This window comes from Phoxinus phoxinus (genome assembly GCF_949152265.1).
Source record: "Phoxinus phoxinus genome assembly, chromosome: 17".
Lineage (NCBI taxonomy): Eukaryota > Metazoa > Chordata > Actinopteri > Cypriniformes > Leuciscidae > Phoxinus > Phoxinus phoxinus.
The window spans coordinates 26587642-26731037 of record NC_136892.1 but is presented as its reverse complement, the minus strand read 5'-3'; the positions used below and the strand labels follow the sequence as shown (position 1 = coordinate 26731037).

The 143396-nt window shown below is 37.6% G+C and overlaps 1 protein-coding gene and 1 long non-coding RNA gene across 3 annotated transcripts; one reads left to right on the top strand and one right to left on the bottom strand.

Annotated features, from left to right (window-relative positions):
* Positions 1-8708: 8708 nt before the first annotated feature.
* On the top strand, positions 8709-32246 carry LOC306984622. The gene is made up of 3 exons (XR_013794572.1): positions 8709-8848; positions 30534-30644; positions 31572-32246. It is a non-coding gene; the product is annotated as an uncharacterized lncRNA (long non-coding RNA).
* Positions 32247-43543: 11297 nt separating this feature from the next.
* Positions 43544-141908, bottom strand: hcn1 (hyperpolarization activated cyclic nucleotide-gated potassium channel 1). Of its 2 annotated transcripts, XM_079586125.1 has the most exons (9): positions 141082-141908; positions 129199-129622; positions 95247-95408; positions 79272-79490; positions 65372-65518; positions 63182-63422; positions 59401-59565; positions 54306-54342; positions 43544-48197 (listed from the first exon to the last, which is right to left on the bottom strand). In XM_079586125.1, the coding sequence occupies exons 1-9, from the start codon at positions 141435-141437 to the stop codon at positions 48011-48013; spliced, it is 1938 nt and encodes a 645-aa protein (XP_079442251.1). In that variant the 5' UTR covers positions 141438-141908; the 3' UTR covers positions 43544-48010. The 2 variants fall into 2 exon arrangements, with proteins under 2 accessions (XP_079442251.1, XP_079442250.1); XM_079586124.1 differs by lacking the exon at positions 54306-54342.
* Positions 141909-143396: the final 1488 nt, after the last annotated feature.

Here is a 143396-nt window from a genome sequence, read left to right as displayed (position 1 = left end):
TAAATGACATTAGAATTTTGTAATGACTAAAAAGATTAATATTTCAAATAAATGCTGTTGTTCTGAAGTTTATTCATCAAAGAATATCATGAAAAAAATATCATGTTTTCCACTAAATATTAAACAGCACAGCTGCTTTCAAATTTGATAAAAAAATAAGAAAAGTTACTTGAGCATCAAATCAGCATATTAGAATGATTTCTGAAAGATCATGCGTAAATTACATTAAAAAAAATTTTTTTGTTTGTATTATATTAATTTGAAAAGAAAAAGCAGATATTTTAAATTGGAATAACATTTTACAATACTAGTTTTACTGTATTTTTTATCAAATAAATGAAGCAATGGTGAGCATAAGAGACAAAACATAAAAAAAAAAAAAAACGTTCTGACCCCAAACTTTTGAATAGCAAAGAATAACCAAAGAGAGAATGTCTTTTATATGCAAGCAAAATGGACATTATAACTGACATACATAAGTGAATCTGAATCAACACTAAATGATATCGGAAGCTTGTGAATTGCAATCAAACCAAATTATGTACTTGCGTATTGTATGTTTTAGCTAGCTGTAGACATACAGTATACACAAAAAAATCCCCTTCAAAGTGTAAAACATTTTTCTACTGTTGTTTCACAATAGATAATTAAGTAATGTATATGAGATTTCTACAGATTCCATCCTCCCATGTTTTTTTGGACAAATGGGGTTGTAAAAATGCCCCCTGCCACTGACTGTACGCTATATTCAATTAGCAGCAGGGTCTATCGGATGACCTCACGGAATCAAGCTGAGCTCTGTCTTATCATGCTGCGATAATTCAGTTGAGCACGAGCTTATTTTTAGTTTCTTTACTCAATTACAATCCTGTTTTCAGACAAACAAATCATTTATCTCCATCTTTCTTTATATGCATCCAATAACAAAACCTAATCAGATTACCCTAAGTATTGAAGTGGTACAATCAAGCTAAATGTGGTGGAAAACGCGGGCAGAAGGGGCCAAACCGATCTAAAGTTGCAGACCACCGTTAGCACAAAGAGGTGCATTTCGTTCCCCTCTGGAGATGCTATCATTTTGATAAATTGTGCATGCCACCCGTCCTCTGAGACAAGAGGAAAGCGATTGTGATAATGAGCATCCTTGACTTGCTCCAATGAATTATGGGAGGAAGTGAAACCCGCCACTGATGACTGAGAGGATCAAAGGGAGTGAGAAAAGAGGAGGGGGAGACGCTGATCTCAACTGCTTTGATGTGTTGGAGTGCTTGTGTTCATGCCATCCTGAAGAGTCGCAATCATCATCTCTTCTGCTGATGACATGGACTTACGATCTTAACTTACTGTTATGTGAAGCTCTTCAGTGTTCAGATCAACAAATTTGGAGGTAGCCAGACTTTTGACTAATAACATACAATCTGGTCCATACAATGCTAGTTCCAGCAATGTTCCAGCAACAGCCTAACCAGCATTGGTGTTTGTTGAGGCAAACCAGTCTTTATTTATATTAAACCAAGCAATGATTCAACTTTCCAAAAAAACAAAGCACATGGAACTGGACCTTGGAGCAGTGGAAGAATGTTATCTGGTTCGATGAGATGCTCTGTGCAATGTTCTGCTGGTAAACCTTGGGTCCGGCCATTCATGTGGATGTAAATTTGACACGTGCCACCTACCTAAACATGGTTGCAGACCAGTTACACCGCTTCATGACAATGGTGTTTCCTGGTGGAAGTGGCTTCTTTCAGCAGGATAATGCACACTGCACACATTGTTCAGGAATGGTTTGAGGAACATGATGAAGAGTTCAAGGTGTTACCCTGGCCTCCAAATTCCCCAGATCTCAATCCAATTGAGTATCTGTCGGATGTGCCGGACCAACAAGTTCGATCCACAAGCGTCTCCACCTTGCACAGGACTTGAAGGATCTGCTGCTAAAGGCTTGGTGCCAGAAAGGCCCCCTGAAATCAAAATGTAAGTTTAGCTTTTAGTATGAACAAGTTAGCCTTTAGGTTATGAATAACCTGGTGTGTTCCAAATCAATGACAAAAAATTGCATTTAGGAGATAAAAGCATTCAGAACTTACAGTCTCTCACTTCCGCTAAAATGGATCATGGATTTTTATGATCCATGATCTGCGGACTCGCATCTTCTGTCCAATCAAATGCTCTCTAGAATCTAAAGCATCCCGCCCCCTATGCTATAAATACCACCTGGCCAAAGTGACCGTTGACACGTCACGGAGCTATATGGGTTGGAGATGTGTGTTCAGTTGCTCGAGTTTTATTCTGTTTTCCAACTGTACGTTGGTTAAGAATAAAATGGCTAGAATTTATTCACACCTCTACTATTGAATCCAACGTATCAGTGCTCGGATTCGCTTCCATGGTGCTGTAAAGTACGACTTGCAGTCTGTGTGGTAAACTAAACGCTATTGGCTATCTGAAAAGGGGGAGGAGCCATTCAATATGTCCCGCCTTACCTTCCTGTTTCAGTGGAAATTGTCAACACATCATACAAAGCTGCGTGTTCCAAGATACTTCAGTGGGCCTTTCAAGGTCTTGTAGAGTCCATGCCTCAGCAGGTCGGTGAAATCTAATTCCAACTACATTCCATAATTCCATTATGCTTAGGGTTTCGTGGGTGCTTGTCAAAGAGGGGTTTTGGACGTTTAGGCTAGTTATAACTTTAAAACACGAGTCATGTTTTAATTGGTCTGTTGTGTACCAACTATAATAAGTGCAGCTATAATGGTGTGCTGACTCAGTAATTTTTTTTTAAACCCTGGGAAGAGTTTAATCCAGTCCAAGCCAATAGGGGAAAGTCTATCAGTTTTTTAAAGGGGTCATACGATGGTTCTAAAAAGAACATTATTTTGTGTATTTGGTTTAATGCAATGTGTTTACGAGGTTTTAGGGGGGAAAAATAATTATTATTTTACACATACCGCACATTATTGTTTATGTCAGAAGCGCCAGACTGTAACGTTACTTGCAAAGATGGAATTGCCCCACTTTTTAGAATCCTTTGTGCACAGACGGCCTTGTACTCTTGCAGGTTCTGGAAACAGTCCTCCAAAAAATGCGCAGCATACAGTCAAATATTTTTGTTGTACTGTTCTGGAACAGTGTTGTAAATAAAGCTTAAGCACTGTTTTATACACTGTGTCCTCTTTTGGAAGGCCAAACTAAGTAGATTGCAACGAAAAACACAGCATCTCCACGACAACAATAATACAGCGAGAATAAAAGTTCCGCCTTCTTACTTTGTGTATACAGTTGGGCAATTTTGCAATTAAAAAGAAAGCCTTTGTTTTTATTTGTAATTAATTGCAATTTACTTTAGTGCAATTTATGCCAACGAAGGTAAAGGATTTATGCATGAGACATTCCTGGAATGCTGTTATCTGAACCTGACACTACTTGGGAAGTACCTGAACATTTCAGATAAGGGTGTTGAAATAGCTGACCAGTTCTGTCGTTAATCCATCTTTAGTGTTTTTAATAAGTTCAGTTAATCTTATTGGTTAATTGATGACCCTGCACAACTACTAATTGTACCGCTATCGCTGTGACTTGTGTATGCCCTGATTGCTGAATCAGCATCCATGAATCCCATTCCTCAGGAATGTTTGTTTGGAGAGGGAAAGCGTTCTGTTGGCTGACCTTATTAGGCATCTGTTTTCTGCATGTACCTGTGAGAGATTCCCGCCGCAGTCAGCAGCCTTGCAGCTGGTCCAGGGACGGTGGAGTCGTCAGCCCAGGGCTGTTTTTATAGGGTCATTCATCTATCATGGGCAGAGCGCACAAATTTAGAAAGGGCATTGGAGAATGTCAAACCAAAATATTCCTGCTGAGCAAGAACTGCATGGAAAGAAAGACCAGGAATGAGAAAGAAAGAAAGAAAAAGTAGTTACATTAGGGTGTCTGAATCAAATCTGTGATGTAACCCACTCGGCACGGCAGTCAGCCCCACATGTTTGCCTGAGAGAGGCCATGTAACGTAAAGCAGTGGAATGGGGAAACAGAAGTGGGTGAGTTCCCATTTATATAGATGAGAGAAATGAGTTCACTCTAGCATATCAGAGTCATTTATAACCCATACAACTACAGGATCCACGTTAGAGTTTAGCATAGAGTAAAAAAATTATGCAAATACAGTATTAGTGGAGTAAGATGTGTCAGTGGTAATATTTGTCATGTGACCATATACTGTATTTAGAAGGAGCTCATCACAGCTATCTGGGATTGATAGATGCAAATTATCTATCTATCTATCTATCTATCTATCTATCTATCTGTCTGTCCTTCTATCGTCTATCTATCTATCTATCTATCTATCCTTCTATCTGTCTGTCTGTCTGTCTGTCTCTGTCCTATCGTTTATCATTCTATCTGTCGTTCATTGGATCTATATATCTATCGTTTATTATTCTATCGTTCTGTATATTATCTGTATGTCTGTCTATCGTTCTGTCTGTCATTTATCACTCTATCGTTTATCATTTTATCGTTCTATCAATCTGTCTGTCTGTATCTATCTATCCATCCTTCCATCCATCTCTATCGATCAGAACGTTTATCGTTCTACCTGTTGTTCAAATCTGTCTTTATTATTACCATTTGATCTGTCTGTCTATATATATATATCCGTCCGTCTGTCCATTCTGTCTATTATCTATTTGTCCGTCCGTTCGTCCCCACTACATATATGGTACATGAATATTATCCTTTTAACATTTAGGTGGATCACTGGATCTACAAGGGACTGCAAAGAATGCTGCTACCATGATCGTTGTATCCAAAATTAAATGAAATTTCATTTTTGATAATCATACTCTACCAATGTATTCCCATCTCATGGTACTGCCTTTGTACTTTTTGTAAAGGTGGTATTGAATCTTGGAAGGAAAAATAAGTTGCGGCTAAATAAGTACATTTGTTTGAGTACTGAAGAACTGCAGAAGAGCTCTTGGTCAAGTTTACCGTGCTTTCTGCATTGCTGGACCTTTACCGTTAGGTTCCCTCTCCACCAAACTAGTTTATTTGCATTTTATTTCATTTGCACAGATGAAGAGGATTATGTGGTTGGTTGATTATAACAAATGCATTTGTCATTTTGTTCTGTCCGTCCTGAAGTTGTGATTAAAAAAAAGAGGCCACAACTGGATGGTGCTCGAGCGGTCACTATGTGAATTGTGATGTCTTTGTGACATCATCACTCCCTTTGTTTCCAAGGCAACACAGCCGGCTGTGACGCAGGTGATTTGATACTCTCTGCGGTCACATAAGCTAATGTTTGCTTGCTGCAGATGATGCTGTGAAATATTGGATGCATCATCATCATCTCTGCCACACGCAGTCACAGACATGCTCACCACTGCAGCATGTACAAGAGCACTCAGATAACATGCATTTGCATAATAAACATACGACTGTATCAGTGTTATAATGGAAAATCTTGTACATGCTGAAGTACATAAGTGAAGTCTTGCATCTGTTCTGCTTCATGCACTGTAAGAAACTGAGTTCAGCTTTTACAGTGGATGCATCATAACTGACCCGTACACTGAGAGTCAACTGCATGTGTGTGTGCATGTCACTCTTGATCTGTGGGAATGTGATGATGGCTGCTCTTGGTGTTGTGCACCAGTGGATCATGCGGCTGTGTGAGCACACCAGAAATTCATACATAAATTAACTAATAATGTATCGGATAATCTTCAGCAGTTGCTCTCGACTGGTCCGATCTGAAGGTTGTAAATGGTAAAAAAAAAAAAAAAAAGCCATTTAATTGTTCATAGTTAGGAGGATAGCCAAATAAATAGATTTAAATTGCTTCAAAAAGCGTTTTTTTTTATGGCTTGTTACAATACACTAATATACAAGTTATTAAGAGTGGTTGTCTTGCTGCCACACCAATTGTTTGGGTCTACTGCATATTATTTTCTTAATATTTGTTTCTTTTTGTAAAATTTTCCTTGTCTCTCAGAAGTTTATATACATAGATACTGTTTGTTGTGTGTGTGTGTGTGTGTGTGTCTGAGATCTGACCGTGCAGATTTATGACTCCTGTCGCCTCTCCTGGTGAGAACTGTTAAGATATTCCCACAGAATGCATAATGAACTCCTTATTTTATTCATAGAGCCGCGGCGGCAAGAATGCACAGAGGGCCGGAAATAGACACTGTGTATATATTAATTTGGTGGTTGATGATTTATTTGTTTTAGAATATATCAGCATCATATTTCATCCTGCTTATCAGAATATCACCTACTACAGTGCTATGAATCTGTACAATATATTATCTTATAGTTAATTTTCCGAATATGCAATATAAGCGTCAATATATATATATGACTTTTATGTATGTTTATTTTTCTGCATGACCCTGATAAGTCATAGCAACGAAGGAAGCTGCTCACTGTTCTTGAAAAAAAGAGGTGGCAAACAGTCATCGCTCATAATGTTTAGCCTATATCAAATATTATGTGTGATTATTACAGTTTGCCACCTTTTATATATATATTGCCACTATTAGTGTGTCTTAGTTCTTGATTTGAACATCACAGATAAATACATACACACATAAATAATGAAAGTGTGTAGCAGCTTCACAGCTCAAGCAATTAACACTGCAGTACCTCTCCTGTCCAGTAGGGGCCAGTGTGTTGATTGAGATTGGGCTGCAGTTGTGCCTCTCTCTCTCTCTCTCTCTCTCTCTCTCTCTCTCTCTCTCTCTCTCTCTCTCTCTCTCTCTCTCTCTCTCTCTCTCTCTCTCTCTCTCTCATATTATATTCTCCTTCTCATTGGCTGTGCAGGTTCTGATTCACCTAATCCCCGCTGGATCTGCTGTACCCAGAGAATGAAAAGAGGTGGATTAGCAAACATGAGGTGACGTTACGAAGCTTTATGAGCAAGAAACCGAGAGGAATGCGAGAAATCTCCCACAGTGTGTTCAGCCCCACCCCCTGACTGTAGTGATTGACAGGTGCTCTGACCTCTCCCGCCTCTCGGTCTCCATTCATCACTCTTTTTCTGATGTTGACAAATGACTCCTCCATCTCCTGTTCCCTCATGACAGCTGTCAGCATCCACATGGGCTTCACCTCATTTGTTCTGCATTGAGTTTACATGTACACCTGCTTTCTTGGGGTTCACAGCAAAGTGACGGACAATAATCTTGGCACTTATCTTGTTAGTGATGAAAATTGGATTGTGATGGTTTCTAAAGCAGGTAGTGAGAGTTGCTTGAAAAGTTAATTTTTTAATGTGCTGAGGTATTTCTTAAACTAGAACAGTTTAGTCATCCAGGTTAGGGGTTTCAAGTGTAAATATATATATAATTTTTTTTTTATATATATATGTATATATATACATACATATACTAAATACTAAAGCAAAATGACTTTTTGTGGATTTATATGAAATTATCATATTTAAAACTATAGCCTATTAAATATAGTAAAAATGTTTTACAGTAGCTATGTTTTATACTGTAAACTATTGCTAATACACTTTATTTTAAATATAATAATACTTCTAAATTAAATATAATATTTCACAAGGGAAGGGTTATGTTTTGTTATATTATAGTATATTATATTCTATTAAATTCAATTATGCAGCCATGTAATTTTTATATCAAATATAAATTGTAAATATTACTATATAATTATATTAATTTTTAGTATTATAATATATTTCAAACCATATCTGATAATGATTAATTATTATTATTTTAAATATATGTAATTTCATATTTATTATTATACATTTTCTGTTCATTTAAATTTAAAAAGAATATGCAATATATAAAATATATATATATTATAAATTCACATGAATGCAATGTCGTATAGCTTATAACTTATAGTATATTAAATTAAATTATATTCTATTATTATCATACAACCATGTGAATTGGTTTATAAATGGTGTTATTTTATTTTATACAATGACAAAATAGTGATTGAAATCTCAATCATCATATTAAATTATGGAAAATAATAAACAATATTCTACGAAAATCCCTGATATTGAACTTACCCGAATTTCTGGCTCAAGTTAACTCTAGCATCTAGATTTGTTTAGTGGCTATTTATCCAGTAACTCCTTGTTTGTATTTTGTGAATTCAAATGGAACTGGATTTCAGTCCAAGTTTAATGTAAACAGAAATGCTCAATCTAAACTAAACAGACTGTGTGTTCATAAATCAGTATTTGATTAACTCAACATTAGCCTGATCCGTTTTTACTTTGTTCCACCCTCTGCTCGATTTTTTTTGTGATTAAGTCAGTTATTATATATATATTATTATTTTTTTCATGAGATCCAGTACGGGAAGGTTGTAAAAAATGTTTTATTTGGGTTTCCTGAATCTCTGATGTGAAACTTTTAGACTAATTAATTCCCAAAGCCACAGCGTGCCTGAATTTCCCAGTGGAGCAAGTGGAGAAAGTTTTAGATCACTAAAAATATTTGCTACATTAAGAGGAACAACATAACAGCTTTTGTTCCCTCTGATATTAAGAGAAGAAATCTTCAATCAATGTACATCAATTATTTTATAATAAATAAAAGATATCGAATAAAAAAAATGTAATTACTTTATTTGTGTTTTGATCTGAGCCAATGCCACTTCCTGTGATGTCATTAGAATCCCTCCGCATTTACATGACGAGTCTGACCTCAGCAAACCGTCAGGCAACGATCACAGTTTGAAGGTGTAGTCACACACTTTATTTCCAGTGCTAGTTCAATTTGCATGTCTTTGACCCACAGCATTATGTTCAGTTTGAGTGTGGAAAAGAGAGGGCCGTGTGGTACGAGTCGAGTGAGGAAAGGTCAGTGAATTACAATGACGTGTAGTTTGAGGCCGTGCCTGTTATTGGCATATAGGCGTCCAGCTCACAGAGGCCGCAAGCCTTGCTGTTTTAAAGGTGAACTTGATTTCTCTCCTGCTGGGTCTAAATAAAAGAGGTGACTAGAGCTAAAGGAGTAAGAGATCTCCCCTTCTCAGTTCTCTCTCACTCGATCACCCTAAATCTAGTTTAAAAATTAAACATTGGCAAATGTTTTGTCTGTCGATGTCTGGTAACAGGTACACATTGCAGCCTAATCTGGGCAAAAACCTTGACTGATTGTCATTATTGTGTGTATGTATGTATACATGTATATGTGTGTTTGTTTATAGTTAATTTTCTGTGGAAATAATTTTATTAATTGATTATTTTTTGCTTTTTTAGATTTATCAACCCCCCCTCCCACCCCCATGACATGAACTAGCCTATATTTATTTTACATTAACATTAAAACTTGAAAAGTGTTTGTAGCATCAATCTAGTATACACTAAATATGCAAATATGACTTAGTTTCCAGACATATTTATGAAATCCCTGTGTGTAATAGTATCTATCGTTGCAGAACTAGAGATTTCAGTTTAGATTTGTGTGCAGTATATGCTTTGGATGGTCAGTGAACATACTGTATGTATCAGTGTGTGCTTGAAGTTAAACCACCCTAAATCTGCTCTGCTGTGGTTCTGGAGTTCCATCCATCATCATATGGCACAGTCATAGACGGTGTGCGAGTTGTGAGGATTTGTTGTCTAGAACTTTTTGGAGTGTGACGGTGCTGTCGGTATGAGGGACAGACTTCTGATCCCTGTGGTCTGATCCAGCACCGCTGATGATCGTCGCTCTTTGCCTTTGCTCTGACCGACTGGAAATTGGACACATCAATCCTGCTCAAACGCATGAGTGTTCCTGTCCCTGACTCTCCATCTGAGATACAGCTTCCTGAAGAGCTCATTTGATCTCCAAATAAAAAAATCCCATTCAAAATTGATTTTATTGAGAACCGTGCCATGGGTTTATGATGGTAAACACTTCTATTGATGACATGCGTCAATTAGATTTCAAACATTAAACATTTCCTGAAAATATAACTCAAAATAATTTTTTTAATGAAGATACACAATATAGAAAATATGCTTCTAATAGGTGAGATCCACATGGAAACAATGGTGAGTCGCTATATGTGATTCTATATATTAATGTTAAATGCGTATTTTATATATTTGTGGCTGATTGAAATGAGTTTCCAATATTCTTAGCTTAGTTTTTGCGCATTCTTGAACATTTGGTTATATGTTAAAAAGTTTGAGGTCAGTAATATTTTTTATATGAAAATAATTGAATTCTATAATATATATTATTTAATAATAATTAATATTTAGTTATAATAAATATTACATGAAATAATAATTAAGCATTACATAATTATATTTAAATAATAATTTCTTGCATAGACATTTATAATGTTACAAATGATTTCTATTTTTAAATTAATGCTGTTAGTTTGAACTTAATATTCATCAAAGGATCCTAAAAAAATTATCATGGTTTCCACAAAAATATTAAGCAGCACAACTGTTACTGTATTCAACCATAGCAGTAGGAAATGAACATATAATAATGAGACTGAAAACCTGCTTTGCAATCGAAAGTAATAAATAAAATTTAAAATATATTTAGAGCAAGAACAGCTATTCTAAATTGTAATTATAATCACAATATTACTGTTTTACTGTATTTTTTTCAAATAATTTCAGCCTTTGTGAGCGGAAGAGGCTTATTAAGAATCGTACTGACCCCAAACCTTTGAATGGTAGTTTGTTTAATCTCCAATAAGCACAACATTGTAGTTGTTTTTAAAGTTTTTAATTTGAATAAAATGTCGTAATGAGTTTTATCACAGCACTTCTTTGGTTCACGTCTGCCATCGACCACCTCGATCTTTGACCTCAGAATGACCCCTCTTTTTGGCCCAAACTAATTCAAGATTCACCCACAACCCTCCGCTTTTAGAAAGTAAAAATGTCTGCTTGATCGCAGTCAGCACTTTCCACAGTTCAGTCTTCTGTCATTGTTCCTGCAGACTGATTGGAAAGGCTTTGAATATTTCTCTCTCAGCACGATGAAATTACCGGACGCAGTGTTCGTGTTCCCCTCCGTGTGATATTTCTTCGTTTGATGTGCGTTCTGCGTCGTCGAGGCAGGTCTCCGCTGCAGATATGCTTCATTCCAAATGGTTTTTCAGTGTCTGTTCTTAAACGTGGCGAGGTGGCTTCCTACAGCTGCTGGTTCTTGCTTTACTGTTTAAGTGTGAGGGCTGAGATTGCTCCTTAATTCCTTCTACTGTCGAGCTTTATTTGAATGTCTGCCATGAAAGCTTTTTTGATTTGAATTTCTTTATTTTCCTTTTGCACATTTTCTCTTTGTTGTACTTTGTGGTTGTGGTTTTTGCTCCACACATCCCCAGTCACCCCGTCTCTCTCTTGCTCTGTCTGTCTATCCCTTTGCCTATTTACAAGTATATTGGATGAACTATGTAATTCTTGTGCTTTATCAAGTCCATCTGCTTGAAAAGTGCTCTGAGTCAGCGTTATATGAGACTGTAAGTGTGTTCTTATTTATAAAGGTTTGTGTGGTGGAGGTGTATAAGTTGTGTGTTAGAGGAACAAAAAAATTGATGGAAAGAAAGAACAGTTTGAACTTATTACAGCCCCAGTGTCTGAGAAACAAACTCTTCACATCAGCTCTGAACGCCCTGAAGCTCTCTCTCTCTCTCTCTCTCTCTCTCTCTCTCTCTCTCTCTCTCTCTCTCTCTCTCTCTCTCTCTCTCTCTCTCTCTCTCTCTCTCTCTCTCTCTCTCTCTCTCTCTCTCTCTCTCTCTCTCTCTCTCTCTCTCTCTCTCTCTCTCTCTCTCTCTCTCTCTCTCAGAGACCATTTAGGGTCTTGTAAGTCAGTAGCAAAAATGTAGCAATGTTTCAGAGGTTAAAGTCTCAGTCTTATACAAATTTAATAGAAGAAAATTACTGGTCATCCAATATTTTATATCTTTACACTTTTCTAATAATATCACCAAGTGGCAATATGTAGTTCCTCGGGAACTGTGTCAACTTGTGGGAAAGTTGAACATGGCGATACATGCAAGTCGATGAGATGAATCAGTGTAACTCCACAACAACTACATGAATGTATCCATAATCCACTAACCATTCAGAGACGTTCAGGTGCAGTCTAAAAGTTGCAACCTCTTCCTGAGTCTCTCTGTAAGGCCGCTTCTGCTTATTTCTGAGATTTTGGATGAATGGGATTCGTTATTTTTTTGTTATTGCCAGAGAATCCGAAGCTCCTGTAAACTAAGGATCGGCGTCTTCTGAACGGGGCGGGGATCAGCAGCTCATTTGCATTTAAAGGGACACACTTAAAAACTGCCCATAATACTTTATTTATAATCATACTTTTATTTCTGTCTTAAAGATTACTTTACCAAAACTAATGGCTTTGTGAAATTGTGCCATTATATGAATCATCTTCTCCAGTGAGATTGTCTCTGTAATGTTCTCTGCGACAGGAAGTGGCTCATAGAGCTGAAAATCTCTTTGGAACATGAAGCAAAGGAATAAAATTTAGATCGAACAAGAGAGAGGATGTGAAGAGAGAAAACAGAGAAAAAAATGCTTATGTGCCTTTACGTACAGTATAATGTAACATGTACCTACCCCCACAATGTACTGGGATTATTTATGAACCTGGTAATATTTACAGTACAAAAGAAATGACATTTTCATCATACTGTATAAGTAAATTTCAACAAATAACCCCTGAATCAGAAGCACAACAACACAGATTTGATTAGAAGAAAATAACAGACTGCAAAACCCAGAGAAACATGAGAATTCACACCTTCCTATTGCTTTATTTTTACGCGTGCATGGCATTGTATTAACGCACCCTATGGAGAGATCATATGTTCCCTACATGGGGTTTCATGAGGGAGTGAGAGAGTGAGAGACAGAAGGAGAAAAACTGGCCTTCATTTTGATGAAAGATTAACAGTTTTTATTTAGAAATAACATTTTGTTTATAACAGTTTTTCTTTCGACATAACTGATTACAATAAGGCCACATACATACATGTGTATATATATATATATATATATATATATATATATATATACACACACACACACAGTATGATGTGTGATAAGTATGATAAAGGAATATTGGCTGCACATTAAGCTCAATTGAAAGCACTTTGTTGATTAGCACAAAAATATTATTTTAACTCATCTCTCCTTTTTTTTCTTAATAAACTAAATTCTGGGTTACAGTTAAATGCTTACCTTTACGCATTAAAATACTCTCAGTTTCAATATGCTTTTGAATCGAATCCTCTGTTTTTTTTTGTTTTTGTTTTTTACAAAAGATTGGAATATCCTAAATCTCGCCATGATCACAGGTTATAAAGTTCGTAGAAAGTAGCCTTCTCATAATATGAAGCTTTATTTGTAATATGAAGACACATTTCTATAGCTCTGATTCATTTTAAATTGTAATTTTGGCTCCTGAACTGGCTCGTAGCACAGCAGAAAATAAATATGCACAGAATGTACAAAGCAAAACTGTACACTGAAATAACCACGACATTTAACAACAACACTGAAATAGGAGCTGTCAGATGTGCGTGGAAGTTGCGTTTGTTAGCACCAGTAGGCTCTCGGCCACAGATCTGTGCTCAACGGCTTTTTTTCCCGAATTATCATTGGCTGATAGAAAAAAAGTGTAAAAAAATAAAAAGAACCGAAGCATTTTATTTAAAATGAAAATAAAATAAAATAAAGACCCCAGCAAGCCACCCTTTAAGCAAAATCATGGAGTTTATAAGACCATTTTTTTTATAGATTTTAGATGCAGAAAACATCCATGTTTGTGCGTCAATGTCTGTATTGTGTGTTTTGGGTGCAAAATGTAGTAAACTTGTCCAAGATGTAGGTTACTCAATATTTGTTATTAGTGACATCATTACTTGATTATGTAAAAGAACTGCTGAATAATTTTTTCTAACTGGTTCATTGAAACGTCAGAAAGAACCTGTTCGCGGAAATGAATCGGACTTCCAATTGCTCTTAGCAAGTGAAAGTCGAATTAAGGATTAGCTCTGCTCTGTAGTGAAAAAGGATTCAAACCTTCGACTCAAAATCCCAAAGGCCTTCTAATCATATTACCAAGGGGCAACATGTATTTTGAAAAAAGCAGAGGGCCTAACACAGACCCTTGCGGCACTCCATAATTTAGTGATGTTAACTTGGATTATTCCCTGTTTAAATAAAGAAAATGGTAATGGTCTAATATGTATCTAAACCACCTTAATGCCTGTCCCTGAATACCGGTGTAATTTTTGTCTATGTAAGAGTTTGTCATGACCTATATCAAACGCAGCACTAAGATCAAGTAAAAGTAGCATTAAGATATAGCCTTGGTCAGAAGCCAGAAGGTAAAAATGGCTATAAAATAATTATTTAAACGGCTTTACAGTTCAAATAATACACAAGGGTTAACAAAAGTGTTGTAAGTTTTTGTTATAAATAATCTTGGATTCTCCAAAAGTGCCATTTTTTTTTTGGCAAGAAAACAAGGTTGATGAGGGATGAGTCGAAATATTTTTTAATTTGTGCTCAACAAATGCTCTTGAACTTGCGCTGAACATACTATAGAACATAACTTAATTTCGATTTTGCAAAAATAAAATCCATGAAATTATTAAACGCATGCTTTAAGTATCCTTGTGGAATTTTGAAAAACACTCCGATTTAATCACAGCTGAAGTAATAAAGTGAATCCTTTGATGTTAGGAGGTGGTTGGAGAGAGAGGTGAAGCTTCGAGCCGCTGGGCTTCCACACTTTCCTCTCTTTCTCTCTCTCTCTCTTACTCTTATTATATAATGCTGACGTTTTTTTGCCAAACCCCATGCTATCATTTTTTCATGCGTCTCTCTGAGGTTAATCCGTAACACGGCCCCGCTGAAACTTCACACCACACTCTGACATGTCTCTAAATTTACCACAGAAAGGCCAGACAGCCCAAAATGCATATTACATCGGTAACCATTATAAATGAGAGAGAGCATGCTTCAGTGTGTGAAAAATACTTTGTGTTGATGTTTGTGAATACCTTCACTTATGTACTCCAGGGCATAGTATACCTTATTAAAATGACTTCATGTGGAGGCTGCAGTGTGTTTCAGTACAACAAGAGGCAGCTAACTTCACTTTTACTTAAACTTTATTTTGTAGAAAATGTGCTTGTGCAAAAGTGTCTGTGATATTCTAGTCTCTAGATATGACTTGGTTTGCTATGGGTTAAGACCAAACACTTGTAATAGTTATTATTTTCCATAATATTAATAATACTGGCATGCATTTGCATTTGGTTAGTAAATGTTTGATGATGTAAAAATGGCACTGAGTCTGAAGCTGTTGGATAACAGTTCAGTCTTTCAAGGAAAGTTACAATCCATACAATTATGAACAAGAATGAATGTAACATGCATCACAAAATGAGAAACTAGGGGGCAAAAATGAAGAAGAATGAACAATTTGAACAGAGATTAGATTTGGTTTTCTTCCTTTCCTCCTGCGTGGGAATGTGTCATCCTCTCTGTACAAGATGCAATTTCTGTCAATGTGTAATGGGATCTCTTCGTTCATTCACTCTCCTTCAGATTTATGATCATTTTTTATTTTTCATGAAAATGGTGTGTGCACAAGCTTTGTCTTGACCAATACAATTAGCTAACCATGATAGTGAATGAAAAATCCATCTGAGCTTATTCAGTGATTCAGTCTGAACTCAAATGAAACGTAACAGCTATATTGTGTTGACAGCATTGAATTGGTTTTATTAAATTAATATTTTATCATCATCATTTACTCCCACGTCATTATTGCATGTCATGAACCACATGACAAGTTTGAATGCTCCAGGAAATGAGATTTGAGAGCTATTCAAGAAGTTGTTTTGGTGCAAAATTATTAAGATTTCTGTCTTTTCCTCACAAAAGATGTCACATTGCTTGAGATTTAATATAGTGCACAAGTTTACTTTAATATTTCTTGTTTTTTTATGTATGAATTAAATAAATTTACATATACACTGTAAAAATAATTTTCATGATTTATCAGAACTTTTTTCTTTTGTCAAATCAACTTAGATTCCCTGTTCAGATAACAATATTTTGAGTTTCTGTTCATTAAAGCTGCAGTCCATAGTTTTTCCTCTTTGTCGCTATCTGTTCGAAATCTGCAATTGCAGTCATTCGCGGAATTATCAACTTTACGTGGGTTGTGCCTCGGCACGGCACAGCGCGGATGAATCCAATGTTTTGAGGAGAATGTGCGGCTGTCAGTCACTGCGCCGGTGTGGATACTGTCATTCGGAATCACAGATTATACTTTTTGGAAGTATGTGTAAATATGTTCTGAACAAGTAAGTAACATCCACTTTTGTTCTGACCAACTATAGAAAAAAAATTACCGTAATTGTAATATATAAAACACCTATACACTATGTTTGTTTTTGTACAATGGAAGTCACACAATTTGCCATCTTTTACTAATTATTCCAAGCTGCCAAAAGATTGTTGAATTCCCATCATTCCCATCAATTTACATACATACGTGTTTATGTAACATATTTTGGCACAAGGTAATAAGCAGAGTTTATGCAAGATTTTACAAAGCTGATTGACTGGTACACAAACTAGTATCTGAAATTTGTGCATCCCTCCAAATGAATGTCTGCGGATGCAAAAGTCCTTCACACAACTTCAGCCCATTTTGTAACTAAACGATGTTTACTAATTAATTCAAAGAAAAAAAATTGTGTCATAAAGGACACATATTTCAAAAGTCTCTGGGAGTGCGCAGTCCTCCTGTCAGCTAACAGCTGGGTTTTGTGTGTTCCCTGTGACTAAATGTCAGTCTTTCTGCACCTCAACCCACAGCTTTATATTATAACCTGCAGCCAGTCCAACACAGCTGCTCACAATAATTACTACATTGATCTGATTGGTCAGGTGAGAGGATCATCCGCCAATCAACTTGGGAAGTACATCTGAACAAAGGCTGTCACATAACTTACATGTCTGATTAAACCAAAATCACTCAAATCAATCTGAAAGTTATGTCTGTCTGTTAGTTGATGTATATCGGTCTATCTTCTTTATATTTTGCTAAAATAATATTTCACATAAAACAAATATTTTGTCATAATTTAGTCACCCCCATGACATCCCAACCATTATTTTTCTTCTTTGCCATCTTTACAAGTTATTATTACAATATTGCCATCTTGTACTTGTTCTTACTCTTTCACCCTCTGATGTGAGTTTGTCTAATCTTGCCATCTTGTACAAAGAAACTCAGATGTCTTCATCTCACACAATTTTTAACACTCTTTTGCGATCTCATATGAAGTTTTAGAATTTTACCCTCTTGTATAAATTTTTCAAATCTTGCCATTTCAGAAAAACATTTTTTATCTTACCATCTCTGACATTTTCTTACAATCACGATCTGATTGTGTATAATATTCACTGCAAAGGCGGCAGCCATCCATCATAAAACAGTAATGGCAGTTATTTTTTTTTACAAGTAACAGAATGCTATTAGAAACCACATAGCATTCTGTTAGAGTCACATAGACTCACATAAACCACATAGTCTTTTGCATTCATGTTTGGTTGCTTGGAGTCAAATAATTAAGTCTACTGAACTGGACTGCTTTAGTTACTCAATAGTCTTTGGTATTGGTGGCCAGCTCACTATATTGGAAATCAATGAGCAGAATTTTCTTAAATGAAGAAGGATATACACAGCCTTTTGCCAGAGGCATCATGGTGATTTACTTTAACACACAAAATCCCATTTGTTATCAGACTTAGATTTGAAACAAACTCAGCAAAGCTGAGAGAATACCTTGCTGAGCAAGTCAAACAGCAGGGCTATAAATACAATAGAAAATGACTCATCCCATCCATCCCAAAGGGAAAACGTAAACTGGAACACCCAAGTGACAAACTACCGGAGTCAGTGCCGGCATGAATCTCAAATATCGGCTTTCACTCGCAGTCATCTTGTTTCTTCGCTTGCAGTTATCATCAACGCATTGATTTGTTTTCGTTCTGAAAAATGTTTGTCAGCTGCGAGTTTGTGATGTTTGGAAGTGTTTTGAATAGAGAAGCCCTGTCTCACCCCGCCTTCAAATGCTGTCGACCAATTAAAAAGAATTCAACCATAACCAGTAATTATTTTTAAACCATAAACCAGTAATAAATGTTTTATTTTATTTATTTATTCCTGTTTTCTAATTTAATTGAAGTTAATTTATTTTCATATAGTTTAAAATGATGTATAGTATAAGTTAATGTTTAATTGATTATAAAGGTAATGATTATTATTGTTATTATCATCATCATCATCAATATTCTTTATTTTCATAGTATAAAGTAATAGATAATTTACAATAAGTTATTGTTTCATAGTTCAAGGATTAACAATAATATACTTATATAATATATAAAATAATAATATTATTATTTTTTATTTAACTTGGTTTAAGTTATTGTTGCATTTAAGCATAAGGATAATCTGAATTCACTTTCAACACTGACTTGAAGTCACATTAATTTGTGATCAGTTGTAAATTTCATTCCTATCAGACAATAATTGTTGAAAAAGGGACAGAATATTTTGATTTCATTAATTGTTATAATGTATTTAATGGGTGTGCTTTGTATATTTAACGAAGTACCGGTATGTTACTGTAAATAATGCAATAGCGCAAATAAAATGAAACATTATTGAAGTAGATGAGGCCTTTCTGGCTGAAGTGCTTTCTCGGTTTTCCATTTATTTATTTCACAAAGCCAAATGTTGCAAATGACCCAATCGGCTCTTTCTCTGGCAGTTTATTTGGGGGTCCTCAGCTGACTCATCCGTTTAACCGACTGCTGTATCAAACCACATGAGGATGATGACGTTGATGGTCGACAGAGCATGTGAAGGCAGGGTCAGTTCCTGAGAACATTACTCATTTCAGTTCCCTGGGAATAAAAAGCATTGCGGATCTTTCTCAGGTCTGGCTTTGAATACATCAGTCCAATGAGAAGTGATGAATTCATGCATTAGTCAGAAAAGTGTCCGTGTTGTCCTCGGCCGAGCTCTCATCTCTAATGTCTTATCTGACCAGGCAGCTGCCTGCTCACAACTATTTGAACAATGAACCTCCTGCAAGGGCTGCATAAATCAGCGCAGCGTCGCATGAATACATGCATGCGAACGAACCTGTGAGCACCTGCAGGTTTACTGTGGAGTGCTGACTCTGAGCCTGGACTTGATCAGAGGGCTGTTGAACGTGCTTGGACTGGAAATGAACGCCCAGGGCTTTGCTGACCAGCGCAGGACGATTTTCCACTCTCTGTTAGAATGCATGCTTTCAGAACTCATTGTGGTTCTTTCTTTTAACTTTCAACCCTATCAAAACCACGTTTGCTGGGATTTCCCACCTGCACTCAGCTGGGCTTTCATAAACTGTTATAGATGGGTGCCATTACTGAACCCAAGAGCCCAAAACGATTGACCCAGATTGCCTCTACTCTCGCAGGTTCACACAAACCATTTGGAGACAAATGAAAGGCCATTGCAATTGGAAATAGATACAATTTTGGGGAAAGATGGGAAAATAAAAAAAAATTCTGATACTTTCCTGTTTCGTAAATGATTGTAACACTTTGGGCCCTATCATAGACTTGGCGCAGTGAGGCGCCAGGCGCGACGCAAGTTACTTTTTTTTTGCTAGTTTCAGCCCGACACAGTTATCATTTTCACGTCCTGCACGTCCTGTTTAAATAGCAAATGCATTTGTGCTGGTATGCGTGCTGGTATGAAAACAAGGTGTGTTCAGGCGCATTGTTGACGCGTTGCTATTTTGAGGCAACTGCACCATTGACCAACTGAAACCTGGTCTAAAGTCAATGGCGCAATATTTTTTTTGTTATTTAAAGGGCACATTAGTAATATGAGCCTATAGGCAGGTCCACAACGCATGTACACTCTGCTTATTACACACACAGGGACGCACAGCAGCACACACAAACATGCAAAATATTACAAATAAAAGGATTACAATGTAAAAGGCAACTGAACCTGCCATGGCGCAAGCGCAACTGGCTTTTAAAGGGAATGGGAGATGAGACTCTGATTGGTTTATTGCATGTTATGCCCAAAAACACACCCATTACTCATTAAGAGAATAGGGACAACCCTTTTAGACCATGCGTTGGGTGCGCCGACCGTTTTTCCAGTCGTTAAATAGCTAAAGTGGATTTGGACACGGCATAAGTGCACTTGCGCCGTGCACTTTAGACCATGCGCTTAGATTGTTCAAATATGGCCCTTTACTTCAAGTCCACTTTTGACATTCTATAAACTATATGTACTGTAACTTTGCAACTACATGTCAACTAGCAGTCATTAGTATAGTAGACTGTCTGCTTAAAATCTGCTAACACTATTTTGATGGTCCTCCAACAGACATTCTACTGACTATAAGTATGTCAACTTATTCCACTAACCCTAACCTAACAGTCTACTAATATGCTAATGAGAGTTAGTTGACATGAAAATGTACTTATTGTTAGCAGAACGTCTAAAGTGGACAATCGGATTACAATGTAACCTAAAAAGATACCTCAGCAATTTAGTTTAGACATTTCTTTGACTTCATGTGATTTACTTACTTTTATTGTAAATTATAAGACAGCAATCTATATAGCGACTAATTTTCAATGAGATTCCAGAAATATTAGCAACCCTTGGCACGGCGACAAGGTGTACACAGTTGATCTTTATGCAAATGAGCAGTGATGCAGTCGGACACTGCAGCCAGCAGCAGAAACTCTGTGACCTCCAGTGATTTAATTGATGTCAGTGTGTGAGCGCACCGTCTCTTAACTCTCTCTTTTAGTATGTATAGTACAACATTGAAGGGCCAAGATTGGGGCACAGTAACAGTAATTGTTTGCCAATCTTCTGAGTAAATGAAATGGCTGTGGATTATGCCGTGCGCATTTATTTCCATAATTAACAGCATCTGTTTGGTCAACATTGTTTTGTGTTTAAAAAGCATTGCCCCGTGGCGAAGGTGAAAACTTAGGTGATTTGTTTCCAATACAGAGGTTCTTCTGTTTCATTGTATAGACATCAAATTTAACAGTTTACTATAGAATCTGTAAAAAAAACATCAGCTGTGTATTTTAAAATGATGCGTTTATGTGTATATTAGTGGCCAAACAAAGACTGTGTTACAGAATGTAGACTCAGACAAGATGATAACGTTAATAGAATAGTTTATTGACAGCAATGAGCAAACAGGAGGAATCAGGATTCAGTTCAATATTTAAGGGGAGACACGCTGGAGAATAAATGCTGGAGATAATAGAAAATAGTCCACTTCGTATGAGTGAGACTGGACGTTCAGAGGAGACGAGGTGTGTGTTTTTATGTGGTCCCGTCGACGAGGGTGCATGAGTAATACTCACTTACATGATTAATATTTCTAAATGCTGCGCAAGCCAGTGCAGAGCATCCTGGCAATTATGCAAGGTATCATATTGCTTCAGAGTGATGTCTGCCATTGGCTGATTAAAATGGCAGATTTTCAGCCATTCCTTAACAAGGATTTCATTGTGATGTAATGGTTCTCTGCGAGAGGAATCCATTTAATAAACACTTCATGTGATTTTGCTGCATTCTGAGCAGCACCGGCTGCAAAAAAAACAGTACAAGCTAATTTACGGGTTTTATGCTCGGCTAATCTTTTTAATCTTCATCAAATGCATTTATTCACCCCCACCCATCCGTTTTTTTTATTATTATTCCAGCCCATGTTAACGTTAGCCTTTAATCCTTGTCAAAACACAAGAGCCAGACTCACCGGCTTCCAGCTCAATCCTCCTGATCTAAACTGTAATCAAACCACTACAGATCATCTCAGCGAATGCATGACGGACGGAAGAGTGTGCCCCATTACATAATACTCTTAGGTCACTAAAAAACCTTTAGCTCATGTTGAATAACACGGTGCATATTTAGTCACAACAGAAATATTATAATAAAGTGTCGTTATAGCTTTTATTCTAAAACATTATAGGTGCATTTAGTCATTTTGTTGCTGCTACATCAGTATGGCAGCCATCTTGGACTAAGCACAAAAGCTGAAGTTTTTGGTTACTAATGCCATTGAATAAATATGCTCTTTGCATTCAGCCATGATTAATTTATTCCCTGTCCAATAATATAGAGTGCAACAGTCGGGTTGCGGATTATTTTTTCTATAGGGAAATTTATTTTTAATGATAACTTGCAGTATAAACCTTTAAGGACAGACTTACTGTGAGCTACAAGGTTGTTGGTCGATGGTATTTGCTTCTGTTGAAGACGTTAGGCCACATTATTTCAACTTAGTTTTACAATAATAATGTTGAACAGTGGAATTTGTGGTGGCAAAACTAAATTACCCATGATGCTGTACAGAAAATTCCACCAATCAGAGAGTCGAAAGAAAAAAGTGTGCCAAAAGATCTTGTTAGCTCCTCGAGTTGGTCTCCCTACGTTCTCAAGAAACTTCATTATTTAAATAAATGTGCATATTTTGCAATACACTTAAAATATATTTATAGGCCTATATAATCAATATTTGGAAATAAATAGTTCCCTCGACAAAATCCCAACAGGATTGTTCCAGTGGCTTTTGGATTATTGCAGAAAATAAGCTCTGTGATCAACAATAGGATTGTTACACATTTCATCCATCATGATAATTTTCACAAATGCACAATTCATTTTGAAACCTAAATACAATCGGTAGAGACTTTAACTTTGAACTTTGAGACTTTGACAGCACCATTAAGCCTCCAGCAACTCTTTCAGTCTTTATTTTAAAAACATTTTCCCTGAAAGTCTGAGTTTGAATAGCTGGCAAGAGCGCAATTATAAACACAATGAGGCTGTGAATGCGACTATAGTGAATAGATGAGTTTTTCTGTTCGACGTGATGACATTTAATTTCCTGACAACCTACAGTATGTAGATCCCATAAGACACATGTTGGCAATAAAGTTAAAAGACGAGTAAAAGCTTTTAAAAAAATCCCAAGATAATGATTTTTTTTGTGTGTCATAGAATAAATCATGAAAATATGTTGAGCTTATGTTAACCACAGACCTTATTTCAGACATTTAATCAGAAACCCATTTTTAAAAAACCCATCGACTTCAGGAGGATGGAAGTGGAAGTGCTAAAATGGTAACATGTTACATCATCGATGCAGTTAAGTTGGTCATGTGATCTCAATATGGCGGACCCCTTATTGTCTCTTTACTTTTCAATTCCTATACTTGCATTATACAGAAACAAAACTGTTTTGAATTTGGATATACAGCTTTAAATGTGATTAAAAAAATTTTTGGGACCTTTGTAGCCATTTTAGCCCATTTTTTATGGTTATATATATATATATTTAAGCAGAAGGATTGCAGATGTTGGCATGTCATTGAGGTTGGCTTGGCACAGACCTGGAAACCCTGAACGTGTATTTAATAGTGCAGTTAAGGTCACACTGAACAAGCAGTTCCTTTAGCTGTGTACTAATGCCAACTAAATCCAGACAGATGCTGCAGCTGAAGTCCTCAACACGCAACACACAGCCCATTACTTAGTCACCATTTAATTCAAACCTACAGGTCCTTAATTGCTATAATTATTATGCACAAGCATCTAATTGTTATTTAATTTGTAGGGTTCCTCCTATGTCTTTTTCATTACATTTAAATTTCAAAATAAGAAACGGAATTTAGCAGAGAAGGACTTGTTCCTGCTGTCTGGCTGAGCTTGTAAATGAACACTTGCTGTATTTGTTCAATATGCAATTGTCAGTGCCGTCAGCAAGAATTATTCAAGAAATGTGTTTTATGGGGTCACATTGTAAAATAGAAAACAAATATTTAATGCTTTTATATTTTAACTCTATTTTGCATTTTTTTGTTATATAATCAATATTTGATGTCTCATAACCCATTTAGTCGCCTAATTTGTCAATGTGAACATTTTTGAGACATTGCCTTGAATACTCATGGGTTGAGATATTTTAATATTTTGAATTTCTATACTATAATTTAAAAGTCATATTGTGTACAATAAGCTGCATATTGTGTACGAAATGCCCTTATCTGAGTGTATAAAGCTTTAAATTTGACTTTTTTTTAGATTAGGCCCCTGGGGGATTGACTTGCGGTCTTGAGCAGATGTGTAATCCTCTGTATAGCCCAGACACAGGAGGGAAATTAATAATCAACATCATCATATTCAACAAAAAAATAAATAAAACCGCCAGCTGTGGGGAAGTTCTGTTAGGAAGCAACCAAATTATAGGATCACCGATGTGGTCAAAGAAACCAAAACAAACCCCACGAAGCCCATGTGCTTATAAAGCTATAATCTCAGGGCACTTAAACCTCTGGATTATGCAGCTGGCGTTCAATGTCACGAAAGTGACCTATGGAATGGACAGCAATTGAGCATTAACTAATGACATTTAGATTTTAGATAGAGATATTGTGATTTGTCTCCATCATTGGTTTGTCGTTTTATTTTATAATATTATTAATATAATGGGGGGGGGGGGGTGTCTCCCTTCAGTCTGTCCGCCGCAGGACCCCCTCAAGCACGGGCCACCGCCACCCTAAGGACCGCCCTGACAAATAGTATTCAAGCATGGTGTTCTTTAATGTGCCATGGACTACCATGAATATTAATGTCAGTCATTTGTGCTATGCTAATGCCACACCATCTTTGTTCACGGTTCCCAGTTTATTTATTGTTTGTTTGTTTGTAAAGGCGTTTACGTTTAATGTCAGTGTGGTGCATTTATGTCAAGATTGTAAAAAAAAAAAAAAGTCCCCAGGGGAAAATATATATTATAGTGATTTGCTAGAGTTTTACTTTTGATTTGTTGTGTTTTGAGGCGCGAAAGTGGCTTGATATTTCATGTACTGAAAAAGATGAGCCACAGATCCTGGTGTATATTTCCCCCCCGTGTGAAAAAATGCTTCTACGAAACTCGTTGTTTTCCTGAGCATCCATCACTGCCACGAGCAGGAGTCGTGCTGTTATGCAGGCTTTCTAGTTGCATTTGGCTCTGAATGGACTGGAAAATAAATCAATAGCGGGCAAAATGGCCCAGCCAGCCCTGAGGGTATTCGGCACAGTTAGCACTGCACCTCCACGCTGGTCCGCTCAGTCGGCTGCTGTTATGAACTGTCATGTTCTGCTCTGCAGCTGCACATGATGCCGCATACATATACATACAGCCGTATTGAATGCTAAGAATTATTGCTTTTGGCATATCCGCATGGCAGAGTCATTAAGTATATACATGTCAGAAATGGCTAAAATCAAGTGGAAAGGTGCAGACTTGGCAGATGGTACAGAAAACACTGCAAGGGAAAAGAAAATGAGCTTCTTATGCACAACTTTTTGAAGGTATAACTGCTCACCCGGAAATGCTAATTTAGTCATTTATGTGGAACACAAAAGGCGCATTTTTAGTAATTGGCCACTCTTTTTAATATAATGAAAGTGCGGGGCAATGAAGCTATTTAAATAGAAATTTAAATAAATAAATTCCACTTTTACTATTTCGCTTTATTCCATTTTTTTCTGAAGCTTTGTGTAGAAAACAGACAGCAGTTTAGATATTTACTTCAAGTCTTGATGCGGTGCACCGGTGTGCTTTTAGGCTTGAGTTTATACAACATGCTCTGATTGCCACACAATTTTGATACAAACATAATTACTGAGAACGAGGAGATAATGGCTACAACTGATTAAAATAAGTCCCCGAACTCCGTGAATCAGAGGAAACGGGGTGTGTTTTGACTGAAAGATGCCAGTAATATATTTGCGTGTATTTTAGGCTGCAAGCTAGCATGACTCGCAAACAGAGACACGGTGTTCTCCTACCTCCAGGTGACTGGTATATTTTCCCTGATTACTCTTTCTTTAAATATCTACCTCCCGCCTGCCTCACTGGAACATCCTAATCCAACCTCTTTTACATTAGTCGAGGTGATTTCAATAGCCTGACAAGCTTTTTAATGTTAGACTCCTTTATTTTTGGTGGTTGCTATTTTTACACATTAATGCGAGACAGGAAAATAGCTTTGGGATGAATGGGATCGGGTCTTTGTGTCAGCATCTGTAAGAGTTTGTTCAGGAAGGCAGATGGCATAATAATTAAGTGAAAGTGGATACTTTAATGAAAATATAATGTGACTTTTTCATCTAGGAATCCCAACATTAGAAGTAAATATGACGGACAAATGTAAGTGTTTTAAAATATTATTCTTGTTTATATGAACCAGACAGTCAATCATGTATCCCTAAAAACTCATCTTTGATCACCGAAATGACATATTTTAAAGTTTTTTCCTTGAAAAAAACTTCTTCATGCCTTAAAATAGCTTGAATGTAACTCTACACCCTTGCCTCATTTAGTATACGTGGTTCTATGAATATGTAAATTAGCCCCACCTCCACACACTCACACCATCTCAGAGATCCACTCGCTGACGTGATTGGCTACAAGGTAGTTTGTGACGTCAGAAACACCAGCGATTTCAAACCGCGTTTTTGAGACGGTCTTTGGTTCACTGCAGTTTTAAGGAGAAAATACTCAGCAATGGTGTTGACTTATGACATTTTACATGGTTTGTCTTAAAGCATATTAAAATCACCACATAGACATTTAAACAACATTAAAACTATTTTTCACCACTAAGGGACTTCCATTTTATCATTTTGCAAACATTATGGGATTGTTACTTTGAACATTCTTCTGAAACAAGAAGTAACATTTAAAAAACGTTAAACGGATGTCCAATTAAACAATTTCAGGAAAGAGGGTCCATGAACAATGTACAATTAACATTTTTGTGCTCAAGTTTTGAGAACATTGATAACTTTAAACAAACTTTCTATTTATGTTACTGAAAGAACATTTGTTTGAGAGAACTTAACCAGAAAGTTAGCCAAAGATTTGAGAACATTCCCTGTTAGCTGTAACCGCCACCGGCCTATTACTGTCACCTTTCAAACTGCAGTAAATGTGACTGGGTTAAACGGGCAGAAATGCTCAATTTAAGGGAGTAAGTCCTTCTTCTTATAATGTTAGAGCTTCCTGTGAGGTGAACCAGGTCAATCAGTAAAGGTGACACGAACACTATCCACTAGAGAAGAGACATTGATTATCACACTTGTAATATAATCGAAGAATCTCTCCAAACCGTTACACCTTTAGTTAACCTTGCAGCACGTTACCCAGTTATCATGTGAATAAAAGATGTGTTTACTCTACAAAGATGAAAACGCTCTCCGCTCTTTGAAGCTAATTGGAATCTCATTAGAGCGTTAAAGTGTTTTTTCTCCTGTCTTTTTTTAAGCACATAAGGTAAAAGGTTGAATCTTTTTCTCATATACACTAGTCAAATGTTTGAACACACTTGACTAAATGTATATTTCTCATGGTCTTAGAAACCTTTTGATCTATAGGATTCTGCTTGTATGTATTTATGTACTGTATACATGTGTCATGATTCTGTGGTGTCTTCTGTTTCGTTTTCAAAGACTTTTAGTTTGTTGTTTGTTTGCTGTTTTTCCCCGGTGTCATAAGCTGCTTTCCAATTCAGAGTCTGCTCCCTTCGAATGCCTACCCCAGAATTCAATGCGCACTGGAGATGACGGGATTTATTTTTAGAGAAATTGCTGGATTACACTTTTAAATGTAAGTATTGGGTTACTTACTCAAATATCTAATGATAAAAATAAAATAAAAAGCAGTTCAAAAGTTGACTTATAACTTACTAAAATGTAAGGTTGCGAACTCTGTTTTGTTTTCAGACAGTTGAATATAACTTTCAATAAAATGCAGGGATGTGTCTGAAATCGCCCCCTATACCCTAAAATAGGGAACTATTTGAGGGGACAGCCATTTGTAGTGTGTCCGAAACCATAGTGGACGTTATCGAGTGCACTCATTCAATCCCACAATGCACTGCAATAACGAGTGTACAACACATGTACCCTCAACCATATATTTATATACATATCTATGTGCTCGATGGCTAGAGTAGTGCACTGTGACGGTCGTGGCGCGTTAATTCCCGCATCTGACCTGAAGATGGCGTCCGCAGCTGATTCATCCATTCATTTTTCAAAACCGCTGGTCCAATGTGGGTTCAATCATACAGTATAAATTCCTTTTTATTTGATTATTAAGGTTTATACATGCTAGTTTCCAATGTAGGGAAAAGTGAATGAGGGTATAGAGCATCACAGTCCCGCCCACAGCCCGAGAGAGCTTTGGTGCCGGAAGTAAATTTCCCATTCATTTCTCCCATTGACTTTTGGAAAAATCCGTATCTAAAGAGTTTTAGAGCATGTCTGAAGATAACCAGCTATGGCTGAACTCATAAGCATACAACATATCATTTCGAGTGAAAAAACTAAGAGAAATTCCATAAAAAGGCAAAGGTACAAGACTGTGTACATATTTTCATTTCCGAGCGAAGGAACTACTCATCCCATAAACCACCGCGCCTCACTGAAGTCGACTGAAGCCACAACCGCGAAAGAGCCTTACCAAATAAATCAATAATTTGACACAAAATATTAATTTAAAAATGAATTTATTGATTTAAAAACGATTTATATGGCTTCCGCTAAAGAAAACAGTCCGTTCCGTCTCTACGGTTAGAATCCTGCTTCCATGGCAACGCTCTGTTTTTTCACGGACCTTCGCGGGGTTTACACGACTTCCACCAATCAGATGCATCACTGTGGGATTGTGGGATTGTTCAGGATTGTGGGTAATGAAGTACTTATCGAAGACATCGCGAATAAAAGGCATTTATGTCAAAACAAGGTTAGTGCCCCATGAACTTTTGCCGTTTATATGAGCATATACAATCGCTTAGTACAGCCGTAGCTGGTTTTAAGTCTACCATGTATGGTTACGTTTTTATGGCTTATACCCCAACTGTCAATGGAGAAATTGTATTGAATTCTTACTTCCGGCACCGGCTGTGGGCGGGACTGTGATGCTCTATAGGGGGCGATTTCAAACCCAGACCAGTACAAACGTTACTGCCGTTACATAGTTGCTAGGCGACATGAACAATCCTCTAGTCTAGACAGTCCCATTTGACAATGCTCGGTTCGCTCTATGCAGACTTCGAAGGCATCAGCCTCTGAATTGGGACAGACATAGTTACTCATTGTTTCATTATTTATTTACACCTGTTCCTCATTTGATCGTGTTTGTGTGTGTGTGTGTGTGTGTGTGTGTGTGTGTGTGTGTGTGTGTGTGTGTGTGTGTGTGTGTGTGTGTGTGTGTGTGTGTGTGTGTGTGTGTGTGTGTGTGTGTGTGTGTGTGTGTGTGTGTGTGTGTGTGTGTGTGTGTGTGTGTGTGTGTGTGTGTGTGTGTGTGTGTGAATTTCTTAGCATTTATTTCTGTTTTGTACTTTATATGATTGTGTCTCTGTATGCAGTTTTATGCTGAGTGGAAATTTACTGGCTGGCTCTGATAAGAAATAAGTTACAAGTTCTGCGAACACAGCTGCACATCCTTGAAACTATATTTTCCAGAGCTTGACGGCTACTGTAGGAACAAAAGTGAAACTTTGAACATTTTGAGTACTTTTCCATTCCTAATATGGTAATGTATGGGCGTATAACACCCGGCACTTGGCGAGGTTGCCCTTCACTGCAGAAAACTCAGATGTCTGTATGTGAATGGCCTTCTTGCGAGAATAAAACTTAAAGACACAGTTTGGCTTTACCAAAAAATCACCACAAATAACCGAATATTTCCACAACATACATTATGCCAGAAAGATGGTAATATTCAAAATCCTTGTCCTTGTGGGGAAATTTTTTTTGGTCCCCATGAGGAAAACAGCTTATAAATCATAAATCATACTAAGTGGTGTTTTGAAAATCATAAAATCAGAAAGTTTTCTGTGATGGGTAGGTTTAGGGGTATAGGGTTCAGGTTAGGGGATAGAATATACAGTTTGTACAATATTCAATTCAATTCAAATTTATTTGTATAGCGCTTTTCACAATACATATTGTTTCAAAGCAGCTTTACAGAAAATGCACAATATAAAAATCATTGTCTATGACAAGTCCCCATAAAACATGAAAACCCGACATGTGTGCGTTTGTGTGTATGTTTGTCTGTGTGTGAATGATGACTTTACAGTATTTGCCATTTATTCCAAAAATTGGACAATTTCAAAATGATAAAGATAATAATAAAATATAATATAAAATGTTTCTAAACTTCTGACTCAAAAACAATCTCTTTGTACCTCGATACATATACAATTGTCTTGTTTCTCATTAGCATGTGGATGATGAGTCACTTCACTAGAAAAACCCTGAGGGAATCACAAACAAACCTCTCGTTTCTTCTGTGCTCTTTGCCCTGAGACTTGCTCTTGGCTGGAGGCGCTGAGAGTCTCACAGTGCTAATCTTGATTGACTTATCTCCATCCACAGACTTCATTATCAGACGGAGATCAGGGGACCAGGGCTCTCTCCACGTGACCTGCGAAGAAGCCATTGAACCTGATGCCTCTACCGCCCGAAGAGCTGCATTTTACTGCTCGCGTCAGTAAATCAAATAACTGCTGAGTTGGTTTTACCTCAGTAGGTTGTTTATATTCTTGATTCCAACACGCTCGTAGATGCTCCCCGTTTTCTTGCATTCAGGTTGTCATAGCTGAGAATGTGTTTGTTTTTCAGGTATAACCTAAAAAAAAAAGGACAATCAAAATAAAGTGTTACCTGATTTTATTTCTAGTTAAAAATATTATTTACTCAAATCAACATCAACATTTGAATGATTCAACCTGATGACAAAAAGTCATTTAGTCAGTTTTTATAGGGAAGTTCAGGTAGAAATAGCTTCTTTTGCAGCCATTACTCCTAAATTGCTCCCAAACGGCCCATTTTCACTTTATAAACTGTATGCAGTGTGCTTTTATGCTTTTTATGACTTTGGCAGACACTTTTCTCCACAGCAACTTCTAGTTCATTTAAAGTATAACATAATACTACTACTAATATAAATTTACAGAGTCTAAATGAATAGAAATGTTTAGAATTGTATTAAAATCTTGGGTCACTCTTTAGAATGGGGAACACATATTCACTATTAACTATGACTTTTGCCTCAATAAATTCCTCATTTATTTCTTATTAATAGTAAGGTAGCTGTTAAGTTTAGGTATAAGGGATCTAGAACATGGTCATGCAGAATACGGCATCAATGTGTTTTATAAGTAATAAACAGCCAATATGCTAACATGCATGCTAATAAGCAACTAGTTAATTGGTCCCCAAACTAAAGTGACCAAATCTTTTATTAATTTTTCATATTTTTTTACATCAATATATGAATAAATGTGTAGTTTGAAAGGAGCATGTTACACAAGAATGCTATTATACAGTATATTCACAAAATCATTTTGACCCTCAACTTGTGCTCTATTTCTTATGAATTTCACAACCATTATTGTTTCTCTGTTTTCACAGATCCCGTCTAAAGAGCTTCAATCTTTCCTCGGAGCAGTTTTGCTAGAAATGTGTTTTCACTCCTAATAGTGCACGCACAGTTGTCATTCTTTTGGAGAACAGCTTTGAGTTGCATATCAAATCTTTAAATCTCAGAAGACAGACCAGATTTCTTGGGCTTTATTGTGCAACTTTGAAGTGCCGTTGGTCAGAACTTTTAATAACAGAAGATGTTTGCTCCATGGTCTCCAAGAGTCTACAATGACTCCGCAGAGAATTGTGAGATAAATTCAAAATTCGGTGAAGTGAGAAAAAGGATGAGATGGAGGAGGAACACCACACTGCGCTCTGGGGATAGACATGTTCTTTTGTTTACAGGAAATCCGTTTTTGCGATAATGGTACTAAAAATCACAGGCCTGTAAAATTGTTAAGGACTCCATTTCGAGATCAGGAAACAGATCCATGTGTGGAGTAACCTTGTGTCACATTTTCGAGTGAGAGAGGAGGTTGAGCTTTCAAATACTCACTGCAGCAAACATAGCAGAAAATGACAATCAATAAATAATGGCTAATGCAAGAATTTTCCATGAAAAGATTTAACTTAGGAAATTAAAAATGTTAAATGTCTTTAATTAAATTAATATTTTTTTTAAATAATATATTAAAGAGCCACAGTACTGAATGCTGCTGAATAGATCATATACACTGACTCAGTTTATTACACCTTTTCAACGGCTCATTATATCTCATACGCCAATCACATGGAAGCAACTCAACTCAATGCATGCAGACATGGTCCTGACGATCTGCTGAAGTTCAAACTGAGCATCAGAATGGGAAAGAAAGTTGATTTAAGAGATTTTGAATGTGGCATGGTTGTTGGAGCCAGGCAGGCTGGTCTTTCAGAGTATAGTATTTCAATATGAACTGTATTTGAGTATTTCAGAAACTGCTGATCTACTGGGATTTTCATGCACAAGCACAACCATCTCTACGGTTTACAGAGAATGGTCTGAAAAAGAGAAAATATCCAGTGAGCAGCATTTCTGTGGGCGAAAATTGATACAAGAGGTCAGAGGAGAATGGCCAGATTGGTTCCAGCTAATAGAAAGACAACAGTTACTTATAGTATACTCGTCAACCGGTCTGCAGAAGAGCATCTCTCGAACATTGAAGCAGATGTACTACAGCAGAAGAACACACCGGGTAAGCTACAAATTGGACAATAGAAGATTGGAAAAACGTTGCCTGGTCTGATGAGTCTCAATTTCTGCTGTGACATTCAGTAGGGTCAGAATTTGGCGAAAATAACATGTAAGCATGGATTGGTTCAGGGTGCTGGTGGTGTAATGGTGTGAGGGATGTTTTCTTGGCACACTTTTGTCCCCTTGGTACCGTTTGAGCATCGTTTAAACACCACAGGCTACCTGAGTATTGTTGCTGATCCTTTATGAACAGTGTTTCCATCTTCTGTTGGCTACTTTCATCAGGATAACATGCACGTCACAATCATCAGGCTTAAATAATCTCAAACTGGTTTCTTGAACAACAGTGAGTTCACTAAACTCAAATGGCCTCCACAGTCACCAGATCTCAATCCAGTAGAGCACCTTTGGGATGTGGTGGAACTGGAGATTCACAACATGGATGTGCAACACATCTGCTGCCACTTCTTGATGCTATAATATGGAGCAAAATCTCTGAGGAATGTTTCCAGCATCTTGTTGATTCTACGCCACAAAGAATTAAGAATCAAGCATTTAATGTTGTTTAAATGTCTGTTGTTTTTAAAATGCTTGAAGACAAACCATTCATAAGTCAACACCATTGCTGAGTATGTTCTCCTTAAAACTGCAGTGAACTAAAGACGGTTTGAAATCGCTGGTGTTTCTGACATCACAAACGACCTTGTAACCAATCACGTTCTTGGATCTCTGAGCTGCTGTGAATGAGTGGAGGCGTGGCTAATTTGCATATTATTTGAACGCTTATACTAAATGAGGCAAGGGTGTAGAGTTACATTCAAGCTATTTTAAGGCATGACGAAATATTTTTTCAAGGAAAAACGTTTAAATTTGTCATTTTGGTCATCAAAGATGAGTTTTTGATCTCTACAGGGGGATTTTAAGTTTAGGTATTGGATGGGATTAAGAGATGAAATCCCATCCAAGAAAAAAAAGAAATTCTAAAAGCAACAACAACAGTATTGTTTAGTTGACTAGTCTCACACATCCCTATTTAACTGAAGGTTGATTTATCTCTGCTAATTTTGTTTCTGGCTCTGTTTCACAATAAAATACAGAGATATGAAAAGTGTAACCATGCATTTCATAAGCAGAACAAATCTCCAGGCAGAAACTAATGAGTCTGACATATAAAGCAGTGATCACAGAAACATCTTTCCAGCTAATTAAGTAAGCCAGTTTGGAGCGAACGTCTCACAGAGAGCCATGCAGAACGAAAAGTATATGCTTATGCGAGAAATCTCAGTATGCGAGATCAGAACAGGCTTTTCTTTTTGAAGAAGCTTTCAGAGAATGTCTGATGTTCTGCTGGTGCTGAATAATAATAAAAAATCCCTTAAAATCAATGCTGTCTATATCCTTTTAACCTCTCACAGCTCCTCCAAACTGAGATTGCAACCTAATGCAAGAAACCTAGAAAGCTCCCATTACAATCAACGTGCCTTTTGATGCACAGCTTTGTTGATGGCAGCTCTCTAGTTATATTGCATTGTTCTCTTGCAGTGCAGACATGCTGTTGAATGAGACTATATATTTTCTATAGTATATATATGGAAGTACAGGTTTTTCCTTAGCAGTGGAAATGAAAATCAAAGCTTTCCTATGTTTATGTGGTCAAGAGTTGACCTCGTCTGATACAGATGCCCTTCATTGGCGTCAGAGCCATTCATTTCCCTCATACACCCTCTGTGTATCAAGACCCAGCTGCCCGGACTACAGCCTCCCAGTGGGGCACTGGACAGAACTCCAGTACCTCTGTCAGTGAACAAACTGGTGTTCACAGCCAGAATGTCACCTTGAGAGCTGCACACACGAGTTCTGCTTTCATACTGTACTAGTATCCGGCTTAAGTTGAGATATCAGGTATCTGAAATCTATTTATCTTGGGGGTTTTTTCTTTTTCTTTTGTGCCTCATGTGAAAACCTAATTGTGCTTTCATAAAAATAATAAAAAAATCTTCAACAATAAAAGTACATCTGGAAATTTGTGATAAAGAATAATGTGTATTTTTACCCAAAATGCATTTAAAAATAAATAAATTAATTATGTTTCCCTAGTATGTCTCCAGTGTTATGGCCCATTATATATTTTTAAATTTCAAATTCAAAAACGCATCTGGCATTAAACTTTATTTATTTATTTTTTTAAATAATATAAAATACTTGAATAAAATACCCACAAATCATGATTTTAGACAGGCAATTATTAGAGCACACCAACTGAATTTGACTGGGGACCTAAGCAAAAAAAAAAAAAAAAAGTCCAGGGACTACAGCTGTATCTTAATTTGAATATGCATACATAAGTTACATTTTTCACTAAAGGTATCAGCCTTCAGCCCATTCTGGGTGTTTAAAATATAGTACAAAAATACTAAAATGCTGTATTTTATGAACACATGAACGTATATTTACAAAACTTTGTGTGAGCAGTGCCCGTCTACGGAGAGCCTGGCCAATCCCTATTAAGTCCTATTGTACCGAATTTTGGTTGTAGTTCCACCAGAGTTCCACTGGGGGCGATCGCCCATGAGTGCAAAATGAATGGGAGTCTATGGAGCTAGACGGCTAAATTTGTCTCTTTCACCCGATTGCCGTTGAGAAATCTCAGATTTGATTGTAGGTTTTTCAAGTTCAACATGGGTTATAGGTCGGAAGTTGAATTAACGAGTACTTATGTCCTTTCGATTTCTTACAGGTTGAGTTGTTGTTGCCCATAATACGCTAGCATTATGCTAAGGAACGCTGATTGGTCAGTGAAGGACTGATTACGACCAGAGATACCGAGAGTGACAGTTCTCCCCTTATTAGACATTCTATGGTGTGAGTCATCGGGACAATGCTCTGAAAGAGTCTGAGAAGTTTCGGACCAGTACCACCTAGTGGTGGAAAAAAATATTTACATGCTTATAACTTTGGATTTGGTTGAATTATTTTCACGGGAGTCGTCTCCTTACATTCCTGAATCCTTGGCGAGTCTAAAAATACCAAACATTATAGGTTTTGCCTTAACACAATCATTTAAATTAGCGATTAAAAAACATTTGCCAATATCTTCGAAACATTAGACCGATCGAGACGAAACCACAGAAGGAAGTTTGGAAACATAGGCCGTTAGCTCAATGCTAATGCCCAAATGTCAAAATTTTGATAGAAAGTGCCAAAAAATCCAATCAAAGTCACCCATGGGTCATTTTAATGCTCTCATACATATAAATGTGTATAACTCCAAAACAAAATTAGATATTTTCACCAAATTTGACACACATATGTATAGGAAAATAGAACAAAACAAGGGCATTGCCATTAATTACAATATAATTTCATGATATTAAGCCCAAAAGTGCAAAATGTTAGTGAACAGACCATCCACACACACACAAAAAAAATCAGCCTTTTTTATGCCACTAAATCAACACCTCTCATAATGGGAGTGGGGGAACGGATATCGACAGCTGGTTTGTTTGCCGTCGGATTCTGTTCCCCCTGTATTTCCAACACAAGGAGGATCTTCTAATATCTATCAAAGTGCTTTTAATTAATAGGTCCCCACAGCCTAGTGGTCAGTCAGTGCACAGACATCAAGAGCTGAAGATTTTTAGGTGACACAAGTTCAAGTCCCGGCTTGTGGACTTCTTTTTTTTTTTATCAAATGTTTTCCTATCATAGAAAAAGGCAAAAACTCTAAAATATATTTCATTAAACTGGTACCAGGTAAGCTCCATCCCACACAAAATAAAATAAGCATTTTTTAGGCCACTACATCAACATCTCTCATAATGGGAGTGGGAGAACGGATTCCGACAGCTGTTTTTTTTTACAGGGGGAACAGAATCCGACGGCAAAAAAACAGCCGTCAGAATCCGTTCCCCCTGTATTTCTTACACAAGGAGGATCTTCTGATATCTATCAAAGTGCTGTTAATTAATAGGCCACCACAGCCTAGTGGTCAATTCACTGACATTAAGAGCTGATGATTTTTAGGTGACAAAAGTTCAAGTCCCGGCTCGCAGACCTTTTTTTATCCCATATTTTCCTATCACAATAAGGGGCCAAAACTCTAAAATATATTTATTTAAACTGATGCCAGTTAAGCTCCATCCCCACACAAAATAAAATGAGCACTTTTTAAGCCACTACATCAACACCTCTGATAATGGGAGTGGGGGAACGGATTCCGACAGCTTTTTTTATGCCGTCGTATTCTGTTTCCCCCAAGTTCCTTAGCAGTGAGTTTCAAATATTCATCAAACATTTGTTGAGTATTTGTCCCTGATAGCCAAGTGGTCTGTGCATTGACATTTAGCACTTTTGGGCTTTGGACGTAATGTCCTATCATAATAAAATCCTAAAATTATTCTTTAAACTGATGGCAGTTAAATGCAACACTTTACGAATGCATTGATGTACCGTTACAAAACTCGGTATGTGTCTTGATAATCCATTAAATCATACTTGTAGTTATACACTGTAGCCTATATATGATTTTTCAGCCATTTTCACTAAAATCATCTTTAAATGTCTTTAATTTCATGATGGCATGTCTTATTGTCTTCTTTGTGCTTGGCCCCGATAATTGCTTTTTGCAGTTATATTTGTATTTGTTGTTTATTTTGTCAATAAGTATTTGTGCTACTTCTAATCTATGTAACTTCTCTGATCACTGTAAAGGTATCTGCTCTGAATGGAATTCTATTTCAAAATTGCACTTAAATAAATAAATATATGATCAAATTTGTAGTGGTGTAGTGATTAGGCTGTTTTTTTTATCTATTAAGATACTGTACTTTGATTGTTAGGAACAATTGTTGTTTCATATTTTATCATGCTTGATATTTTAACCCCAAACAATTTTCCCAGCAACCTTTGTTATTCAATAAACTTTAATAATGTGATTGGCTGGATGAAACTGCATAAATTGATCTCAAGGTCTTGACAGTGCCAAAATGAAATTCCGATAAATAAGCCCATACATTTGGAGATATGAATCTTTTCTTTAATTCACTTCAGCTATCATAGCCACCAATCTACAATACACAGCCATTATGAAATAATGCAATTACAGAAGTCACCTGACACAAGATTACTGAGCGGCATCCTCCATTACACAAAGGTAACCTTCAGATGCACTGGAAACCAATAAATCAAGGGCTTGTGTTTATCTGGGGTTAGAGGGGGAGGGCTAACGCTAATTCACTTTCTGCCAACGGTTGTTTACATCGACACAAATTCAGATGAGATACACATTAGCATTCCTATAAATATGAATATTCTGAATATAATTCATATATCTGTGTGTAGGCCTATGCGTGTGAAACTTTCGCAAACCATTTTACCTGTTTAGTGGAACGCTTTGAGTAGCTAAATGACAAACATGTTGGGTGGGACTTGATTTTGCTTGTTGAGGAGTAACAACTTGAAAAAATATATATATTTAAAGCTACAATTTTTTATATTTTAAGTTTTTATAGGCCTATTCCTACGAAATATAAATAATGAGTCAACGCAAAATCAATTCTTCTTTCAAAATGTGTTTTTTCTTACCCTGAATCACCATGGTAAGCCTATTTGTGTTTATATTTTAGACCTGTAGAGATGGTTTTCGCGGGAATTTGCGTAGATACGTCTCCCGTGCGTTTCTCGTCATATCGGTAAATAGAGAAGAATCGCTCAGGCTACTTTGATGTGTGTATGGTGTGGAAGTGGAATAGGTTAGTTGTCACAATAAGCGAGAAAGGTTGACAAGGGGTATGCCTAAATCACCAACCTCCGGGGAATCACCAATAATAAAAAAGATATGAAAGAGATAATAAGATAATAAGAAAGAGATTGCTGGCAAAAAAGAGAATGTCTTGTAATGAAACGAGAATCATAATTGGCTTTTCAGAGATGGTGAGAACTGGGGGATTTGAAATGTAAAAGTGACATGGAGATGGTGTTTTTATTAGGCTACTTGTCAGGTGAGTAAAGTATTTTATTGAACAGATAAATTGCCATATCTACTGTATGTTGGCTACCTCTAACAGAGCTCATTGTAAAGCATTATCTATTGTGTCATATTCTTCCACACCGTCACGCAGAGCCGAAAACACTAACCAAAACAATCTTCTTCTGCAAAATGCAAGCAGTACCTTTCATATAAATAAATACATTTATTTTTACCTTTGGAACATCATGAACTAGTGAATTGTTCACAATAATGGATGTTTGTTAAAGTAAACTTTATTTCATGTTTTTATTCATAAAAATACATATGCAGGCTATATAATAATATAGACTTACGAATTTGTTTCATAACTGACAAGAGATGCTCAGTTCTTTTGACCTTTTCCAAACCCACAGCTGGTTTTCTTAAATTACTTTTGGAATATGAAAAATATGCTGGATTGGCACAATTGAAAGACATTCTATCTGAATGGTGTCATGTGAAACCTTCCTGTTTATGCTGATGTTTTGAAGGTTGGGTTGCCTGAACGGATGGGGTTCAGATTAACGGATGCAGGTTTTAACAACAGCATTAAGTCACGTTTAATAATAAAGTAGTATTATAATACGTGCTACTGTTAATTTGTCACAGTTTATAGGGTTAGTTCACCCTAAAAATGAAGATTCTGACCCAGGCTCATGTTGTTCCAAATCCGTAGGAATTTCTTTCCTCCGTTATTGACATAGATGGGAAAGATAAAGACCTAAAGATGTTCAGACTTTGTGTTATTGTGGGAAATCACGTTTCTGGATTTATAAAATCTGTCATCTTAACCATTTTTGAATTTTGTTAGCCCTATACCCGTATCCTTAAAACATATTTTGCTCTGACCATAATCTGAACTTTAAACCTGCTCTGTGTGTGTGTGAGTGTGCTTCTGTAAGCATGTGAATGCACTTCATTATCCTGCTCATCTCCATGTCATGGTCCGCTTTAATGGATTCATCTGTATTCAGCTTTGCATGAATTCCATTAAGAGCCATTTGGAATTCTGAATGGACGGATTTGGCTTATGTCAAGGGTCTTTCGCCTTGGCCGGGTTTGTGTTGCCGTTTCATCTCCTCTGTAAAGTAATATGTGAATTAGATTTAGAACAAAACTTATGGCTCCTCCTGGCATTGGATTTGGAAATATTTCTTGGTAAATGAAAATATTTGGTGTGTAGAGATGTGTTACCTTCAGTCTGATTCATTATAATCATCGAAAGGATTAGCTGTGATGATACTTCTGGGAAGTCACGTTATGCTGTTTTTGATCTGACATTGTCACTGCTTTGCTGATCTCTGTGTTTCTGTCAGCTTTTCTTATGTGTGTGTGTGTTAGTGTGTTAGTGTGTTAGTGTGTGTGTGTGTGTGTGTGTGTGTGTGTGTGTGTGTGTGTGTGTGTGTGTGTGTGTGTGTGTGTGTGTGTGTGTGTGTGTGTGTGTGTGTGTGTGTGTGTGTGTGTGTGTGTGTGTAAATTCACATTCATACGCATCTATTGAGTTTGTTTGAAATAATTTATAAACCGTTGTCATGATGACGTGTACTCAAACAGAATTACGAATGTGGATTGATGTGGATTGATGACTTAAATTTAGATGTTAATTAGTGATGCTAATGGCTTGCACCTCAGAATATGACATGCATAACTTTCCTGCTCTGTCGCTAACTTGCTATAAACACGAATGATACCCATGTGAAAGCTAATATAGCATGTTATGTGTCTGAAACACAATTAAATATTTCCACACATTTTGCACAATTAGAGAAAATTACAGCTCGATCGGAATGGTCACAATAAAAAAAAAAAATTGTATTACTACATAATTTTTTTTACTACTAATTTACATCATCACATGTGTATCTGGGGACTTGATAACAAAGTCAACTTTTGAAAACGTTTTTGTGACAAAATTATTGATTGTGATTGAAATGAAGCCATAATTGCAGAACCTTTAAAATTGGAAATAAAACAGTACATAAATATATAAATAAAATAAATTAAAGGTAACATTTAAAATGGTCTGGGACTGAATCATTTACACATAGATAGATAATGAACTGGTTTACTTTTGTTTGACTCTTTGTATATATGTTATCATCATCATTTTAAAATGGAATTATCATAATAATAATAATTTATATTAATAATAATTGTAACATTTTTCATATTTAAAGATTGAAAGATTGAAAGTGCGACATGGGTCTAATTAATACCTTTCAACGCTTTATACTCTAAAATAAGCACTGTGTCTGAAATCGAATACTTCCCTACTGCGAAAAACAGTATGCCAACATAGTATGTCTGAATACATAGGCTAGTAATAAATAAAAAAAACGCAAAATAAAAAGTCAATTAAAAAGACGAAAAGTACCCAGATGGCCTGCTATTTCCGGCGAGATTATGAAGCGCGCATTTAATGGGCATTTTACTATCCCATGAGGCCACGGGAGAGGATTTATGAATGAGTGAAGCTACGCAACTGACACCGTAGGTCACATGACAATATATTAACAACATGGCGGATGTAGTTCGTCCTAATTTCATTAATACTACCCATATTCATACATACTATGTACTTTTAAACATTCGTGAAGTAAGTTTCAAACCAAATACCTACAGTATGCAATTTCATGTGATGAATATACTTTTACATGTGTGTATTATGAATTCCTGATTAATAACCCAGTTTGGGTTATTGAATCAAACTAGAGGATTTGCATATGAAGAGATGCAAACGTTTCATTCTATCTCAGACTCATTAAGCATTCAGAAGTCTTATAATCCCTATTGTTAAGTGTGAATTATGAATCCAAACTGTGCGTAAGGTGTCCTGTTAATCAGAACCAACCGTGAGAGGGTTCTGTCAGAATGTATGAATACTTCATGACTGATAACTGCAGCGGAGGGTAATGAATGGAAATCCTGACCATCCCAAAGAGATGATTTTTCATATTGCCACAGGAGTCACTGACATTCCCTCTGTTCCTCCCTCCAAATTCATATTTCACTCTCTCCCACTGTCAGTCACACACTCACTTTTTATCTCTATCCCACTTAGGGAAGAAGAGAAGGCCAAAGCAAGATGACCTTTACACTAAGAAACTGCCAGTCAAAGAGTTCATCTATATGTCTGCAATATATTCAAATCGTTTAATTTGACATTTAGTTTAATTTCAATAAAATTCCTTCTTTTTTAAAGCTATTTTAAAACAACATACAAAAAAAAAAGACAACAGGAAGTGCAGGGGACTTTTAACTAGGCTTTCTCTAGGCATTCCTTCACCTTTCCTCCTCGCAGATGTAGGCTACAGTACCTGCTTCGAGCTTGTAGCCCAGTCTATGTTAAGACATTATCTTTTTCTTTCTTTCTCCCAATAGAGAAAATGGATGTGATTTTTTTCTCCTGTGACCTGGAATTTATAATATTTTTTTTCGTAGTAATCATGTATAGATTTATTTTTCCTTTGGTTAAGTCCCGAAATTTGAAGCTTTGTCCCGCAAGTCATAAGCAGTGTCCCGCATTTAATTTTGTCTGCATTTTATTCAATCGTCTTTTAAATTACAATTCTACAATAAAAAAATTGTTAATAAGAAAACACTGAACATGCACAGCGCAGCCGTTAGCTATTATTGGTTCTAGCCAGAGGGAACACACACAGACACACACACACACACACACACACACAAAACGCAACAGAAAAATGGATCAATCCGGAGCTCCCGAGAAGAAAAAAGTGTTTGTTACTCAGCAGTAATATTAAAATAAGTTTTGCGAATCCTCTCCTAGACTTTAAAAGATCGTAACAGTGCTTATTTGGAAATGTGCTTTTTAGCGATTGGATTATTATTTTCATTTAATTATTTAGATTGAATAGACCCGTGCTGTTAAAATGAGTTTTATATTAATAGTGACGTTCACAGCGCCGGTCAGTGCCGTCATTAACATTTTTATAAAGCCTATTAGCAATTTAAAGCATGTTAACATCACTGCAAAAAGACATCTAATATAAAATCAATATTTATTCACCTAGTATAATAATAGTAAGTTCTCTCCCTCGTGTCCCGCATTGTCCCGCAAAATCAGGTCTGCTGACCTGCAACAGAGCAATAGCCAGGTGGTCACCCTATTTGGACACAAAATGGAGGATTCTAGTACAAGGGAAGAACAAGAATTCAGTAAGATCTGTTTTTGTTTGACTGTCAAGAGATTGGACTGATTTTCTGTTTACAGGAAGTGGATTGATTTCTTCTGTGTTGTTGTCAATTGTTTGTAAAGCAGCAACCATCTGATTGGTTCAGTGATGAACATCTAATAACAATGTCTGAATTTATTCATTATGTGTTACCAGAAGTGTTTCAAAAGCATTGCAATATAGTTCTGAGGTGTTCTGAGTGATTGTTTGTTGCTTGGTGTTTGCTAGGCTTAGGTGGCTCAATTCATAAGCCCACCCTTAAGCCACAATGGCTTTTTTCTCCTTGAATCAGATTTTTTGATCAAGTCGGCCTGTCACTCGATTGGTTTTACCATGGCAGAGTGTTTAGCAAAGAATATTTTGCCACTGGTTATTCGTTTTCATGCCGTATTCAAATCTGAACCCATTAATAACAGAGTAAGCTATAACAACTGTAAAGTGTCTTGTTGTGAAACGTAATTGCACAGCTCAGTAATTTCATGTCTGTAGATGTTATCACTAATAATAATTTAAAAAAAAAAGAAGGAAAAGTTGAACATTACCAAATGGCAACTCATCACAAAAACACACAGAAGCCTGGTGGTAAATGGCAATAGTTCTTTTATTTTCTCTATATATTTTAAAGGTTTATTATTTACAAAGAAAAAAAAATCAAAATCAAAATAATTTTTTGACAAACACCGTTTGTCTGCATATAGGTGTAAGAAAGTATACATGTACCTTTCTCTTATTCAGGATCAAGTAACTAATTGTTCATGTTTTGTTATTTATTGAATGATTTTTGTACCTGCTTTTTTTTATTCTTTGTTTATATTTTTGAAACCAAGCATTGGTGTGCATGAACGAGCATAATGGAAAAACAAAATCAGCTGAGATTAAGAGTTTGAGGCCTGTTCTAGAATCTTCCATCATTTGCATCACATCATCGAACATATCAAACAAAATGATTTCACCTGAATCGTAGAGGCTGCAAACCAAACATTTAGTTTTTCTTTCCCTTTATTAAAACATCACTCCTTCCCTCTTGTTCTTTTGCATTGTTAATTTCCAATCACATAAACACAAATATATGATAAAAATAAATAAAAAACAAACAAACATACAAAGACATGTGCTGGTTTTCTTAAACACCTCATCAGAAAGTGACAGGATTCTCTCTCTCTCTCTCTCTCTCTCTCTCTCTCTCTCTCTCTCTCTCTCTTTCTCTCTTTTTTTAATTTTATTTTTTAAAGTGTATTGTTGTATGAGCGTCTCTCCTTCACATTCCACTCCAGAATTCTAACAGTATTTAAAGCTGAGAGGAAAAAGCACAATAACACGGGAAGCGTTCCCCTCCGAAGGCAAGTACAGTATCAAAAAGTAGCAGATACTCAGAGTACCGCTGACCATCCTATGTACACTAGTTTCTATACACTATGGCATAGCAGGAGTTAAGCACTTTTTGTTGTATTTAACCCCTTTAGTTAACCAACTAATGTACATTATATGTTTCTGCTTCTAGATATCTCTCTCTCTTTAAACAGAAAGTGCAATTCACAATGAAAGTTTGTATTGAAATGTTTCACTTTGGCCAGTTTCGTTCCACACAACATCAGTGGCTATAAAGTTAAGTTCCACACACATTTAACCATTCCCAGGATCTATCGGGATTCCAGTCCATACTGATTAGTCTTTTAAATGCGAATAGATATACTTGGTATTTTCACATATGCCAAGCAAAGATCGCTGCAATCCCATTTTTTTTTTTTTTTTTTTTTGCTCCGATACGTTTGGCCATTCCCATTGCTTTTTGTTCTCATTGGAAAACATTGAACACACACACATATACACTTGTTTACATACGCGTGTGCGAGCGCACGCACACACACGAGTCACACTCATGAAAGGAACAGGATGAAACATGGCTATAGTTTAGGCACAAATACTTAAGAATGTCCTTTTTCGTGAAAATTCAATGTTTCTGGTACGCACAGAGAACGTCTAGGCAGACAATAAACAAAAAACATAATCTCACAATACATTTAAACGTCAACATTTTTTAAATAGTTTCTCTTTTGAAGTATTCGTGACAATGCATGCGTTTATGGTCGCTGTATGGGATTTGCACTGGTACAGTACTGACACAAGTGGGGGTTTTTTCTGAGTATTGTCCTCTTTTAAACATTGTGCAAGGGGCTTGGAGACTTTGCACGAGTCAGATGAGTTTTTGCTTTATTCTACTGAATTTTGGTAGCAGTATTGTAAGAATAAATCCAAAGTGGTCATATAAGACACAGCTGCTTGTTACCCCTTGTTAAATCTGTTACTCCCAAATAGGGGCGACTGACATGCCATTTCAAAGTCTTAAGCCCCAGACTGGATGATTCGACAAACGGGAGAGATATAAACCTTAATGCAAAGCAGCTTCTGTTTTTCTTTCTTAGAACATCTATATTTATCCATCTATTCTCTCTGATGCTTTGTTGGATTCACATAATTACTCCTGGAAAAACATGCAGAATAGTTTCTGCTGTTCACTTGGATAATTGTGTTGTGTCTGCAGTGCCATTGGTTTACAGATTTTTATGTTGCATAAAGGTTAGACTTAAAGGTTGATGTTTTTGTAAAAACTAGCAGAGCATTAGTAACATTACATACAGTGAAAATAAATGCATAACTAAATGCGCTAGAATGTTTTTCACAGTAGTTAAATATGGAAAAAAAAGAAGGAAAATGCATAACCAGAACATCTAGTTCTATGAAATAGTGTGACGTAGTGTGTACATAATACTGATTCATGAGAAGAACACTATTAATATGAAACTATTATAAAATAAAGCGTCTATTGATGTACACAGGCAGCTGGAGGCTTCCTTATGTTATGTCAGCCCAGGAAATGATCAAATACTGTACATTTTGAAGGATTGCGAAACATAAATGATGATGTAACATCATTTGCATTAAGCTTAGCTGCTGCTGATGAATGCCCCCCACCCCCCTCCTCACCCCTCCTCACCCCCACTCGTATACCTTTATATTTGACCAGCAAGATATTTTGGAATACATATATTGTCTTTAGTGCTACCTACGGTATAGTGCTACTATTTGCATTAAGGTTTTCTTATCTCTAATGATTGTTTCTGATGTTTGTTGTCACATATTACCATTTGAATATATATTTATATATATATAGATATATATTTAGATATGCATATATAGACATTACCCAGGCGGCTGACAGAGATAAGACATTGCCATGTTTGAGAAATGCACCACACATTACTTTTGTAAATACTAGTTCTACAAAAACTATGTACAACACACATATAGGTAATCTTCATATCACAGTCTATTGCATAATGGTGATAATCTTTAGTTTTATAAATATTGTAAATGTACAGTCTTTAAGTGACATTTCATAATGTCTGTCTCGTTCTGAAATCAGATATAGAAAATAAAAACCATCCGATTTGACCACACATCCTTCGTAAAAATAAATTAAACAAAAAAAAAACAAAAAAAAAAAAAACAGAAACAATACATTTATTCCCTTTAATGCACAAAGGCTGCCTTGAAACGCAACGCAATTACTGCACAACACGAAGTATTGCAGATGTCGAAACTACACCTTGATGTGGTGCGCCGAGCATTTTCTGATATTATCTTGTTGTTGTTTTTCCAGCCGGTAAAAGTTTGTAGATGTGCTTTTAAAACGTTTCAGTATTTCCCAGGTTCGATTTGCGCAAACATTTTCCACAGTGATGCCAAAAGCTGCTGAATGCTGGACTTGTTTTTGTCATCTTCTTGTCGAGAAAAAAAAAATTAAACAAAAAACACATTCAAAAACATCATTGCATTCCCGTAACCAAAACCGAAAAATCTGAACTGTAAGGAAAACGTCAACAGAAAAGAACATCTTCAGACACGTTATAGTCACATAATGTTAGAGAGGAAGACTTGCGTTTATACTAGAGTTTTTTTTTCCCCATATGGACAATGCCAAATATTCTAGTTGGATTTGCACATATATATTTGTATAATATACATTCTTAAGTTGAAGGGGAAGTGTGTCTAAAATATAGTACAAGGAAATTCTGTACAGGATAGCTATGAGGTTATTTTTTTTCAGAGGAAGTTGGAGAAAAAAATACAAGTCTTTTCCCCATTTTTTTTGTCTCTCCATAAAAATCAATCAAAATCTCTTTTAAAAAAAATGAATGTGAAAAAAGTAAAATGGGATCATAAATTCGATGCGAACCGCATCTTGTCTTGTTCCGTCTCTGTACTGCTTAAGACTGCCGACTCTCTCCTGGAGCCCGTGGAATCCCTGTGCTGGGCACTAGAAGGCGCCATGCGCACCGGCGGTATGGCGCCCGATGACATCTGCCGGAAAAGGGCAACCCTCTGTGGGACGTTGGTGCGGATGCCGCTTTGCAGCACGGAGCCTGGGGCCTGGATGCCTGCCGTGGATCCCATGGGTGGCTGAATGGAAGCCAGTGGTTCGCCTGATGTGGGGTGTGCTCGGACAGCCAATGAGGCCTCGTGGGGCAGTGACGGCTGTGAGGCAGAGAGGTGGCGTATGTCCTTGCTCAGGCTGCCTGACTGGAGCGCCTGCGTGCTCTTGTGGACATCACTCCTCTGAGGGGACGCCCCTTGCGATTGCTGCGGCTGTTGTGGCGCCGGTTGTTGTGGTATGGAGGCGGGCGAGGACTGCTGGGGTAAGGCTTGCTGTACAAGGGACAGTTGGGAGGCCGTCGGCGATCCATACTGGAATGTTCGGCTAGCTATAGGGGTCTGCACAGGGGGACTGCAGATGGATGTGGTGAACGAACAAGGGGACATGATCGCCCCTGCCGGTTGCGGCAAGGGCGTAGGGGGATTCTGGGAAGAGGTGCTCAAGTTACCGTAAGAAACGCTCGGCGCTGAAAACGTGACGCCCTGTGAGGGCGGCACACGGCCTGATGGGGTTATAGTGGCAGAGGTGCTGTAGCTTAGTGGGGCGGCCTGCTGCTGTAATTGGTTGTTCCCAAGAATAGCAGTCGCTGTAGTGAACGGTGGCTGAGCGGGAGAGTTAATGATGGAGTTTCCAGACATCGGCGTGGAGTTCATCCCCGTGACCGATTGCTTCCGATCCACCATCATCACCATCTCTCGGTCCTGCCGGATGATCTGCTTCAGCAGCTCGTTCTCCTGAGTGTTGAAGACGCCAGCGTTCAGATCCTTCTGGAATTTCTGGAGCAGGAGTGAGTTCTTCTTCCCTGTTGAGGGTGAAACCGAAAGATAGTCAATCTTTAGTTTAGGCTGAGCAGATAACAACTAGACCAAATAGAGTAACAAAGAGTTTTGAACAGTGAGAGGAGAAGCACAAAGGTCTCACAAATGTAAAAAAAAGGGGAGGCTAGTCACTCCTAAATAGAGATTTTGAAGTAGGACTGTTGTTGGATTCAACTTCTGAGGTGCTTATGCATTGAATTTCAATTCACATTTGTTTTTCGCTATTGGTTTAATGGTTTAGCAACTACACAGATTTCAAAGTCTAAAACATCACAATATCCAAGCACACCACAGATACTCGAAAAATATGTTTCGTTACCCTGCTGAAAATCAAGCCTCTCGAGTCATTTTTGGAGCTTATGTAAAAGGTATGTTCTCCTAGTCTGGTCAGGCCGGTCTTGTTTTAGAGAGGTTTTGAGAACTTAGCTTCCACAACCAGCAAAACTTTAATTGTGGACAAGTTTGGCCAGTCTAGGAGATGAGATAGTATGTCTAAGCTGTTTGTTTTCCAGCAGGGTATCTACTACTTAAACTGACAAACACAAAGTTTATAGTAAAATTAGGACTTGAATAAAAACCTTAACTTCAGCAGCCAATGGTCCTATAAGACTTTTTTATATTAATGTGTATAAACTTAGTTGTTGTTGTTGTTGTAATGAGTTCATGGCTATTATTGTCTCCTATTAAATAGTTGCTAAATTTTATTAGCTGTCTACCCTGAAAGCTAGGCTAAGTTAGTTAACTGTGCTAGTGATCTACACTAGAGTGTCACTTGAAGAAAACAATCAGAGCATTCATTAAAATCCTTATTCAAATTGACAAATAAATTAAATGCAACAGTAAAATAAAATTGATTTAGCGGTATTAAAAAGTTAATTATTTAGAATTTTAGTTATACAGATATTTTTATCATGATTATTATTTGTAGTCCTCCATAGCCTGCAAATGATGCATCAAAATATAAGTAGAATCATTGATCAGTGCAATTAGTTGCCGTCTATCTGTGGGTTACTGTGATATCGATGTCATGTTCTATAATGTTGGTGTCACATGCCTGTCCTGTCTTGTGCTGCACATGGGTGTTTTGTTATTTTGGGCCATGTGCTCGTGTCATTGTCTGATCCCTCCCCCTTGTTATCTGATTATTGTTTGAGTTCATCCACCTGTTCCCTCCTGATTAGTTTCCATTTTTAAGTCCCCTCTTGTTTGCAGTCTGTGTCGGTACGTTGTCTAATGTTTCCTGTTCCCCGTGAGTCTCATGTAAGTTTCAGGTTCTGGTTCTGTTTCTGTATTTGTTAGTCATGTTTTCCCCGTCGTGGGTTTTGTTTTGTGTTTGTTTTCTTTTGTAATTAAAACATCATTCTCCTGCACTTGAGTCCTCGCACCGCTTCACTTCTTACCATTCCGTGACATAACGTACCGACCACATGAGGACTCAGCGGAGAGGAGGTGCGCAACCAGTCTCCTGTTTGCAATGGGAGCGGATGCTCCAATTTAAGGAGCTAGTCTCCCTTCGTCAGCAGGGGATGGAGGTGAGAGAGTTCAGCCGGAGGTTCAGTAGCGCAGCTGAGGGGCTGAACCTTGGCGAGGAGGCTCGAAAGGATTTATTTAATCATGCGCTTGACGAGCCAATGGACTGGCTGATCCGAAGAGCATTTGATTGGGTCAATTTTGAGGCGATGGTGGAGGGTCTCATTCGCCATCGGGAGAGAATTGCCAGGCAGGTGGTCCCGAGTCCGGTGGTCCCAGTGCCGGTGGTCCCAGTGCCGGTGGTCCCAGTGCCGGTGGTCCCAGTGCCGGTGGTCCCAGTGCCGGTGGTCCCAGTGCCGGTGGTCCCAGTGCCGGTGGTTCCAGTGCCGGTGGTTCCAGTGCCGGTGGTCCCAGTGCCGGTGGTCCCGAGTCCAGTGGTCCCAGTGCCGGTGGTCCCAGTGCCGGTGGTCCCAGTGCCGGTGGTCCCGAGTCCGGTGGTCCCGAGTCCGGTGGTCTCGAGGCGGGTAGTCCGTAGACGGCGGAGGAAAGGAAAGGCCTCTCCAACTATTTGTCCGGTGGCTCCTAACCCAGAGACCATCCCGAAGGTGACTGACATCCCTGACGCACCGCTCAGGTGCCTCGCCCTGCCGGCCCCGCCCGAGCTGCTCGCCCTGCCGGCCCCGCCCCAGCTGCTCGCCCTGCCGGCCCCTCCCCAGCTGCTCGCCCTGCCGGCCCCTCCCCAGCTGCTCGCCCTGCCGGCCCCTCCCCAGCTGCTCGCCCTGCCGGCCCCTCCCCAGCTGCTCGCCCTGCCGGCCCCGCCCCAGCTGCTCGCCCTGCCGGCCCCGCCCCAGCTGCTCGCCCTGCCGGCCCCGCCCCAGCTGCTCGCCCTGCCGGCCCCGCCCCAGCTGCTCGCCCTGCCGGCCCCGCCCCAGCTGCTCGCCCTGCCGGCCCCGCTCCAGCGGCCTGGAACGCCTTCCGATCTAGAGACGGTTCACGTCACGTCTGCCACCGAGCCTGTGTCTCTGGACAAGATGGCCACCGCCGAGCCTGTTCCAGTTCCTGAGGAGCCGGTGGTGTCTGTTGCTGTTCCTGAGGAGCCGGTGGTGTCTGTTGCTGTTCCTGAGGAGCCGGTGGCTGTTGCTGTTCCTGAGGAGCCGGTGGCTGTTGCTGTTCCTGAGCCGGTGTCTGTTGCTGTGCCGTTGTCGCCCGAGTGGTCGTCTTCGCCCTGGTCGTCTCCGCCATGGCCGCCCGAAGGACCTGCCCCGTTCCGGCCGCCTGCACAGCCGGATCCGCCCTGGCCACCTGAGGGAAGGTCTCCGCCGTGGCCGCTTGAGTGGTCGTCTCCGCTGTGGCAGCCCGAGTGGTCGTCTTCGCCGTGGTCATCTCCGCCGTGGCCGCCCGAGGGGTCTTCACCGCCGTGGCCGCCCGAGGGGTCTTCACCGCCGTGGCCGCCCGAGGGGTCTTCACCGCCGTGGCCGCCCGAGGGGTCTTCACCGCCGTGGCCGCCCGAGGGGTCTTCACCGCCGTGGCCGCCCGAGGGGTCTTCACCGCCGTGGCCGCCCGAGGGGTCTTCACCGCCGTGGCCGCCCGAGGGGTCTTCACCGCCGTGGCCGCCCGAGGGGTCTTCACCGCTGTGGCCGCCCGAGGGGTCTTCTCCGCCGTGGCCGCCCGATGGACTGTTTGTTTCGTCCTGGTCGCCCGATGGACTGTTTGTTTTGTCCTGGTTGCCCGATGGACTGTTTGCTTCGCCCTGGTCGCCCGATGGACTGTTTGCTTCACCCTGGCCGCCCAATGGGTCGTCTGCTCCTACCGTCCCGCCCTGGTCTGTCCCTCCCGTCCCGCCCTGGTCTTATGGAGCGTCTGGTAGCCGCTCCGTAGGGAGGGGGTAATGTCACATGCCTGTCCTGTCTTGTGCTGCACATGGGTGTTTTGTTATTTTGGGCCATGTGCTCGTGTCATTGTCTGATCCCTCCCCCTTGTTATCTGATTATTGTTTGAGTTCATCCACCTGTTCCCTCCTGATTAGTTTCCATTTTTAAGTCCCCTCTTGTTTGCAGTCTGTGTCGGTACGTTGTCTAATGTTTCCTGTTCCCCGTGAGTCTCATGTAAGTTTCAGGTTCTGGTTCTGTTTCTGTATTTGTTAGTCATGTTTTCCCTGTCGTGGGTTTTGTTTTGTGTTTGTTTTCTTTTGTAATTAAAACATCATTCTCCTGCACTTGAGTCCTCGCACCGCTTCACTTCTTACCATTCCGTGACAGTTGGAACCAGCAATAAGAAGAATCAACTGATTGATCAGCTAATGTTTGTAAAGAATGCTAGAAGGTGAAATTAGATACGGTGCAATGTTATAAGAGTTTCCAAATATGAATTTAACTTTACTCGACTGTGCCAAATGGATTTAGATTTATTCTGTTCTGTTAATCACTATTTTGCTGCTATCATAAATGAGGGATGTATCGATCTTTCCATGAACCTCTTCTATTACTGCCTTTTTGTACACAATAGCTAAGCAGAGCTCTATTGTTACATAAAATGACTGAGTAAGACTCTTATGAGCTGAAGGCATAAAGCAATAAGCTATCAATCTCTCATCCATAGCTGTAAGAGCGAACCAGGCAGGAGGGATACTGGGGGTTTTTACCATTCAAAAAGAAAGTACAGTTTCATGACCCAGCTGCTGTGGGGCATATCAAATTTGCTGTAAATTTTGCATATAAAATCAAGCTGTCTGAGTAGAATTATTGTATACAGAATTTAATCATTAATGAATGAATATTATACTATTTTGTGTATGGAATTTTTTTTATTTATATGAAATGAAGGCTTGTTTAAGGGGGCAGTTGCTAACAGTTTTGCAATGAGTCAAATGAGATTTGCAGATGTGTTGCATCATAAATAATATTTGTCAAACTTAGTAAAATTTCCACGTATAATGCCAGTCAATGCTACTAGCACCCCCCCCTCCCCCCCAGTCATCCTTTACTTACCCTCATGTTGTTCCAAACCCGTAAAAAATTTGCTCATCTTTAGATATTTTTTTATGAAATTGAGCCTGTTCTGTACTCTCCATTGACAGTTACGCAACTACCACTTTGACGCTTCAAAAAGTTCATTGAGCGGTTTAGTCCAAATTTTCTAATGAGACACGATCACTTTATATGATGAAAAGATTGAATTTAGGTTTGTATTCACATATAAACATCGATCAGCGGACATAAATAGAAGCTCAACCAAACCTGCTTGACGCAAGAGAACAAACCTCATTGGTTCTTGCGGAAGCTCAAACGTGCTGCGTAACACGAGAATGAATCTCATTGGTTCTCGCACGTCAAGCAAACATGCTTGAGCTTCCGTTTACCACAACTGATGGAGAGTTTATGAATGTTTATATGTGAATAAAAGCCTAAATTCAATCTGTTCATCATATAAAGTCATCAGGTCTCTTCAGAAAATGTTTAATCTCAGATTTAAAACAAAATATCTTTGTGTTCCTTATAAGTTTGGAACAACATGAAAGTGAGATCAGAATTTTATTTTTTTGGGTGAACCAAGCCTTTGATTCATACTGCTTAAATAATGGGATTGTAGTACGTACTCTCATTAAATATGTTGTTACAGTATTTTGAACTTTTTCATAATTTGAAATACCTTTTTTTTGTTGTTGCTTTAAATCAAAGTTTGTAATGAGTTTTTTATATATATATAAAAAAGTACATTATTTTGGTTTGGTTTGCATCATGTCTTAAGTCTTTATTGAAGGTTATGTTTGAGTGTTTTTTTTTTTTAACCCATAGAAAAAATTAATGGGAAAAGGACTTCATAAACCAACACGGCTTAAACAGTAGCTTTAATGCAATATCGAAATAATACTTTTCTTTTATAGATGTACACTACTTAGCCAAAAGTATGTGGACATAAGCCATCAGCAGATGGATGATGGTTTAAACTAAAATAAGAACAATACGATCTGCTATTAAGAACATAATGTTGTAGCACGAAACAGTAACTGTCAGGAGGAAGGAATTTAAATACTGCCTCCAAATAACTTGCTGTAATACGTACATTTCTATTTGAGACCGTTCCCATGGGGGGAAGCGATCAATAACCAATAATGAAGAGTTTCAGCACTGTCATTTGTTGTTAGCGGAAGCAGAAAATGAGATATATCTTATGTCACTGGAGAAAGAAAGGGGCTCCTGAGGATGAACATGTCTGGTCTGGACAGGAACACTTATTCAGGGGAACATGAATAATGTGAAAACCTCCCTGGAGACTTCTTTTAGGTTTTACAGGCCTGTCGTGTCCCTTGCATATCCAAATATACACCATGTCCTTGTTCACAGTGCATATTGACTAGTCCGACAGCTGTAAACATGACTGTGTGAGTTTTGTAAAGAGGCAGTCAGACCTGTGATGTATTTGGGCATGGGGGAAAAACAGTGACGGATTGTCCCTGATGTTTGCAACCCACCCTGAGAAAAATGGCCTTTGAGCATTCAATCTCAGAAGGCAAAGGCCATGATGTAATCTACTGGCAGCCACAGTGAAATAAATCCAAATGAACATTGAAGAGTCTATGGTCTACTTCTAAATAAACACGCACAGCATGTCTACAGACTTACGTGATGTCTGAAAAGAAGTTTGGAGGCATAATGAATTCTGTGAATGAGGAGTTGATCAAAAACATGTTATTCACATGGACTATAAAGGGCCAGAGAAGGGGATCTAGACAATGTCCTTCCAGATCAATCACGACCTCTAAGGGGTTTAACATGTTTTAGAGATGTTTAAATTGTACATGTTCTCTGACACCCTTGCAGGAACTTTCATTTGGTATGCCATGTTTTATTGACCAGGTCTTGCCATCAACCAAATCTGCAGGGACTTCTGTGGGAAATTATATAATCTTATGTTTTCTTATGTGGCATTCAGTGATCCAGAAAGTATTTAGACACTTAAATCACATTTTAAAAATGTATGAATGCCATTGCATTACATTACAAAATAGGAAAAATGGAAAATGTAGCCACAATCTATATTGATAAATTGTGAAATTAGGAAAATGCATTTCAATATAATCATAAAATGTACATTATTTTGTTTCTTAAGCTGTGCATGCATGCCTCATAGCGTTATGCTTCAGATGCTATCAATATGTCCATATTGTACATTTAACTGTATATCCAACTGGACCAAAATGTATGTGAACGTTACGCACAAATACCTATGGATACTTATGTCACGGAAATTTAGTTCATATTGTAATAATTTGTTGGCAGACTTTGGTATTTTGGCAAATCTAAGCACAGTTTAAAATCAGTAGTTTTAAGAAAAACTCAATTTCATCTCAGTCTCATAATTGATAACAGTCTCCTGTGGAGAGTTTTGGCAAAAAAATATAATTTGAGAGTGTCACAACATTTGATTGTGAGCACGAAAGACTGATAAAAAGACATTCTGAACATTTCTTTAACATTGATTTCACAGTAACCCACAGTCTATTTACGAACAAAACCTATTACACGGGGCTTGTACGTTGAAACACAAAATCCCATAGAATGTTCTCAGACATTCAGTAGAACGGAACATTCCGTTTCACCTCTAAGCTTGACGGCCTCCGTTGAGACACATTAGCCCTCTGCCGCACGCTTCTGGGGCTGAATGGCGATATTGGGCTTCATTTCTCTCTATCTGTGTCAGTAAAGATGCCTAATAACCTGGAGTCTGCCTCCCATTCTCTAATTAATGAGTGGAACACAGTGAGCCGTGAACGCGGCAGACCATTGAGCTCAAGCACCTTGCCAGGTGGCTGCCGTGACGTTTGGACCACGGATATAAATAGGCCCGGGACAAAGCTGCCCGTTTTAGCTTCTGTTGCTAACAGAAAAAAAACTATTTTTTATATGACTGTTATGTGAGTTTTAGGTATATGGAGTCTTGTAAATGGAGGCTCCTAAAGTCAACCTGGAAATATTAATAGGTTAGACCAGCTCTAAAATATTGATTCATCTCTTTTTTTGCGTGCAGAAGAGTGAAAATAAATAAATCCTTATCTAGTAATCACAAATAACTGAAAGTCATGGAAATGCATTGGTCTAAAATGTGTGGGAGCTCTGTGTTTGAAAGATCCGTAAAATTAGTACTACTAATCTTTTACATTTATCAGTAGCGTAACATCTTCATCAGTTCATCTGTTTTTCATTATAGTGTAGCTTTATCATTAACACGATCATTTTTACTTGAAGCATTTTCGTGTTTAGCAACATCATCACAACAAGCAGGTTATTTTCTTGAAGTGAAAAACTTAAGTGAAGCACACTTTTTAGAATTTCTTGAACTGATCAAATAGTATGCATGCATTGGTTATTAAAAAGACAGATTATGATAAATGCCCAAACATGACAGGGAATAGACTATTAAAAAGTACTTGCCTTGACTTTAACAGTAACATGCAACCAATTGTTTTTTACTTACAATGGCTTTTTATTCGTTTGATTTAACCTTGGTTTTGAGGTCCACTGGTGCACTGAACACATGCTGGCTGCCTTAAGCCTGTGGATCATTTCAGACGTGAGGGGGGGAAAATCTGGATCGTCATGAGGAATTTACCTGCTGCCTACTGGTCGGCCAGGACACTCTTGAAAACGAGATGAGCTCATCTCAAGAGGGGCTCCTGGTCAAATAATTTTTAAATAAAGATAGATACATCAATTGTACAACATGTCATATCTGGTTGATTTCTTTTTTTTTTTTTGTCAATTTCTTTAGCTTAGGACGAGACAAGCATTTGCAGTCCAAAAAACAGTACATGGAGCACCAATCATGTCACGGTCCGTATTTTTCCCTTGTATGAGACAAGACCCCTTGTTTTAGTTGGACTAATGTCAAATCAAAAGTGCTGGCAACTTGCAGTGACAATATGGTACAAGCCCGTTCTCCACATGAAAGGACAAATGCACGTCTTGGCTTTGTTTACACCGGTCATCTCGAGTTATGACTGACGTTTAAAGGGTGAAAACGTCAACGCCACAAACGGAGATGGGTGCGGATAGAATCCTAGTTTGGAATTCAGACAGTGTAATGCATACTGTCGAATCGGGGGTTCGTTTCATTCATTTTAATTTGATTTGATTGGCCTGATCACATCAATTCGTATCTGTTATTGATTAGTTGTGACGTGCATGTCACAATAGTGTGGGCATATTGATCCAAACCAATCCAATCCAATCCAACTTTTAGTGCAAGGCAAGTCAATAGCATCATGCCAAAATTTAGTAAATAAACATAAAAATTAAAACAACTGAACTAAATAAAATAACACTAGAACCTATCTAAAATTAACTATTTTTTTTAAATGAGTTCTGGATGCAGGCAAGCAGGTCCTAAAATTTATCGATAATATAATGGAACTTAAAAAGGGATATTTTTTTATGTTTCTAGCGTTTTGTTTCATGCACTCAAGTTGTGAAATTATGCTGGGCTTCATGCTATATTAGTATACGTCATAACCATTTCATATGCTTAAAGGAGAAACATTTACTTTGAGTTTTCAGGTCACATCTTAAATTATCCTCTGGTTTTATCTTATGAACTGTGAAATGCAAAAGATGCAAAAAGAAAGAAACAAGACATTTTAATACTGGTGTATTCAATAATCAGATCACCCCTTATTAAAATAATTGTTGTAATGTGTATTTTTAGAGCGTTACTTGGATGTGACCACTGAATTTAAGATGCATTTGTGCTTCACTTCAAATCTGGTCTGTCACAAACTAGTTAAACATTGTTATTGAGTAAACGATTCATGAAGATGTTGGGTGAGAAGTAACAAGGCTCATGCTCAAGACCCTATTTTAAACTCTAGTGACAGAGAAATTCAATTGAAGAGCCCAAAAAAGGCCATATACCAAACCCATTGAATGGTGCAAAACATCAAACTGGTGTTCTACGAATGTTCAGAATGCATTAGCTCACATTTGAATTCCACACAATTCAAATTGATGATGGACGGTGGCCTGTATCTCAACAAAGAGACAAAGACTAAAATATGCAGCATTACAGAACCTGCCGTTGTCTTAAGACAGCTTGAATAAAATCCCTTTTTTTACTTTCCATTGTTCCTTTGAAACTGGTTGAAAGAAAGATCCTTCTTTTCAGTATTTCTATGAAGTACTGTAAGTGTGAGTGATAATGGATCTGTGTTTAGTGGGGAAATGTTAAAGTACAGCAAGCCAACTGTTTTTTTGTTTTGTTTTGTTTTTAAGAAAAGTACATTACGTATATATAATCTGAGTCTATTGTAGCATAGTAAAAACCAATGCTACTTTTATGATGTTTTCATGGAGAAGAACATTCAGTAATAAATGTGTTGTAGTGAAAAATGAGGTGGGTGTAAGGTTTTGCTGATTTTGTTTAAATGTGATATTTTAAATGTTAATGTTGTCTTTTAATGAATGTTGACGTGATTCATGCACAAATTAACTTCCAAAAAAATAACACATTTGGAAAATAAACATTCGCTGCTTTGGAACAATATGTTTTGTGAACTGTTCAAATAAGTTGGGTAACACTTTACAATAAAGCTAATTTCATTAACATTGGCTAATGCATTGGGTATCATGAAGAACATCCCCCCCCCCCCCACACACACACACACACACACAGTATTTATCAACTAATTAATGTTAATTTATAAATATACAATTGTTCAGTGTTTAATTGATGTTCATTCAAATTACTTTAATGTTAATTTATGCAACTTTAAATGCTAAACATTTATTGGTATGTACACTCTAAAAAATGCTGGATTGTTTCAACCCAATTTTGGGTAAAATATGGACAAACCCAGCCGTTGGGTTACATTTTTACATTACATTTTTAACCCAACATTTGGGTTTGTCCATATTTTACCCAAAATTGGGTTGAAACAACCCAGCATTTTTTAGAGTGAGACATTACCATTAACCAAAATGAATAAATGCTGCAAAAGTATTGTTCAGTGTTAGTTTATGATGCCCAATGCATAAACTAATGTTCAAAAATTGATCCTTATTATAAAGAATGTGAACTTACCATAAATTGAATTATTATTATTTTTAAAACATTTCTGTGTTTTGAGGAAAAAAATAAGTACATGAATAGAATAAAGCACTTTAAAGGGGCAGGGACTACACTAACATGTGAAGAACTGGTTCTAATTGATAGTTAATTATTCAAGCCCTTGCCCTTTAGTGCACCAGCTCAAACCCCCTCTAGGGGGCGCTCTGCTGCTACCAGGGTCAAGGGAGGGGGCGGGGTGGTGCTCATACCCAGGTGTGCGGGGTGGGGGAGTGGATCGGAGGCTCATGCTGGTGAGGGTTTGCCTCCGTCCACCCTCCATGCGTCCATTTGGGGATGACATTGAACCAAAACCAGCAGGGCGTCCAGCCCCGGGCAGGACGGTTACATGCACTGTCTCTTACCGACAGACCACTCAGTTAAGGCTAGCAAATTACATTTAGTTACTATTAGTTTTAACGTTTTATGACTATAATCCATACGAGACATTTGGACAAAGAAAAAAAAAAGAGAAAATAAGGGAGCATTCATATACACGTCATGCAACACAATGGTAGATGATGGAGGTGCGATGAAGGGCAGGACAAACGCGCGACAAACACACACAAGGTTCAGGCATTAAGCTGGAAGAGAAGGCGAGGGTTGGGTTTCCGGTCTTACCGATGCGGTCCAAACGGTCGATAGCCACGGTTTCGAAAGCGCGGCGCATCATGGGATATTCCTCCAAGACTTCGTTGAAATGGTCCACAGACAGCGAGAAAAGTCTGCAGTAGGTGTCAGCGCGGACGCTAGCGGTACGACGACCTTTCGTCAACAGGCAGATCTCTGTGGGAAATAGATAATATTCATTAAACATATTACATATTTGATATAATGGAGGTCACTAGTTGGACAAGGGAGCCCGCTGAGCAAGGCTACTTGGATTAGCAGAAGAGCTAACATTGAATAAAAGAAAGGTTAGCATATAAACATAGCATGAGGGTGTGAATTACATGATGTATTCAGTTGAATATGTGGTGGGCAGTGCTTTTTATACACAATATATATCTAAGCACTTTACCTGATGGTATCTGCAACACTTTTCATGTGTAGGTCATGTGGCGAATGAATTTAGCATTTAGCTTAGGGATGTGCCGCTGAGGAAATTTTCCCAACAGAGTTTTGGAGTTTCCTCCTCTTTTGCACCTTACTTTTAAATCGCTAATTTGAATGCGAAAGTAATATGCGCATGGTTGCATAATAACAATAATTTGTTTGTATAATAAGAACAATAACAAAAATTAATATTATTATTATAAAAACAATAAATTAACTATTGTTATTTATTTCATTATACAAACACAAACAAAAGCAAACATCATCATAATAATATAATATTTGTTTGCATAATAATAATAGCAATTGATATTTATTAATTTTATAGTATTTATAAATATATTTATTAATCAAATATTATTATTCAAACAGTAAATCCAAAAACAAAGCATAAAATATTGTAATTTTAATTATACAAACAATCAAAATCACATATAATAATAATATTATTATTATGTTTGTATAGTAATAATAATAGTATTTCTAATTTATTATTATTATAATGTATATATATATATATATATATATATATATATATATATATATATATATATAATTTTTGTGTTACTATTATTACAATATATAAACTTATTGTTATTTATATTATTATACAAAAAATATAATAATATGTAGGCTATATATCAGGTTTGTATGTATTTATATGTATTTGTATTACAGACCTGCACACCTAAAAAATCACCTCATCACCTAGAAGCTTGTTTTCATTTAATACAGTGCACACAGTCTCTCACAGAGAGATTTGTAATGAACCTTGTCAATACTGAGTCATCAATGACAGTGTAATCTTGTACACTATTTGGCTTAATCTTCCCTGAGGGGGGGAGGGGGGGGGGGGGTCTTTAGTGCTTAGAGAAGATCTGCAAATGGCCCTGTCTTTCACCTTGAGATATGCATGCGTATACGTTTATATGCAATTTCTGTCAGCTAGAGCTGGAGTAAATAACATATGACTTCTGACTCTTTGAATATATTTGCTGTAAATGTAGTACTGTACATGCTGTGCTTCAAAATGACAGATTTTTAGCTATTTTGTCCTGGACAGGAAAAAAAATGCTGTGGAAAAAGCCTGCGGGACGTGCTAACAACACTCTCCAGCTGGGAGTGGGAACAAGGCGTCCGAGTATTTGAATGGAAATGTGCCATCTCTCTGGCATCATGTGGTGCAGTATAAAGGTGATGGTGGCAAAAGTACTTTGCGCTTGCTATTCTATTTCTAATTGGTTCATTAGCCTCAAATGTCACTGTAATGTACGTTTTCACAGCGACCGAAAAGTCAAGATAGATGAAGAGAGTTCTAAAGCTACGAAATGATGAAACGAAATGAAATTTGGGATTCCGGTAGTAATTGTCTTACTATGCACGTCTGTGGCCGACTGCCAAGAGTGGATGAGTGCCTGAACAAGTTAGCGCCTAAGCTAGCAAATGTGTGAAGGTGTCTCTCTCACCCTCACGAAAGAGCATCCAATCAGCTTGCCCTCCTCTCGGGCCTCTGCAAATGGAAATGACACTTGACCTCAGAGCTTTGGATGTCCGTCGGTTTGGCATGTATCCCAGTTGTGAGCTACTGTAACAATGGGGTTTGCCTGATTTATCATGATCAAACGCTTCACCTTAACCGGCCCTCACCTCACGGCACACTGCCAGAACTTCACTTTATATACACGGATGTTTTTAAACCACTGCATGTCTTTTAAAAAACAAAATCAGTTGCCAAGATTTTGCATTTATTGACTCCAATACCTGCGATTCTAATTTCACCTGGCCAGTTTTTATTTTAGTGATGACACTAATAATGTAATAATAATAATAATAATAATAATAATGATGATGATGATGAAGATAATTTGTATTTATTGTTACATTTGTTTTTATAATATTATTAATAATATATACAAATGTTTATTATGTTTATTAAAAATTATTACATTTTATTTCTCATTATTTATAAGAAATAATGTATTATTATTATTATTATTAAATTAAAGCTATACACAATATAATAATAATATTTTTTTTATTATTATTTTTATTATCATTTTGCTTTTATTTTAATAATAATAATATTATCAAAAAGTTTTGTTTGTATTAATTCATAATACATTTTAAAATTAATAATAGATACAAATGTTTATTTATATTATTATTATTATTTACACCTTATTATTATTGAACAAAAAAATACAATAACAATGTGTATGTATTTATTATAATTATAATTATATTATTTTAAATAATAATAATAAAACAAATCTGTTTTTATTTGTATTTGTATAATAATAATAAAAATAAAAATAAAACAGTATTTATTATTATTATTCATTAATAATAATAATAATACATACTCATTTTTATTTATTTCCATTTGTATGTATTATTACTAATAAATATTATTAATATAATAACACTACTACTACTAATAAATACAAATAAATACAATTATTTAATTTTATAATATTTTTGGATTTTTCAGTAAATAATTTGTGAAGGTAGTATTTTATTTTAACAATTTTGAATTAGTCAATTTGCGTTACTATGTATCTATCAGCAAATCAGTTTTTTTTTCTTCAGAGTTCTGTATCAGCATTGGTCACTGAAAAACCCACGCTGGTCGACAGCTACACTAGACGCAGTTTGACCTAATGCGACGTTGTAAGTTGGGTTGTCCTGCACGTTTTTGAACGATCTCCGTTCAATTTAGGACCAAGGTCAATGTGTGTTCAGTTTCTATCAGAACGCAGTGAAGAGGAAGAGATTTTCTGACACCGCCAGCAGCTTTTGACACACGTACGGCCCCGTGTACACACACACGCACGCACACATGCCAGCAGCTTTCCTGCTATGGGCCAAAATACCCGTAGCAGATGGTTTTCAACTGGAGCAGGTGGCTGGCATCACAGTGTACCCATGCTAGAGCAGGCACAACCTTCATGAAAATTATTTCATTTCAATTTTTGTTCCCACACTCGTACAGCTTAGGTAACACTGAAGAACATGTGACATCAAGGTCATTTGGGACATCATCTCTGAATTATAAAACTGTACGCATTTAGAAGCTTGTGGTTTCTACGTGTCTTGTCCGTTTTACTTCGGTCCATCAGTAAAACATGAATTTGCATTGAACAGAATTTGCATTGTATTCATTAGGGTTAAGGTTAGTATTATATTGTGTCCTAAACCCTGTGGCTGTTGATGATTTTTCTACAGTAAACATGCAGCAGACGGATGTCTTTGACTTGTGTGGCTTATCCAGCACCTTGTGTGGCGTTCAGCAAGATTGTAAGTTGTTTGCAGGTTTGTGCCATCTGTGTGTGGGTTTTCAACTGACCTCCAAAGTAGGATCCGTCGGTGAGTTTCAGCTCTTTGTTGAATTTGGTAATGACGCTGGCCACCCCGTGCTGTATGAAGTACATCTTTTTACCCACGGTTCCCTCACGGATAATGTAATCGTTGGGCTGGAAGACCTCAAACTTTAGTTTACTCAGCATTCCCGTCACAAAGTTTGGGTCTGCGTTTGCAAACAGGGGCATAGTGGCCACCAACTTACGACAGTTGAAGTTCACAATTTCCTATAGAGCAAAACAGAAGAAAAAAACACAATCAACATACATCAAAATGTGAAAAAAAGCATATAAGAGAGTATATTCTTTTTTGTAAAACATCATGAAAAAGTGTAATATAACCAACACTTACTTTATTTATTTAGTATCTTATGTTTTTTGTTTTGTTTTTTATAGTCGAAATGTATATCAATATTTATATCTGAAAGGGTGTACAGTTTTTTTTAAATCACAATGTTGCTTAAATTTTATAAACACAATTTCCTGTGGGACAAAACAGAAACAAGACAGTTGACAATATATATGTATATATATAAATATATATTAAAATAAAATAATAAAATTGCATTTATGACTCATTTTTTGTAAAATGGCCCAGAAAGCTGTAATATAAACAAAAAAGTTTTTTTTTTTTACCATTATTATTATTTTTAATTAATAATTTTTTGCTTTCTGACAATATTTAAAATGTATCTCAATATTTATCTGGTGGTGTAAAGGTGTAAAGTTTTTTTATAATTTTTTTTTTTAAGCACAATGTTGTTTAATTTTATATTCACAATTTCTTATGGGTTAGAAAGACAAATTTTTTTGTTTTTGTTTTGGTAAAACGACCCAGAAAGTTGAAATCTAAACAAAAAAAGTACCGTATTCATTCATTTTATTTTATCTTAATGTTTTGCTTTCTGACAATATTTGAAATGCATCTTAATATTCATATCTAAGATGGTGTACAAGTTTTTAAAAGTGTAATGCATTTATTACCTTTTTTTGTGTTTTGGTTAAATAACTTTTTATTTTTTTGTGTGTGTGTTTTGGCCTTCTGACAATATTTAATATGCATCCCATTATTTATATCCGAAATTATGTTAAACTAAAAGTTGCTTAATTGTATATTGCCAGCAAAATCATAGAAACATATTGTGCATATTTAATATTATTATATAGTAGAAGTGAGCAAAACATATATTTAAAATACATATTTCAAAGCTTGAATTATTAAAAAATGTTTACGTTTTGCTCAGCACTCCTCTGCGACTATCACAAGCCTCTATAGTCTCTCTTCCACTGCATTGCAGTGATCTTATTGTATGGTAGCCGTACAGTCAGTGTCAAGCTCACTTCAGCCATTAGCTGAAAGCCTGATGCACGTAATGCTCAGTCTTTCTCGTCTCCATGCTGCCGGGGGTGAAGGAAGTGTTTGTTTGCTGTGGCTTGTGTGTGAAGAATAAATTTGCACTGTGCTTTAAATCGTGGCGTAGTCGGAAAAGCGACAGGAAAAGGTTCTGACCGCAATCACACAGGAGGAATAATGAGTTTGATAGCCACGTCCAACCCTTTACCTCCACTGGGGAGACAAGCTGGAGACTTTATCTATTTAAAGCTGGTTTGTCACAAGGCGGTGCATGTAAAAATAGCAGCCCTGACCAACTGAGGGAAAGAAAGAAAGAGAGAGATCGAGGAGGGAGGGAGGGAGGGAGGGAGGGTGGTGCTGCCAGAGAGTTGAGGTGTTTTGGGGATGAAGCCGTCAGTGTTATCTCTCACTTTGCTGTGTCATAAAAGACACTCATTCTGTCTGCTAAATCATGATGACATGAGTGTTGCATTCTGGGTCGTTTTTAGAAATACCCATTTTCGGTATGGTTATCTGGATGACCTAACATCAGTCAATCTAATATAAACTACCAATAACCTGGCACAACATTCGAGTCAATCTGCCAGAAGCGGTTACTGGGGCTTAAAGAACTGTATTGAAATAATTTGAAAGACCTGTGGTATATCCAAGAACTAAGATAAGATGTTTGCTTGCATATCCAAATGAAAAGGATTACGCGTCCAGACGGGGAGATAATCCTAGATCAGCACTTATTTCGCGAGACGCTTGGGTTCAGATGTTCCCCGCAGCTGCATTAGCTCTGACCCCGGGTCAGCGCTGCGGTGACCTCTCGGCGTCTCACCTCTTTGAGTGGGTCGTTGAGCTCGTTAAGGATGCTGTCCTCGTCGAAGATCTTGCCCTGGTAGCGATGTTCATAGTAATCGTGGATTTTCTGCCGCATGTCAGCTGGCAGCTTGTGGAAGGACATGTACTGCTCCACTTGCTTGTACTGTGAGGGAGAGGAAGAGAGACAGAGCTTTTAGTATAAAACAAGAAGCTGGTGGCGATGCGAGTAGTCGAGACTTGTACCTTATATTTCAAATGAATCTCAATATTTAGATCTGAAATGGTGTTTTTTCCAAGATCAATCACAATGTTAATTTTATATTCACAATGTCACAAAACAGAAACAAGACATCATATATATATAATATAGTAACATGAGTTGAAAAAACAAAAAAAGTATTTATTTATTTTCTTAATATTTTTTGCTTTCTGACTATATTTAAAATGCATTTCATCTGAAATGGTGTAAAATGTTTTTAAAAGTTGAATGCATTTTTGACCTTTTTTATCTTTTGTGTGTTTTGGTAAAACAACCTATAGGTGTAATATGAACAAAAAAGTAATTATTTATTTGAATGTGCTTGCCTTCTGACAAAATTGGATATAAAATCTCATTATTTATATCTGAAATTATGTAAAATAGGCTGTGTATATATACATATGTGTGTGTGTATATATACTATGTATGTATATATACTGTATATGTATGTATATATATATAAATGTGTGTGTGTGTGTGTATGTGTATGTGTATGTGTATGTGTATGTGTATGTGTATGTATGTATATATATATATATATATATATATATATATATATATATATATATATATATATATATATATATATATATATATTTCAGCAAGGATGCACTATATGCACTAAATTAAAACTCATCAAAGAATCCTGAAAAACATACAAAAAAATATTAAGCAGCACAATTGTTTTCTTTTATTAATAATATAAAATTAATAACACTGCTTACTTAGAGTTTTCTGTGCTAAATGTCAGTGTGCATGAAATACTACACTGATCATTTATCCCACAATGCAATGCTCTTAGAATGATTTCTGAAGGATCATGTGACACTGAAGACTGGAGCAATGACGCTAAAATGTCAGCGTTGCCATCACAGGAATAAATTACATTTTAAAATATATTGAAATAGAAAACAGTTATTTTAATTTGTAATAATATTTGACAATATTGCTGTTTTTCCTGTATTTTTACTTGAAACGAGACTTCTTTCAAAATCATTTAAAAAAAACCTTAACCCTCAAACTTTTGAACGGTTATGAATATAATTTAGAGTAGTATGTGAACTAGAAATGTCACTGGTTTACATTTTATATTTCATTGTGTTCTCAGATTTGCAATCAAAAAGTCAGAGATTTCAATACTGACATTTCTCATCAAATTCTTCCAAAGCCAAATTATCTTGGCTATTATTATCTCAATTGTTTCTATTTTTATGCCCCACAAATTGGTACTAAAAGTCCCCCTGTGTGGTGAAAAGTTTTTAATGTTGTTTATATGTCTACGTGTTGTTTTTAATAAGACAAACCATGTGCAAATTCATAAGTCAACACCATTGCTGAGTATTTTCTCCTTAAAACTGCAGTGAAAAAAAGACAGTCTCAAAAACATGGTTCGAAATCGCGGGTGTTTCTGACGTCACAAACTACCTTGTAACCAATCACGTCTCTGAGTGGAGGCGGGGCTAATTTGCATATTCATAGAACCACGTATACTAAATGAGGCAAGGGTGTACAAGAAAGTTACATTCAAGCTATTCTAAGGCATGAAGATTTTTTTTAAGAGAAAACCGTTTACATTTTGGTGATCAGATATGAGTTTTAAGGTATACAATTATTGTGAAACTTAAAATGAAACGACGCTGAGAACATTTACCTGAGCTATGAAAGAGCAGCCTCTGAGCAATGCAATGTCCCGCCGTGTAGGCGTTTGGTGAAATGATCTTTTTTAATTCATGCATGATTTAATGATGAGCCATTTAGATAAATCCTGTGTAAACACATCCACACGCACAGCAAAATGTGCTGGGGTCACCGGCTGTGGGCAGGTGGTGACAACACTTCCTGTCTGCCAACTCAGCTGATGACATCAGAGCAGGAATGCCTAATCCCGACACCTGCTCCCTTTCACCTGTCTCTGGTTACACATGAATTCAATTATGCATGCGTTCTGTACCTACACAGGCTACCCACTCCATACCGTCACAGGAAACGACAGCCTTCCAAGACAGTCGATATCCACCCGAGAACAATCTATTTTAAACTGTTACATTGACTGACTTGCATATTTATAATAACGGCTCTCCTGTTCATGATACACGGACTATTCCTATACAGGCTATTTTATCTATTGTCTCTATGAATTGACGTTTACCTTAGTGTGAAGTGAGATTCATTAAGAAACTGTTAGACTAACAGGCCATATTATTATGCAGCACAGAAACCGTGTTCTGATGGTGGACCACAATCTGTCATCGGTGCGGGTGAAATGGCTTTGAATGACTAGGACGATTCAAGCACCGAGCAATTAGGCTAATGTTCCAAAACCTCCCCATCTCTCGCTCCACTGCGTCTGCAGCGGGGACACGGCGAGACCCACGGCTACTTAGCGTCTCGACGGGAAGTCTTTATCCGTGTCTCTTAGACAGAGGCCTTGAGAATTTAAGAGCTGATGTCTTCAGGCTGTGGGATGCTATAAGACAGTCGCCTACGGCCAGCTGTCGCTTGACCATGCGGATTTTAGAATACGTCTCTGAGGAGACTTTGTGTCTGATATATAAAGGAAGCCACGGTGCATCGACTGGTTGTATGTGCAGGCATGGTGCTAGTGCACACACACCTGCAAACCGTGTGTTTCAGCACAGACACATGCGTTTTACTCACAACGAATCTGATGGAAACGAGTGTGATGAAATGCCTCGAGTATTTAAGCAGGCAATTATAGGGATTCACAATCTTTTAGTATCGGTTAATGAATAATATTATAGCGGCGATTTGGTTTGGATACTTAATTGTGCTAACTTTTCCCTATTTTTATATTTGGTTATAAAAATAACCCCGATATAAGAGAAAATGAGCACAATGCTGTCATCTTTTTAAAGTGTTTTGTAAATGATAGTAAAATGTATAGTAGGCCTAGGCTATTTATTAATATTTTGATTTAGCTTTTAGTTTTACAGCTTTGATTTAAAAAAAATATGTTTTAGTAATTTTATTATGTGCTTTTGTAAAAAAAAAAAAATTGCATTAATTAATTTTGATTTCAGTTTTAGTAAATTTTAGTTGTTAGTTTTCAAAGCAGCATTTCACATTTTCAAAGTTTATTCCTCATATTTATATTTTATTTCACTTCAGATTTATTTCAAATAGTTAACAGTAGGAACACTGCGTGGAAAAATAATAATTTAATAACACTGTTAAATGTGATCTTGTTAAAAAAAAACTCAAAATGAATATCTCTTTTTACAGCTCTTTTTACAGCTTTTTACAGTTTTACAGCTTTGATTTAAAAAAAATATGTTTTAGTAATTTTATTATGTGCTTTTGTAAAAAAAAAAAAATTGCATTAATTAATTTTGATTTCAGTTTTAGTAAATTTTAGTTGTTAGTTTTCAAAGCAGCATTTCACATTTTCAAAGTTTATTCCTCATATTTATATTTTATTTCACTTCAGATTTATTTCAAATAGTTAACAGTAGGAACACTGCGTGGAAAAATAATAATTTAATAACACTGTTAAATGTGATCTTGTTAAAAAAAAACTCAAAATGAATATCTCTTTTTTTAAAACTGCATTATAATATTTTAATGCATAAATTCACTTGTGACATTTAAACAACTGATTTTTTTTTTTTTGACAAAATAGTAGGCTACTTTACCAACTGAATTTGATTTTTTTTTTTTTTTGACAAAATAGTATTTTAATATCTGCCATTTATTTGTTATTGGCCATTACTTGATAAATAATTCTCAGCTTCTTGGTCTCAGTCATAATTTTAAAATTGGTGCATCAGTCATTGTGGATTATTTCTATAGGCTATGCAAATTAGGCTGATAATAGATGCCTTATTCACCAAAACTCCAAGCTATTTGCCTGTACTAGTTAACGCAGTGTCATTATTTGCATAATTCAGGCAGTAGAATCAAATGCTGAAACAATGTGAAAATACTGTAAATGGTTCAGACACAATTAATTCTTATTCAATTCCCACACATAAGCTGTGTCCCGATTCAGAGGCTGCAGACTTCAAAGGCCACACCTTCAAAGCCCCGGGAAACGAAGGGCGCATTAGTAGACCGCATTCGAGGAATTGGGACAGCCTTCGCCACGCCGCTGTGACGCATACATTCGCTATGAGCTGGAGAGTCTGAGCCAGCGCTGGATATTCCGAATATGAGTAACTGTGACCTGTGGTCAGTCAGACGGTGGCAGTGTGAGTGCCATGACCTTCTCTTCTAGAGATACAATGAGTCACTAGGCATCAGGGCAAAAGCAAACACACGGATATGGGCTTCCTTACAGAGATATTGTCCATGTATTTATTCTCACACACATAGTGTGCATGAGTAGACAAACACCAGTATGAATCATCATTGTAGACTTACCGTAATTATTTGGGATAAGTTAAGAACGGGTTTGAGCACATACTGTATTTATATATACACTGTAAAAAAAGTATATGATCAATAGGTTATGACAACATGTTTTTGCATTGCTATAACTCATCAAAATAAGTTATATAACTTTGTTATATTCAACTCATTTTCAAGTCAAGTAATTTAACTTTTTTTTTTTTTTTTACAGTGTACTGCATGGCTCAATTTTATTTCAAACTTAAAATCAAACCATTTTTTTTTTAATGGGACCTATCATTCCCTTTTTAAAGTCTTGATCTGTTTTTGGGTATACCAGAATATGGTTTGCATGCTCGAAAAACACATTTGACATTATTGCAGCTCCTTTCTTTCCAGTCTGTCAGTAACGCTCAGTTTAGTTCCTGTCTCTACGAAGGCCCTCTTTCTGAAATGTGCTCTGATTGGTCGCTGGACCAGTGCGTTGTGATTGGTCAAACACTTAAAGGGATACTCCACTTTTTTTGGAAATAGGCTCATTTTACAACTCCCCCAGAGTTAAACAGTTGAGTTTTACCGTTTTCTAATCTATTCAGCCGAACTCCGGGTCTGACGGTACCACTTTTAGCATAGCTTAGCATAGATCATTGATTCTGATGAGTCCAGTAGCATTTCTTTCAAAATGACCAACGAGTTTCAATATTTTTCCTATTTAAAACTTGACTCGTCTGTAGGTAAACCATGTACTAAGATCGACGGAAAATGAAAAGTTGCGATTTTCCAAGCCTATATGGCTAGGAACTACTCTCATTCCGGCGTAAGAATCAAGGAACTGTGCGGCCGTACCATGGGTGCAGCAGCGTAATGATATGACGAAGCACCTGAAAATAGTCCCCAGCTCGGTAACTTCCAACATGACCGGGACCGGGACTAAGTTTGTGTAGTTTTTAAGCGGCAAATTAGGTTTCCTGTGCAATTAGCCATGGTTCTGTGCATAGTAAACGGCTGTGATAGTAAGTCGAGGGTATATTCTACCGTAATGTTACACCGAATACCAACGAACTTGTTGACGGCAAGTGCTTCGTCATATCATTACGCCTGCTGCACCCATGGTACGGCCGCACAGTTCCTTGATTCTTACGCCGGAATGAGAGTAGTTCCTGATATAGACAATAACTACCTTTGGAGTGAAATTGGGCTTTGTAACTAGACCTCTTTCATGCCCAACAGTACACACTAAAGAAAGTTAAAAATGTAAAAAAGCATAATATGACCCCTTAAAGCTGGTTGATAAGCTTGGACACCAGCTTACCGCCTTCCATTCTCTCTCTCAGACATTCACAAACAGACATCCAAACTTTGAAAAAACACACACACACACACACACACACACACACACACACACACACACACACACACACACACACACACACACACACACACACACACACACACACACACACACAGGGATCAGCCTGTTTGGTTTAACGGATTGTCACAGCCCGATGACGACAGCACCTGTGAATAAACATCGTCTCACACACTGCAGGCCAGTGGCGCTTGAGCTAGAGACGCAAATGAAGGCGAAAACAAAAATGTCACTTCTTGTTCTACATTGATTACAGCGCATGTGTCAGAGCGTGATAAGGCCTGTTTGTGTTTGCAGTACATTGATTTACGCTGAGCTCACAAAGAAGGGGAACTTTGTTGGTTGGTCGTGTGGGGAACGGGGAGTGTACAGGCTTTTAAAGGAGTAGTCTTGAGGCGGTGAGAAGGCACAGAGAAGTCAAGCTGTTTTGGGCATGTGGCTTAAAGCAGGAATATCGCTTGGTACTGCCCGAGTAGATAAACTCATATCATCCTGAGGGGATTTCATAAAGCTTGCCTACATGCTCTTCGTGATTCCCACAGAGGTAAAGCGAAAATGTTTCTGCCGTCTGTGTGAATGACAGCTGGTGTCCTCTTATTGTCAATGGCATGTTTATATATCCGCTTCAAAAAGGCCATCGACACTTCCTGCAGAAATGTGCCAGCGTTTTTGAATTTTGCATTTTTCACACAAGTCCCCCCCCCCTCCCCCTTCTTCCTTTTTCCCAATTCCCACCATGTCCACTTTCCCCGTTTTTTATTTTCTTATCCATTTTTTTCTTCATTTTCATTACCTTTCACTTTCCATTTCCATTTTCTTTCTTTCCTTCCCTTCTTGTCCTTACTTTTCCTGTCATTTATACTACCTTCTATTTATTATATATATATTGTATCTTTCCTTCCTTCCTTTTACACTTTTTAGTCCTTTTTTCTCTAAATTTCCTGACCTTTTCATTTCTTATTTCTTTTAGTCTTCCAGCCTTCCTCTTTTCCATCCCTCCTGTTCTGTCTTTTTCCTTTTCCTTTCCTTTTCTTTTTTTCCCTTTTCATTAATCTATCATTTCCATTTCTTTCTATCCTCCCTTATTTTCTTTCTGTTTTGGCCTTTACCTGTCCCTATATTTACCTTGCCATCTTTTTTCAGTTTAATTTCCTTTTAATTTGCTGTCGTGTCGCGTTTCTCCTTTCCTGTTCTTTCCATTACTCTTCTTTTACTTTCTTTTCTTCCTTACTACTTGTCCTGTCTCCTTCTTTTCCTTTTCTTGTTCTGTTCTTTTCCTTTTCATATCCCCTCCTTTTTCTTCCTTACTACTTGTCCGTCTCCTTCTTTTCCTTTTCTTGTTCTGTTCTTTTCCTTTTCATATCCCCTCCTTTTTCCTATTTTTGACCTTTTCATTTTTGTTATTTCATCTTCCAGCCTTTTTCCTTCTCCCCTTCCTTCCTTCTCCCCTTCCTTCCTTCTCCCCTTCCTTCCTTCCTTCCTTCCTTCCTTCCTTCCTTCCTTCCTTCCTTCCTTCCTTCCTTCCTTCCTTCCTTCCTTCCTTCCTCTCTTCCTGTTCTGTTCTTTTCCTTTCCCTAAAATGTTGTACTTAGTTGGTTATAATGAAATGATTCATGAGCATGCGGAGCTCACCCTAAACAAACTAGATGGCGTATAGATTGCTGCAGGAACGACGCATTTTTGTAGGCCAAACCTGGGTTCCATCATCCTGAGGTCAATGGGTTTTTGAATGGATTTTTGATGAAATGCTTGAAATAAGGTCTGTGGTGAACACAAGCTCAAGATATTTTCACATTTTATTCTATGATATAAAATACATCAGTAATACTCTCTTGTGATAAAAAAAAAAACAAAAAAACATTTATTTGTCTTGTAAAGGGTGGATGCTACAGTAAGTGGCTAAATAGGAATAGAGAGATCGTTGGGGACATTAGATGTCATCATTTCGAACAAGTAAACTCATCTACTCACTAGTCCGCTTTCACAGCCTCTTCAGGTTCTTGCAAACTATTAATGCTTTTAAAACAAAGACTGAAAGAGTTGTCAGAAGCGTAGCACTTTTCCTTTCCCTATCATTTCTTTCCCTTTTCTGTACAGGTTTTCTTTTTTCTTCTTCTGTCATTTCCATTACCTTTAATTTTCCATTGACTTTGCTCTTCTTTCTGCCCTTTCTTTCTTTTCATTACCTTTTACTTTCCTTTCATTCCTTTCCTTTGTGTTAAACACTGGGCTAGTTCTGATTTTTACTCTCTACGTTTCGGGCAAGAGCACAGAAGGCTAATTCACGTTCTGGTTTATTATCAGCGTGGGAACAGAAATGCTTTGTCAAGATTAGGTTTATCACCACTTTCTCTCTTTTTTACCCCCACATTTCTTCTTGCAGAAGCGGTCATCACATTAAATGTGTGCTGGGCTCTGGCAGGGTTATATTAGATGTCAGAAACAATCCGCCCAGCCTGTCTGCATCTCTCCTGCGTCTCAGGTGCTTGAGACTGCCCTTCACTCTCTCTCCAGCAAAAAAATAAATAAATAAATAAATCGAAAAAAAGCTTTGATCCACCAAATTGCAAAGGTACCTGCTCAGACTGCGGCGCGCTCGTGCGATGGGGATGATAATACAGATATCCTAATTTGCATGAAGGGAAGATGAGAAAAGGCGAGATGATTTGAGGTCATAGTGCCTTTTATTATTCAGTCCCTTTGAAAATTAGAATCTATATTTGTGATTTTGTTGAAGTGATTTTGTTGTATGCATGCCCACAAACTTTCAGATTTTTTGCCAAACAGTAATTGCAATCGATAACATTTATAAAATTAGTTTATTGTATCAACATTTTAATATTAATTAGCAATAATAACATATTTATGTTTCCTATCATATATTACATCTTAATCGTGCATGTTCAGGTTTATTTATAAAATATTAATATGCAATAACAATCAAATTATTTAGCATTACCTTCATGTCATGATCATCCAATCAAAATGACCTTGAGCTTGCTGTAAATAAATGTCCTTTATCGCTAAGCAAAACACTGCCAACATCAGTGATGTGAATTATCACCTATAGTCAATGCTGTCAGTCATGACCAAAGCCCTATGATATATATATATATATATATATATATATATATATATATATATATATATATATATATATATATATATATATATCACACAAACCGACATAAAAGGCCAATTTTGACTTTCATTATCTTACTGGGACAAATTGTAGAATCTGACAAGCAACAATCACAAGGAAGTGAGGTGTGCACCTGGCTTTAGCATCCAACAAACAACCCACCTTAACCTTTGCATTCGATCACACAACAGCCTGTATGTGTGAAGCACTACATAACAAGCCTGCTGATCTGACAAAGGATTCTACGCCATTTTTGATAGAATAGCCTTGCCTCGCGCTCCTGCTGTGGAATGCCATGTAAATGGCAGGAAAATAATGGCTGGGTTTATTCCTAAACAATAACATCGGGTGAATAAGGTGAACATTGACCTCGCATGAAAGAAACTTCTCCTCGAAACGCTCTCCTGCTGATCGTCTTTGATCTTGCACTTTGAAAGAACTCTTCCACACACACGCAAGCTCCCTGCTCAGCACACAACCACGTGTCGTGGTTCCTCTCCGGGTCTGATCTCATTCCCATCCATGTGCTGGTTTGATCTGCTGATCATAGGAGATCTGCTAGCAAAGCCACAGATGAGTGGACTGATGAGAGATAAGGCTGTGGGAGCGTGGTTATCTTCCATTAGTCGGCGTTCTTATGCTTGTCTTTGCAAATGGAACAGCGGATAGAATCGAAATGAGTCAGACGGTGCAAGAGCTGAGCCAGACAATTCCTCATCAGATCTGTTAATAAACCACTGATTACAGCATATGCCCCTGTTTATTTATTTGAAATAATAACTTTATTTATTTGTATTTCAAGTATTTATTGTTATTTTTAATGTATTCATTAATGTTTGGTTTTATATATTACTTTGGCCAACTGGCAGTGTTCCATACCTTTCTGGACATGGTAATCCCAGAATGCATTGCTGAAACCTCAGTGAAAAAATATTCTAATTTGTGAGAGTCATGATGAGTCAAAATATTTGTTTTGGTACCATAGCAAAAACTATTGTAACTAATTTATTTTAGATTTTCTTTAACAATTTTAACAATAACAATTTAAAAATGAAATATATTAGACAAATTAAAGTAATTTTTTAATGCTATTAATGATAATAAGTAAATAATACATTAAAACATTAGCATGTAGCCTTCATATTTTTGTTTGTTAATTAATGCATTCAAAATTGTAATAAAAATGTGTAATATAATAAATAAATAAAAAAGAAACGCACAGCATCGTTGCACAGCATCTGGAAGTGACGATTTTGTTCTCTTCGACTGACTGGATGGAAACGGTGCTTTATTTGCAAATTTTTTATGCGATATTCCAATTTTGTGCATAAGGTAAATTCGCAAGATGGAAACATAGCTAATGAAGCTGACTGAGTAAAAACTGTTTATAATCGTGTTCTTGCAAACTATTATTACTCGAACTTTCAGGGAAAATGTTTGAAAGCAGCAGGCTATCAGTGGGTACCGGATTGACCCTGTACCCGGTATTACCGGAACTGCCAATACTACAGAAAGGCTGGTATAGTTTTTAAAATGTAAGTATTGACATAGTACCAAAATATCGCTACTTTTGACAACACTAATAGACAGTGTACAGCAAGGCAGTTCAGTAGGTTTGGAAAGTTTAACATCCTTATCCAGGTTGATTTATGCTTGTATTGTCTTGGTGTAGGGATAAGTCATGGTAGTATGTCGATTTTTTAATATATACGTAGCCTATATATACATATATATATATATATATATATAAAAAAGTCTTATTATTTTATCAATGTGTAATTGTTTTTAGCGATGCTACTTTAATTAGCGTGCTGTGCTTTCGCTGTTAAGCTAGTTAAACAGCCTGGTTGGGACACTAGCACACCAGCATCCAAAATAAGTCCTACTGTGGTGACCACCAATGCTGGTGTTCTCGGCAGTATAGGCCAGTGACATTGGCTTTGTCATTTGACCTCTGCTGTTTATATATAGTGACCATTGAGAAGCCAGTTCGATATGAATGTATTTTGCAGATCTCTGGGCAGGGGAGCTGTATCTAATATCCATTTGCAATGGAGCCAGATTTTAATTGGCATTATGGCGGGATGAAACCACAGCGGTGACATTGCGATTCCAAGTGAAGTGTGTAACACTGCTCTTTGTGTCAAGCGCTACACGGCCGCGGCAAGGTCAAAAAATCATATTTAAATTGAAGATAAGAGTCCGTGCTGGGACAGGCAGAGATGTAAATTCATAGAAGCTCTTTGTCTGTTTCAGACCGCTGTGTCACTGTCGCAGTGAAGGTGACACCAGCTCCGTGTGCAACTCAGATAAGCCCGTGCACAGCAGCCATGACAGGGAAATTGATGGTATGCATGGCCCATGGATGTGTGCAGCACCCTGTTTTCCAGAGTAAAGGAATCTCATTAGCTTGGAAATCCCACACTTTGTTCCACTAAAAGGTTTCAGCTAAATGGCTTTGTCAATCAATAAGATGTAAGGGCTGGCTGTAATGAGAAAATGCAACTTTATGAATGCAAGAAAACTCCTAGATGATATTTTAAACAGCGGCCACAAATGAGCTAGAGTGAAATTGAGCCTGTGATCGTCCCTGGATAGTAGTTGGATCCTATTTGGAATGTGTATTGACGACATTTAGCACACAGTTTATTTCCTAAGGCAGCTTATAGTACACTCTAAAAAATGCTGGGTTGTTTTAACCCATTTTGGGTCAAATATGGACAAACCCAGCCATTGGGTTACATTTTTTAATTGCATTTTTGATCCAACGTTTGGGTTTGTCCATATTTGACACAGTAAGAGTTAGAGCTACTGTACGCTATCATTCAAAAGTTTGGGGTCTTTTTTAATGTTCCTGAAAGAAGTCTCTTATGTTCACCAAGAATGCATTTATTTGGTCAAAAATACAGTAAAAAAACACCAATATTGTGAAATATTTTTACAATTTAAAATAACCATTTTCTGTTTTAATATGTTTTAAAATGTAATTTATTCATGTGATGCAATGCGGAATTTTCAGCATCATTACTCCAGTCTTCAGTGTCACATGATCCTTCAGAAATCATTCTAATATGCTGATTTGCTGCTCAAGAAACATTTCTTATTATTAGCAATGTTGAAAACAGTTGCTTCTTAAGATTTTAGCATTTTAAAATGGCAAAATGCAAAAATGCTGTCACTTTTGATCAATTAAATGCATCTTTGCTAAATTAAAGCATTGCTTTCATTCCAAAAAACAAACAAACAAAAAAACAGTTACAGACCCCAAACTTTTGACCGTGGATAGTACAAGCTCAGATCTTGGAATTTGAGGAGAAATGTTTGAGTTAAACTTCTGTAAGTGAAGTTACTGGGATCTTTTTCTCATGAAACATCTGAGAAACCTACTCAGTGGGTCAGAAAACCTCAAAAGGTACTAATAGTTTACACATTTTTTTAATTTTTAATTTTTATGGAACTGCCTAGAAACAAGCTGTTACACCCCTAAAGGTGCAATCTTTCTCTGACAGTGTTGCCTATTCAACATCATTATTTTTCATTTAGTCTGTGCCAACTCCCTGGAGCACAATCCCATTCTCTCCATTCCCATATCGTCTTTCCATTCATCCACTGTAATGGTATAAATGGTGACGCTGATGGCTCATGTTGGCATGACGTTGTGACGTTAATCTGGCTCGTTGAGGTCCCAGATGAGGAAACCCCTCCTCCCATGGGACGAAGCAGCTCTGGCTCCTCTTGCACATGCTTTGGCCCAGAGAGAGTGTTTTTGTCTTTCACTTGGGATAAATCCTCTTTGAAAGCATGGGGATATAATGATTCGCTACCGGTGCAAACAAGCACTCAAAGACAGAACGCTAGAATGAGGGATAATCTGACAATCCCTCTTCATGGTATCTCAGGGAGGAAGCTGCATGCTGTTTAGAGGAAGTGGAATCAATACGCTGTGGCATCTCTGAGTTGATGACTTAAGTATCACAGTACACAAGACTGTACAACTGAGGTCAGAGAACAGCAGAACAGTGTCAAGCAGCGATCGCACTCGTCCAGAAACCTGTGCGGGTGAGAATTACACACCGCTGTAGATGTGTGTGCTGGTACTGCTACAGGTATATGCTGTTTACATGCGAATCTGACCAAAAAACATGATGTTATGAGAAAATAAACAGCAGGACGTGTGGAAAGAACAAGTTTTTAAGAGGTATTTGTTTGCAAACTGAGTAACGTCTTGCTGCTGTAATGTAGAATCAGCTGTTAAAAAAAAATTATATATATAATTTTATAATAATAAATTTTTTCTAAAAATGTTTGGGTTGTTTTAACCCAATTTTGGGTCAAATATGGACAAAAATATGCATTTTTGATCCAACGTTTGGGTTTGTCCATATTTGACCCAAAATTGGGTTAAAACAACCCAAACATTTTTAGAGTGTATCATTATCATCATTTTGATATATATACAGTTGCAGTGATACAAAATGATTTTTTTTTGCTTATCCAAACATATAATTCTAGACCTGTAGATTGCAGCCCTGAACCTGTACATGTTGTCCGACACAAGCAGCCTACCTATGTAGCAGAGATAGAATTTCTTTGACGTCAGATCAATATTGAAGTCATTCTTGAATGATTGATGAGCTCATAATGTGATACATGATGATAACACGGATTGCTACCCTATCATGGTGTTGTAAGATCACATGCCCGTCTAATGAAGGCACGGTGGTGTAAATATCAAAATAACGCGTGAATACCTGCAAACAAAGCAGCTCGGTGAGTGAAACGGATGAGGTTGCGCTTACCTTCTCTTGGTACTGTCGTCGGGACGAGTCCAGAGACTGGATGAGGGCTGTGGCGTGGCCCACAAACATGGCGTAGCAGGTGGCGCCCACAATCATACTGAGCATGGTGATCCAGAGGTCTGACATGCTGACAGGCGCCCTGGCTCCGTACCCGATACACAACATGTGACTCATGGCCTTAAACAGGGCGTAAGAGTACTGCTTTCCCCAGGAGTCGTTCTAAGAGAGCGAAAGAGACAGACATGAGAAGATGACACAAAAAAAGAAAGACAGTCAGTGATAGAGAAGCAGGTGGAGTGAATTTAACACATGCGGGCTTGCAGGCAAAAAACAACAACAAAAAAACAACAACAACAGAGTGCTAGTATCAGTGAATCTCCATAGAGTGTCCTGCCAACCTTCATGCATGGCAAACTATCTCTCTCCATGCATCTCTCCTTCCTCTTTTTCTCTCTCTCTTTGTATTCACTGTCCATATATAGCCTACACTCTAAAAAATGCTGGGTTGTTTTAACCCAAATTTGGGTCAAATATGGACGAACCCAACCGTTGGGTTAACAATTTTTTATTTAAAAAAGTGTAGTAGCCTAAAATAAATTATAATAATAACACCAATACATATAATATGGTTATTATTATTATTATTATATATTCTTTTAAATAATATAAATTGGCATTTTGCTAATTTTGGGTTTGGTCTCTATTTTATCACCCTTTGACAAAATACCCCTGCTATACACCATCTTTTTGTCTTTTTTTTTTTTGTCTCTGTGTCATTTGCAATGGGGTGTGAAAACAAGTGATGGCTTTGGTGTCTGCTAATCAACTTGGATTACATCCATTAGTTGCCGTCGGTTGATGTACGGCTCTGTGGATCCCTGATGCCGGACGAGAGAAAAGAGGAAGGACACTTTCAGTCCTCTCACAGGCTATTAGCGCAGCTGATTTTAATGGAGAACTGTGCGAATAGAAAGAGACAAACTGTACTGCAGATGTACTGCAGAGTGCCTGACCCTGCTCACAATCAATACACCAGCTCATGAAAACAAGATGCTAAAGGGAAAAACTTTCCAAGCAAGTTATTTTTTTTTTTGCCATCTTTAATAATATAATATAATATAATATAATATAATACAATATATAATATAATATAATATAATATAATATAATATAATATAATATAATATAATATAATATAATATAATATAATATAATATAATATAATATAAACACTCAAAAAAATGCTGGGTTGTTTTAACCCAACTTTGGGTCAAATATGGACAAACTCAGCCATTGTGTTACATTTTATAATTACATTTTTAACCCAACATTTGGGTTTGACAACCCAGCATTTTTTAGAGTGCATTTTATGAAAGCTGTATATATATATATATATATCAATTTGAAAAAAATATATTTTGTGTAAAATCCTTGTTGAATCAGCATTAGATATTGTTGGGAGGGAGGTCATACCGAATTTAACAATGCTCTGTTTATGTCTGACAAATTTGCTTCTCTGACTTATTTTGTGTCCAGAAGCTATTTTCAGTTTGCTCTGTCACTGGTCGCTGTCAGCATTACTCGCAGACATTAGTTGGTGTGTTTGCTGAGAACACTGACTAAAACAATACACTGTTATTTCTTGATGGCCTCAGCTCCTTGTGCTCTCGTGAAAACTCAGAGGGATGTGACAGTCCTGTGTTCATGGATGGAGTCTGCAATGGAATCGCTGACGGCTCGAATCTCTTCCTGCTCTTTTTGAAGAGGAAAAAGTGCTGAGGAAGCCGACAAAAGCTTGTTGAACCGCTCTTAAACCTGCGCACCGCTGCCTGCCAACCCACAGGGCTCTCAAACGCAAGCCGGGACGTAACACACACGCTAGTTCTGCTGAGACTGTTTGCCTGCATGTGTCAGGAGAACTCGGATAAAATACTCCTGATGTGCCTTCTCTGTCTATGGGTGTATTAGCTCCAGTACTGAGTCACCTATTAATGCCATGATGATTGCTTATTACTTTTGAAGACTGATGGAAAAATTATGATGGCATAATTTCTCATGAGAAGATTGCGGGGCGGGCAGGGTGGGGTGGGGTTTATTAGATACATATTAGAACATATTAGATATTCCCTATAGCATTTTGCGCTGCATGAATCACATCAGGAACTGTTGTCAATTTACATCATAATTCATTTGCTGGAAGAAAAAAAAGTCAGTGGTTGCCAGGGCTTGTTTGCTACTAATGTGTTTTCTGGTTTGTTGTCTATGGGGTTGATATAGTGGTCTGGGTGGTTTCTACAGCATTGCTAGGGTTTTCTGGGTGGTTGCTAGGGCATTGCTAGGTCGGGTTGCAAGCATGTCGTTGCTATGATATTCCAAATGCTTGATAGGTGGTTGATAGGGTGTTCTGGGTGGTGGTTGCTACAGCAATGCTAGGGTGTTGCTTATATGTTGTTAGGTGGTTGCTAGGGGTCTCTGGGTAGTTTTGCTAGGGTGTTGCTATGATGTTCTGAGTGTTTTTGGATGTTTTTTAGGGTGTTCTGGGTGGTGGTTTCTACAGCATTGCTAGGGTTTTGTTATGTGCTTGCTAGGGTGTTCTGAGTTGTTGCTAGGGCATTGCTAATGTGTTGCTAGGTGGTTGATAGGGGTTTCTGGGTAATTTTGCTAGGGTGTTGCTATGTGGTTCCTAGGTGTTCTGGGTGGTTGATAGGCCAATGCTAGGTGGTTGATATGGGATTCTGGGTAGTTTTGCTAGGGTGTTGCTATGTGGTTCCTAGGATGTTCTGAGTGTTTGCTAGGTGGTTGATAGGGTGTTCTGGGTGGTGGTTGCTACAGCATTGCTAGGGTGTTGCTATGTGGTTCCTAGATATTCTGAGGGGTTGATAGCGGTTTATGCGTGGAGTCTTATTAAAACCGAGTTTGACTAAGTCAAAACCGAGTTTAATTCTTGTCCAATCCTTAGACATGACATACGGCCCTCTTAAATCTATGGGATATTTTTTTTTATAGTCCTTACAGAAATGAGTGATTAAAAAAAAAAAAAGGCTGTAAAACGCTTTCAATTCTAAAATATATTTCAATTAATATTACCAGATTTTTGTAAATAGTAACACCTGAAAATAATTAAATAATTACACAAATCTGGTTTGTAAATGTATGTTTTCTCTATTTTTTTCTTGTGATTATGTGTGTAAAACCCAAAGGAGCTACCCGGTGTAGTTTCTGATGACCAAGCGCTCAAGAGAAGGGATCCGTCCCAATCAGACTCACTCCATAAACGCCTACAACCTCTCAACCTCCACACTCAGACACTGTTTTAACTAACACTCTATACTGGCGTATTTGATAGCTGTGGATCCTTAAGTGGTCTGCTGATGATTAGAAGAGCCCACTTGGGAAATGTGTTGATTGGCTGATAATCTTCGTGTATGTTGTAGTGTGTGTGTTACAGAAGGTGTCACAGACAGCACAACGTAAAGTAGCCTATCTCAGAGGGAGACAGCGCGCGAAACGAACTACGCATCAGGTGTTTGTGTGTGTCTTGCTCAGATCATATTGCTCAGCTAATCCTCACAATAGTCACACGAGACACTCATGTGTGCACACGTGAATTAATCCACTAAAACGTGTGTACATGCATATGGTTTTACACACACACACACACACACACACACACACACACACACACACACACACACACACACACACACACACACACACACACACACACACACACACACACACACACACACACACACACACACACACACACACACACACACACACACACACACACACTGTTGGGGAGCTATTTAAGAAAGTGGCTAACTGCGTTAGCTATTTACAATACGCTTAGCAGTATTAGACTTAGCTATAAACTTAGTAATATTAATTAGAAATATTAAATAGAAATAAGCTACGAGAAGCAGTATGTTACTGTGATTTTACCATGGTTTACTGGTGTAAAAATGTTACACGGGGATATAAACAACTTTTCCTGATTAGCTATATTATATAGATGCATACAGGGTTTTATCATGCTACACATTCATTTGAAACAAAATAACCCATTAAAGGAAAAGCTACATTATTTATTGACGCCACTGAAAAATGTAGCTAAGATAACAGTGCTGCTATGTTTAGTGGCTCCAGTACTGTTGACACATTTACACATTCTCCTTTCACAAATTTGTCCATGTCTTTGTGTGGAAAATCCATTAATCTGTTCAACAATAGCCGTCAAACTGCTGTCCCAAACATCTGAAGTTCTTTCTCCAGCATATCAGAGCCGTGGCCCGCCTGTGATACTGAACGAGCGGGCCGCTCCCCTCACCCAGCTGTGACTCTCTCAGACGTGACCAGACATGCAGTAATTGAAATTCAATCCAATCCAGCCATTCCGGCTAATCACACGCTACGTTACCAGGCCGAGAGTGTCAGAGAAGGGTAATAAGAGGCTCCTATAAAGCACCTCCGCACCTGAGGATGCGTTCGCATCTGAACATATTCCTAATGTTTATTTAAACAAGGAAAGCGTAGACCACTGACTGAACTATGGGTTTATTCAAAACACACGTGTGTATCAAACTGTGAAACAATGAGGAAACAAGGCTTTGTTACGTCATAATTATTCGGAACGTTTCAACATTTCAGTGGTTCACCGCTGAGGGGTGCTGATATAGGTAAACCCACGCTTTTTTTACATTTGTTGACATTTGTATAATAGTATCTTATTGCCCTGAATAACCAGTATCTCCACAAAACAAGCCCTACAATTTAATAAAGTAACTCATATTGTAGACACTTCATAATGAATGTTATTGGATGATCTGTTAATTACATTTATCAGATTACACTTTCAATTAAACCTTTGCAAATGTTTATTTTTATTTTTTTTTTTATGTTTTTTTTTTTGCATTTACACTGTTTTAACCACCAGGCATCACCAGCGTGTGGCGCGTCTAGATCATTTGTTGCAGTATTTCTGTTCATTGTTAGTTCATGTCAGCTCAGATCCATTAAATAATATTAACAGAAACAACTCTTGATTTTAATGATACATTAGTAACTGCTAAAATTAACATTAACAAAGATTAATAAATGCTTTATAAGTATTGTTCCTTGTTAGTTTGCCATGTCATATTAATATTGGTAACAAATGCAGTTAACTAATGTTAACAAATGGATATTGTAAAGTGTTACCCATTTCCTTTTCTTTTTTGAAATTTCATTTACCGGTACATATTGAAAAGTCATTGAATAGAGCTTATAACGGTATTAGTAGTGCTAGAAATATGCAGGTAAAATGTAATGATAATGATTTAAATTAAATTAAATACATTTGCTAAAGATCTCCTGTCATACTGTAGCACTGCACGTCTGCGTTTCAAATTAAAACTCTTTTTTAATCTTTATTTCATCTGACTATGCATGTATTTATTAATTTATGTATTTCCTTTTACAATAGGGAAAGTGAGTTTTGTTTTGTACAAGACCACAATCTCTAATTTGTGAAAATCACTTTCAGCAATGAATTGTCTCCTTGGCTCGTTGTCAGCTAGCAGCTCTCGCTCTCTTTTTATCTTCTGGTTTCTTGCTTCTGCTTCTATCTATCTATCTCCCTCTACCCGTCTTTCTATCTGTTTTTCTTCTTCTCTCACCTTTTCTCTTCTCTTCCCTCAGTGTTTCTCCTGATGGATGTCAGCCGAGCTATCTAAAGTGACGTGAGATAAAACGAAAGGCCAAGCATTCGTCTCAACAGGCCCCTTGAGAATTGAAAGCAATCTTTTACAGGCTCCCAAACAAATCCCTGTATTATCTATTACATCTGGTAATTAATTACTATAACAAGGAGACTTTATTCAATGAAAGCGTCAACTATTGATGTGGCACATCTCAGGAGATGCAACAAAACTGATCGAAATCAAAGTTAAAGAATAGTGTACATTAAATAAATGTTAAGCTTGATCAACAGCATCAGGCGGTCAATTACCACAGAAAATAGTTGTAACTCTTTCTCAGGAGACAATCATGCACTTACTGTGAAAATGTAAATGTATAGATAAAAAGATTTATGTTTTGAAATGCTGTATTTCAGTCAAAGCATTTTTTGCTGTTTTTTTTCTTCCTAGTCGATGTACGAGTAAACTGTTAATTGCAGTAATCGACACAGATACTGTTGATGGAGCTTAACATAAACCAATAATCCTGTATATCCTTTCCAGAAAGTCCGAGCCAAAATAATGCTATTGTTCACCGACCAAATCACATTTTCTGTTGCTATAATCCAGTCAGGGAGTTGATAAACTCTCAAAACAGTTTAAACGTGAGAAAGAAAAAGGAAAAATATGTTTCCAAACATCTGGCTTGTCAAATTCTGGTCTGCCTTTGTGCCTTGAGTATGTGAAAGACAAAGCTAAGTTTTTTTTTCTTTTATTCAGGACTATTTACTTTTTATAAACCTGAGAGGATTAGTGATGACCTACTCCTTCTAATTTGGCTTTCTGCAATGTCCTAATCTCTCGCAAAATGACTCCTTGTTATGATAGTTTCATTAAAATTGCCTTGGTCTTTTAAATTCCGAGTCTTTGTTCGGAATGGAATACTAGCATATTGCCCACAGAATGCACTATTGGAAACAAAGTAGTATGCGACGATAATGGATGAACAGTAGTGTTGTCACATGATTAAGTAACTTAATTTAAGTTGCATATTTAATTTCCAGCAAACGTTGGAAATTATAGCAGGTATTTTGCATATATCCAATTTATGTGTAAAAACCTCAAATAATGAGTTAAAAAGGAATGTTGCGTCCAAAATCGCATAGCAGGTACTACATTTGGTTTGAAACTTACTTTACAACCGTTAAAAACTATGTTCTATATTTACATTTGCAATGTTGTCATTAGCATGTGACGTTACATCACTTCATAAATCCTCTCCTGTGGCCTCATGGGATTGTAAAGTGTCAGAATCTCGCCTGAAAGTAATAGGTCATCAGGGTGGTTTTCGCCTACTGTTTTATGACTACTATTAAATTCGAACGCATTGTATCGTATGGAAGTAGTCATATTCGGACGCAACGCATATTTACAACAGCTGATATTACTGCATTGTATTGTGGGATATGGTATTTTATGCAGTGTGCTCAAGCTGCTTAGTTGTAGCATTTCAAGATATTGATTACAAACAATTTGCATAACTGTGCACAGTGTACATACTGTAGAAATAGCATGTTATTCCGAACATAGCTTTGCTTTTATCTCCACTAGAACCATAAAAAGGCAAGTAGAAAAACAGCGCCCTCTATCCAAGCCTACCAGAAAATTCTCTCCCTCTTTTATTCCAAACGGACATGGGGCCTTTTACAAGCATTTAGGACAAAAAAAACGTGACTGAGAATACAAGAGGGTACCGCTGGATCTTACAGTGTATTATGCCATGCATTGTTGTGGGTGAGAAGTTTAAGCAGGAAGATAATGAGTCAGGTAGTAGCGCTTCTTATTATAAATAAGCTGGAAATCACCTTTGTTCTACTGGGCTTTTCTCCTCTGATGAGCTACTGTGCAATAAAAATTCAAATGAGCCTCAGTCTTTTCCTAAAACCCACACACACTTACAAAAAGGCCACACGCATCCATATTTCTGCTTCTCTCCGCCTTATCGCTTTAACTGGCCAGAAGTTTCCAAGCGTTTCCAGAAAACAGGGGTCATTTGAGTACAGTAATGATATTATTCTTAACTCAGCATTACAGAAGATCAAGAGCCATATGCAGAAGATAAAGGGCTTAAGGAAGTTGTGGGCTGCATGACATTAGTGGATTTAATGCGTATTATAGAGTCTTGTTCTCTTTAGATGGGTCAGATGAGTTTCCTTCTGTGTGCTTGTGCATACAGAACAGAATATATCGATGTGATATATGAGTGTGTATGTGAATGTTTTTCTGAATCTGTTTCTGTGTGGCGGAAAGCAATAGTGACTGTCCACTTTTTATAGCAGTCTATGTTTCAGCTTTTTTCCATTTATTCTCTCCATAGGCTCCAAGATGAGTAAGAATACAAGAGTTTGTCAACAATTCGTCGACATGAAAAAAACACATATTGAAAATATGAACTACTTGCTGAAGTGTTGCAATGGAAATACTTGAATCTGAAACTACAGGGCATTATTTAGACAACACTTCTTTCTGCAGGTTAGCAACAAGTGATTGTTGTTGTTTTTGAAGAGTCACTGAATCATTTGCTCAACAGATTCACTCAATCAATACACTGATTCATTCAGGACCAAAATAAGTGACTGTCTTAAGGTGTGATCACATTTGTCATTGTTCAGTGTATCTTTGCGGCCGAAATCCAGCCGTTTCAATAGGAATCCACACGACACGACCAGTAAATTCGAATGAGGGCGAAAGATTTGTCCATTCTGATTTCGCAACTGGTTCAAGCCGGTTACATTGATTTGGTCGCTTTGATCAAAAGAGAAAGCTGAGAAAGGTTTATACATTACTCCTAAAAATCAATTTCCCTATGGGGAAAGTAAATGGGATACTTACTTCCCGAATCGGACTGTGGGGGCTTTTACGGGGTGTTATTAGGTGTGATGATTACAGTGAAGCACCAGTTGCCGGTTACTCAAGCGGATAAACCTGCCCATACACCAGCTCTTAGATTGATGGCTCACACCTAACCTGTTACGTCACCTTTCACACCAAAACAAACCATCCAATCCACAGACACGCAGAAAGCCCTTTGGGGGTGTGTGATTGTGTGTGTGTGTGTTGTTTTGCATCAGGTTATTTATAGCAGAGGCAATAGTCATGATTTTGTGTAACGGTAACATACAGAAGGCCCTTACAGTTAAGAATGGCATTTGAAGTAATGGTTCAAACGAGAAAAATACGGCCACAGCCAATACAACGGAAGAAGATTAAAAATACAAAACCAGACCTCATTAAAATTCGCTTGGAGAGGCCAGTGGGCTTTTAGTGTCACTACTACACCAATCTTTTGTCTTTACATGAGGTGAGTGTTGTCTAAAGGTGTGTAGGAAATGCTCTCTCTCTCTCTCTCTCTCACACTCTCTCTCTCCCTCTCCCACACAAGTCCGGTTACTATCCAGCTATTGAAGCGCGAACCAATCAGGTGGCAGCACACAGCGTCTGCTGGGAGGGATGCATATCACATTGAAACTTTTTTTTTTTTCCTTAGAACTGCCTGAATTGTATTCAAATGATTTATTATAGGCATCCACAGGGATGATGTGGATTATTTTATACACAGAAGATCAAATGAAGCATCTCATTAATGTTTGGCTGCAGCAGTGTGGACAGTAATGCAAAATTCATGATCAAGTCACATGTAAACTTTGCCTGCAACACATCATATGATTAAAAACTCATTTATTATTTATTATGCGGGAAACAATTATAGTTATTGATGTTTCCTCTCTGCAGTGTGTTTCCGCAGAGCGCTCGTGTTAGAAACGTGATTTATGGACAGTGTTTCCCGCAAAACCTCTGCTGGTTTGGCTGCTGCCGCCGGTTCATAATCACACTCTCACGTCCTTTGTAAGTACACAGTGAAAGCTCATGTAGGCCTAAATAAACTCTAAGCATATTATAATTTGTTTATATAATCATTCATTATAATCTATGGGAGGAAATCTGCAGTGTTACTTTGAATAAATTAGCTTTGAATGTCCTCATCATGAGCATCAATTACTTAAATGCTAATTTTGGAAAGCAATTTGTTTTGCTCATTTGAACAAAATAATGATTGTAATATTTAGACTCTCAAACAGTAAAGGGATAGTTCACCCAAAAGTAAAAAATGATGTTCTCAAATTGTTCCAAACCTGTATGCATTTCTTTGTTTTACTGAACACAAAGGGATATTTGGAAGAACATTTGTGAAAATTAGTTTGAAAACCAAGCAGATCTCAGGCCCCATTGACTACCATAGTATTTTTTTTCTACTATGGTAGTCAATGGGGCCCAAGATCTGTTTGGTTACCAATATTGTTTAAAATATCTTATTTTGTGTTCAGCACAACTTGGATTAAACTTGAGGGTGAGTAAATTATGACATTTTTCATTTTTAGGTGAAGTATCCGTTTAACAGGAGGTCAGCAAAATACAGAAGATTTAAAGGTACAAGTGTTTAAAATGATTGCCATCATAGTTTTTTATCATTTATATTTTTTAATTATACAATTTTGACTATGTTTAAAATAATATAAATTAATTATAATGTATAAAGTATGTATTTATTTCACTTTTTATAAACGGAAACTGAATAAGGATTCATAAAAATCCTCTAAAAATGATATCCTCTTCCCTGTGATTTCAACTGATTTTACTAATTTCACTTTAACTTAAAATGGCTACGTCAGTCATTTTTCAGACTTTTTTATGATCTGCACATTCTAACTTTCCTATAGGTAAACGTTCCTAGTGTCTTTTACCGTCTATAAAATGTCTTGAAGAAATAACCACAGGTAAAAGTAGCCTAATCCTGTGCCTAAAATTGTCCGGGTGGTAAAAGCCTGTGACTCTTCTCTCTGTGGTCCACGGCACACCTGCAGGCACACCTGTTACTATCAGTGTACATCAAGCACTCCAAGCGTATCGAGCGGACAGTGACCGATGGAAAGATGCACTTCACAACTTCTCAGGGGGACCATGCTTGCTGTTTTGAGGCCACTGAGGTTTTGAGGCTCTTTTTTAGTATAGAAAATTAGGTTACAAGCTAATACATGATTTAATACTTGTTCAAATAGATAAAAGATGTTCAAATTCGAGTAATATGGTTCTATAATGCATGACAGAAATTTTTCCTGCAATAAATGCCAATACACATTACAGACATCCACAGTAACGATGGATATGTCCTGGAAATGAATCTTTTAAATCCTCTATTTGGTGATTCATGGCTGTTTATTAAATGTATGTCCTGGAAATTAATCTTTTAAATCCTCTATTTGGTGATTCATGGCGGTTTTTAGAGCAATGAACTTTAAAATTTCACAATTTCGATTCATAAGCTTGCAATAGGATTCGGATCTTGATTCGATACCAATTCATTTGAATAAATAAATGGGAACAGTAGCTAAATGTTCATTTTTCTCAAGGAAAAAAAATCTCAACTAATGCTGTAAACGTACGTGTCAGCTTTTAATATTATTATAGTTTATTAAATGTATGTCCTGGAAATTAATCTTTTAAATCCTCTATTTGGTGACACTAGTGATTCATGGCTTTTTTTAGTCCAAGAAACTCATTAGGATTCATAAGCTTGCAATATGATTCGGATCTTGATTCGATACCGATTCGTTTGAATAAATAAATGGGAACAGTAGCTAAATCTCAACTAATAACGTAGATGTCAGCTGTTAATATTATTATAGTTTAAAATTAACCGTAACCATAAATCTGCTTTGTGTGCACAAATACTACATTTCACAATGCTACCTGAACATCTTCGGTGCGATTCTTGATGCCATACGCCAAACGGTCTGTGCAGCACGTTGGCTTTTTTCATTTGCTGTGAGATTTACTTGGGGAGTGAGAGCATAAGACAGAGCCTGCGTGAGAGTTGGCAACCCTGAAATTATGCAACAAGTCTGGAACGTGACCCATCTTGTACTATCTCTTTCAAATAAGTGAGTTATACAGCGGTTTAAAGTTACAGTCACTTAGTTTGGATCCTGCTAAGCGAGGCATGTCGAGATCCAGACAGTCCTGCAACGCTAACTTCTCTGATGGCTAAATTAACCCGACAGCCTGGCCGGTAACACAGTCAGTGTCGCCTCCTGTCTGCTCAGACTCAATGTCCCAATTAGCACTCCCCCGCCAGGGCATTATATCCTCTTCTTCTCTTCGCCCGTCTAAACCCTGAATTACTGAGCAGCAGGGCCACCGCCTCCCTCTGGGACCCCCATCCGTGCACAGGGAAAAGACAGCACCGGGAATCTTTGCTCATTTTTCATCTGCATTGATTTTTTTGGGGAGGAGAAAGTGGTGCAGAGGTAAACAGGGAGGTCATTGATTCAAAGTCACACAAAGTCACTCAGGGAAGGAGAGAGAGAAAAAGAGAGAGAGAGAAGATAATGCACCTAGACTATAAAGGTACGTAAAATTGATGAGTCTTATGGTACAGAAAAGTAAAACAAAACGCTTCCCTTGCCTTTTGATTTTCTGTTTGTTTCTGTTATGAATTTCTGGTTGTGGCATTTATCTGAACAAAGCCCAGGGGAATGAGACAGATGGAAAATAATGATGCAGTCTTGATATAATTTACAGAAAGGAGGAGGTGGTGCATCTCTATCAGTTTAGAAAGCCCATCGCTGAGGAAATGTCGCATCAAAACACCTGCGGAATTGATGACTCAATAACCAAAAGCTCATTTTAAGAGAACGAATCTTTGGAAAATTGACTGTTTTACAATATTAGTCGTGGTGGATGTGCATGTTTGATTGTTGAAGCCGCAATGGCCTTGGAGAAGAGACGATTTATGGCTTCAAGTTATGTCGGAATGATTGTATTTGCAAGATTGTATTTTGAAAACTGCTTTCACTGTCATTATTCTCTATTTGGCGACAGAAATTGGAATATTTTTATTGTTAGTATTGATTATAGAATTTGCTTTATTGAATATTGATTTAAAGAAATTTACTTTTATTCAGCAAGGATTCACTACTGTATATCAAAAGTAAGAGTAAAGACTTGCAAATAAAATCGATTTCAAATAAATGCTGTTCTTTTGAACGTTCTATCCATCATTCTATCCATATTTTTTTTTTTTTTATCATGGTTTCCACAGAAATTCAGCAGCACAACTGTATTTAATTACAGTTAATACGTTTAAAGAGTACATTAATAATGTGACACTGAAGACTGGAGTAATGGCTGCTGACTCCATCACAGGAATAAATTATATTTTAAAATGTATTAAAAAAGAAAGCATGTATTTTAAATTGTAATAATATTTTACAATAATACTGTTTTCACTGTATTTTTTATCAAATGAATCCATGCCTTGTTGAGCATTATGCCGACCCGAAATTCTTGAATGGTTCTGTACGTCATTCTGATGTAATATGTTTTGTTGATAAAGAATATCTGTAAAGCTTGCCATAAGATACCCGCCATTTAGTTGGTTTATGAAGTCAGCTTTTTGTGATACAATTACATTACACATCAATTTCTGTGGCTACGCAAGAAGGATAAAACGGAGATAAGCATCACTTATACACCTAATGCGCATCATTTGCTTTTCATTTTGTTGCATTAGTGATACAACTTCTACCAGTTTTTGCTGAAGCGAAAAAGAAATGCCCATCATCAGAATCTTTTTTTTTTTTTTTACTTGCATGCACATTTATGACTTCTAGGCTTAAAAGTGGGAACTTCCCAGATGGTAAGTTCAGTGCAAGGCATTCTGAGATAGACTTAACAGAAGGATGCACACCAAATCTAGTATCTTGCTTATCTACTTTTTGGAACAGCCTTCATATAATCTCTGAAAATGCTGTCTAGATAGGCAGCTCACCAGGTTTTGAAATAGAGCGTGTGTGTGTGTGTGTGTGTGTGTGTGTGTGTGTGTGTGTGTGTGTGTGTGTGTGTGTGTGTGTGTGTGTGTGTGTGTGTACACTGCAGTATATTCCTATTCTCTGTTTGAAAAAAAACAAATCAGGAACCTGAGGCTAGTATTTCAAATCAGAGCCACAAGGGGGAATTTCAAACTCCTATCGCATCCAACTGCAGTACAAACGCCATGAGCGTTTGACCTCTTCTTTAGCTCAGAGTGCAAAGATGAGAGAAATTTGCTTCGAATTTGTTTTTTAAAAGTACATATTTGAAGCACAGTTATGTCACTTCCTGTAAGCATAAGAGCTATAACAAAGGAGTTGTTTTCGTGTGTGTTATCGTATGCATACTTTCCATCTATTTCGTCTGGGTTGAAGAGGCAAGTAGTGCGTTTGACGCAAAAATGTTTCTAAGAGAAAGCAGACATGGCTGAGGCTTTAACTTTAATTTGTCAGAATGTCACGTTCAATATAGCCAGAGGTTTCGCAACATTTCAAAACACAAATATCAATGATTCCCGGTAAGGCCCTCCAGAGCCGAGGGCCCCACAGTATCACACAGAGCACCTCGAAGTTAGATTGAGCCCTGTAGCACTTGAGGGGGGATATGGTTGCGTAAACACGAACGGCCATATCACCCCAGCACCACCATCACCCAAGCCTGCTATCTAATGTGATGCCAAGCTAACAGGCTCAGAAGAATATGCAAAGAGATTTGCACATGCCGTCTGCTGATTTCTGCGCACACTTTCAAAGTGAATGCATAATCTTTTGTTAGTGGGAATCAGAGAAATCTGACAAAAAAAAGCCCAATGCTTTTACCAGCACTGCTATTTGACCTGGAATATGAGTTGGACTCATTCGTAAAGCTGGGAGAAGAAGAAAAATAGTCTTGGCATTTTAACATCCGTTTAGCACCAACATGATGTGTGGTGAAAAACTACAGCGAGCCATCTGTCCTGATTAGTTGAACAGCTCTCGTTTGATAAAGGTCAAGTATAAAATGTTCTGCCCAGTGCCTCTCGGATTTTAACAGCAATGGGACGTGCGAGTCCAAATATTCATATGCTCAGGGTCGTTTCATTTAGAACATATTATTCTGACTAACCGATGCTATCGTGTTGTGTTAGATGTTTCAGACGTCCGTTCATGACTTGGTCAAACAAATTGAAGTTAAAAACGAAATGTTCCCATTTGACTGTTGTGTCGTCATGTAAAAGCACCAACATGTCAAATTACTGTTACTTTAACAGTAATGGCTATAAAGGTAAATAGTATTTTACATTCAATGCCTTAAGGTTTTGCCATTGCACATTACAGCTTATTCTGGCCAAGAATCACAGGCTTAAGGCATTTGAAATACTCACGGCGAAGTTCATTTTCGTTCTTCGTTTTGGGGTAAAAAGAGGTTTGAAATACGCGAGTGGCGGTATACTGTTAGCAAACATCCTAATGCCGCGCAAACTGCTGAGAGCAGCGTTTAGATAAATGTTGATGCTTTCCTTTCAATAACAAAATAAACACAACAAAAAGTGGTGAAAAAAAACAGTAGTTAGGAAAGCATCTGACCAATGCAATATGGATGTTTGCACGAACTCTGCAATTCGCGACTTCACTTCTTTAGTGTCACATGATTAGGTGCTCAAGAAACATTTCTTATTATTATCAATATTGAAAACAGTTATGCTGCTTAATAATTTTGTGGAAAACATGATACACTGTTGGAGGATTCTTTGATTGAGTAGAAAGTTCAAAAGAACAGCATTTATTTGAAACTGAAATATTTTGTATTATAAATCCCTCTACGGTCGCTTTTGATATATTTAATGCATCCTTGCTGCATAGAGGTATTCATGTGTACATAGTGTATAGTTCTGTTTGTGAAATATCTAGTTCATTTGTTACTAAGTGCCTCAAAAATGATTTAATGATTAGTGCTTTTCAGTTTTGTATGCATCAGAAAATCAGCAGATGGACAACAGACACTTTGCCAATGACCTAGTATGCCATTTTAATATTACCAGTGTAACCAGGTGCTTTCTTTGTTCTTCTGTATTTCACAGGAGGTGAATTTATGTCACGATTAAATATTTTGCTGTCATAACCAACAAAGCCACCCTTGGATCCGGAAGAGTTGCCACAGAAACGAGCAAGTCCCGTCATGTGAACATCTCATGTCATCTCGTAATTACGGTAATTCTGACACTATGTGAATGCAACATGTATTTACTGTCATTACTATGTTTCTTAATGAAGAGCAGTTAAACATTTAGAGAACATTTTCACTAAATCATGTCTCATCCACTGATCATTTTTGACCTGATCCAGTATTTGGTCCGAAATAAAATTGCAAAGTAGTTTTGAAAGAGTAATGAAAAGCTTTGAATACTTACAACCATACCGTTTAAGGACACCCAGCAATCCGCAGGGAAGTCTTGCAGGAGGGGCACCAGGAACTGCAGGCATCCGTCCCAGTGACACAGCAACAACATCATGCCAATCAGATTAAAGATTCTTACCACAGCACTCGCCAGGTCATACGTCATATGAAAAATCTGGAGGAGGAACACAAGGAGAAAAAGGTCAGTGGTTTCATTAAAGAATTAGCTTTTGCACAGGATGGTGTTTTGTTGAGTAGCACAAATCACTATTTTGCATTGAGAAAACAGGATGTCATGTGACAGTAATGGCTGCTAAAACTTCAGCTTTGTCATCACAGGAATTAATTACATTTGAAATATAATACAAATAAAATAAAATAAAAATTGCAATAATTTGTGCAGCCTTAAAAAAATCCAACCCCAAACTTTTGAATTGTAGTATGTATTTAAAAATAAATAAAAATTAAATAAACAGTCAAAAATCATTACAACAGTCATTTCAGAGTTGAAATATTGTGAATATTTTTTTCGTAGGAATAACATGCAATGATGAATCGTGCACAATAAATCAGTGACATTTATTAAGAAAGTAAACTGGGTACATTTCATTCGGTCTATAACGACTCGTTCACACTTCAGGGTTTTTTGGGGATTGACAACCACATTTCCTTACAGACATGAGTCTCGAAACATCCTGTTCAAATAGCAACTTACCATACCGTCTCGAATACTGTCTGTATGGACGTGCAACTGGGTCACGCCAGTATTCCCTACCAGTAAGTAACCATACCGACAGTGACCAAACAAAGTCATATCCAATATGGCCAATAAAAGTCTTATCACTTTTGAATCTTCATTAATCGACGGTAGGTGGAGAGCGGAGCCTGATCTCCATCGCTATAAGTTACAGAAAGTCGAAACCACACACGAAAACCCACAGCACACGGTAAACTGTAGACAGTCCGGTTCCGTTCACACAGAGCATGTTTTCCGAGAATGCGGTTGTGAGTCCTGAAAATGTACGGGTGTGAGTTCGGTTAAAGAATGTGGTAACAGGACTGACAACCGTATTCTGTTGCTATGTGAACTTACTGAAATACTGCTAGATAAGCCTTAAAATTAGCCTGTTTCCTGCTCTTCTCGCCCTTGTTTTTAATAACCCGTGTTATGTTGAACAGTTTCTGCATTACTATGTAGACAGGGCTGAGAATGCCATGCCTTTTCACCTCTTTGTAGAGTTATATTGCTAATAATGCAGTGAGAATAGAGCATCACGGGAGCACGGCAGCATCTCAGAATTGACAAGTCACTGCCCTGGAGGATTCAAAACAATTATGTTTAACCCCAAAGACAACAGTCAACACAAAAGAAGATTTGTTATCCATCTCATCTTCGCCTACTAAAAGGTCTGATACTTAATAGCTCTGCATCAATAAAACTGCAGTAAAAAAGGGCTGTTCTATATTCCGCAGCGGTTCTCAATTGGTTTTGCTTTAGGGTTCAGATTTTACATTAGACATTGAGTGTAACTCACCATGATGCTATATTTTTATCAGGAGAGGGATTTACCAGATTGGAACAAACACTGGGACGAATATTCAAAATAAAGTACTACATAAAAAGAGCGATCCTTCTCACCTTTAAAACCATACTTATATTTGCTATCCTAAATATGGGCAATTTTATGGTAATTTGCATTGAATTATTTGCATAGCATTGTTGTACTAGACCTGATGCTTGTTTTTGGTCATGACCCACCAGTTGAGAACCACTGAGAACGCCGCCCACATGCTCTTATGCGAAACATTAGGTACTCTTACACACGACTGCAAGAGTCCCTGTCTTTCTCAGTGAACGCCTGGGATATTTGCATGTGTTTTGTGCAAAGGTAGATTTGGTTTGAGTTTCACAAGAGCGATACAGCTTGGAGATGAGAGAGGAAGATACAAAACAGGGGACGTGGCCTGAAATGATATGAGATTACATATAAACACGGCAGATGATTAGTCATATGCAAACTACATTGTGTGCTGGCACAACAGAGACTCAGAGGGGTGAAAGGCTTTGAATGCCGAAAAAATCAATTCAGGCTTGGCAAGACGGAAGCGGGTGGCAATTTTAAACGGAGTGAAATAATGCAGAGAAATGGATAGGGGATGAGAGGAAGTGTATGTGTGCGTGTGAAAGAGACACATTTATTCTTGTTTTGTTTTGCTGCTTATTCTGTGTAGTCGACCGAAAGAGATCGTGGTTGTTATATAAGAACACATTGCCTCTTTTTTTAAACTTAGACTACACAACTTCTCAGACAATTCACAACCAAATAATTGCATTTTACTCCCGTAATGTGACATTTTTCTGGGTGAAACAGGATTTTCAAAGAGTAAAAATGCATGGCAGGATCTTATTTACTGCGAATTGAATGAATTGTGAAGTGTCTCTGTATGACAAGACATTTTAGGGGTTGGAAAATAAGAGGAATTGGAGATGTCAGACAAAAGAAAGTATTTTTTTGTAAAAGATTACAGTACAAATATAAGCTTTTTCTCTCTCGTTGCAATAACATGCACTGATGTATATGGGATGCATATTTAAAAAGTGCTAAGGGATCATTTTAATCAACCCAGGTTAATTGGGAAAATGTGCCTTCTGTGATTTTTCTGCGAAATTATATGATGTTGCCCCTTGCATGTTTCACAAGTTCACTTTCATGTCCAGTGAAATGTCCAGCATTTGTAGGTAGTCCAGAAATGTTTGTTGAAGGTAACAAGTGCAATGCTATACCAGGTATTTTGTCGTCGTTTTACTGCCACTAGGGTTCATTTCAGCTGGAAACTACAGTAAATTGTATGTTTATGTAAGTTTTTTGAGTTTAAGAAAGAAAAAAAAGGAGATATATATCCAATGAGCCTATGCTGATTTCATATTGACTTTTTAAGAGCGTGCCACATCACTACTATGAAATATTCTGACATTGCAATTCAGGATGAAACTTTAAAACATCACATCCCATCCAACATGAATAAAGAGACCGATTCTCTTGGTTAATCAGACAAGCTCAATGTTATAGCTTAGTGCGATCGTCCATCGTTAGTGAACGGCATGGGATAAAAGGTTTCAACGGACCTGGCTCAGAACAAAGCCGATCTTCTCTCCTGAATGCCTGCATGGGCACCCTCACTAATTCAGCCATCCCTCATTTGCATGGAAAGCCCATTAACTCCACACATCTCTCAGTTTCTTTTCTATCCGGGCCAGTTATTTCATTATACAGCCCTGGCCGGAGAAACTCAATACTTACCACCCCCAAAAAAGATCTCTACTTATGTTTTTTCCCAGCTTCAGTGTTAACTGGTTTTGCATGATAAACCCTGTATTGCTGTGGAGATTTCCCCTGCCAAATTAAGGTAGGATTTGAAGCTGAAAGTAATTGTTATCTATGTCTATGAAATTGCTCTTGCTCTCCACATACGGCTGGAATTACCAAGGTGTGATTTTGATGTCATTTTAATGGCCGCTTATGGTATGGGCCTGTACGCTGCGGTGATGGGTTAAGTTCATTTTATGCTCCACAAAACCCACAGTAAGATGTGGTGACCTTTTGTAGTCTCACACTATTTTTGAGTTACCGCAAAGAAGCTGAGGCATCATTATGTGTTAACAGAACAGACTGCCAAACTGTCTTGGCAAAATTTCTCTTATAGTTTGACGCTTGTAATGTGATACAGAAGCATTTCTTTATGAAATACAGTGTTGAATTTCTTTCGTCACAAATGCATTTTTCTAATGAGACGTGATATTTGAACTCATATTTCCATATATCATCTTACTCAAGAAAACATCCAAATTAACCATATTTACTTTCTCAAAAGTCCCTGGTCTAATTGTCAATGGTTTAATCAAAATATAATTAGGCCTACTTTCTATACCTTATAGTCATGTACCCAATGCCATGTGGGTGGAGAAAAAGCCTGCCCTACATCATTTCCTGATTTTTTACTCTAAAATACATCACATTATGGAAGTTAAATGTGTTGTGAATGTAGCTCCATGCCTTTAAAGTGTGTCATATCAACATAGCAACAGAGCCTCAGTCAATGGTGTGAGTTTGGGGCGGGGCTGTCTCTCTTTTTTTAAACCAATGGCAGACGGGAGTGGTTTGAACTGTTTGAACCCCTTATTCAATTTGGTGAATTAAGTGACACAGACATTATATACTTTAACTTTAAGTTTTCTTTGGGGAAAAAAAAAGTCTAATGTCTAAAATTCAAATCCAGTGGCACCTCCTAATTTAAAGCTGTAATAGTCATTGAGCTGTGGGATCAAGAATATTGTCAAAACACATTAACCTTCAAATTGGCCTGTGGAAATGGCTGTATCTTATATACATATTACTAGAATTGTATCAATATTGGTTTTCCGAGTCATGTAAATACACCTCATGGGACAAACAATATCAGGAAGTGCTGACATGTAAAAGGCCCTCAAAGCCAATGAATCAATCCAATCTTAAATCAATATTCACAAACAGACAGACACGGGTTTCTCTGGTGAGGATTATAACTAAAAACCTTACACAAGTATGCAAAGAAGACACTAATGTTTGACCAATGCATTGCAAGTGTGTGGCCCTGTTAAACATATTTAACATGCACTCTTGCATTGCATAGTGGTAACAAGTCTAGTATCAAGTGGTTATTTTAAAGCAAAAGTGTTGTTATTCAGGTAGCTAGCTATTACATGCTGACAATGTTCTGTAGCTAACTTTAACTAACTTTCTCTACAAGATTATCCTCAAACTATTGCTCTCCCATGCTATTTTTGACCTGAAAGGGAAAACTAGCAGTAGAAGGAAGCTGGAATCCATACTTGTTGGCTTACGAATTGGTTTCTGACACATTTTGGAGATTTGGAGACTTAGCTCAAATGTTGCATTTCTAGGCTAAATGTCCGAGTTTGAGTCGGGTGGTTGGAGGTGATTCACCAACATGAGAGCTACTGAGATCCTAATTGCATTTTATCCCCATTCTACCCTTGAACAGAGCAATTAACCCCAGGTTGCTCCAAAGGGACCATTTCCGCGATTGTTTTCCTGTAAGTCACTTTGGATAAAAGAGTTTGCTCAATTGTATTAGCAATTTCGCCATCTAGAATAATAATAGCTTTAAGACATTATTTTGGAGTTTACATAAAAATAATGTGTATTTCATTTTTTCCTTCAGGTTTCCTCTTTGATCTCTATAACAAACAACAGTGTTGTGTAGAAGCAAAGCACTATGGGAATGCGAACCTACAGCACTCGATTAACGCTCAAGGTTACTGGTGGAAGGGCACACAGCACTTAAAAGATCCGACCACCAGCATCAGATAACCCCTACCAGGCACTGCCACGGACACGGATCGAACACATGAGCCAGTCCAAAGTCCAGACGTTCTGCAATCTCATTATCGTCCGCCAGGTGAAAATCTTGCATCTGATCATTTAGAAAAGTATTAGCACTGTCTACAAGCAGCACGATTTAAGGTATTATACTTGGTGTTTGGGTTTTGTTCAAATCTATAACCCTAAGTGTGAAAAATAGTAATAGTGATACTTGCCTTACAAGTAGTAAAAGAAAGTTGAATCACAGTCTATTGCATAAAATAATCATAAACAATTAAACAAATACTTTTAAAACAGGGGTGTTTAATCTTTTACATTTAATTATTTTAATCAATATATTTAAGTATTCAGTTATTATTGAATTATATATTCAAAAATTTAAGTTTTTTGCACAATTTTATTTTAAAAACGTTACCATGTCTCCTGATGACACAGTTTTCGAGTTTGAATAGCTACTTCTCAGTATTTACTCATATTATTATAAATGTGAAGTGAGATTGATGTTTCTTTCAAATGAGCAGCTGTAGAGGAGCAGATGAACAAACCGAATTGAGTAGGAGGAATATACATAAAAAAAGAAAAATAGTTTATAATGGTAATAAGTAGGCAATAGAGTCAAGCAGAGAGATCTGTGAATGCCAGAGCAAGCCTTGGGCGGTTTACACTTACTTAATATCAATTATTCTCCATCTCGCTCTCCTTCTCAAACTAGTCTGTTATCTTTCTCCTCTTGGTTTGTGGCGTTTGGAGGCAGATTCCTCTTGATTTGATTATGTATCGGTTGCATTCCTCCACGTTGGTGTTATCTGCCCCGGATGTACTGTATAAACCTCAGTGGGTTTGTAAGTCGTGTTCCACTGTGCTCTAGTGCCTCATGGGAAGTATGATCAGGCTTATGAGAGCAGTGCATCCTAAGGCAAAGGTCTCCCCGAGGAATGCAACCAAATGAATGCATTTCTGTCATGACAACATGAGTGTTTGGCATGGTAATAGATATGACAATGTTGATATGTTTGGTCTTGGCGGAATAGATCTGCTACACTACTGCTGCTCTTGGTTATTGCTACTGCCAATACATATACAACACACACGTAAAACCTGCTGTACAATATAGCACACATGAATTAGAAGCAGATCTATACAGGTGGAGCTGGGGAAGAAGGAGGGTTTCTGAAAGCGTGCTGCAATTACTACAGCAAATGCTGAACTAGTTTATTAAGATTGAGCAGTGAGCTCATTGGCTACTAATACAGCAGGAACCAATCAGCTGTGCCCTATAGAGAATTATTGCAAACAGATTGAGTTAAGGACCTCTCAGCCTGTGGCATCTAGGGTTTCACGACAGAACTTTGTATATGCAAGTATTGTTTTGTTCCCTTTTGTCTTCTTTCTTTCTTCCTCTTATATATGTTCACTATGGTAACCATTGATTGGTAACCAACTATGGTCAATTTTCATATAGGGAACTACAAAAAAATACAAATACTTAAATCAATTATCCCCCCAAAAAAGGTAAAATGTTGTTGGGTTCCTTATAACAGCGATACAACATAGTAATTTTGAGAGGTTCGTTCTGTGGATTAAACAAGAACCACAGTAAAAAAATAAATAAATCTGCATTTGCTTTAAGGTAAATGCATGTTATCCAATCAGTTTATGAACACATTTTCAACCTAGGCTGATTGAAAACATGCCTCTACTTACATTTCAGCAAAACTCCAAAACCTATACATACAAATCATATTAAACTAATACATGGTTACGTTTAGAGAAGGGTTTAGTTTATGCGGAACTTTATTTTCAAATGAGAGCATTAATCTTTTAGCGCCACTCACCATTTCATTTCCATACTGATGAAATATATACAACAACCAACGTAATAAAAGGTAGCTGAATTGGTCATTTGTTTTGAATAAAACTGAATGTACTTTTTGTGCCACTCACTAGACGTTTTAGTTTGAAAGTACTGCGAAACATGCAAGAAACGACAAAAATTTCATTTTGCAGAAATGTCGCCAAGCGCATATTTTTCCAAAAAGACTGTGTTGCACGTTTTACTGAAAATCTCATTAATCACATCGATCTTCCATTTATTCCTATGTGAACCTGATGAACTGTTAAACCAGAATTCTGTAGGAACCGCTGCTCAAGCTCCATACTTTCTCTTGTTTTCCTCTCTATTCGTCTTCTCGACCTCCTTCTGTATCTCCACACTCTTTCTCTCTCTCCTCCCAGCGCTGTCTCTGGGAATGGCTCGGGCAACAGCAGTGATACAGTAGAGGCTTCTGTAACTCTATTAATCTGCCTGTGCGAGAGATACTGTAGCGGTGTACAGTGCACAAGGGCTAAAATTAGCCAACGGCTGTGAGGCCTGATGTTTCACAGCACTCTGACCCATCACCATTCCAGCACTATCTCACACGCACGCATGCTTAGTACACTCACACACCGCTAAAACACATATCATCGCGGACTATATCTGTACTAACATACATGAAGAATCGCACTCAAAGATACACATCCAGGGTCCAAAATTAACACTTTTTAAGTACCAAATGTGTGCAAAAATGTACCAATTTAACTAGTAATTTTAATGTTTTTGTATTAGGTGCAGTTTTATTGAGATACAGACAACCCAGTCTATTATGGCTCAATCCCAGAATGCACTGTGACAAGGTCAGTAATCATTTTCATGTAAGATGGCAGACAGAAATACCATCTTTGTGTTAAAATGTGTCATAATTTAGTCCCAGTATGCACTGCATTAGTATTGCCATAGGGGGTGCCATAGTGGGAACTAGTTTAGAACAGTCTTCTTCTATGGTCATGGGCATGGCAGAGCAAAATCTTGCTGATAAGTTCATGTTGGCAAGTTTATAGTTAGCTACCTAAAAAAGCATCACATTTAATGGAACAGATAGATGCTAACTTGAGTATTGACTATAAGTATACACTGCAGGTTACTAGCGTACAAGATCATGCACTTGCACATGCAGTACATTAGTCAAGCATTTGTACATTTACATAGAGCATATTTGTTTATATAGTATGCACTCTATAGTCAAACTCATGTTGCAATGTGCATATTCAAACAAGCGCAGTGCTTACCACAAATACATTGACACAAAATTCAAATAGACTCTCTCTCTCACACAGACACACACACACACACACACAAATAGAAGCTAACAACATCTAACAAGGGTTTAGCGACTGCTTTAAGACCCAAAAAAGACATAAAAGTAATAAATAAATAAAAGAGAAGATTAACAGGAAGAGATGTTAGCCTATTAGCATTGCTAATGTTACATAGTAGGCTGCCGCTGCTGGATGGATACAGAGTGACCTTGACAGCTGGGTTCCACAGTGGAAAAAGGAGGGAATTATAAAAGAGTGATCATAAATATGATTAAAAACAACATTAGCTTTGCTAATGTCCGACTCTGTTGGGCCTAAACAGGTTTTGAGACTCTAGGATTCTACATTATTTCTGTATCAGAAGATTTTGTCCCCTTACTTTATTTGTACATTGCCCAAGGCCTACAACTACAGTACACCCATCACAATATAACAATGTAGGCTCATAGAAAAAAAATGTGTCTAAAATCTACACTTTTGCAAAACTCCAAATATATAGCTACATATACCAGTTCACTGAACTGAAATTAGCCCTAATGGCATAACAACAACATTTGTTCTTTTTCACACAAATAATTGATTAAAGTCTTATTTTTGTGTGGTTTCTTGCACAATACTTATGACCTTAACACACTTTTACCATAGTGCATGATAAACTAATACATTTAGACTTTTTCCTTAAATAACCAGCTCCATGTATGGCTTTTATGACATAAGCTTGCTCTGTCGCTCACCTGGTAGAGCACTGCACATGTGAAGCAAAGCGCTCGGGTACAAATCCAGTGAAACACAAGTCATGATAAAAGACACTTTGACAGTGTTGCGAAACGAGCAAGGTAATCATTTTGCAGAAATGCTACCCCAGGCACGTTTTTCCAGTGACCCTGTGTTGCAATATAAATATCACAGGACAAAGAGAGAGAGAGATTTGTAGATGATAAAGAGACATTCCGATTGTCTCAATCAGATTTGCGTATGTGAATCTCTAATCCTCATTAAAGAGTTTATTAGTCAAATCACAGTAAGCAAACTCATTCTAACAGAATTAGCTGTATCTTCATAACATCTCTGTTTAGAGACACTGCATGCATAAAAGCGTACTCCATAATTTGAATATTTCTTATGCTGTAGGTATCACCTTATCCAGTCTAATGTTGACATAGCTTCTGTTACTCTAACTGGACATTGTGTATGTGTATAACCTCTATTAAAAGGTTATCAAGGATTAACAGGGACTAATTTGCTGGGATTAAAATCCACGACTGGCGTCATTACAATGACAAAGGAAGAAAATGGCTGCAGGTATGTCCTTCCTTTGTTATTCAGCCCAAAAATCTGGTGTTGTTTCTATATACAGTGGCCCCAAAACGTATTCAGAAGTAGGTTTGCAATATACATATACATACCGGTACATACATACACATACACACACACATATATATATATATGTGTGTGACCCTGGATCACAAAACCAGTCACATGTCGCACGGGTATATTTGTGGCAATAGCCAACAAAACATTGTATGGGTCAAAATTATTGATTTTTCTTTTATGCCAAAAATCATTAGGATATTAATTAAAGATCATGTTCCATGAAGATATTTTGTACATTTCCACCATAAATATATGAAACATTTATTTAGTGAATGCAGCACAATCTTGAACAGAAATTGACAACTTTAAAGGCGATTTTTCTCAGTGTTTCGATTTTTTGGCACCCTCAGATTTTCAAATAGTTGTATCTCGACCATAAATTGTCATATTCTAACAAACATCAAAAGAAAGCTTATTTTTTCATATGATGTATACATCTCAATTTAAAAATAAATGACCCATGTGACTGGTTTTGTGGTCCATGGTCACACACATCTTGAAATCTTGAAATACAGTAAGAACCATATTAGTGGTATAACATCATGTTGATGTGTTAAGCTTTATGCAGCCATGTTTTGCTTACTGATTTCAGGGTAAGATGCATCTTGTGTATGAATCTTTACACAATCTAACAAGCTAAATGAAGTGGAAGGGCTTTGCGCAGAAGAGGAAATGTGACTCACTGCGTTTGCTTTGAGGGGTTCTTACTGTTCTAGAGGAAGACGGCTTTTTTACAGTGTGCCTGGCAAACTGCCGCATGGAAATGACATCAGCCTCTCTGCGCTCCGTGAGGGCCTGTGAACCGGACCCCCATGGGGTGACAGAGAATGGGCTAGGACTTTGAGCGCAGCCTCACCGGCTGTCATTAAACCTTCTGATTCAGCCCATCACGGAGCCATTTAGCACTTCCACGTCCTACTCACACCGACCTGACAGTCTCACAGAGAAGAGAACCGATGGGTGGCCTATATGCTGTCAGTGAAATATGTGTGAGGAAAAAGGAAATATGCGGGATTTATTGTGGGGAGGGGGAATATGGATGTGAAGATTCAAATGGAGTGAAAAGCACAGAATAAAAGAATATTAAAACAGCACAAGTAGAGGAAAATGTGAGGTATGAATAAAGTGAAATTGTAGGGATGCACAATATTTTCCTACCATAACAGATGATTTGTTTATGTATCGTATCAGTTGATTTTGGATATGCTGTGTATATCATCAGATAATGGCTATTTAATGTTGTATTTTGTATTTTAATATTAAAATGTCCTATTTTGACATTTATATTATCTAATGCTCAAAACCTTAATTTACTGTACAGTTAAATGTAATCTCAAAAATGAATATCCATTTTTATACTGTAAATTAGAATATTTTTATGCCTAAGCATTATTTGACAGATTTTTAGATTTTATTTTAATATCCTTTTATGCTCCAGAGAAAAAGAAAAAACATATACTTGCATACACACACACACACACACACACACACACACACACACACACACACACACACACACACACACACACACACACACACACACAAACACACAATGTAGTGTTTACTAAGCTCAGAGAAATGCCATGTAACAGTCCAGACTTTACAACTAGGAGGCATTTTTCTCTGATGAGTCCCTGATGTTATTTAGTGACTAGAGACATTATTAATTCAAGCCAAAGTAACGATTAATGAAAACATTCCTTCTGTCGCTGTCGTGTGCGTGCGTGTGCGTGTGTAAAGGATTTGGCAACTCAACCCTGCCGGCTATGTTTTACCTCAGAGCACAAAACATCTGACACTTCGATTACTGAAGTTCAAAAGCTTTGTGAAGAGAAAGGCAGCTGATCCAAAGGTCATCTCGCTGCAGCATCTTTCACCAACAGAATAAACGCATTTTCTTTCTTCGGAAACACAGAAAAGGTCTGCAAAAGTTCAGGAGTTGTCAGAGCATCATGATTCAGTGTGCTGAAATCTGGGACGTCCTGCTGGATTTGAATATATCAGATGAGTGTGAGGGGAAGAGGCCAGAGCGATTTATTCTCTTTGATAAGATATGGGATATTTAGTAAGCCTACTTGTAAACGTTGTTTTTCGCCATAATCTGGCTTCCGCATACGGTTAAGAATGGAACAGACAACAAACGTGTTCCCTCACGTGTCTGTCCATCTGTGGTGCATTTCAAGCTCGCCTTTACTGTGTTGTGACATTCTGATGTTTATTACTTGGAATTGGATAAAATATCTTTATCATATAAAATCTTTTTCACATGGAACAGACATCATTCTTTAATCTTTTATCCATTAGTGGGTTTTCCTGTAAGCCACAGCATGTTGGTGGTGATTTATGTCCTTTTGAAAAAGATCTTCTGTCTGTTTTGTTCTTTTGAATTATATAACCAGAATAAAAACAGGACGTCACAACATAGTGTCTAACTTGTTTCGAAACAAACCTTGGTGGTGTTAATAATTAGCAACGAGGACACCACAGCAACCAACCAGAATGCCTTAGCACCCATGTGGACCACCCTAGCAACCGCATAGCAATGTCTTAGCAACCACCCTGAACTATGTAGCAACTGCATAATAATGCCCTAGAACACATAAGAAACAGTGCACAAATGCCCTAGAAACCAGAACACCCTAGCAACCACCCAAAATGGCCTAGAACCCATGTGGACCACCCTAGCAACCGCATAGCAATGCTTTAGCATCCACCCTAAACTCCCTAGCAACTGCATAGTAATGCCATAGAATCAACCAGAACCCCTAAGAAACAATGCACCAATGCCCTAGCAACCAGAACACCATAGCAAGCACCCACAACACCCTAGCCCCCATGTGGACCACCCTAGCAACTGCATAGCAATGCCTTAGCAAGCACCATGAATCCCCTAGCAACTGCATAGTAATGCCTTCAAACTAGACCACCTAAGAAACAATGTAGCAATTCCCTAGCACCCAGAACATCCTAGCAACAACCCCCCAACCCCCATGTGAACCACCCTAGCAACTGCATAGCAATGCCTTAGCAACCATCCTGAACTCCCCAGTAACTGTATATTAATGCCCTAGAATCAAACCAGAACACATAAGAAATAGTGTACCAGTGCCCTAGCAACCAGAACACCATAGCAACCACCCCAAACTCCCTAGCAACTGCATAGTAATGTGCTAGGACCACCAACTTCTAAGAAACCATGTAGCAATGCCCTAGCAACCACTTCGGCCACCCTAGGATCTGCATAGCTATGGTCTAGCAATGTAACCAACTAATATAACCTAGCAACCATATAGCAAGGCCCTAACAACCACCTGAACTCCCTAGCAACAGCATAGTAATACTCTTGAGCCACCTAAGAAACCATGTAGCAATGCTCTAGTAACCAGAACACCATAGCAATGCCAACTAATCAGAACACTCTAGCAACCACATACTGTAGCAATGCCCTAGCAACCAGCCAAACCACCCCTTAACAATGCAGTAAAAACATTATTCAGCATTGACTTTTGTGTGTTCAAGCACTGCTTGCATTTGTTCAGATATCTTCTTCAGATGTAAGTCAAGTTTCTTTCTGATCTTTCCTTTCCCTTCTCTTCATTGGTTTATTTCAGTACTGTGGAGGAACATGGGCTCTGGGAAGGGGGTAAAAACACGTGCTGGGATGGAATGAGTGCTGACGTGGAACAGAAATGATGAACGATTGTTGCTGCCTGATCTCTCCATCTTTACTTGCCCTAAGTGGCGCATCCTCCCTGCACATCTCGGTCTGGGCTGGGCCGGTCTGGGCTGCAGAGGGTCTATTTTAGTCTCAGAAGCGTGATAACCTCAACTCCTCTGCTCTTTTAATCTGAGCTGTGGCACACAGGCCTGAATAAGGCACAGAGCAGCTCTCTTAATTCACCCTGGCTTCTTCTTACCATCCCGTCTATCTGTCAAAATGGTTCAAAACACTGACAAAAAGTAAGTAGATAATCATTCATACAATTAAAAATCCCTTTAAATCATATCTGTTGAGCATGTGAATGCAATGGCCTATCAGAGGTGCTAGTCAGAAAGTTAGTCAGAATGCGCAGAATTATTTTTTTAGTTTAGAAAACATTTAAAAACATTTTTAGTTTAGTATGGTGACTTTCAAAGGAGAGAATTATAACAGATACTTTACAAACCTATCAATAATAACATGAGACACAAGCCCCATGTTACATTAGCGGCTTACAATGTATGTTATTTTAAAACCAGCCTTGTGTGGAAGGTTTCTAAAACAAACACTGAAGCCTATCATGCCCAAGTCCTCATATTTCAATGCCAAACAGACCTTATTTATGGTCTGAGGGTAGAGGCAATCGATTCTTGGATGTAACACAAGAACATGGGACAAAACAACAACACAAACTGCTAGCTTCTGTTAAAACAGCTTTACTCCATTTTCCACTTACAGGGCCGACGCTGGCGGGGCGAAAGGTGACGATTCTGGCCCCATGATTTCAATCGAGGGGGAACATAGGGGGGCATCCGCCCGGGAACATGATTTAAAGGGGGCCCACAGCAACAGCCAGCATCATGGCCCCGGCTATGGCCCTGACTGTGTGTGTACACTCATTAGCAGCAAGCAACGAAAATATCAAACTTCGCATTTTAAAAATAAATCTGTTTTCTATGGCCTAGGCCTAAATTCTGTGCACAGCTTTCATTTTTTATATATTTATATCAAATATCTGCCCTCAGTTCATTTGTTATACTTGTAACATTAAACTAGGTAGATCTTGTTCAAGCTTCCCGCTTTCATTGATGTATCATTCTGTACATCTTCAACATGAACAATAAGAGCTATTAAAAATGCAGCTACGGGAAAGCTGGATCGATTAAATTCTTTCATATAGTACAAGTCTATTACCTGGTATAGCCAAAATACAGCGGATGATTTTGCCAAAGTTTACATTGATTAGCAGTCTTTCAATGTATTCATGTATTCACAAATCAAATTATAGCAAGGAAAAATATAGTCACATGGGCATCGCGTACAGAAAATAACGATAAATGAACGTGTGTTAACATGCTCATAGCACTTATCAAACTAGTGGTTGACCGATCATTTTTAAGGCAAGACATCCCTGGTGAAGATGTTACCATACTTGCAAAAAAAAAAAATATTTGCATAAGAATTGCAGACATGTTTTTGCATAAGTTTAAATATGCAAATAAGGCATTACCTACCTAAATATGAACTAATTCGCATACACTCCCAGAACTGAAATCTGAAAATCGGATGAAACCCTTGTTTCATTTTGTTGAGTCAAAGGCTTTTATCTTTTATCACTCCATAGATCCATTGTAAACCAGAAAATACTGTCAACAGCCACAGAAAAACGCAATGGCCAATCAGAGGTGCTAGACATTAAGTTAGTCAGAATGGGCAGAATGCCTTTCATTATAACAAAAAAAGAGTAAACTACTTGGTACCGTGACAGCCCTACTTTCTACTCGTCTGAAAAAAAATGTGTCATGAAAAGCCAATTAGCCCGAAATCAGAAAACAGAATTGTCATGCTTGTCAATACTTGTCAATATCTTTAAAATATATATATATTTACTTGTGTACTTGACTTCAGGGAATTTACCTTGAATCAAGTGGGTTTGACGGTGCCCATATTAGATGGACAGACTAAGAAAGAGACAGTTATTGCCTGTTATTTCCATCTGGCAACATCACTACGATAGCCACAACCTAGAAAGCAGCCAAGACGCCATCCACTATCCCTAATTATAGAGCCTAAATTACCAGAGTTAAATTATTGATCAAGGCCACAGTTAATGGTTGTGTCAGATAGTTGATCTCCCATGATTCAAATGCCAAACTCCTGATCCCAGACAACATCGCTCAGCAAGTCTGTGATCATTCACACAAATGAACATCCTCATGTGGGTCGTAATGGGAAATTCATTCCCTTCAGCACACGGGGAGGGTGTCACCTAGATCCTGTAAAACATTGCCTTCAGGCAAATGTAACAGTGTGCGATGTTTGATGTAAAATGATGACCTGGCACGATCAGCTTACAGGTTTGACATTTCAGCAAGTACATATAGTAAATTATTTATATCATCGGACATTTTAAAACATGAGATAAATACAGGTTAGCTACAGGATGTTGTTTTGAAGGAGGAAGTAGCAACTTAGAAATGTTATCAATTTTGAAAAATGTTGTGCTGCTTCATATTTTTCTTATATATTTTCTTCATATTTAAGACATATGTCTTTCCTGTAGCTCTGTGGGAAGAGCATTGTGTTAACTCAAGGTTGTGGGTTTGATCCTAGGGGATTGCACATACCTATGTATAAATGTATAGGATAATGCAATGTAAGTCGCTTTGGATAAAAGCGTCTGCCAAAGGCATAAATGTAAATGTAAAATATTTTTGTAGAACCGTGATACATTTTTCACAGGATTCTTTGATGAATAGGAAGTTCAAAAGAACAGCATTTATTTTAAACAGAAATCTCACTTTTGATCAATTTAATGCATCCTTGCAGAATAAAAATATTAATTTATTTTAAAAAAAACATCTTCCTGACCTAAACTTTTGAAAAGTAGTGTATAAAAATTCCAATTTTACTGCACAGTACAACATATTTTATACATTAAACACAAACTATGTGAATTGTGAATTACGCTGCATGAATGTATAGGCTACATGGATTTATATGCTTTATTTCAATATTGTGACTGCATTATTTAATATTTGTCACAAATACAAATGTTTGAGACGTCCATTTAATAATTAATAAACAAAACACTGGTGCATTTCGATTTAGTTATTTATACTTAGTTATCTGCCCCCTTTTTTTGACACATCTATTCTGGTTGTTTACAACCTGTATGTCATAAAACATGTTAGATACAGATAATAAACCTGTCAGTAAGATACGGCTGTCAAATAAACTTTTAGAGGCTTAAACAAATTGAAATGTATCAGGACCACCATCTATAGTGACATTTAGGTGATAGCAATAATGTGACGATGAGTTGAATTCACGTATAAATCCTTCCACTGCCGTGAGATCTGAGTGACAGTCTAATGTTTCAGTGATGTCTCTATCTCACACAGACTTCTGTTAGAGACTAAAAATGTTGCTCCGCTCTGTTCTTATGTTTGGGGGGGGGTTCGACTGTCCTCATAGCTAAAAAAAGCATCTGAGACTGCCAGAGCTGTCTGATCTCTAGTATAATCAAGTCTGTGATCAAAAAACTTTTTTTTCTTTTTTTTTTTGCATTCGTGCAGCACAATTGACGGAGAGCATCCAGGCTCAAAGGTTCCCAACACAGTCACATCAAATCACAGCAGGATGATGAATGGAAACGCAAAATAAAATAAAAATAAAAAAAACATGAGGCTGAAATTTTGATTAGTTAGATCTTTGGGATGGGCGGTCAATGTAGTTTTACAACTAACTAATCCATTCAAAATTTTAAAAGGAAGAAGCTACTTCATTAACCTCTAACACTTTCTTTAATCTAAAGACCATATTTAGCCATGCTGGCTTATTCATTCCAGTGGGAGTGCTGTGCGCGCACACACACACACACACACACACACACACACACACACACAGAAATGCATGCAGATATCTCACACATGCACGCTGTACTGTTCCGGTGACAGATTGGTCTCAGTGTAATACCAGCAGAGAGCCTAAAAGCACATTGATTTAAAAATGGCTGACATCTCTCGCTCTTGTTCTCTCTGGTGTCTTTGGGCCAGTACTGTTCCCACTTCCATGTTTAAAATGATTCTTGATCTCATGTGACATCTTTATCTCCAGAATTTCAAACATGCAGACATGTGTGGCTGGAAACATAAATTATACAATCTGGTAATCATTATGGTGGCAATTATGCACTCAGTTTGTAAATATATTATTTCAGAAAACATCCGAAAGCCATGTGCATAAAGAAAAATGATATTAACCAGTAATATTTTACCGTCAGATGTTTCCATCCAATTAATTTCCGCTCTACATGATGTCCCGTTTAATATTCTTTATTCACAGAGGTATGTGACATTCTCTTATGCTCAACAAGCATACATCTGCATTTATTTGCTCAAATATATAGTAAAAACAGTAATATTGTGGAATATTATTACAATTTACAAAAACTGATTTCTTTTGAATGTTTTATTCATTCCTGTGATTGCAACGCTGAATTTTCAGCAGCCATTACTCCAGTCTTCAGTGTCACATGATCCTTCCTTCTAATATGCTGATTGGATGGATGGATGGATGGATGGATGGATGGATGGATGGATGGATGGATGGATGGATCATGGATGGATGGATCATGGATGGATGGATCATGGATGGATGGATCATGGATGGATGGATAGCCTTTTTTGCTCAAAATGGTTAAACAAATTCACTCTAGTAGTCATAACTAGCTTAGCGCTGGAGCCAATGTGGTGTGAAGGAGAAAGTCTGTTGTGTGGAGGAAACGGAAGTGTGAGGAAGGAGTGAAGTCCATTCATCCCTATCTCACTTCCAGGCTAAACCCAACTGTAGATCTATACAGGGAAAGAGTGGAGCTTAAACAGATCCTGGTTCATACTGGCTGAGCTTGATGTGTGCCAAAGGTGGGGTGAGAGAGGAAGGCTTGCAGTGAAGGAAGAGAGAGAGAGAGAGAGAGAGAGAGAGAGAAGGAGGTGCAGCAGTGGCTACAGGGTTAGTACGTTCTGAAGAGAATGACAGTTCATTAGGAAGTAGTCCAGTGTTCGTCTGTTCACTGTTGAAGGTCATCTGCTAAATGAGTAAACGAAATATAGAGCGATGGGAACAGAGAGAGAGAAAAAGAGGGTGGGAAAGAGAGACTTGGCAGCAACTTGGCAACGCTCATGTACTGAGACTGCAGTCTGGACGGATTAGACATGATAGAGAGCGAGAATAATGCAGAAAGATCATTGAAGAGGATCCGCAGTGAGGTTACAGAATTCTGAGCCGGCTTTGCAAGAATTCGATGAGAAATATTTTAGTTCTTATTGAGATGTCTGACTTTTGATTGGAGAATTCGGTGGACCCGAGTACAGTTTGAGACCTTGAGATCGGTTCTGAAACTCTAAAGATGCATGTGAGATTCCTGTGGCCTTTTTTCTCTGAGAGAAAGATGAGAAGAACACTTAAGCAGAAGTCTTCCTTTGGACTTTATCTTATTGGTGTCTACGGTCTTAAAAAGAAAGTTTACAAAAGGGGGGTTTGCAGTTAGAAGAACGATTTTTGGTTCCCCAAAGAACCTCTCAGTGCACAGTTTTTTAGTGGGAAGAATATAAAAAAAATCTAAAGAACCCTTTTCCAACCATTATAAAGACCCTTTTTTGCAATGGAAAGTTCCCATGGATGTTAAAGGACCTTAGATGCCAATAAATAAACTTTATTTTTAAGTGTGAGATACTGTGAACGACTTGAGAGCCGGTTCTTTATAACAAAACAATCACAAATGATTCATGAATCAGTTTTGAACTCATGCTATTTAACTCACTAAATCAGTAGCAGTTCTTAATTTGATTTTAATTTGGATACTTTGCTTTTTATAAATAAATAAATTCCCAAAAGTACTATACTAGTTGGTGAAGAGTGTGGTTCAGAATGTGGTTCATACTAAAAGAAACGTTATTGGAACTGAACTTGTTTTTCGTGTTTATGGCGTCTGCTTAAGCTAATCGTTTCACAGTGGAAACGGAATGAAGCAGCGAATGATTATTACAAATTCCCAAGATCTGTAATTTCATGTCTGGACGACACGCACGCACAGTTGAGCCATGCGAGAGAAATGCACAAACATGAAAGAAGGCGAATAAAGAGGCTTAATTTCTCCTGAGAGTGTAACAACGCAAAGACTTTAAAGGAGGATTGGAATTTTCTACCCTCTTTCTCTGAAGAGCGTCTGTCCTGTTTTTAGTGTCGCTCTCTCTATCACATGTCTTTCTGCATTACTTAACAGCTCTGTGTCTCAGTGCAAAAATACAGCAGTGATACTAAGCTCGGGCTTTTCGTGAACATGCATTAGAATTATTTGCCCTTGGGCTTCTTTCTACTGCTACCCTATGTCCTCATCACCAGTAGCATCACATTTGAAATGAAAGCGTGATCGATTTAGCTTCAGTACTTGAGGAATGCAAATACACTGTCGTATAAAACCTTATTCAGCATTCTGACATCTTTGAATGGATTTTCAATGACGATTGTTAAATTTGCCTCATGAGGTACAATGGAAGCAACTATAGCGCTGTTTCCTCACAGAATCTCATTTTGTTTTGGCCCGACTCTACCCAATCACACTACTAAAGTACAGAACCGTTTAATTCTAAAAGGATTACTCCAATTTTAGCTCAGTTATAGACCAAACTTACGTTAGCTTGTCAGCACGCTTCATGGACTTTAGCACATTAGCACGGTTTGCACATTAATATTAGTGAGATAAATTACCAACTAAAAAAATAAATAAAAAGATTCCTTTCAGCTACAGTAAATATTGGTAATTGGATGCTTCCCGTGAGAATATACAGATGGGGGAAAAATCTGTGACAAATGTAACTCATTCCTTCACATCAAAAGACACGTCTCAGTACATTAACTTGGCAACAAGCCATTAGCACACCGAAACTTTATAATGAACTTTTGCGCTGTGACATCACTCATCCAAAATCTGAGAACCAATCAAATATGCATTTGTTAATGTATCTCTTTTATTGCTTTTAAGCAATTTTGAGGGGAATATCACACATAAAATGCACCTGACATAAATCACTGAAATAGGCAATCCAGAGAAAACACATTTCTCTTTGTGACAGCTCTAAGCTCTATACAAAAGAATCTGAACACATTTTAGCCACTCAGAAAATGTAGTCAACTACCTATAAATCTGTATGTTCAACTTTGGAGAGTGTGTCATTGGTTAGGGTGTTTAATTTAGTGGCTTAGTTTGGTGAAAGTTATCAACCTAAATGTGCTTAAAGCTTTAAAATGAAATCATTAATGTCCCTTTTTAATTAATACACATATATGGTATTTATGTATATGATTCATCAGTGCATATCATTCAAAAAAAAAAAAAAAAAAAAAAAAAAGAGCTCCAATCCAAAATGACTTTCTTTTCAGGTAACATCATCTAGTCTGCAAAAGTTTTAACGAATGAGTGTTGGGCGTGTTTCAGGAAGGGAGGAGTCATCCATGACTGGTAGAAAACGCCCACTTATGATTCAATCAATTTCTGACTAATTCTTCTACATTTTTTGTTGTTGATTATACAAAAATACAGTAAAAAAAAAAACATTAAAGGGGTCATGACATGGGGTTTTTTATTTTATTATTATGTTCCCTTAGGTGCAATTATAGTATTACTATAGTTTTTTTTTTATTTATGACCTTTTCCCACCCTGTTTCTCATCCTCTGATTCAAACAGTCTGTTTTGGGGGTGTTTCCCCTTTAAGAGTTCAGTGTTTACGCCCACTGTTATGATTGGCTAACGTCAGTGCCTATGCATCAATTATTAACGCCCCCAGCCAGAACATTTGCGGATTCAAGTTTTAAATACATTACTTACAGTTTGCGTCGTCGTTGTTGAGCCCAGAATAGTCGGCACAGACTTATCTTTGAGCAACAGTTTTCTGGCAAAGCCAGCATCATTTTGGGATTTGTTCTCAAAACAGTCATCCTTCAAATGTGTAGAACAAACGCTTAAACTAACACTGCCATGACTGAGACGTCCGCAAAAAATAAAGTGCATCCATTTTTCCCTGACGACTGGATCTTTCGCAGCGTATTCAAAGATGTTGTTTGTCCACAGCCAGGAACAGCACATCTGCGTGGCATCGTAATTTCCCTGTACACAGACCCACTCGCTGTCCGTCGACTGAACACTTGTGAGGCGCGCAGGGCGCGGGCGCGACAATGATACGAAATGAGCGTAGTTGCCTTGCGCTTAAAGCGTAGTTGTCTTGTGCCGGAGGCGGTCGTATGCAAACGCTGGTACGTCACTTCGTACCGTGACGTCACTTCTTACCATGGATCCAGAACGAGCTGTATTTAGAGCTTGATTAAATAAATGATTCGTTTATAATGGGGAGGACGTCTTAAGCTATGAAACTTGCAGGACGTTTTAATGGTACAAAGACCTCTTATATACCAAAAGATCAAGGTAAATTTGGTTTCTCATGTCATGACCCCTTTAATATTGTGGAATGTTGTTAACTTAAAAATAACTTATCTATTTTGATATATTTCAAAATGTAATTTATTCATGTTATGGCAAAGCTGAATGATTTCTTTTTGTGGGAACCATCATACATTTATCAGGATTCTTTATTAATGAATAGCATTTATTTGAAATGGTTTTGTAATAAATGTCTTTACTGTCACTTTTGATCAGTTTAATGCATACTTGCTAAATATAAAAGTATTCATTGATTTTTTTATATATATATCTGAATTCACTTTTAAACCGTATATTGTATGCCACATTATGGAAGTAAAATGGGTTGCAAATACTGCTTCATGTTGACTAAGTCCCGATTTCTACGTGTACAAACTCAAAGCATTCACTGAGTTAAAAAGTGTATTGGGGTAAGTTTTGGGTTATCGTTTCACATGGTTCCCTAAAGCAGGATTTACTGTATGTTCACCGACCAGTCCATGTGTACACACAGACACAGCTGCAGATTAGGCTAATCTGTGGAATTATCAGTCTTAAATATAGTCATCGTTCCACCTTCATTATCCAGTGTGGTCTTGCAGTTAAAACGTCAACGTGCGTTAATGTTGCTCTGTGTAAATTAAAAGCTTGCTGACACTGACAGTCACAGCTTAAAATAAAAATCTCAATGTTAGTGCGGACTAACACTTTTTTTAAAATCTGCTTTAGCAATGAAGATATCAATTATCCCCTCGGGACTTAAAATCCATGTGCTCAAATACATTTGCATTGGTCACACAATGCCCTGCAGTGTCATAAACAATGCAGTCATCTTCCTGAACTTTCACTGCTGCAGTTTCTGCTTTGGTCTACAGGAGGCAGTGCTTGGAAAAAGTGGGCTTTTTGCGTGAGTCAGCATTTCTGTGCCATATGTTTCTTACCAAGTGGGAAAGTACTTCAAGGTAGTGAAGTATAACTAAAGACATAAAGCCCCAGCAGGGCTGTTCGTTCAATGGAAAGAACCCCAGTTGGTGCTTTTTAAATGTCACGGAACTCAGACAAATCTCAAGTTGTGTTAAAAAGCAGTGGTGTGAGAAATGGTTGAGTTCCCTAAAATGGAAGCGTCCAAGTCTATCCCCTCTGGCACGCCGACCGGCGCACGTGCAAAAGATGAAGCTGAGAATATTCTTTAATAATTGGTTCTAGAATAGGAGCATCTTCACAAAAATACCTCAGGTGAAAATAATCGAGCAACCTCATTGCCAAGGTGGTAGTTAATGATTTATTGGATCAGATTCCACATCTGCCGCTGATGGGGATTTAACCAATGCCATCACACACACACACACACACACACACACACACACACACACACACACACACACACACACACACACACACACACACACACACACACACACACACACACACACACACACACACACACACACACACACTACAATGTAGTGAGACATTTTATTTTTAATATTTAAATTGTTTTTGGATTGGTTATTTTTCCTGTTTATTTATGTAGGCCTACTTAATATAATAATTATACAAATATTGTATGCGTTTTACAGTTTCCCAATGATGCTCTGATCTCATCCAATCATTAGGTGTGCAGGTTATTAAAAGCAGGTTATGAAACATCATGATCACTGCATGTGTAACACTTAATGAATGGATGTTACTGTAATCTAAGCTGTGCATTAACATCTACGCTGATCCGCAGTGTGTAAGACCATGATGCATAAGCATCTGTGTAATTATAGCGTGTCTGTCAGGCGCTATCAGATATACATGTGTGCACAAACACACACAGGACAGAGGACAGACGGGCAAAGAGACCGAAAGAGACAGAGCGTGAGACGTGGAACACCGAGGCCAAAACCATGTTTGTGCAAATTGTTTTAATCGGCCAGAGTTGCTCTAAATTCACTGGAGAATGAAGCAGTGTGTGTAATAACTTGCTTTGGGTACGAGATTGATTTAGCATCACTCTGTGTATGGTTTTCCCAGCATCCCCTGTTCTCCTTTGGGGGCGATGGGCGGATGGTGCCTACGGGCAACTAGCGAAGGAACGACTAGTTCTTGTTTATCCTCCTGCGAGCCGCAGTGCCTCTGTTTGCCTGCTCTTCCGTACAGTACAGCGCGGGCCGGTTTTGGGCAAAGATTAATTGTTAATTGAGAGGAAGAGGGGAGTAATTGCATTAGCATGCCCGGACAAAGGGAGCCGCTGGAGAAATCTAATTAAGCAAAGACACATGAGTTTAAAGAGCAAGGAAAAAAGTGAACAGGACAAAAACAACATGGTCCTTGGAATTTATCTTCTCAAGTTATGACTACTTATCTGCACATAATCCTGATTAGCAGGAAATATTTATTAGCAATTTAACTCTAAGAGGTTTAAGATCTATGCGACTAAACTGCCCTGTAGGGAACATGTGACCTCAAATGACATGCTAAAATGTATAATAAGACAATCTGTAAATAAATAAATAAATAAAATATATATACACGTATAATCAGAAATTAATAAATCTATCTAAAGATTATGAATTGTGTGGATTGTGCACAATTGCGTTTTTTGGATGTTATTCCTATTACGTATATAAACAGGTCATTATCATGAAAAGTGTGAAGAAATATGTTGTATTTCACCTCAAAATCATGAATTTTTTTTTATAAATTATAAACAAGTCAATAACGAAGAAATGTCTGTCATATTTTACCATAAAATAATTTTAAAAATCAGGAAAATAATACTATTATAAATAAATACAATGCTAAAATGTGAGTGTGTGTGCGTGCGTGCGTGCGTGCGTGCGTGCGTGCGTGCGTGCGTGCGTGCGTGCGTGTGTGTGTGTGTGTGTGTGTGTGTGTAATATCTTTAGGCCTCTTTATACACTCTAAAAAATGCTGGGTTGTTTTAACCCAATTTTGGGACAAACCCAAACGTTGGATCCAAAATGCAATTTAAAAATGTAACCCAATGGCTGGGTTTGTCCATATTTGACCCAAAATTGGGTTAAAACAACCCAGCATTTTTTAGAGTGTATTAATGCTAATTTGTTGTTTTTAGTTTTTTTAAGTAAAATGTTATATTGCAGCTAAAAATCCTTGACTTGAAGATATGACCCGGACATTTCATATAATCTTATTATACTCAAAATCCTATCCTACTTATACCAGGTTAACACAAGTGTACATTGTTTTTTCAGAATGAATCTCATCAGACAATTGACTTGATTCTCAGGACTGTGTTGGACAAACCATTAAAGCAGACTTCCTGTTAAAAGAGATCTGCCATGTCCAAACAGCCAGTCACATATACTCTCCGCATGATGAGAGCTTTTAGCCTGCTTTCGGCAGACGGCTTTCACGCACGTACACACGCAGGGTGATGAGGATATTCAGTGGCTCAAGAGGCTTGTGTAAGCAACCATCTACAAAACAATGCTTTAGTTTAGGCAATTAGGAGAGCCACTTTAACCTGCCATTTGCATATCTGAAATCTCACCTTGACTCATCGGATGCCATTTTTAGACTTGCCCTCCTTATGTTTTTTTTAGATGTAATTATTTATAAATAGGAATGGAAATGCATCCGATTATAAGTAAAATGAGTCAGGAATAACTTTTCATTTGGATTTTAACATACAATGCACAGTCAAACACTAACACAATCATAAAACAGCAGACAAAAACTCAACGCTTTAGCAGTTTCCTGCACTGTAAAATCTGTCAAATTTGACGGTATAAAAACCCAGCAGTTGTGGTTGCCAGAACTTTACTGTAAAAAATATGGTAGCCGCATTTTAGGTTTTACAGACTGAAATTAAATTTACAGAAGAATAACGTATATTTTATTAACTGATATACTGTAATATATATACATGTAACACAAAACCCTAATGTACAATTGATAAGAAAAAGCTTACTTTAAACAATGATTTACTGTAAATAATAATAAAAAATAAGCATCTATTCTGAAGTGTCACACAGGGAATTCTGGGGATGTAAACTTATGCAAATTAACTGTAAATTATCAAAAATTTGACAGTTAACAGTATTTTACTATAAAATTACAAGAAACATCATGTTAATATTGTAGTATAGTTACAGCTTTTCACTGTGAGGGGAACTTACCGTCAAACTTGAGCATTCTTATTTTTTATGGAATATTTCACTTTTCTTTTTTAATTAATGTACTCTTATAATCTTTAATCATCCTTCCCTCCCTCTTGCAGGGACATGTCTTCTCTTCTCTGATGACGTGTTTACTGGCGCGAGGGCGGGGCAACCTGTCACTCACATGAGATCCACCAATAGCGGACCACAACCATCCAATCAATTCCCAACTGACAATATCAAGTCTCGCCCAACATTTTTCCAGTTCGAGAATCCGTTTCACTCTGATACAGTAAGCCCCAATAGGGAAGAAAAAAGTACCGCATTTTTTAATAAGCATTTTTTTACAGAGTGGGCTGTTCTATTTGCCCTCATCACAACCAAATATGAAAAAATTTGGCATGATATCTTGCCAAATCTGAGGAAGTAACTCCGCATGAGTCTTCTGGAATCAGGGAACGAATGGTGGTAGAACGAATGGCTTGCATCTTGAAGGTGTGACTGAATTGTTTGTGCTTCGGTTTCTAATCCCTGGCACAGACGCAAAACCTCGCTGAGGAGGCAAACACGCAATATCCTCACCTGCCCTCACCTAGCATTAACTCTCTCACCTAGCATAGCCTCCTGGCACCTGTGGGACGTATGTGGAGAAAGGATGAGTCATAAGAAACAGACACAGGTACTTTGAAAAACACACACAGGTGGACGACAAAACAGAGTCTGACTAACCTGAGAACAACACGGGAACCATCCCATTGTTCTCCACCAAAGTGATGTAGCTGCTTTTCAGGAGCAACATTTACTCTGGGATTTGGTGACCTTTTGTTTAGAAAGGACGGTATTGACCCGATGAATGTGACATTTGAATGCACTGTGTGTTTCTGAGGTGCCACGCACCTAGACAGACGGCAAACAAACATACTTTTAAATAAATTAAATTCAGAAATAAACGAATGTTCAGTGTTGAATACAAATCTATTACGTTTATATAAAACTGAGAGAAGAGTCTAAATTATTTTGGGGGGAGTTTAAGAGCCTCTCAGTTTGTATAATATTTTTAATTTACAAATAAAATGAAATTATTCTTTTTTTTTTTGTATTTATTTTATTCAAAAAATAGTTATTTAAAATGTATTTATTTGTACATTTGTATTTGTTTATTTCTATTATGTTTTTATTGTTAATTGTTAAGTTATTAATGTATTATTTTAATGTTACATTTCATATTTTAAACATCAATTACATTTATTTATGCTTTATTTATACAAAAGTTATTTATGTTATTGTTACATTTAATTATGCATTAAAAATTTTATAAATAGAGTTAAATATGTATGTTTACAGTTTACAAACTAACCTTTGATTCCTTAAAAGCAGGATAGGTGATTTGTTATGCTGGTTGAAAATCTCTTCATATCCTGATTGCAATCACTAAGTTAAGTGGTCTAAATGTATTTATATATATTGTCCATGGAAGGCGTAGGACCATAAAATGTTCGTCCAGTCATTGAATTCGGTCCGAATGCAGTGATACGATGTCCTACCTGCCTGTCAACATATGTATTTTCATACCTCCGCACATCTGCTCGCGTAGACATCACGTGTCACCATGCTATGCAAAGTTAGACAGACGTCAGTCACAGAGCGCCACAAACAAAACAGAAGCCACCTTTTACAGTTCCTCCTGAACCGAAACAACAAGCTTGTAATTTGTAAAAGATGGAAACCGTCACGTTATACTTGGAGTGGTTTGTGACACAAATGTATGAGTTTAAATATCAACGCTATCAACGGCAAAATGAATCTGCAGCAGTCGGGTGGTACAGGTCAGAGCTCTTTAAGTTATGTTCATTATTATTTATAGTTGTATAATGTCATGTGCTGTGAGACATAGTTTAACACCGTCTCTCGTGTCGCTTTTGTTTGCTTCCTGCTGTGTGCGTTTATGTGTTTTGGAGGAGGCGTGGCTTTAGAGAAGATCTAAAGGGATGATGGGATCTTATGCTTTCAAAACTAGCTCTCTATTGCTAGCCTTTCCGAAAATTGCCTACCCTACCACTTAATTCCACATTTCTAAGGCTTTCTTCAAGGGCACAGCCCAAGCTGAGACCTGCACAATATCCCCCAGGATTCTCTCTGTCCTAAAAAGAAAAACCTGCTGGTGAAATTGGGGCTTGTTGGATGACCTCGTCTCCAGACTAGTTTACTAACATTGGCGTCATTAGTACGTCTCTGCCCCCCCTACAGTGCTCCTTCTTCCCTGAATGAACTCAGTACGTGGGTCTGATTTTCCCCTTTTAGATCAATTTACCAGCTCACTGATGATTCATCCTGCTTGAATATCTCCCAGGTTGAGACATGCTTAAAGAGACAGCATCATCTGACTGATGTTCACAATCTTCTGATGAATTTGACCTGTTTTGTTTCCATGGATGGATGATGTGGTTTATCTGCAACCCCCATTAAAAGAAATGTGGGTATGTATGGCATATTCTGCACTTTTTAAGAACACTTTTATAAATAAACATTTACACTAAGAAATAATGGTTCTTTTAAGAACTGTTATGTTCTTTAGGGATCCCAAAACTGTTCTTCTGTGGCATCTGAACCTTATTTTTAAGAGTGTATTTATTTTCCTTAAAGTCCTCTCATAATGTTATTAAAATGTCAGACTCCAAAATGGTTGTAATATTTTTCTTTACATTTTTAACTCTCTTTCCACATACTATTTTTGCTACTGTACCTTTAAGATTTCTATATGTAAAAAAAAACCCTGTTATGCTTGGCAAGACTCTTTATACTGGCAAACGTAACACTGTCGTTTATCAGGATGGGCCAAGCTTGTAAATACTGAATATGCATTTATATGCAAATGTCGCATGTCATTTGTCAATGTGCTTATGGTTATGACATCATAACCATAATGACTTCTGAATGAGTAATTTGCATCTTAGTTGAGGTGGACTGTATTATGAACCGATTATGGAAATGTTTAGAATACAGTAGCATATTAACAATTTTCCCTCAAATTTTTGTTCTGGCTGCCAACAGTTAAGACATTTTTATACAAATTTGAATTTAAAAATGACAACAAAACATTTTGGGGAATTATTTACAAGATTGTTATTTACAACTTTTTTTAAAAATAGTATATCATGGAGAGTTCATTTCTGAACACAGCCTTTGTGTGTTTCTGCCTCGGATAAGAAAAAAAAAAGAAGTTTAATTGTGGGATGAAGTTTAAAATAGGATATAGATATAAAGGTGCATTGTGACAACGTTGCAATAAAAAAAGTATAATTTAAAATAATTTGCAATTGTTACATTTTAAGTTGCAGTTGCCTGTTCTGTACTCTGATGCTGAATCTGCCTTTCATACTTTTATTCCAGAAGAGCAAAGAAACCCTGCTTTCCATAATACATCCACTTTAAATGTTTGTACGCTTTCAATAGTATAAAGATGAATGCATTTTAGCTAGTGAAGTTACCTGCTCTGGGCACTGAAAGGGAACAGCTGTGTTTTGTTGTAGGTTCTACACTGATACACACACACACACACACACCATCAGGCCTCCACAGAGCTGACAAAATGCTGGTGTGAGAGCAAATGGACAGATGTGACACTCATTGACTTGGGGATTCGAGCGCTCACTTGTCTCCCTTGTTGATTTTGCCTATCTTTTCCCAAAAACACGCTGAATGTCCAATCCCTCCAATTTTCTTATTCTTTCCATTCTTTCTCTGCTTGTTCCTCTCTGTCCCATTCCAATTAGCATTAGATAAGCTTTTAAGAGCATTCGAGGGACAGAATATAAAGCAAGAATGATGATCCCCAAAAGAGGAGCTTCTATAACATGTCGTTTTGTCTACTTTAAGGAGATTTCTTATGGTTGAACTAGTTTTTGGTCATTGGTTGAGTTTAACTGCTGTATTAAAACAAGATCACACTTAAAATCGTGTCTTTCTGAATATGAAAGGGTTGTGATTAGGCCTACCTACAGCAGAATCACAGCTGTGATGATATTTGGGTGGGAAAGCACTCTTGCGCGAGTGATGCAATTTATACAAATAACTCCTACACACACACACAAACCTAATTTACACAATAAACTACCGTTTGGGGTCAGTAGGATTTATTTTTTAAAGAAATTCATGAAATTGATTGATCCTGAAAAAACATTCCTGTTCGAAAATGTAACCCTAATCACATCCCTACCCCTAAACCTAACCCTACCCATACGTTATCCCTAAAATCAGAAGGAAACGATGAGTGAATAACACTGATGCAGAAGCACTTAACCCAGGTTGTAAGCCTAACCGTGACATAAACTGTAAAAATCTCACATCTGAAAAATCTCAAACCCTCAAATCTGATTGGTTGATTGAAATGTTGTTCCAGGATCAACAAAAATGTTGATCCAGGCACATGTTGCACTTGGTGAAATCAGGTTCTGCGTGTTGGAAACCATGAAAAATAATACTGTAGCAAGGAATGTAAGGAATTCTGGTCAATTAGACCTTATTCGGGAAACGTGATCTTGTACTTAAAACCATTACGTACGTTTTCCCATTCAATTCAAAGCAACAATTTAAGCATGAATAGATTTACACAGAAATAATAAGGTAAACCATCTCCATAGGATGTATGTGCACTATCCTACCAGAACCCCCCCCCCCCCCCTCCCCCCTCCATTTAGGTGTCTCATTAGAGGAAACAGAGAGAGAAAGAGAAAAACAGACACGGAGGAAGTGAAAGACAGGAAGTAAAACGGAAAGACAGTGTTATACTGCAGGGTTAAGAGAAAACAAAAACAAACAATGATAATAGGAAGAAAATGGAGTGGGTAAGGAAATTAAAAGGAGATAGGCAACCCAGAAACAGAAGATATGCAGAGACATGTGCATATATGCATAAGAAAGATTGGATACGCAAGATTGCATATGCATGAGCAACCGAATATAATCGACGTTTTCTGTAAACCTTTCAGGCTCTACCGAACATCACGTCTGCTCTGCGTCGGCCTCTTGATTCACACTCCAGGTTTCATTAAAGCCCATTTAGACTCTGCACCATCTCACACTGCAGCATCGTGATCCACGCGCTAACTCACGTCACCGCTGTGTTTGAGCGGATCAGGGTCGCGTGACTTTATTCAACATGGCGTCTACGGTGTGGTGTATAACGCACAGACCTGCTCACGACAGGATTGAGACAGAGATAGCGAACCCCCGGATTCGCAGCATGTGCCAGCAGAGCAACCTGAGGTCGGGAATAAACACTCGCTCCTCCCCAACAATCAAAACATCTCTCTGAGAAGGCAATGGACGAGGGTGGGGGAGGTTTATGTCTGTCTGACTGGAAATACTATGCAATAATGCATGTGATGTGCAATATATATACAGTAGATATAAATATGCAAGTAGCAACTTTTTTTCATTTTTTTTTCATTGCCTCGCAATAAAGAAACAGCATGGCAGTGGGAGGTCAGAAGGAAAGAGAGAGTGAGACAGGGCTGATAGTCATTTCCCAGAATGCATCAGAGCAGCATGAGAGAGGGGAAATTGTGTGTATAATGTGGATGCTTCCGGGGATGCCGTAAATAAGTGCTTGGTAAAGCCTCTGGCCAGGTTTAGCCTGTGGTTCTGGATTGCTACTTTAAAATGTAATTTCAGAGGTTAGAGGTCCAAACACATGCTTAACCCTAGTATTAAACTGTGATGCAGACTGTTAGCGTTTAGACATACAATGATATTTCCAATCAAATGGCTGTTTGAGGAGAGGTGTGCTATTAATGTTTTAAGCAATCTGACACAATTGTTGCCTGGTGAACAATAAAACAAGCGAACAACATGCCTCTACCTACATTTTTCCAAAACTCCGAAAAAGTGACAAACAATTCACTGCAGTTTCCAGCTGAACACTAGAGGCAGTAAAACACCAACATTTATTTCCTTGTCACATAAATTATGATTAAAGGGGCAGATTATTTGTGCCATTTCTTACACTATATTATGTTATCACCTCAAAACTGTGCATGATTTGTAAACTAACACAGTTACATGATTTGTAAACTAGCATTGTTGCTTCAGCCAATTTTAGCTTTAGTGTTATTCTCTCCTGTTTGCTTTTGTTAACATTATCAGGGTAGAGTTTACTGTACTGTAGATGGTACATTATTTTCAAACATGACAGAATATTTATCTTTTAGCGCCACTAATCGGATATTTCATTTCCGAACTGCCACAAAACATACAACAGGCAAAATAATAAAACATAGCCAGATTTACGTTAATCTGAACATGCTTTTAGCGCCACTTGCTCTACATTTTACTTTGAAAGTGTCGCAAAACGTGCAAGATTCAATGTGCCTGGGTTGGATAAATCCCATAGACTAATACTGAAGAACCCAACCCAAAACATGCTAGAAACTGCATAGCAACAAGCTAACAACCACTCAGAACATCTTAGAAACCGCATAGCGCCAATTTGGGCATCCCACACAACAACCTTCATGATGGTGCGTTTAAGGCCATGTTTTTAGCACTAGGTGTTTTTGGCACTGGTTTTAACACTGGACGTTCTTCTACTTCTACTTATGCTTTCCTGCTTGCAACGCCAAGGTCATGGGTTCGATTCCCAGGGAAAGCAAGAACTGATAAGAATGTAAAATGTGTACCTTGAAATGCAATGTAAGTCGCTTTGGATAAAAGCATCTGCCAAATGCATAAATGTACTATGTCTGTAGAGCATTTTGTGTGCAGAATGTCAATGGAGTCCCTGTCTTGGCTAATACAACGGTAGATGGGCAGCAGGACACAATAGTAATGAATCAACCGTGATTACTGTTTGTTTTACTCTTCCTGAGAGGGTACATCTGTATTTCAATTAGGTAAGATCAGAAAGCGTCGACTCTGCTCTCTACTTGTCCTGGCTTGGGCGTCTGCCAGCTGAAGAGGAAGATGAACCGGCTTTAAGAGTTTAATAACACACAGGGAACCAAAACAAAGAGAGATATCTTTCTTCTCCTTAGTAGCTACCAAACCTCCTTGAAACTAACCATATCTGATGGTTTCAATCTTTTTTATCATGCAACACATCTTCAGTGGCAAAAAAGGGTTGTCTGAGTTGGGTTAACTTTCAAAACATAAGCTGTAATTTACTGTACAATTGGCTAGGGATAATAGCAGGTGGGAAGCAGAAACATGCAGTGTTTTTTTCTGACAGAATTGACCTTAAAGTGAAACAACACTTGTAAAACAGGTCCGTTTGGGGAGGGCTTGCATACCGCATGCGTCATGTAAAGATTAATGCTTTGTACTTTAGCTTGGGGTGTCTCAGACAGTGGTGGGAGTGAAGTTCTCTAGCATGAATACTGAGGCAGTCAATAGTTTTGCTCAGCTGCTCATGCAGCGTTGAAGAGGTCGGTTCCTCTTCCCGTTCTCGTTCCCCAATGCGGCTCTTGAGGTGTCGCCAAGGGCTAAGCAGCAGATATGATTACCTTAACCCCCAAATAAGTCTCTCCACCTCTAAAGAGCATGTGTGTGAGAAGTCTCAAGCTGAAGAACAACATATGAGCTCAAAGCACCTTGGGTCGATTGCTTAACCCACTTAAATGTGCACAACGTCAACTAACATTGCTACTCGTTCATACTGGAAGCTAACAAATCCAAGACGTGTTACTAAAGGCCATCTGCATCATAGTTCGGTCATGCACATACACATATACATATACATACACACACACACACACTGTCCCCTCACCTCCTCCCACTGGTGGATGTATCTGATGAGGCGCGAAAGCCTGAGAAGACGGAGCAAGCTGAGGATTTTGGTGAAGCGTACGATACGCAGCGCTCGGGCAGTCTTGTAGACCTCTGAATCGAAGCCTTTCTCCACTATTAGAAAGATATAATCCACCGGGATGGAGGACAGGAAGTCTACCACGAACCAACTCTTCAGGTAGTTCATCTTAATGACCTTCGGGTCCAGGATGATCTCCGAGCTCTCCTCGTTCACAATTCCCGTTCGGAAGTTCATGACCAGGTCCACCAGGAAGATGGTGTCCGAGGCCACGTTGAACACGAGCCAGGTGGTGGTGGTTTGCTCGGAAAAGAAGGTAATTCCCACAGGAATGATAATTAGATTCCCCATCATCATGATGAGCATTATCAAGTCCCAGTAGAACCTGCAGGGGAGATAAAAAAAGTGACGTGTTAATGTGGGACCATGTTGAGGGAAAACCGTTTCTCTCCCAGCTTAGCAGTGTTGTGCAACATTCAGAATTGAACAATTGATTCCCTTTCAATTCATGAATGTGAATTTGAGTTGATTTGGCCACACACCATAGGAAGTTGAATTGGAATATGTAAGAATGACAGTAAGAAGAATTTACTAGACTGTAATTAAAACACAGTAAAATGCATTCTGGGAAATAGGTGTTTTCTACCCTGGTCCACAAAAAGAAATGTATGAAATATGATGAGACACACATATACACTACCATTCAAAAGCTTGGGGTCAGTGAGAATTAAAAAAAAAAAATATTAATACTTTTTGCAGCACAACCGTTTTCAACATTGATACTAATAATAAATGTTTCTTGAGCAGCAATCAGTATATTATAACCATTTCTGAAGGATCATGTGAGTAATGATGCTGAAAATTCAACAACAAAACAAAATACATTTTAAAATATATTAAAATAGAAAAGTGTTATTTTAAATTATTACTGTTTTGAGTGTGAAACAGTATTTTCCATCAAATGAATGCAACCTTGGTGATACTTCTTTCAGAAACATTACACATTTGCTGTTTTCTTCAGCAGGTATGCTGAATTTTTGGTCAAACGTATGACTTAACCATTTCCATTACCTGATCTATCAAAGCTTCACCCATGAATTGACTTTACAACCCCCTTCAAAAGCACTTGCACATTCCCTCCCGTCCCGACTCTATTCCCAATAGCAGAAAAACGCTAGCCCTTTTCAGCAAGAAGATGATGTAGCAGGACTAGCAAGATTAAATCCCTGCTCTTTTCCGCTGGAATGCCCTCATTCCGACGGCCCTCAGATATTTGTGATATGCTATTTCTGTGGGTTCTGTCTAACAGACTTCCTTCAGCCTGCAGTCCGCACACGGTGCTCTACAGCTCATTTCCCTGTCGCTTTTGATATCACCGCCAACACTTCCTGCTGGATTGTCGCCCTGTGACAGCGCAGCACGGCTCGCGCTTTGCTCTCTGGATGAGGAGGCAAAGAGCCACAGGACCGAAAATGAAAGAGGGAGATTGTAACATGAGAGGGTTTCCCTTTCTTATGAGTGTTGCGTGTTTACAACCGTCTGTGTGTGAGATTCTGCTTTGCTTGTACGCAGTAAGCTAATTAAAGGTACAGGGTGTAATTGCTGAGCCAGCAGCACATGCACCCTCAGGAATTAGCCTGTGTTTTGAAAACATGTGAATGGAGCCACTATAGGGGTGAATGGAATTGCGGGGGCAGTTTTGAAGGCGTTTGTTGATGCAGTACCACCAACTGCCTGCTGGGCCCAGCAATTATACAATGTGCACTTTATTAATGCGTATTGCTAACAAGCTGGCTGAAACCAATGCCCACTAGCTGACTAGTTATTTAACGCACTTCTTACAGGGACCATCACCTTGGAGAAACCTGAGGTTAGATGTCTTGATCAAGTGCACATTTGGGATAGTTCACAGATTGTTCCAGAGAGAGTTTGAACCAGCAAACTGATATTTCGGTTGGGCAAATTTGGCTGATATTAATCATTTTGAGATTATTGGCGAGAAGCATGAAATCTTACTTTTGATCTAAATGTCTACAAACAGACCTTTGGATAATGGGAAATGCACAATTTTTTTTCATAATTTAAAAAATAAAATTATTGCAGCTGCTATACTGTAAATATCTCTCTCTCTCTCTCTCTCTCTCTCTCTCTCTCTCTCTCTCTCTCTCTCTCTCTCTCTCTCTCACACACACACACGCACGCACACACGCATGTTGCAATATCGACGGAGCAATAATTTTATAAAAATAGTGACTTTAAATTCAGAGAATTCAGCTTTGCCATCACAGGAATAAATTGCATTTTTAAATATATTAAAATAGAGCACAGGTTTTTTTTTTTTTTTTTTTTTTTTTTAAATAGAACTGTATTTTTAACGCAACTTTAAAAATAAGAGACTTCAATTGAAAACATTTAAAAACAGCAGTGTATGGACATCCGAAATGTAAATATACTGGCATTATCAATTATCAGCATTGGCCATTGAAGAACCCTTTTCAAAAATAATGTAAAGGTTTACAGTACATATTGAATAGAACGATTTTTTTATTTTTTTAAATGTCCTTTGTAATATTCTTGATATTTCCTTCATTTTCTCTCTTCACCAGTGCATTAAACTCATGCGAGAGATTTTCAGTTGCTTGGCAGAAGATGAAGCACACAGCTCGTACAGCGAGAAAAATCGCATTATGATTTCAAATCTTCAATGTTATGTAACAAGACACACTGTGTTAAATAGACATGCAAAGAATTGAAAGACAAAACAACAGCATTTGGACTGACTGCTTATTTAATTGATTCCAAGTAAGCATATTTATTCTGAGATTAATTTTCAGTTTGAAAAATAATTATTCTTATTTAATTTATTTATATTTATTCATTCGATTGAATCATCATCCTTAATGCAAATTCCCTCTTGCTGATAATGCTGTCATAATCACCATGTCCTTCCTGACAGGACTCTCTCCCGTGGGCTGTTTTGATATCTACTGGTCAAGAAGATGCTTCTGATAAATAACGAAACATCAGTCAGCCTCCATTTTCATGTCTTGCGTTTGTCTGGCAGACCAGACATGTCCCTGAAATGGCTACAGACTCTGCAATGCACATACAAGTCCAGTCGATAAATGAAAGTTGTGCTTCTAGATGTATATTTAGCACAGGTTAAAGACTTCCATTGTTGTTCGAAAGTGCAAATCTAATGTTTGACAACAAGCCAAACCCAACACAAGTAAAGTAATTAGCAAACATTGCTATGTTGGCGGTATTACTCGTGCCACCTAATGTGAAGAAATCTTCCTCAGCACAAAGTGAAAAATAGACCGTTTTTATTGTCTGCCGTGAGCAGACATGAGTCAGCTCTCTGAACACACTCGCATCGGAGTCCAGCAGACAATGGAAGAGGTTTTAACACTTTACCTAAAGCCTTCATTTAATATGCATTATACAAGTATTTTAATGCATTAATTCTGCCTTGTAAGGCTCCTTTTAATGCATTATGTGGTCTCATGAATAATTGTAACTACAGTTATAATACATCTTTAGAAAGTATAATGGACTAAAATATTCGACAAACAACCAATTTCAGATGTAACAAGGAATCTGTGAATATTATAATTAGTGCTGGGCAACGATTAATCGCGGTTAATCGCATCCAAAATTGTGTTTACATAATACATATGTGTGTACTGTGTATAATTATTTTGTGTATATAAATACACACATATGCATGCATATTTTATATATATATATATCAAATATATATATATATATATATACATTTAGCATATATATTGCAGCATTTTGCAATGCTGCGATATATATATACAGTATGTACATGCAAATATTTCTTAAATATATACTGTACATGCATATGTGTGTGCAAAATAATTATACACAGTACACACATATATACGGTAATATGTAAACACAAACATTTATTTTGTATGCGTTTGATTCACGATTAATCGTTGACCAGCACTAATTATAATGCATTTTTACTTAGGTTATATAATGCATTAAGGCTTTCAGTAAAGTGTTGCCGAGATTTTTTGCAATGCTGCAATGTTCAGAGGTCAGCGCATACACACACACACATGCTGTAATTGCATTAATGTAGCTACTGTGTCTTGTAAAGACCAAAGCCAGACGTATTTTGACGGGCGCCGGGCTGGCCTAGAGAACCACACAAAATGTCCTGGCCGCTGATAACGGCATACATCCATGAACTAAAATAGATGCTTTCAAGAATCCTATCTCATGCTAAAAACCCCTGGCTGGTGCCTCCGATGTGGCCGGCGCACTTGGCTGTAATGGATCTGAGCGAATGAGAAAAGCTCTCGGCCTTGCTTTATAAATATCTACTGATCCTGTATCAAATAATTGTCTGTGCTTTGGTCCAAACAGGCATCTTTGGTTAATAATATCCACTTAGGTTATTTTTATTTTTGGGAGCTCTAAATAGGTGAAAGAATGTATTTTTGATATTGCTTATGCTGTTGGTTGCAGTATAGCCAGGATTGTGGATGCAATGCATGTTGAGTGTATGCAGAGGTATATCGAGTACTCGTATTGAGAGGGTTTTGATAAGCCGTTTCGCTTTTGTAACTGTAGCCTTGACAACCGACTGACAGACAGGCTGCATTGTCAGAGGTGGGATGGTTGCCATGTGACCATCTGTCCTACTGGTGAATACTAAAGACAAGCATAGAGGACGTGACCTCCACACAACGGTTGTATATGCTCAAATGCGCTTTTCTATCCCTCTACAGCTGCTGCAACTTTACCCTAGTGTGAAATGTGGTTCTTTAAAGAAATAATGTACACACAAAAAAAAAAAATTCTGTCATGTATTAATTCTCAGGTCATTCCAGAACCCTTCATATAATGAATGTGAATGAGGCTGTCAAGCTCTCAACTTGCGCACTAGATTCCGAGTATTCTGAAGTTATTCGATAGCTTTGTGCGAGAAGACATAAAAGGTGTTTTTCACTGATAATCTTCCTCTGCGGTGAACGGTTGTCTGGCACAACTGCATCATTGAGTCACTGAGTTGAACTCAAGGACCGAATCAGCTGGACATTCTGAATCATTAATTAATCACTCAAACCGGTTTTGTTACTAAAGTAAATGATTCGCTCATGAATCATTCATCGCTGCTTATGTCATACATATACAATGCAGAAATTACATATATATATAATTTTTGCATTATAATATATGTATGTATGTATGTATATATATATTATAATACTAATGTATATATAAAATAAACATATATATATATATATATATATATATATATATATATATATATATATATATATATATATATATATATATATATATATATATATATATATATATATATACATATATATATATTATATATATATATATATATATATTAGTGCTGGGCAAAGATTAATCGCGATTAATCGCATCCAAAATAAAAGTTTGTGTTTACGTAATATATGTGTGTGTACTGTGTATGATTATTTTGTATATACAAATACACAGACATGCATGACTATATTTAAGAAAAATGTGTTGTATATATGTATAAAATATGCATATTTATATATAATATAATGTATGTATAAATATATATACAGTGTGTATATGCAAATATTTCTTAAATATATACAAGCATATGTGTGTATTTATACAAAATAATTATACACAGTACACACACATATATTATGTCAACACAAACTTTTATTTTGGATGCGATTAATCGCGATTAATCTTTGCCCAGCACTAATATATATATATATATATATATATATATATATATATATATATATATATATATATATATATATATATATAATATGTTTATTTTATATATACAGTAGTATTATAAAATATACATGTGTATATATATATATATATATATATATATATATTATACTATATGTATTTGCATGAAAAAAGGGAATTTCAGAGGACATGTTTTAAAGTGCAAGACGTAGAAGGAGAAAAGAAGAGTCATAACGATTTGGAACAAGATGAGGGTGAGTAAATAGTAAATAGTCATATTTTTTATATATACTGTAACTTTTTTGGGTAGACATGAGAGACAGATTGCTGTTCACCTGCTATGGCCTGTTTGCAGACCTCTGCAGTCACACTGCATTCATAAATTGGGCAGTTTTTAGCATTGCATCTGAGAAGAAAACCCGACTCAGGCTATTTCAAGATTACCAAGGGGCATCAATTTGAAAAAAAAAAAGTGAGACACGCAGCCACAAAGACCTTCATTAGACTTTGGGACACGTCTTTGAGACAAGCCTCCAAAAAGCAACAGCAAAAAGCATCAATAATGCAAGACAAACTTGCATGCCCCTAAAAATAGAGGTTAATCTGGGTTTAGAAATCAGAGGCCGTTTGATAGGGAGAAGGAATCTGCTCACATACAAATCATTATCCTGCTTTTCCACAACCTGTGTGATTAATTTATAAGCCAGAGATTTGACCCAGGCTCATCTGTTACCTGATAAATCCTGCCACTAAAAAAAAAACTAAAAACAAAGTCACTCGAAAAGGTGAAGGAATTCTGGAAAAGTGACGTCAGTCACGTTTGGAGATCTTCCATAGATTTTCCTTCCCCCTGTGAAGAATTGTGTGCACGGCAATAGGCTGGTCAAACAGGGAAAGCAAGTGACAGATGACATGCAATATGGAGGACCGATAAAAGGAACACACGACTGAGTCACGCGTGACAAAAGCCGATGACAAAAGGGCCCGGTCCACATCAAGTCAAGCATGAGCCCATTCTGAAAACAATGACTATTGAATCTTACTAACCTCCTATTAATCTTTAAAGAACCACACTGGGATATTGAGTTTCCCTGATGCTTCAGAACCAAAACAGCACATGTGAATGCTGTTGTCACTCATGTGATGTTTCTGGTTCCAACATGTTCAGCTCACAGCTGTGATGTTATTGCAAGAAAATTAGGAAAGAATTTCCAAATTTCACAACATTAACTGAAAAAAAAGCATACAAAAGAGCAGTTCCCTGAGTGGGTGAGAAAGGAAAGCCATTGTAAATGAGCAGACAATACCGAAGCCTGCCAAGTGTAGCCAGTATCGCACGGCTCAGGCTTTCTTCCATTAAAAGCAATAACGACAGTCATCCTCCTATTTGCTTTCTGTCCACCGTCTCCTTCTCCATATTCTCCTGTTTTCTCTGCCTCACCTGTTTTCTCCTTTTATGGTTCTTTCTTTGATGTAAAGCCTATTTGGCAAGTGCGATCAAAGGCTCAATATCGTGTGTACCACCTGCAGAACTGAAGCATGGCCATCTAAAGGGCCATTCACACAGAACACGTTTTTCCATTCCACTGCACTATTTCTTCATTGTTTTTCAAAGTAAACGTGCAAGATGGACGTCTTTAAGCGTTGCGCTCACGTCTCGTGTCTTTTGCAGCGTCTTGCACATGACACGGCATTATTTTACAGATTATTTTTCATGGCATCTATTTTATTTTAGCTCAAGCTAAAATAAGTTCAACTTAGAAAGGGGTCATGACATGAGAAATCAAATTTGCCTTGTTATTTTGACATATAACAGGTCTTTGTACCATTAAAACATCCTGCAAGTTTTATAGTTTAAAGTGTCCTCCTCAGCCTATAGCTTGTGATATAACACAGGCAAATTAATTTGCATATGTCTGCCTCCAGAGGAAGAGCAATTAATAGTTTTACATAATCGCATTATAGGCTCCGCCCACTGGTGTTCAGTTGCTTAACGGATGACACTTGCCTACACTGGGTATGAACGTCACGTCAAAAGCAAATAAAACCCATTATAATCATTGATGCTGTCTTAACTGGATACAGTATACAGTCCACTTTACTCCACAAGCTTGAATTTGCCGACAAGAGGAGTAAATAGAAGAAGCATAAAGGAATGTTTGCTTTGACACATCCCGTTTAAACAGCTCGTTTGAGTCTCTGTAAAGACTTCAGAAGGATACCAGCGTCACGACCAAGTGATTTTTTTTTTTTAATGGCAGCTTTTGAATGCAAATTGTTTTGTAAATTAGGCACACTGTAATGGAGAGTTCGCAAAGAATCTTTTGTTGAAAGATGAAGCAGTCAGCTGTGTTGGATCACAAATAGTAAGTAAACGATTTCCTATTGCGTTGTCTGTGAATGACAAAATACTTCAAAACTTCAGCTTCATTTCAGTTAACAAAAATACAAAGTTCTGTCATGAAACTCTAGATGGCACAAGCTAATAATAGGTCCTTAACTCAACCTGCTTGCAATCACATCATTCTCTATAGGGCACAGCTGATTGGTTAATGCTGCATCAGTTCAGTAGCCAATGAGCTCGCTGCCCAATCTTCAAATAACTCTGTCAGCATTTGCTATAGCAGTTGCAGCTTTCAGAAACCCTCCACCGTCCCCAGCTCCACCTGTACAGATCTGCTTCAGGTCATTCATATATATTGTACAGCAGCAGCTTCCACCAAGACCAAACATATCAACACTGTCATATCCATTACCATGCCAAACACTCTGACAGAAATGTTTTAAATAGTTTTAGTTAGCAATAACAAAGTTATTTTTATAAGTTAGTTTTATGCAGAAATGTCGATTTAAAGGTTACTGATTGATCAAAAAAGTCTTTGAAGCCGAAATGTGTAATTTCAAACTCCCTCTGTCTGCCATTGGTCAGTCGAACAGTTAGTCCCACCCCCAAAATCACTCCATTGGTTGAGCTAGTGTTGCTGTGCCCCATCAAATAGATCAATGTTTTGAAAGTGCCACAGATCCAATTTTTGGTGGAAAATTAACTTATATATATATATATATATATATATATATATATATATATATATATATATATATATATATAAAATATGTAAATCTGTATTTTGACATAAAAAAAAGCTTTAATTACTAGATTCTCAAAATGACCTCCTCAATAAGAATATCTTGCAGCAAGCATATGATTGCTAAGCAGCCGCGTCCTTTGTACATTATGGCAGAAAGGTCAATCACGTTACATCACAGGGTTCAGAGCGATGTTAATCTCGTTCAGTGTGTGTTGGACATCTAATCCGATCTCACCTTCTCTCATCCCTGCTCTGATGTTGGAGGGCTTTACACAAACCATTTTGATCTGTTTCAGGGGTGGCATAACCTAGGGACCTGCTGGTTAAAGACCTGAAAGGTTGTGGGATTAAATCCATGAACTATCCCCGTTGTGCTCTTGAGCGGGACATGAGTTGCTTCCTGTAATAAGTGCACTGAGAGTCGCATAGCATAAAAACATCAGCTAAATGTCAAGTAGAAGTAGCAGTGGAAATTTACTTCCAGTAGATATGATGGCTCATTCCTGGTGTGCAGTATTGACTAACCTCTGTACCTTTAAAAAAAGTGATATATGATTGTGTTGCAACTTAAATTATTCCTATATATTTCTAGGGTACAACAGACTTTTACTGGAGAAGCACTAGTAAGTAGATATCGCCATCTTTTAATCAATTTCTGTTCTTTTATCAAACAGGATAAAATGTTTTAAAGTCAAACCAACTACGTCACTTACTGGAGGATGATGTCATCACTTTTGTCAGTTAAAGGGGTGTTACAGAAGACTAACAAGATGGAAAGTGATATTGAAAACATTATTTGTTTAGATAAAGAAAAAATAAAGAAACACCTTGAGAATTCCTTAATAAATAGCCTAGTTTTCATGTTATAGACATGGCATTTTCTCAAACTGAGGTTATGATTTAAAATTCATCCCTGTTTACTTATACAATAATTATGATATTTTAAGTAATATGCATACTGGCTATTATAATAATTATAATCATATTTTATTCTCTATGTTAAGACTTATGATCTTGACTTGAAAATGAACTGCATATTAGGAATGACCCTGCTTTTGGTAGTTATAGTGCCTTGGGAGTGCAACTTTTAAATTGTTATGTTCTTACATGTTACACATGATATGCCAACGCAAAGTACATCAAGCACGTGGAATAAATAAAACAGTGAGGCAGGTGGGAGTCGAGCTAATGACCCTGTAAGGGATAAAGTTTTCCGCATTCATGGAGAGCGTGGAGCTGTTTTCAGCACCATGGAGAGCGTTACGGGCAGATGGGAAGTTGAAACTAATGATCAGACATGTTATTGTTTTCTTTCTATCTATCTATCTATCTATCTATCTATCTATCTATCTATCTATCTATCTATCTATCCCTATCTATCTATCTATCTATCTATCTATCTATCTATCTATCTATCTGTCTGTCTGTCTGTCTGTCTGTCTGTCTGTCTGTCTGTCTGTCTATCTATCTATCTATCTGTCTGTCTGTCTATCTGTCTGTCTGTCTATCTATCATCTATCTATCTATCTATCTATCTATCTATCTATCTATCTATCTATCTATCTATCTATCTATCTGTCTGTCTGTCTATCTGTCTGTCTGTCTATCTATCATCTATCTATCTATCTATCTATCTATCATCTATCTATCTATCTATCTATCTATTTGTCTGTTTGTCGGTCTACATTGTAAAAAAGTTTATCTACACAATTATGGTAAAAAACAGCTTTGGTTGACATAACTTTACTGTAAAAACATGACAATGATGTTTTGAGTATTTTGCCGACTGTATAACTGATTTTTATAACTGATGTTTGCTGTATACCAACATATTTTAGCTATTCGGGTGGTTACTGGGAAAATTTACAGATTATCTGTCAGGTGGTACAACTGAAAGCCACATGATGACTTAAAGTTAATCAAAACTGGCCTTTTAGCAAATGTGAACAATAAAAATAAGAAAGAAATTGGATGGTTTTTGCACAACTTTCTGGGGAAGTCTTGTTCCCCATAAATAATGCGGTTAATTTTTTTAAATAATACAACTATTTGTTTTACAGTAAACATAAATCTTTTATTGTTTATTTATATTTTTACAATATATGGTGAGGTTTCATATATAGTAGGTTTATACTATATATATATATATATATATATATATATATATATATATATATATATATATATATTCTCTCTCTCTCTCTATATATATATATATATATATATATATATATATATATATATTCTCTAAATATCTATATCCCTATTGATTTATTGAGGTGAGATACTAACTGAAGACTTTAAACCTCCAAATGGACTAACCAACTCCAATTGGTGCACAACAATGTAATAATTCCATTCCTAACAGACTATTTGACAGGAATTATATGATAATTGCAAATGATTTGTCCGTAGTAGTCTCATTAGAAGTATATAAGCTAGTCAAGTTGTGCATGAAGCATTCTTCTGGGGGGGGCATTGGGTTTGAAAATCCCCTCCTTTCACCTGACTAACGCGATTAGCGTTAAACTGCTTTAGATCAACTGTCCCAGCGCTAAAATTGGCATGGGCTGTTACCTGGTGACAGCCACACGGGATCATGCAGTGCCACGAGATAAAACAATAGAATAATCCGCGTGTTTATGCCTTAAACAAGACGTGATCTCGCAGCCACCATCGTTCCTCCTCACGGCAGACACTAACAGCTATGTGTTTACAATGCCAAAGAGTGGTGCATCATTCCCTGCGCGCACCAGCACGTCTTATACAACAGCAGAATGCCCAATGATGGCAGGTCGGAGACGTCCCATGATGACTGCCGTGCCATTTATTCACCGAGATGACATTCACCCCTACTCATGCCAAGGACATTGCATGCGTTCCGGTTCCCCGAAACGCCATGCAAAATGACTGCAAACGCGCCGCGCGGCGCACGCAGAGCCCATTTTACATTGACCTGAGTGTGCGTGGGAAGGTGACTTTCCACACTCCTTACCTAAAATCACTATAGGGGTGAATGATCCAATATCCAGCCGTCTGGACTCTCTCCTGCTCTTTCTCCACGGCTTTCTGACTCCCGAACATCCGCAAGGAGAACTTATTCACCCCGGGCTGCATCATGGCTCCAAATTGCCGCTGCATAAACCCGGATTGCCTGGACGCGGCGTCTATATCGTCAAAACCGACCATGGCTTCTTCCCGGTCCCCCTTGCCACCCACTGAGTTGGCGTGGTCTTTCATGTTCTGGCTCCCCATGCTGTTCTTCAAGATCGAGTCTTGCCTCTGGAACACATTATTCCCATCCACTTTCTCCTCTTTGTTGCTCGAAAACGAATTGGATTTGTCTTCCATGGCGGTTTCAGAACGTGCTGTCTCCGGGTGCGGAGGACAGGCTACGCGTAAAAGTCGAAAGGAGCAGCTGGCGGCTCTTCTGTTTCATTGGACGTCCCTCAAACCACCGCTGCCTCCAGTGTGAGTGCTGCTGCACAACTGAGAGGCAGAGTCGTGGTGAACCCGACAGGATCAGCTTTCTTGGGCTGCTGCCATCTACTGTCGGGATTGAGCGCGGCCCGCGTCCCGTTTCTCTCCAAGCGTGTCGCGGACGCACTGCGCTGCGCGGATATGCTTCCAGACTGAAAGGGTGCCAAAGGAATACAATTTGAACATGATGTTGTAGATGCAAATCGGGGTTATGTAAAGCATTTGGGAAGGGCATGTTTTATTATGAGGTGAATTGAAATGGCAATTATATTATGAAAGACTAACATCTCTGTGGTTAAGACGATCTATACAATCTCAAATGCCATAGGGGTTTATGGAATGACAAGATCGAGTATCATTTTTAAGTAATTTATACATATATTTTGTAATATAGTAATGGTATACTCTATTATGGGTATTTTGATATAGGTATCAATAAAAATATTCGTGTTTTAAATTGATTTATTTATTCATTTATTCATTCATTTATTTATTTTTATTTTTTTATTTATTTTTTACAATCCGGTGAATTAATTACAACTGAATGGTACTTCATCTCATTTGGCTCTTTTCTCTGTTTACTTGATGGCCACAATCCAAAAAATTATTATTTGAACAAAAGTCTGGCATCAGTCCAAAGCCAACTTCACTTTATGTAACAGTTTAAAAACAAAAGTCTGTAAACAGTATAACATATTATATACTGTATATTATAAAACAGTTCTGACTGGGCTGGCAGTTCTGATTGGATGGGCCATTCAAAGTCATTGTAAAGAGGAAATTCCAGAGGGAATAGCAACCCAATCATTACATTTAATCATTTAGCAGACGCTTTTATCCAAAGCCACTTACAAATAAAGAACAGCACAAGCGTTTTGTCATACAAGAGCCAACAATATTCAAAAGCTGACAGAAAAGATTAAATGTAAGTGACCAAAGTATAAAGCCAAATCTTTACCGGTTGACGCATTTATCACATGATAAGCCTACCTTATATCGCCAGCCCTATGGCAATATTTCACATTTATATTTTAAATTCAAGACTATCAACCTGGTTGCAGGTTAAATCCACTGCCAGGGACATTTTGAATCCTAAGAAATGTTTGAGATATATGGCTAACTAATCTTTCTGGGTCTATAAAACCTGCTTTCATCGGATTCTTTCAACCATGAGAGAACCGATCCCTAATAACACTGGAAGCACTGGCCCTGAACTGATAGTTTTCCCAAAATAAAGCTTTTCTTGTGAGTGATCTGATACCATTTGTGAGAAATGTGAAAAAGTCTACTTTATGGACCCTGCGAACATTATCGTTTAATAAATGGCCCTCGGTGCATTAAGTGCATAAAACACAATATTTAAATGTGTAGTATTTGAATTTTGTCTTTCAATGTCAGCTCATCCAATTGATTTCATTCTTACAAGCTGTTCCCAGTTGCAGATAACCGATTTACAGAGGAAAATAGGGTTGTGTTGGTTATGATGGTGGTTTGTGCATGCTGGACAGTTGTGTGCCAGTTGTGGAAATATAACAATGCACATCCGGTTAAAACTGGTGAATTGATGAAACCAGACCAAGTCCACCTGCTACCCTGCCGTCCTGCTGTGATGTGAGGCTTAAAACACCACATTTTCCCATTTCATACATAATGATTTTGAACTTGCCAAAATCAGAAGCTATGGTAGATTCTGTAAAACTGAGGCAATTTCGGCATCATATGAACTGCTTGTTTACCATATTATAACAACAAAACAGTGGTGGATTGCTAGCACTGTCATTAAAAAGGTTTTGAAAGCTTTATACACTACACCGTTCAAAGGTTTGGGGT

Excerpts from the sequence above, each read along its gene's own strand:
- hcn1 (XM_079586124.1), bottom strand. The coding sequence starts at position 141,437 with ATGGAAGACAAATCCAATTCGTTTTCGAGCAACAAAGAGGAGAAAGTG. Across the intron at positions 129,623-141,081 it reads CACCCCTATAGTGATTTTAG|GTTCTACTGGGACTTGATAA; the intron begins GTAAGGAGTGTG and ends TCTCCCCTGCAG. Across the intron at positions 48,198-59,400 it reads CGACCGTTTGGACCGCATCG|GGAAGAAGAACTCACTCCTG; the intron begins GTAAGACCGGAA and ends CACCCTCAACAG.